The sequence below is a fragment of the Emydura macquarii genome, unplaced genomic scaffold (genome assembly GCF_026122565.2).
Source record: "Emydura macquarii macquarii isolate MOO-44397 ecotype Brisbane River unplaced genomic scaffold, CSIRO-AGI_Emac_v2 contig_561, whole genome shotgun sequence".
Lineage (NCBI taxonomy): Eukaryota > Metazoa > Chordata > Testudines > Chelidae > Emydura > Emydura macquarii.
Window position 1 is genome coordinate 299,538 of NW_027130698.1, and position 144,179 is coordinate 443,716.

At 40.5% G+C, this 144,179-nt stretch overlaps 3 protein-coding genes across 11 annotated transcripts in view; all 3 read left to right on the forward strand.

Moving 5' to 3' along the window:
• Positions 1-20,468: 20,468 nt before the first annotated feature.
• VSTM2B (V-set and transmembrane domain containing 2B) lies at positions 20,469-55,921 on the forward strand. 7 transcript variants are annotated; one of them, XM_067539987.1, is made up of 7 exons: positions 20,469-20,652; positions 21,543-21,671; positions 23,274-23,977; positions 24,762-24,949; positions 26,602-26,631; positions 28,509-28,914; positions 55,206-55,921. In XM_067539987.1, exons 3-7 carry the CDS (start codon positions 23,905-23,907, stop codon positions 55,292-55,294), a joined length of 786 nt encoding a protein of 261 aa, XP_067396088.1. In that variant the 5' UTR covers positions 20,469-20,652; positions 21,543-21,671; positions 23,274-23,904; the 3' UTR covers positions 55,295-55,921. The 7 variants fall into 7 exon arrangements, with proteins under 7 accessions (XP_067396088.1, XP_067396092.1, XP_067396093.1 ...); XM_067539991.1 differs by lacking the exons at positions 20,469-20,652; positions 55,206-55,921 and adding an exon at positions 29,975-30,069 and having other exon boundaries at positions 21,293-21,671; XM_067539992.1 differs by lacking the exons at positions 20,469-20,652; positions 55,206-55,921 and adding an exon at positions 52,759-54,667 and having other exon boundaries at positions 21,294-21,671.
• A 33,091-nt stretch (positions 55,922-89,012) lies between these two features.
• On the forward strand, positions 89,013-97,224 carry POP4 (POP4 homolog, ribonuclease P/MRP subunit). Of its 2 annotated transcripts, none has more exons than XM_067539996.1 (7): positions 89,013-89,147; positions 89,861-89,913; positions 91,224-91,447; positions 92,112-92,189; positions 92,418-92,479; positions 92,968-93,069; positions 93,516-97,224. In XM_067539996.1, the coding sequence occupies exons 3-7, from the start codon at positions 91,278-91,280 to the stop codon at positions 93,650-93,652; spliced, it is 549 nt and encodes a 182-aa protein (XP_067396097.1). In that variant the 5' UTR covers positions 89,013-89,147; positions 89,861-89,913; positions 91,224-91,277; the 3' UTR covers positions 93,653-97,224. The 2 variants fall into 2 exon arrangements, with proteins under 2 accessions (XP_067396097.1, XP_067396096.1); XM_067539995.1 differs by having other exon boundaries at positions 89,027-89,213.
• Positions 97,225-132,534: 35,310 nt separating this feature from the next.
• Positions 132,535-144,179, forward strand: part of PLEKHF1 (pleckstrin homology and FYVE domain containing 1) — a 12,912-nt gene continuing 1,267 nt past the window's right edge. The window contains exons 1-3 of one of the 2 annotated variants that reach the window (XM_067539997.1): positions 132,535-132,724; positions 138,049-138,309; positions 142,744-144,179. The exon at positions 142,744-144,179 is cut by the window's right edge and continues 1,267 nt beyond it. In XM_067539997.1, the coding sequence (XP_067396098.1) occupies positions 142,749-143,579 (831 nt within the window). In that variant the 5' untranslated portion in view covers positions 132,535-132,724; positions 138,049-138,309; positions 142,744-142,748 and the 3' untranslated portion in view covers positions 143,580-144,179. The remainder of the gene's footprint in view (positions 132,725-138,048; positions 138,310-142,743) is intronic. The other variant, XM_067539999.1, reaches the window with a different exon arrangement.

Sequence of the window (144,179 nt, forward strand, 5' to 3'; positions counted from 1 at the left end):
AACTAGGTTTGCATTTTGTCACACATAATTACATTTAGCCTTCATATATACACACACAGTATTTACTAAATATACACATAAAAATCAGTTCCTTAATGTCTGTTAATTAATGTAATGATTTCATATCTGATCTGGGGCCATGCTATGGACAAAGAACATTAGTGTTATTAAGCACAATATCTGCGGTGTGTTGACAATTACATGATCTGGATACTGCCAGACTACTGAACATGTCTAGTGTATGTTGGCAGGTATGTAATCTAATCTCCTCTTGGGGAAAGAATGTAGCTTCCAACAAAGATAAAATAGCTCTCAAATGTAAAATGTCTTTGTTTAAAGAGATGACACAACCCCTCACTGGTCTGGATTGCACCCCAGTTTGTGACAGCCTCCTTTTACCAAAAAATAAAATCTTCATCCAAAATGCCTATGAAACCAAAAGAACCCACTCCACCTTCCCTTGTAACATTGGAAACAGCTTAACCAATTTAAATAATTCTGTGTAAAATATTCCTGTCTGAGAGAGTAATTTGTATGCTGGATTTCCGTTCAATGCAATATGAAAAAGCGGAGATACCTTATCACAGCCTGAAAGCTGACATTTTAAGGAAGTACTAAAAATATTACACAGACTTTACACTGCATTCAAAAAGTACCTGGTGAGCATCATCTGTAACCATTTTTAAATGCAGACATCTCAGCTGTTTCATATTATTATTACAAAGGGGTGGGGAGGATCCAGTCTATTTGTGTGAATCATAGTTTTTTTTACGTCCAGCTCCTTTTTAAACAACTTGGGGGTAGGGGAAAAAAGTGGGGGGAGAAACTAATATTTGCATGCTTCGAAGACTGATTTCTCATTTACAGGCACTTTCACCAGGGGAACCTTTATGGTAGTCATTTTGTGGTGTGCTGGCAGTAGGCTCCTGTTGTAGGAGGCATCTGCAGGCCCACAAATCCGGTTGCAATGGGGGAACTGACATTTCAGGAGTGGATGGCTCAGCAGCAGTAAGCCCTCCAGAATATGTTCGCTGGTATTGCAGAGCAGAAGATCCTATCCTTTTCTATCTATTCTTTATTTGTATTGTGGTAACACCTAAAGACCCCAGTCAGGGTGAGGGTCTTACTGCTTTAAGGGCTAAATAATCAAATAGAAGATGGTCTCTGCCTCAAAGAGTTTACAGTTTAATTATTCCTCCACTGGCCAATGTGTGTTTCACATCTGATAACACTGATTATCACTAATGGGGACTTCAGGAATCTCGGTTTCCACAGATGACTAATTTGGCCTAGTATCTGCATCACTGCATCAAACCCACAATGCAAAAGTACCATAGAGAGTAACTTTTACCTTACAGACAGCTGCCCTGACACAAAATGCCAAGGGGGGAGGAGGAGCTTGGGAGGGGGTTGTTTATGGTTTTGTAGCTTGCATTTCTCTGCTCCAGTAAAAGTTGGGTTTGAAGGAAATCTACACTTTAAAATGTCTTTTCCAAACAAAAACTCACATTTTCCTTCTTGGCATGCTTTCCCCAAAGTCTTTTTCTGGAATTAGATGTGGATTTCATAAAGAATCAGAAATAATGTATAGGTAGACTAAAAAAAAAAGCTTTAAAAACATTCATAACTGCTAAATCCTTTGTTGACTGATAAGAGTATGTATTTTTTCCAGTGGTGGATTGTTGTTTTTTCTGGATTTGTACATCTGAACTTTTATTTTTCAACCAAATTATGTTCACAACCAGAGATTTTTAAATGGGCTATGGTCAAATTAATTGCATCAGCAGACACTGCATTATTTGTCTCCCATCACTGATGTTTGTATTGCAGCTGATGGGGGATTTCTCTAGCAGTTGTTGCAGACAAGTAGGTGGCATTCTTCACTGATAAAGAGAATTATTCCCTTAAAATAGAGTAGAAAAATATTTTGGGACTTTTGCTGTGAATAACACACCACACCACTGCACCAGTGGTAGATTCAGCAATCTGATTTGCGGTCCAATATGGGGTTAAATACAAATGCCTTGTGAACATGTTTAAATGAGTGCGAACCAAATCTAAACTGACAAAGAAAATTTGTACTCTGAAAGCTCAGACCTTTTGAGAATGTCTTATTTATTCCATGCTAATAATAGCTGCTGTAAAAATGACTCTGAAGATTAAAATAATATGAAAAAGGAGGGGGTATTTTTAGGTACAAATGCAAGAAGAAAGGAAAGTTGGAGTAGTGTTGGCCCAAGTTAACTAGGAAAATAAAATAAAGTACTGTATTACTATTCTGGCGCAAACAGAGCATTGCCTCTCATTTTTACTTGTCACCTGAACAATGAGCACACAACTAAGTAGATTGGATGAAAGTCTAAGGGTTTTAAACTCCACACTGAAGCCATGAAAGGCACAGAATAATTGTTCTAAGAGTTCCTGCATCCCAGGAGGATAACAAATGAAGAGGAATTTGGTCTGATACCTTAAACTCAGTCCTGCACTCATGGAGTTCAAGGGTAAATTGCCCACTAGTTTCTGTGGGTACAGGATCAAGCCTGCAAGGAGCTGGGACACATGCACTTCTCCTCAAAGAGTTAGGCTTTACCCCCACCTGCGTAGTTACCAACATTTCAGAATTGCTGGCAGCGGCAATTTTCAAAATAAGCAGGAGCCTGGGGACCACCAGGGCCACCCGCCATTCTGATGAATTTTAGGGGATTTGAAAATGTAAATATTTATATCTTAATTATCAGAGTTCTGAAACTAACACTCTCTCTGTTCAGGTCTGCTTTCTGACCAGGCACCAAATCCTCTATATCGTTATCCTTTGCCTCATGTATTGCCTTTATCTTTGTATCCCTACCTCACGTTTAATCACAGTGATACAACATTGTAAATATCTATAAGGACAGCAAAGCCTTCCATCAATGCAGTAAAATGACATGTAAAAACCATGGAGGAGGAAAACCCAAAAGGTATGACATCTGGATAAACATCCTAAAACGTTGATCCTGATCCAAAACTGGAGAGGCCCCAGAACTCTCCTGTATAAAACCACACTCTGACTCCTCCTGCTTAAAACTACCTCTCACTTGAGGGCCCTGACTTTCCTCCTACCTGGCACTGTCTGGGGGATAAGCCTGATGGCTTGCTACTCCATACGTTGTGGCCTGCGTGGCCTGCTCATTCCTTCATGGTGCACATGACCCTCTTCTCTACTCTAGTTCTAAGCTTCCCCCTTCTACTTTCTCCCTGTGATGTGTCTTCACCCACTTCCCTTTCTACCACTTTTGATGGGTCTTCCTTGCTCTCACCTTCATTGTAAGGTTTCCCCATCCTCTCCCCCTTCCCCTATGCCCTGCAGGGGTGTTCACATCCTCTTCCTCCTCTGTGTGGGATTCACTCTCCTTCCTCCTGAGGAGAGCTGAGTTGAAGCTACTGCTGGTGGCTACCTCCCTATGAAAAGACTAAAGCAGGGCTATTGACAAGTATGTACAAGTGTATGGAGGCAGTACACACAACCCTCAGCACTACATTTACCTTGCACAAAGAACCCAAATGCAGAGAATTATGAGATTCCTTGGTACTTCTCTACCCACTACTGTGCTCTGTGGCAGGAAATGTTTCTCTGTCCAGAATAATCTCTTCACTTTTCTCTCATAGCAGTCCTTAGGATGGAGACACCCACCTACCATTCACCTTCCCAGCCTTACTAGCATCATGAGATGTGCTGTGTCCTTCCTTCTCTCAGCCATAACTCATTTCATTTTGGTGCCGTGGAGAGCTGAGGAAGGACGGACCTCGATAGATTCTGCGTTCAGCACTTGACTATACCCAGGGCATGTCCTGCTCCAAACTACTCCCAGATATGGGTTATTTGCAGAAGGGGCTTTTCTGTTCCAATCAGCTTTGCGGTGCCAGGGAAATGACTCCTTTATCTAGTCAGATATACATAAGCAAAGGTGAGAGGTTTATACACCACACATCACCAGTGAAACCTCCTGCATGTTTTTTCTTTCATACCTTTTGAGTAGTACCGACTCCATGGTTTGTGCTCCAGCATTACTGCACACTGGCCTCACATATCCTCTTCAGTTTTGGAGAGGTCTAATAATAAGATCCTGTAAGTTTACTTGTCTCTGAAATCCAATATTTTCATCTGTCTGAGGGCTGCTTGTAGGCACCCTACAGTCAAAAAGCAGTATAAGAAACATTTTTATGGAAGAGAGAAAACATTTTACTCAGCCTGTTTATCCCTTTTTGTTTGCAAAAAAATAGTCCTCCTTTCACCTTAATAAATAGAAGAATTAATGAAAGCTGCTTTTGGGACACCCTGACTATTCCTTTTATATAACCACCAAAAGGAAATGTGAACAGGACTGACAATTTCATTTGTCTTTGTGATAGAAATGCAAAGTCACGAATTTGTAGCAAGTTATGTGCACATCATAATAAAAGGGCAGCGAGAAGCCCTTTCCAGCCAATGCAATTTATTTACCCCTTTTCAAAATCAGCTCCTTATTGTGTGCCTACAAATCTGCATGCTCTGAATATGCATTCAGAGGGAAAGAAAACAGGATAACTTTGAAAGGATATTACATGGGAAATTGAAAAAAGTACATTATAATTACTTAAGTTCTTTGAAATTAGTGTATTTTTATGCATTTCAAGCAGGAATAAAAATGCAGTCAGCTGATGGCCATAGAAAACAAAAACAAGCACATGATTATAGCACAATGAATGCATTTGTAACAATATTCCTTTAACATTCCAGTGCATTTCAGTCGTCTTCCAGCTAATTGTGGCTGCCTTTTTGATCTACAAAGGGTCAAAGAATATAGAAAACGATGATCCTGAACGTAGACTTTTTGACAGGTGAGCTACAATCAAGGGCCACATAGAGCCCTTGATCCACATATGCAATGATGGGAGTTCTTTAGGTAGAACATGCGTTGGATATGAGATGAGGGGATTGAGACAGTTGAGCTTGGGACTCTGAAGATCTGGATTCAGTTCCCTGTTCTGCCACAGACTTCCTCGAGTTAGTCTCTCAAGGCCTCGATACCCCATCCCTTTGATGGAGATAATAGTACTGTCCTACCTCACAGGGAGGCTGTGAAAAGAAATGGTCTCAGGATTCCTAAATATCACTGTGATTCAAGGCCCCCATTTGATTCCACTGAAAATCAATAACAAAATGTCTGTGGACTTCAACAAGAGCAGGCTTGGGCTCTAAAGGCCTCTTCCTACAAAGGGAATGAAGTGGGCGAACCATATGCCCTTGCAGTTTCCTTCGCAGGATTGGGGCCTTAATCATTGACCTAATCATTAAAAGTTGGTAAAAAATCAGTGTTAGCTACATAGATAAGGAGGAAATTGTCTGTGGGAAAACTTGTCTAAATTCTGGAGGGTGTTACAAAAGAGTAAAAAAGCAAGACAATTGTTTAGATGACATGCTAGCGTCCCCTAAAAATGTGCCAAAACACTCTACATAACCAACTGGTGCCTAAGGAATGAATCACAGTGATGATCAGCTGGGCAAACAGACTCGTTACTCTTCATGCTGCTCTCACAGTTAGGGTTTTCTTTCCTCTCTGTAAAGTCTGAAGTATCCAATCTGACTTGGTTTAAATTTCCAGTAATTATGTTTAATAGTTTGTGTGGTGCCATAGATCTATGTGGTACTTTACCCATGTACACTGAGACGCTGTCCCTGCTCCAAAGAAAGTACAGCCAAGGATACATAAAGATAAGAAATAAGATATGAGTTCCAAGAAAGGAACAGAGAATCATTTCATTCAGAGAAGATGGAGAGAAAGTGGGAGACTGTTTCAGCCACAGGGGATGGCATGAATAAAGGTGTGAAGCCAAGAAGGGAGGTGAAGGGAGCAGTAAGGAGAGGAAATGGGGATGGGTACAGGCCATGAGATGGAGTAGGAGAGAATGAGGTTGGGTATAGCCCTATAAGTGAGGACAAGGAGCTTGAATTTTATACAGTAGCAGAGATGTGGACAAGCAGGGCATGCAAGGAGCAATTATGTGCCTGAAAGGGTTTAGCAGTAGTGGGTTTTTTTCATATAATGGAGAAGGGAAGAAGCAAGAAGGCCATAGAGGAAAAGGTTAAAATAGTCAAAACAAGAAATGGCCACAGTATATTTTAGCTGTTTTGGCTGAACAGATGATTAGGAAGGATGGGTTTGGGGTTTAAAGAGAAAGATGCAGTCAGGTTTATTAAGAGAAGTGGAGTTATCAATGGGGCTAGAGAAAAACTAGTGGAGAGGGCTTAAGAGGAAAGACAAGGAGTCAGTTTCCGAGGTAATAAGTATGTAATGACAGTAAGACACCCAAAAGAGGCAGCTAGATCTACAAGACAGGAGGAGGAGAGAGAAATATCATCCTGTTCCTGGGAAAGAGGAAAAATTTCTATGTCTATTCATAGACCACCCAGTGGACCACATGCAACTCTGTAGGGTGCTTAGATTCTACAGTGATGAGCACAAGAGAGCTGGTGTAGGCTGATCAGTGGACAGAACTCCTGGATTTGTTTGTTCTCAGTTCTAGTGCTGCCACAAACCTGAATATTTCTGATACACCCTATTGTATTATGCTGCACACCATCTAATAGAGTATTGGCTGGGAGGCTGTTTCACATCCAGTATCAGCAAATGTCTGATAGGCTTTAGAACAAAAATCTGTCTAGAATTAATAATTTACAGAGAAACAATCAAGCAAAGATTCAGACCCCAGCAAATTTTAACAGCTCAAGTATAAAAATCCAGTAATAGGAAGAGGGTATGTATTCTGCAATAATTAACATTATTCTTTTTAAAAAGTAATTATAGACCCACATGGAGTCACCAAGGGCTGTTTGGATTATACTGTGTATAGTCTGGGATGATAAAATGTGGGTTTCAATTTATAAAAATGTTGTGCAATTCAGTTATCAGCTAGAACAGTGGTTCCCAACCTTTTTGGCTCCAGAGCCACAGATATCATTTTTACAACCCTGAAGGGTCACCAGCCTCCGCCAGCAGTCTCCCCTACCCACCATCCTGCACCCAGACAGAAGGAGTTCAGCGAGGAAGCATCCCCCCTGGCTGCAGCATGGAAACTGCACGCATCCTGTGGCCCCATGCTCTCCACCTGTCTCCTTTCTGCAGCCAGGGGGATGGGAGATCAGTGCTCCACTCCCTCTGGCTCCAGCAGGGACCCCAGTGCTTATGGACCCAGACGGAGCACTTTGCCGTGCTCCCTGCTACAGCTGGAGGGAGGGGAGCGCTGATCTCCCGTCCCCTTGGCTGCAGCAAGGAGCCTGCACCCGTCTTGTAGCCCCGCAGCAACACGCTTTGCCTGGGTCCTTAGGCAGTGGCTCCCGTCTGCCACTTTGAGACCCTGCGGGCCACAGGTTGGGAACCACTGAGCTAGAATCTGTGGTTTTGACTTAACTGAATTTATCCAAACAGCTCCATCTCTTTGTGCCAGAAGTGTTGTGTGGTGGTGCGGCTGCCCCACCCTAGCCTGGAAAGGGTTAATAAAGTCCTAGGGAGGCTGCGCTAGGAGCAGCCAGCCAGGGCCAAGGCCCTGTGTAGGCAACCAGCAGAAAGGGCAGTCATTCCCAGGAGCTTGGGGAGGGAAGGCTGGCGGCCCTGAACACTGAGGAAGGTCAGCACCTTGGACAGAGCAGTGGCTAGCTCTGGAGAAGGAGCAGCTGAGAGCTCTGAAGTAAGGGCTGGACAGTGGACTGCAGCTGTCACTGAAGGAAGTGGCTAGACTGGGACTGCGGAGTCCCCTGGAAGAGGGGAAAACACAGATTGTGGCACGGCTGGAGGGCTGTGTCATGAAGCAGACGCCATGGGCTTTGGAGAGAGTGGGTCTTAAGGCAGAGACGTAACGGCGGGTGAGAGACAACCGTGTGGGGGTGCTGGGACCTGCACAGCTAATTCCCTGGACTAACCAGTAGGAGGCGCAAAGAGCGGTGGGTGAAACCCTGTCACGCATTGTATTACTATTGTAGTAATCAACTGGTTAATATTAATGCCAATATTGTCACCTAGAAAGAGAGTTAGACAAATCACATCCTGTTGTTTTGAAAACCATTTAGCCCCTTCAAAATGGCTCTGTCATTTCAGAAAAAACCATATACACCTCCATTAAACTGTCAGGCACTGCCCATGGCGTGCATTGCAGTAACAGGGCAAATGCATTCTTTCCCTCTGTTTCTCAACACTGGCACAAGTCAGATATTGAAATGATGGTGATTCATGACTACAACCAACCCTGCTTTTGGTTTGTTGTCACTGTCTGGTATTTCGTTGAATTTACAGAAATCTGATTAATCTAACTAACCATTTACATGTGTAATAACAATAACAAAAATGCATGGCTTGAGTGAGCGCACACACAAATGCTGCTGATGAAGAAAAATAAGTTGAATTTCTAACTCTCAGTGAAGCAATTGTAAATACTCTGGTTAGACAGTTTTAGTAATTTGTCATTTATTCATTAACTTGTACTGTAACATTGTCTTTTAGCATAATGGCAAAGTACAGATGCATAGAATGCAAGCATAATGCTATCTAAAAGATAGCTTTAGGACAGATGGTATCCTAGATTTGTAAGAAGGCCTTTCTATAATTAACAGTTGGACTCATTACATCCAAAAACATTTACTCATGTAATGTGCTTTTGCATATTATCAGTAATATACTAAAACCCATCAATTACATTTCAGTGTTCATAAAAACACAGAGATCTGACATGTTTAAAGAGTAAAATACAAGTCATTAGCTGCAATTTTAATTTAACAAGTCTAATTTTATAAATGAGTGAATTTTTCCCAGGCTATCATTTCTAATTATGCATGTACATAAATTCATGTTATGAGATTGATGAAATATTAATACAAAGGCAATTTTCTGTCTGGGTGGAGCACTGAGGAAAACTTTATTCTCAGTACAATTTAATATTATATGAGATTATAATCCCAGCACTTGTTCTATGTGTTTGTAAGTGGATCAGTGTCAAAAGTGCAGCTCTTGTTTTGCCCACTGAAACCACCAGCTAAGTGCAGACAGGTAAACATTTTGGTCTCAGCTTAACTTCAGCCATGAGACAATATGGAAAATCATCAGCTGTTATATAAGTAAAGGTCAAGAATAAAGCTGCCAAAAAGCCTGAATTCCTCATTGCTAGATATGTTGGTCCAAGTACAGCCAAAAATAAAAGGAGCTTTGGGGGGAAAGGAAATAAGAAGAATGATTTTTTTAAAGTAGAGCTATTTGGGAATGTGGGGGGAATCCATCCCCTTTGTAAATACTCTGCGGGCTGAATTCTGTTCCCATTGAAACTGAAAGGTGGATCAGGCCCTCCAGAAATACTGGAGTCACTAGGTACTAGTGTCACAATGGTAGGGGCACAATTCCACAATACTCACAAGAGGAAAACTAGGCTGAAGTAAAGCACAGGCTACTACTTCGGGTCTTTTACACTGCACCATTACATGCATTGCCTCCTTTGGATTGCTGTCTTCTGATTGTGGCCCTAGCAGTGCCAGAATTTGCCCAAAAGTGAACTGCTCTTGGACTCCTGCTCAATGGAATATTGCTTTTTCTCCATAAACACCAGTGAGTCAGATAAGGCTACATTGGTTCCAGGCAGCAACTGAACCTGCTTGGTATCTAGCAACAACTACAGCTGGTTGAAATTTTTCAAGGAGAAAAATTGTCTGGGAAAATGTTTTTTCTAGAATGACAAATTTCACCTAAAACTGACTTTTTGGTCATTTTTCATTGTTTCTTGCAACAATTTTTTATCAAAATTATTCCAATTTTTTTTATTGAAAACTTTGTTGAAATGGTTACCACAAATTTTTTTTGTTTACTAAAAAGCCGAGATGGTAAACAAAATATGTCTAACTATTTCCATTTGGAAAAGAATGGTGAAATATTTACTTCCCCCACACCACATGCCAAAAAAACCCTGAATCCTGCAAAAGGAAAACAAAGTTCAGAATTGTGATTTTATTAACACACTTTACCACCATTCTCTCTTCTGGGTAGCTCTGGGTGCTTATAGCTGTGTTCCTTGCTCTGTCCTCTGCACATATGCAAAAACACAGATCACTCCAACACATCTTTTTTTCTCCCTGCTGCTGTTCTCCCTTTTTTAGACTTAAAAAACCCTGTAATCTGAGTTAGGAAGGGTTATGCATGGTGAGGCTGAAATTTCAAAGCCAACTAGTGAATTTAGGGACTCTGAAATGAATGGGAGTTGTGTGGCTAAATCCCTTAGTTGATTCAAAAGTCTATACTATAGAGTTGACATCAATAGCACAATGTGCAATTCAGCAAGAAAATTTTCTAGGGCCCTGCAACAGGATGTAGACTCAGAAGCTAACTCAACACCCTTTGTCACTCAAATCCCCACTAATTTATATCAATTGGGCACTGACTGAAAGACAAGCAGCTGGTAGGGAAGGCCAATTAACTGAGTGGAGATACAGCTGAGGGGCTAATGGGTGGAAGTATCCCCCAGCAGCTAGGGCTATATAAGCAAACAGGAAAAAAGTGCTGTGAGGAGAGTTGGGAGCCTGAAGGAAGGCAACAGTAAGTAGGATGCGCTGTGCGCATCCTTTTGTCCAAGGCCTAAAGCTCAGCTAAAAGGGGCCTTATCATTAACATGCAACACAGACAGTTAAGCAGAAATGTGCTTCATAGTCTTTCACAAATAGAAATATTCTAAGGCATGATATATTGAGCTTCCACAGAAACTGGTAGAAATTCAATGCACTGAGTACAGAACCCAAATGCATCCACAGCTGTAACAAACATATTCATTTTAGTCTGTTAGAAATCTTTGACCAATGTTCTATTTTGATCTTGTAGAGATCACTGGCTGAATAACACTGACTAGGTTAATTCTGGCTCTCACATATGTCAATCACTGCCTTCTGGTTTTCTCCTCTTCACTTGACCCCTGAAGACCAATACTCTCTAGCTGCACCACCACTGCTGAGTGCTAGTGTGATCATTTCTATGTGCAAAGTACTCTGAGAGAAAACTTATTACAGTAAACCCTACACAGGATTATGAGGCTTAATTCCTATAACAGATCAAAATAAAACTGATTCCTTTTAGAGAGTGGAAATCTGTCTCCAACTAGCAATATCAACATGTACAATTTATAAAAATATCTATATTTGCATGGTTGATTAATCTCAGTGCTGATTATTATGTAAAGGGTCTTATCTTAATATTTGTGGTGATGAAGATATTTAAATTACTACATTTTTTTTTCAGTAGGGTTGTTGCTGGTTGTTTCCTGCAAGTCACTGCTTATCCATTACAATTTATACCATCACTGATGATTTTTTTATTTCTTTCTTGTTAGTTATGATGTGTATGAACATGTGTGGTGGTCGGGATTGCTAAAGGCTGGTGGAATTTAAATACAATGCCTATTGGTACAGCTGAGTTGGATTCAAAATACCACACTACATATGAATACCTATAATCAATGGATAGCCTTTCTACCAGTTAAACCACTTGACAAATGTTGTCCCTGGGATATGACATGCAGTGACACAAATGAATTCCTAGGACCATGTGAAACTCATCAGTTTAAATTCACTTGGATCCCTGACTTTAAATTCACATGAATGAACACAATGAGCTGTTCATGAATAATCGGCAGATGAAGAATTGATCACTAAGGGTGAAATTTTCCCCCTCTGGAGAAGTTTAAATGAGACGTATGTGATGTGCTGGTTCTCTTACACAGAAGTGAATTTTATTCTCTGAATAATTATTTAACAAAAAATAAATTTTCCAAATTGATGAAAATTTGCAAACAGAAGAATATGTGTAATTTCTCTAACATGGTTTGTTATGAATTATTGCTCACCTCTAATAATTCATTGGATTCTTTCTTGGAGCATCTTTTCCAACACAACTTTGAGGGTCAACAGATAAACCTCACTAGTGCTACAAGGATGATAGGAAAACGTATCAATATTTTATATTGCATTTCTATCAAGGCCAAAAATATTGGTCAATAGCAAGTGTATCATATGGTTTTCAATTAATTCTTTTCATATATTCATGAGGTTTCCTACACTTGACTGGACTGTACAGCTTTATCTGTGATCAGTATTTTCTACCCACTATCTTTTTAATCTGAAAACTCCTGCCTGATACAGAAATATCTAGTCAATTGTTGTAGCATAAATCTCCTAATCCAAACATGTTCGGTTTAGTTGAAGTTTTGGTGATTCCAATTTTTGTTTGACAAAAGCATCCAAAAAAAAAAAAAGCCAAGCCAGAAAACATCTGTCAGAAGGTAACAAACTGAATTTTTTTTTCTTTGTCTTGTTTTCATATTAATGCTGATGGGGAAAAGCTTCCATTTCCCCAAATGGGGACATATAACTGTGACCCATCCTTCAATTACGTCTCTACCTTGGTCCTGTTAGTGTCTTGCTAGCTGGTCACCTGCCCTAGCCTGATAGCAAAACACCTCACTGGGAGAGGACATCTCTGTTTATGCCCTTGGACCAAAACTGACTGACTGATTTAAGTCCCATAAATGCTTTATCCTTCAGCATCTCTCCTTTGAGGTTGCAGAGGTTTTTGCAGAAGGAGCTACTAGAAACACCTACCCAATTGAATTCCTTTAAATGAGTTATTAAAAATATAGAAACCTGACTTAAAAGAAACAGTTTGCTCTTCATGTCTAGATTTAAGATAAGGCATTCTCAGCTTAGTTACAGAAAGGAAAAGAAAACAGTACAGATTCAAATAGCAGGTCCTGCTTTCCTCTCTTGCCAGTTCCAGTCCAGAGGTAGAGACCCCTCTTTTACTAAGAGCTCTTTTATTATGTTTAATATTGAGAATTGGTAAAGTCAGCTCCTATACAAAAAAAATTGTAATGTGAATTGGAAACTTTAAAGGAAAAAAAAAGTATTCTCAACTGTGGCCTAGCCCATCTGTTGTTTGACTAACAGTTTACTCCTAATATCATTTATGGTATACGTAAAAACTGCATAACTTTCTGGTTGTGCCTGAAACGTCTTTTTCCTCAGTCTCTCTCCTTTCCTTTCCTTTCCCCATTAACATTAATACTGAGAAGTGGGACTACTGCATGTTTTCTGCTTGCACTGCTCTCAAGAAGCCAGCTATGATTTGAGCTATATTAGTTAATCAAACTCCCTCCAGCCTGAAGAGATGCTTCTTCTCTTACTATCTCACTCAGCCCCTTGAGTTGTTACAAGAGCAACGTCTCTAATTAACACATCATGAACCAAACGCTCAGCAGTGAGATATGTTGCATAATCAAATCCCAGTGTAGCCTGCAGTTGCAATAAGCTGCGCTCATTTATATTACTAACTCCTCTGCCCCACTCCAATTGCATTTATGAAGGTTTGAACAACATACAATCTAACCAAACATTTAAAGAACAATAAACAGCAGCTAGGCCATGGCAGAGGACTACTCTGCAAAACAAAATACGTCACCTGTGGTTTGGGGAAAAAAAGGATGGACAGATCCTGGCAATGTGATCACAAGCCAGTGGTGGGGGCAGTGGTATGTACTTGGATAATCAGTTAGGCCTGGCCAGTAAACAAGAAATCCTGTTGTCACAGGACAGGACATCGTTAGCTCTTTTGTTACCACTCACTCCTTTCTGCAGGAGCAATGTTCTCACTGCCAAGGTGCTAGTTTGCATTGGCTAGATAGCAACATGGGCACTAACAGGATTTTGGGCAAACCACATCCATTTTATCCCCTCAAACAGTACCCTTTGTGGTCATTGTGAACATTACATCTGAGGAACAGATCAGTCCCTGTGCCTCGGGTCAGGATACCACAAGTATGTCTTTGCCTTTCAGATATTTGTTCTGAAGTTTGAACATGGAGACTTACCTTCCAGGTCTCCAATTTTATCATCAAGGTATTGCCATCTATTCTGGGATCCTTGTAACTCTCTGATGCTTGAGCCCTTAACATGAAGCAGAGTATATGTGGTGGGGTTTGTGGATTTACGACCATTTTCTGCTTTTTTGTGATGTATAAGGGGGAGGGGGGAAAGCGAGAGAGCATGTTTTAAAAGGGGGTTGCTTAATTTTTTTTAAACCTTAGAAATTTCAGGAATATTCATTCTGTGCTTCCTGGTTTTGCTGGAGGTGTCCTTGGAGAACTTAGAGATATAGATTGGAAGTTGCCTGCGCCTGGAATGAAGGGAGATGTTTGGTGAGTTTTTAACAGTGACATCTTTTCTTCTAATAGGTCATGGGGCATTCTGAGTTAACAAAAACAAACAATGAATTTCAAGTAATGAATAAAAATCACTTCTCTACCCCCAATTTAATCAGGTTTTATTTGTACATCTCCTTCCTGAGCTGCGGCTTAAGCCTCCTCCCTGGTGCTTGCTACTGGGAATGGCTTCTCCCCTCACATGGGTTGGGTCCTGAGTTGTTTTTTGTGATGGCGGGTGCCTTCCCCCAGTGACTCTCCTCACTGGGCCTGGCACACCAGGGGTGTGTCCCTATGGAAAATGAATAATGCTACCACTGCTGGCAAGGACTGTAAAACCAGAACACAGGAACAATGTAGTCCATTCTACACAGGGCACATGGCCATTTGTAAAGCAGCTGTACTGATTACTTGTCCTCATGGCATCTGAGTCCAGTAACAGGAACCCATTGAGTATACCCAAAACTACCACACCCAATTCCAGAAACTTCTGGGCAGGGAGTGCTAATTCTGCACCTGCCTGACAACAATGACACACACACCTCTCATTCCTACTGCCTCCCCAAAAGATCTCTTAAAGAGAGATCTCCCTGTTAGGCACATGGTTACAGTACCTCCTGAAGGCAATGCTTTCAACAGTGGCATTAAAACCTGGCTGTATCTATGCAATTAGCATATTTTTGCAAAGCATGGTGCACTATAAAAACACACTACTATTGCCTCATAAGCATATGTTGCCTCCTCTTTCACAAGCTCTTAAAGTGTACCTCTTGTCCTATAGCTTTAATCTTACATTTATTAAAGAGCAGATGAGAGAGCTGAATAAGATGGAAATGAAAGCCAATAAAAAATACATTTACTGTGTAAAACAAGTGTAGCTAACCAAACTGCAGGAAAGCTTTATCTTAATCACACTATGTTGAAAGTTAAAACAAAACCTAGCACTGAACACTTGATTTGTCTCAAGTAAGAAGATGCTTCACAAATAAATTCAGTAAGAGACGTGTGGTTTTCTCATTGTTTTAACCCCATTGTGCCAAAACAGGGTCAATCAACTGCAGCTAGGAGAATTTGTTAATTTCCACCTATTTTCTAAATCCCGGAATTGCTTCAAGACAATGCGGTACACTGCTTGCTAATGGGAAATAAGAAAGTAATCATGTATATTGAAAACAATGTGGACCCTTTGAACTTGCTGCATTCATGACCTTTTGCAAACTTCTTATGGGAATACAAATATCCTGTTACTTTGGTTTTGGCTTGATTGGAATTGAAATCCCTTTGGTAGGGAGGAGGAAGGAAAAATGCAATAAAGTCTCCTGAATTGATGTTAAGCCACTGACATTTTAAAAAGAACCAAACTGGCAGTTGCCAGTCTATTGTTATGAGCTACAGTGAAGCAGGAACTCCACAGTGAAGGTCACAGTGCTGGAAGCAAAGATGTGAACATTTTAGCATCACTTTTTCTGGTGGTGGTGTTTGTATCCAATACTTATTTTTTGCTCCTCACCTATTTTCTAAAGATAATAGTGTATCTTTTGACAAGCTTCTGCAGGCTATCCGAGTATTCATATTCCTGAAGACAAACATCAAGCACTAAAGTTTTAATCTGCGTCTAAGACCCAATGGTGCTAGACAGAGTAGTCTGCAAATGTCTTTCTCCTATCAGTGTGAGGAAGATACATGATTCACAGAGCTGCCACAACCATTATTTGGAATCGCTTGGAAAACTAACCTCTCTAGCAATAACAACATAGGTCATTGTGATTGTGGGGGGAAAACTTGAGTCTCTAATGAGAAAAAGCCTGCAATACAAATCTAAGGGAAAAGGACTCCAAGAAAGAGGATGTATTTCTGGATTTGGGGAGAGTGATAGGTGAGGACGGATTAGATTAGATGAGATACTACAGAGATGAGCAAACCCATAGACAGATTTGGAATTTCATATTAAGACAAAGTAAGTGATTTAACATATATGCTGTGAGTGTGGACAATAACTGGAAATAATTTTGCAGTTTTATCCTTTTTAAAGGGTGGCCTACAATGCTTTTATTCTTTAATGAGTTAAGCACAAACAGCAGAATGATGAGTTAAACCACAAGGCCAGCCATTTGAAAGTATTTTGAATATTCAGGTAATAGAGTTGCTGGCTATTAAATATTTGGGGAGAGGGGGAATGGACTTCAATTATTACTGTAACTTAGGGTTTTATGGGTTTCTATAAAATATGGTCCAGTAACAGCAAGAACAATTAATTCATAATAATATCTTCATCATTCTGACTGTCTTTCTAAAGGGCCAGATACACAGCTTGTTTTAATCAGCATAGCCCTATGGAAGTCAATGGAGCTATCTCACTAAAGATCAGCTGAAGATTTGGCACTTTTGTCTTACAGTGGTATCTGAGTATGAAAAATAGGGCTAGGTAGAAGAGAAAACAAAATATAAACCCTTCCTTCCAAAAGAAATTTGGCAGATTTGATGGGGATAGTCCCCTCATATTTCATTTGTCCCTGCCTAGAAAGAAGAGGTTCTAGTGCTTAGAAGTCAGAAACAGGACTAATTCCCTTATGGAAAAGTGGCAGAATAGAACTCACTAGTCCTGTGAGTTTCCCTTATGGAAAAGTCCTATAAAATAAAATGAGGATGAAAGCATTAGGGTTTGATTGAAGTGTAAAATGGTCCTATAGAAATTATTCTAAAATCAGATTTTTATACATTTTTGAACTACCTGTAGAATTCTACCACAAGGATGTAATTCTCTATTAAAATCTAACGGTTGATGCAGAAAAAAAAATCCTATTGAAATGCTATAGGACAGTTCTATAAAAGCAAGTCATTTCCATTTACCCAGAAGTAAAAGTTACATTATAGTCACCTTTATATTAATATTCACCTACTACACAAGGATGCTGTGAGCTTAACTAATAATTGCGAAGTGATTCCTTACATGGAAAGTACTATGAGATCTTGATGTAGCAAGTACATAAACATATGCTTCACTTTAAGCATGAGTGGGCTTCACTGGGATTTGCTCAAGTGAATCCCACTAACGGATCCTGTGACTACATATGCAGTATTATCTTGGCAGCTTCTTGTGATTCCAAGGAATGGCCTTCTTGACTGTCATCATGTGCATGTTGTAGACATAAGCAGGTAAGTGATGGAGTCCATGCTCTGGCAAACCTATTTAGTGGCAGGGCCAATCAATAGCTAACTCCAAAACTTGACACCATAGAAGCAGAGTGGTGTGCAATAGTATATTTGCTCCTCAGTTAAGTATATAATAGCATGGTTATTGTTTAGTATTAGATCAAAGTGTAAAAAGAGATTTATCCTCATCCTAGATTAATAATTGTGAAAAATGATACTTGTGTCCACAGGTTTCCCTATTCTAATTGTATGGAATGATAACATAACTAGAGCACACATACAAATCAGATTGGTTGGGCGGTATAAACATGGTGTCCCTGGAGAAGAACTGTTTTTAATCCAAGGGACACTACCAAGAAAAACTGTTTTTGCAAATTTTCTGTTACACTAATAACCATAGATTTACTGCAAATGAAAGATTGTTGTAAAATTTACATTGCCTTTTCACTTTTCATATTCTTATTTTTTGTCTGCCTAAGGAGTGAAACTAAATTAATATAGACTGTTTAGAGTTAATTTAATGCTGCAGCATTTGAATTGAAAATATTTCAAGCAATATTTTAAATATATATTTTAATAAAAAACTAAATTTTGGCTAAAACTATTTTATAAATGGTCGTTATAAATATTAAATGTTTGCCTTATTTGTTTTCATGAATGCACTTAGTAGTTTTATAAAATCTGAAAACATCTGGATCTGTGAGCCACTGGAGCTTCCTCAGCTAGGTCCTGGAGATAAGAAAGCAGAAGAAATTGATTCTAAAGTCAAAGTTGTCAGCTACAAAATGCTGCAGCTTTGTCAGTTCTTCAAGGAACTCAAGTAAGTAACTTCCTCCAAAGTTCTGGAAGATGTTTATTTTGAATCTGAATTATAATCTGACCTGACACTGTTACCTTGCTAGGTGTTTTCTAATCACCACATCTGTTGATAAGTGATAAAGCTAGTCATGTAGTTACACCAATCTATTCCTGCTGAGGATGTGATGCATATATTATAAAGTCCAACCTACCCCTTCCTGGGATTTGGTTTCATTAGTAACTTAAGTAACAACAACACACAAACTTGATCCTAGATTTTCCTTGCAGGATAGCTCTGACCTAAATCATGGTTGCTTTTTCCCTAAGGGAAGCAACATGGCCTAGTGGATACTGGGACTCCCAAGAGCTGTGGGTCTATTCCCAACTGTGCCACTGGATTGCTGGGTGACCTTGAAGAAGTCATTTCACTTCCCTGATCCATCTTTAAAATATAGGAAATGATGCTTACCTCCTTCACAAAGAGCTTTGAGATAGATGGAAGAAAAGTGCTGCACAAGATTATTGCATTATTCTGTTTTAGATGGGTTCTTACCATGGTTGAAGCTAGTTGACTCCACTTGCTAGTATGATTCAGCTGTCCCTGCAGGAATGGTTCAAGCAGCTGGTAAACAGGATGACTACAAAGAGGAGTCCTGTATTACTGTTATAATAATATACAGGGTCTTAGATGCAGCCCAGCTGCTACAGGTGTTTTATAAACTCTGTGAATAGCTAAGATTTATATTGATATGTGATTAATTGAGCCAGCTAAAAAATTTCCAATGAATCTAAACAGTCTGTGGGATCATGCTGAGTCCATCAAAACTTTCAACACAAATCAGACAGGCAGGCCTGATTGCCTGCCATCCTGCCCGCCAGTCAGCTGATGGGAAGGCAAACTGATGGGCTGCCCAGTTCCCAGTGCTGTCCATCCATGGGCAGGCAAGGCTACCTGCTCAGCAGCCACCCGGCCAATTTGCTGTCACCAGCCAGGAATCTGACTTGCCAGCTCAGAAATTTTCTAAAAAATCCATTTTGGTTCTTCCAAAACTTAATTTTTCAAAATTGTCCAGTCCACAGAAAAAATCGTGTATCTGACTTTTTGTTCCAGTTCAGAATGGAAAAGTCTCAGAAATATGAAGTAGCCCACAGGCCACAAATTCCAGTTCCTGCACCGCTCTAGTGATTAAATGAAGACATGGAGGGGCAGAGTGATGTCACTGAATGAAAATTCAGAACAAGATTAGATTTTAGAAGTCCTTCCTCTTATTAAAACATATCTCTCTCCACATAGCTTACACAAATAGCAAACTACCATGTGATTATAACACACAAGTTAGGCCAAATCCTGAAGCCTTTACTCATGGAAACTTTTTGTTTTCATTTAGAATTTTGCCTGAGAAAGGTACCATGGTTTTTCTCTCGGATACAAATGAACTGTATTTTAAATGAAAATGCATTGACTAAAAACAGTGTTATTAAAGAAGGAACAAATCTGTTGCATATATTGCAAAGGCTGGTGGTACCTGAGATATCAACTCTGCTCATGGAGCAGCACTCCAAGAAAATGCTTGGATGTTGAACAATGTGCTAACAGCACAAAATTAATTTATTGCTGTTCCACTGAAGTAATTTTAAAGTTACTTTTAGTCAGTGACTAAAATCTTTAAAAAGCTGTGGTCATAATATTTAAAGAGTGCCAAGGAGACTACATTGTATGAAAAATGTTAACATTACCTGTATAATCAATATTTTCCATCCAAACAAAAAACAATTCAATACATACAGTTTGCAGGGTTGTAAATGTATGAAGCTATAGAGTCAGACTTAATAAAATTTTAAAAATCTGTATCATCTGATATCAAAGGATCTGAGGATATTAACTTACAAGTATCACAACCCTTAATGCCTAATAAGCTTCTCACTATCCACTCTGAGATGACCAAAGGCTATCCAAAGGTCATTTTCCATCTCATTGAAATGCAGCAGCTGTACAGAATAGGAAGTGAAATTGAATACAATGAAGCCTCAATGAGGCCTTGTATACACAGCTTTTGTACCAACTTTCCCAAAGTTGCTTTGACTAATTCAGTGATAGTGACAATGCAGAAGCTAGTGTATACAAGGGTGTGATGGCTGCCAGTGTCAACTTCTGGATCTTCTAGATCTTCTCCTAGGCCAGTTATTTGACACTGATTGAAACCCTGCCAGCTGCTGGAGCTCTGTCTATAGCAGTACTCTCATTCATGCTACTAAGGTTGAAGATGAAGTAGCTGTTGTACCAGTGGGATTTTTTTGGGAAAAAAGGCTTTGTGTGCACGTCACCTTTTTCAGACAAACTTCTGTCTTAAGAGTCCATGTATTGACAGAATCAGTTCCACCTTTTTTAAGAGGTGACCAGTTTTTGTTGTGATCACTTCACATGGATTTTAAATGATTATTTTCAACTAGAAATGCAGGGCAAATGTGAGTACAGAGAATGCAATTACATGGGTGTTAGCATTTGAGTGGGTCCTTGCTCTTTCAAAACTGCCATGACAAATTTAATGAGTACAGGTGGCCAAGATCATTAGTTTTACCTTTCGTCTGAAAGACACCACCTTCAGCAGCACAGTGATCCACAGCACTATTGGCTAATCACTAACACAGAGGAAAGACTGCCACCTGCTGAATTCCCAATGCTGCTTTCTGCAGTACCTAGGCATACTTTGGGAGTCAACCCCCAACCCACGCTGAGGGATCAGAGAGTGAGACATACTAAACAGTATTCAAACCTCAATAGTCTCTGCCAGTGACTGATACAAAGACGGTTCACAGTTACTAACTCATAACTAACCAGTAGTTTTTTTTAGTGTATTCTCTGTATCATTCCTTGCATTGAGTGGCTGTTGTCCTCACAACTCACCATAGACACACACACACCGGCACCTCACCTCATCCAGGTAACACAGGGAAGACTTCTGGCTGATGAATATTTAATATGAAATGTCAGTATAATGTTAACATGGGCATGCTTCCATTAACTCAGTAATAACTGGTTCCTCAAGTAATTAACTCTAGGCCCAAGGTGTTCATTAGCCAAATATATGGTTATTACCAAGTTAACAGAAAGCTGGGTTGCCACATAGCCTCCACCATTTCATGGAAATGGAAGTTGGATTAGTACCAGTGCAGAAAATCTTCTGAAGCTGCAAATGTGAAAGAAAAAGATTTAGGCTAACTTTTATTAACTCACTAGCTGGATAGTCATCTTCTGCCTTAAACAATGAATGATGAAACAATTTAAGCTAAATGTCTGTAAATAAGAAATAATCTCCCAAGATCGCTTTGCCAACACCTGCTGTTTCACCTTTCAGTTTGCAGCACATTTTTAGTGCCCATTGAAGAGCTACCTGAAAGTGAGTTTTCTCCTGAAGACAGTGGGTGACTGGCCGTGTGTGGATGACCAGCGCGGTGAGTAGCAATGGCAAAGGCTGCAGACGAAGGTAAGGGATGTGTTGTGAGGTGTTTATCAGATGATTATACAACCTAGCAATACAGAGAAGAAGAGGAGCGCCAGCCAAGTAGTCGGGCCTGGGAAGAGGTAGAAGGGCGAATTCCCGGTCTTCTCCCCCAACACAGCCCCTCTCCGCCGCGGGGACTCTCCGGACCCAGCACACGACTCATGCCCAAGAGCGCTGGGGTGGGAGCAGAGACTCGGCTCCTTTGTCTCCCCCTCCGAGGCTGGTGAGGCTCTAGACACGGCCGGGCTCTCTCTCACGGGGCTGCCCGCGGCGGGGTGGGAAGAGCAGCAGCTAGGCACCGCGTCTCCACGGGAGCTGACCGGCCCACCCCGGAGTTAGTGAAAAGGCGCGGGCGGGGCTGGGGCTGGGGCTCAGCCCCTTGCACCGCCGTGGTTACTTCACTTCCCGAGGGGTCACCTCCCCCGCCCCCCGCGGCGCGTTTCTCTGCCCCTGTCCCGGGCAGCTCGCCCAGGAGGCCGGGCAGGGCTTGCGCTGCTGAGCCTGTCTCAGCTGCTGCGCGGGGCGGGGGGCGGCTCCGCGCCGCAGGGGATCCGCTGGCGCCCAGCGGCAGCTCCCCCCGCCAGCAGCCGGAAGGGGCCGGGGGCGGGCGGCTGGGGGAGGGGAGGGCTGTCACCCTTGGAGGAGGGCAGGAAACACCCCCTCCCGCCCCGGGGCCAACCGGAAATCTGCCTTGCTCCGAATCAACTAGTCTGTGGCTCCCCAGCCCCCGCCCCGCCCCGCCCCCGGGCCCGGCTCGCTCATCCAGTCGCCGGACGTGGGGCAAAGGGAAGCGCTCGGCGCGTCTCGGCTGCGGTGCGGTGCGGTGCGGAGGGATTAAATCCCCGCCTGCGGTTACGGCCGCTGGGTGCGCGGGTCCTTCTCCCCCTTCCTCGCGGGCACTGCGGGAGCGGGCTTGAACCGAGGGCAGGCTGCGAGGCGGCTGCGGACTCAGAGGCTGCCCTGCCCTGCCCTGCCCGGGGGTGCCCGGGCAGCGACCCCTTCCCCGGGCATCTCGTTCGTGAGGACAGTCGCCGTGGATGGCGGGCGGAGGGGTGTTAATCCGATTCCTGGCTGGGCCGGCCGTGTGAACGCCTGCGGGGAGCTGCACGCTTTAAGCGGAGCTGCGCTGGGGGCACTCGCTGCCGCCGGGCCGTGCCCTAGCTGCGAGCAGGCGCTAGCACCCGCGGCTTGCTCGGCGTTTGCCCCGCATGCCGAGCGGGCGGGATCCGCTCTGCGCCCAGCGGCGGGGACACGCCGAGGAGTCCTGGGGCAGCGGGCGCAGCCTCCCTCCCTCCGCTAGCTGGAGCCCGGCACCCGCGCTAGCCAGCGTGCGGCGAGACCCACGGCGAAGCGACGCGCGGGTTGGGGAGGAGGGGCCGGGGGCCGGGCAGGTTCCGGGCTTTGTCCTGCCGTGTTTGGACCCCTTGTTCGGGAAGCTGCACACCCGGGCGGTAGCTGCGCACTGAGCGCCCGATCGCAGGGCATGGGGACAGACCCGAGCGGCCCGCTTCGCCGCCTGTTTTCGGGACTGGTGTGACAAATGCATTACGCTGGGACGTCAGATGGTGCAATTTCCTCTTATAGGTTGAGCGGTGTGTTGGCTTGAGAGTTGGGGGGGGGGAAGCCCTGTGGTTTCGTTCCCGATCTGGACTGCACATCGCACAAGGAGGAAAAGGCGGATTTGGACATGCCAAAGCGCCTCCCGACTGCAGCCGTCGCCAACGCAGGGAGAGAAACCCCGGGCCACGAAGAGGAAAATATCGATTGCTCCCCAGCTTTCGAGTGAAGAGACTCATCCTCGCTGCCTCATTCGCGCTTCCTTTGCCACCCGAGCCCAGACTTGCATTGGGATGGGTCTGGGAGGGGAGCCCAGGATCGTTTCCCTGCTTCTGGACGGCACAAACTCCCATTCAACGCAAGGGAGTTGAATCCCGTTTCCTGGTGGGGGGCAATAACCGAGACCAGATTTATACCTTAATCCTCAGGAGCTAACTACACCGCCGCCCGAGAGCGAATTGGATCCGCCGGCTGTGGATTTTATACTGGCTTCCACACACTCAGTGGGAGAAAAGTTCGCTTCGTGGCCGTTTGCTTTTTTCGGAAGGAGCCCTGGCCCTGGACTAGTGGCAAAGCCCGTCTTCTCTTTGCAATGGGATTGGAGATTTCTTAGCTGAGTGGTGAACCCGCCGCGTTCCCTGAAGTCTTCATAGATGAAATGGAAAGTCGAGGGCTGTTCGGCGCCCTTTGTTACCTGGTGGTGAATGCTCCCCTGCTCTTCATAGTCAACGGTAAGTAGCACACTTTCGCTATCTTGCGATAGCAAATAGTCCGCAATATATAGTAGGGTCGAGAGGAAGCCCCTGGAGCCGCGCGGTGAGAGGCTCATGGGGGTGGGAAGGGCTGGTGGCCAGGGGACGGTATTTGTGACTCGAGCAAACGTTATTCGCCTTCAAAAGCCTGTTGCCGGCACAATCCGTGTGTCCGGGTCAGAGCCGAGCGCTCCGGTCCGTGCTCCTGGCCCAGATCTGGGCACGTAGCTGGCTTGCAGCTTGTGTAAGGACTCCACCGTGGGTCTAGCCTGGGGGAGGCTTTGTACAGCAAAGGGAAGCAAGGCTCCGCAATGGCAATTGCAGGGGGTCCCTGGGGGTTAGTTCTGGGGGTTGCGGGGTTGCAGTCTGCCTGGCTCGGCTGTACGGGAAGGACCCAGCGCTAAGGGCTGCGTGGTGACAGCGGCTGCGGGACGCACACAGCCTTTGGGACGCGCAGGTGTTGGCCGTCGGTCGGTGTGATAGATTTGTAGCCCTGGGATCTGAACATCGGTTTCCTCATCTTCGTATCGGGGCTTTTCCGCTACCTTGTCTCCTTTAGCCCGGGCGGCGGCACAGCGGCGTGTCCAGGCTGCGGTCTGCGGGAGACTCGAGTTCATCTGTGCTCACTGGCTGCACGGAGCCGGGCTGACACTCATTACCCGGCAGCGCTTAGCCCTCCAGTGAGAGCAGATCGGCTTACGGCGGACGAGACCGATCCTGTCTCCTGTTAACCCGCCCTTGTCATTCTGTCTTCTCCTCTCAGCTACCTTTACTGAAGTGCCCAGAGATGTGACTGTTAGGGAGGGAGATGATATTGAGATGCCTTGTGCTTTTCGGGCCAGCGGATCCACCTCTAACTCGTTGGAAATCCAGTGGTGGTACCTTAAAGAACCAGCAGCCAGAGAACTTGCACATGAACTAGCCATCAGTGCCCCTGGCAGCAGAAGCAAGGTAATAAAGTGCCACGGAAACATACATATTCATTCAGTGCAACATGCTCAGAAACTGATTAAAATAAAGCTAACAGACACTGCAGAGGAAAGGAGCTTCTCCTGTTACATAGGGTGGTGGTGGTAGGAATCCCAAGGTCTCTTAAACTCTCCCTTATAGAGAATTTGTGATCATTTGCCCCAGGAAATCTGACAGCAGTTGGGGATTGTAAATATAGTCTTAAGGAAGGACACTATCTCACTGCAAGCTCCATCCTTCACACGCACAGAGCAGCTTTAAACCAGTTTGTTATTGCACTACATTAAAAAGTGGGGAAATAGGAGGCCACTGCCAAACTGTGTGTGCTATTCTGAACTGAATAGTGGAAATCACTACAAACAAACGTGGGAGAGGTTGACTAGACAAGATGAGCTCCTCTATGTAGATGATTAATGAGCAGATGGTGGAGAGAGGGATCTGCTCATAGCTAGAGATTCTGCAGGACAATTCTGCAGTTGGGTGATTTATTTACACACACAAATGAAGTGATTAACATGCATTAAGGAGAGCAGGTTAAATCTTGTGTATTCTCTCAGCCCACAGAAGGCCTCTTGGCTGGAATATAGGTTCCAGTCTTAATTTCTAGACTGCATTTCCCTGACACCCCAGTTTATTCTGCAGTCTAGATCTTGGCCCAACCCCCTTTATTGGCAGCATAATGCTGTCCAGTATATAAACAAGGTTAAACAGAGGAGAAATCTTGGAACTCCTGCTCTCGACCTGTCTTTCTAAAGTATACAGCATATAACCTGTTCCTGCCACAGAGCCATTAAGCCTGATGGTACTCCCTGAGGAGCCTTTATTGCCTACACTAGCTCCCATCTATATGAGAGGCTTGTTTTCCTTCAAGGCTCAAATATAGATGCAAAGCATATAAACTCCAAACTAATGTGATGCCGTCTCGCTGGGGAAAATGTAAGTCAGTTGTCAGAGAGCAAAATAAATTGCTTGGATTTAAATGTCTTCTTTAACCTTACATAAAACTGCGAGCTGCTTTTACAATAAATGGTGGCAGGGAATGCCTGGAGAATGATGACTATCTTCTTGGGAGGCGCCACAGAGAGATCAGAGGCATCATTTTGTTTTACAGTTGTAAAGTTGAAAATAATCTGATTCAAAAACTGATGAGCTGCATCTGATATTCTGCTATTTAGGGACCTCATCCCTGCACTAAAGCAATTCAGGATTTGGCCTTCCCAAGTCATTTCCATGCTCAACTCTGCACTGCCATAGAAAATCACCACCATTGCCTACAATTGCTATTGCAAGTTTACTAGGTCTTTTTACAATTATCGTTGTTCTATTTTATACAACGTGCAAATATTCTTCTGCATACATATATCCCTTAGCAACGGCAACACTTTTACTGCAGGAATCTAAAAAGCCCAGTTAAATTTTACCAAAGCAATCCTGTTAGTTAAGTACCAATTGATTGTCTGCCTTCCCAAATCAAATCCAGACTCTCCCAATAGTCACACACAATCTGTTTGAAACAAGTTGCACTGAAGATCTGTCTGTCCTGCAATCTGGTTAGTGGGGGATGTCTGTGATTATTATAATGTTAATATGCTTTAGGAGTCTTCTCTAATATATTTCCCTCTCTGCTTTTTTAGGTAACAAATAAGGATGCAACTAAAATCAGCGTAAGTGCAGATCAAACTGCATAATGCACAATTTCTATATGTATATGTTGGTTTTGTAACACCCCTGACACGATTTCAGCCAATTTAACCCTTTAGAGCAATCAAATTTGTGGAGCACAGTGGGCAAGTGCATATTTTCCTCTCCTTGGTGTGCCCTATCTCCATCAAAATGTTATCACCTGTTGCTGTTTTAACTGTCAAATTTTATTCCTTGCAAATCCAGGGGAGGTGGGCTTTTATTCCCCCTCATTTTTTATCTCACCTGGAAGTACTGAAGGTCAGGTGGTAGTTTTGCTTTTTCATTTGGCTGCTTCCACTACTGAAAACCCAGTGTCCCCAGCTATATAAAATTTCTTTCTAGCATATTATATACCCTTTCTATTGAAGTTGGGCCTGATCCAGTCACTGATTTCAGTGGGAGGAAGAGCAGGCCCATTGATTTGTTTGGCTTTAATCCCCTCACTGTCACTTCTGTTTCCACCTGTGCTGACTGGTGGGAATAAGAAAAGGGTGCTAAGAAAGATAGGGAGAATCATGCAGTCCTTAAGCACTCTGGTTGGGAGTAAAGTAAAGACTGTAAGAGATCTTTAATTCACTCAAACTAAAAGTCTCACAGAATTTAAAGGGAATCAGCAAAGACAGCAGAATTTGATCCTTCATCATGTGTTTATAATGGAGATATCTGAGGGTACAAGGCACTGGGTAATGGCTGGTATGTCAGACTTGGCGATGCTGTGCGTAGTCTAGTGAATGCATTATATGGGTATTTTATGTTGGATTGGGAGTAGGGACAGATGCATTAGTTAAGGCATGTATTTTTTAGAAGGGAGGAGGACGGTTAGTGGGTAGGTGATTTATGTTCCACTTTGGGGTAAGAGAGAGGAAATGCATTATTTTTAGCAGGCTGGTGTCTTATGTTGAAGTTGGAAGGATTCAGTGGTTGGAGAGGCTGTGTTTCATTTTTGGGGGGTAATTACTACTTAGATTTATTTTTAAAAAGGCAGTCAAGGGCTAGTGGCTGGATGCTGGGTTTTAGATGGGAGATGCCTTTATCTTTGGAAAGAGATGATGGCAGGATTAGTGCCTTTTTTAAAATAAATTTAGAAGATGGTGTTTTAATGCATTAACTTTGGGAAGAGGGAGGGACAGGATTAGTGGCTGGTTATTTGAGTGCAGTGGAGAGGTGCCTTTAGTTTTGGAAGGGAAAAACTGGAATTGGTGGCTGTTTGTTTTTTTAATTTTGGAGGGGAGATGAATTGCTTAAAGTATTTATCTACGGAGGATAATGGGGGCAGGAGCAATGGCTGTATGGTTTGTGTTTTGATTTTGGGGAAGGAAAAAAGATGCTTCACTTTTGGAATTAGAGTGAAGGAGTGCCATGGGTGGATGCACTATTGAATGCATTTTTTGGAAGTGGTGGATTCTATAGCTTGGTGCTTGATTGGAGTATGCATCATTTAATGCATTTAATTTGGGAAGGGCTGAGGTAGGTTAAGTGACTGGGTAATGGGGGGGGGGGGGGAGGGGGGATTCATTGATTTCCAGGAGGAACTAGAAGGTTGGATTATAGTGGGGGAGAGATTTGATTTGGGAGAGGAGCTGGGGTGGTCTCAGATACTAAGTGGTTATTGAGGGGAGGATGCATTAATTTCTTAGAGATGATGAAGCAGGCTGCAGGGGGGTGCTGGGACAGACTCAGTGCCTGGGGCTGGAGAGCACGTGCATGAATTTCTGGGTGGGAGGGAGGGGCTGGAGACAGGGGAAGGTGCATTGGGGGTGGGGGCTGGTGTGGAAGGGTGGGCCGGGGCCCGGCCAGCACTGGCAGGGCTGCGGCGTGGGGCAGTCAGTGAGCGGCCCGCGGGCTGTCTCTCTTGCAGACGGTGCGAGTCCAGGGCAATGACATCTCGCACCGGCTGCGGCTGTCTGGCGTGCGACGGCAGGACGAGGGCGTGTACGAGTGTCGGGTGTCGGACTACAGCGACGACGAGACCCAGGAGCACAAGGCCCAGGCGCTGCTGCGGGTCTTGTCCCGCTTCGCCCCGCCCGACATGCAGGCAGCTGAGGCGGTCTCGCACATCCAGAGCAGCGGGCCACGCAGGTACAGCCCGGCCAGCAGGGCCACCGCCGAGCCCGGCCTGGAGAAGCGCCTGCTGCCACCCCAGGGGGCCGGGGCTGCGGCTGCTGTCGCCTCATCTGCCTCCGCCACCTCCACCACCACGGCGTCCTCCTCGGCCTCGCCCCCTCCCGGCAAGGCCACCATCCTCCGCCAGCAGCACGGATCAGGTAGGTGCGGGGGCGGGGTGGGGAGCGCAGCGACTCCCAGCGGGGCATGGCGGGAAGCGCAGAGTCGAGCGTGGGCTGAAGAGGGTCCGTGTTCTGCAGTGAGAAATAAAGGCCAGCATAGAACTGACCCTGCCAGAAAGTTAGCATAGGCTGTTAGTACTGGGAGACTCGTAGGGCTCTGCCCCACCCCTTCACACTTTCTGATAATTCTGCGAGGCACCCAGCCAAAAATCCTCCAAGCAAAAGGGATTTGGAGCTAAAAGAACAGGCTTGTAGTGGGGAGCCCTGGTTGAATGGGTGGCAAATAGGTTTGTTTGTGGGGTACATCAGTTTCCTTTCCAACTGACTGCAGCAAACTAGATCCCCTAATAAAGGGAAAAACTCTGCTACTTGCCACCGGTATTGCAGTTTCTTTTGGCCTAGTCATTGTAACTACCAGAGAGAGTTTCCTGGCCTCTGCTATGGGTGTTTGTTTTTAATTGCTCATGTAATAAGCATTTACCTTTTATTTCGGTGTATGTTCCAGTTGTTTTTAAAGGCTTACCCTGGATTTGTCTTTCCATAGATAAAAGCAGAAATAAGTTTTATTGAAAGTAATGGATTAAAATGGAGATGGCAATCGTGTCTGAGTTAAAGGGCAAACCATTTTAAATCATAATAAACCATTTACATCTGGGAGTGGTGGAATGGACCAAGTGGCAATAAAGAGCTTCAGATTTTCTGTCAGGGCAACAATATACATGGTTTAAAATTGTTGCCTGCAGTGGAAATAAATTTAACTAAGTTAGTACTATAATTAACTACTTACAGAATTGCGCCCTTAAATATGTGAGTAAATGTATTTAAGTGCTGGAAGGATCAAGTTTTAAGACTCAATCCTGCACTATTTTAAAGTCAATGAGAGGTGACTTCACTGGGAGTAGGATAGGAAGCAAAGCTTTTTATATAGGTATAAACTACACAATGTCACATTTTCAAAGCCATTTTCTACATCTGTGCTTTTTGTTTTGTTATTGAATGGTAACAACATTCATAAAGTAAAATGTTAGTTTTTCTACAGATGTCTTAAAGCCTCAATGCTACAAGCTGACCTGTGTGAGCAAGCCCTTATTCCCACATAGATCGGTGTGCAGAATTTGAACAGAAGAAAGCTAAATGTCAACTGCTGTATAATGAATTCTGCATTTTAGCTTTTAGCATTTAAAGTGGTATTAGTATTTCTTTTAATAGGTTGCAAATGCAAACACTAAGAAATAATGAGAAGCCTTTCTAAGATAAGTTAATTTCTTTCAATATAATAATTATTACTGCATATGGCCCAGTCCTGCTCCCATTGAGGTCAGTTGTGAAACTCCATTTACTGGCCCTTTTTGTTCCAAGTACTAAAATCCTGCATTGTTAAGACTGTCAAGATATTCAGCATTATTCTGGCTGGGTTTGGTTCATGTGTTTGCCACTGTCTTTCACATAATATAGAGCAAGTAATCATGCCTGTATATATGGAAGATGGTGTATACTGATGTGTTACTGACAACTGAGCATGCTCAAAAACAGAACTGAGGTCACCTCACAGGGGAGGATTCTTGAAAGGAGACTTGTCTTTAAATGGAAATATACACGTTTCTTTATGCCCATTTACACTCTTGCATCAAACATTTACAGGCTTTGGTTCAGATAATTGAAACAACCATGTCAGTTGTTATTATCCATGAACTATATGTGGCTCTGAGCTGAATTGTCTTCTGTGATTTTTACCTACATCTGTCCTTTGTACAGTCAAACATGTTTCTCATGCAGAACCATCCCATGAAAGCTGGGTTGTTTTGTACCATGTGAAAGAGTATTATATACTGTTTCGATAACTGGACATTTGGGCTAGTCAGGATGGCATGCCTTCTGCCTAATAGTGATTTGTCAAGACAAATGAAAAAGTTCTGTCTTAAACCTTACTGTGTGCACTATTGGTTCTAGACATTCCCATGGCCAACAATGACACCAAGGAATTAAACTGAACAATAGAATGCCTGTGAGCCATTCTTTTCCATTAAACATGTAGATTGTCATTTTAGCAGCCAGAATTGTCTCTGCATATTATTTTTCACATCTTCCTCTTTCCACTGTTGACCTAAGTTTAAGAGAGATGCGGAGGATTAAGAAGTCTTGTGCTGCCAGCGTTTCAGTACTGAGACACGGGTCTTGCTATATAAAAGAGATCTCATTCAGGGTACGTACTGTTATGTAACCTGCCCAGGGCAGCTAAGTCAATACTTGTGCATATGCCCTAATAAAACTGTCTGATCAAATTATAATTGGCACAGTGCCATCTTAGCAGATGGGCATGTGTGTGTGCAGCCAAGAGAGCATGTTAGCTATGTCTGTTAGGGCAAGATCTGCTGCCTACATGATCTAAATTGCTGCCTATCCTGATTTTTACATGCCTGTTGTTCGGGGATGTGTCACTGCTACATCATTTCTAGACTGGATTAATTTCCAAAAATAAAACACAACTGTTGCAGGCAGATATGGAGATACTGGGTTCATTTAAATCAAGTGAAAGATGGTGGAATGCAGAAAAGTGTCTTGTGGTCCCATCAGGGAGAGTTCCCATCTGGATGCCCTTACAAAATAGACTAAACCAAGATTTGCTGTTGTGACGTCCTCGTTGCACAAGCTAGAATCAATTAACATTGCCATGCAGGGGCATACAAGCTGGTTACCTTTCAGGGTGAAAGTTGAGGTAGTTCTGTAGATCATGGGTAGTTAGTTGTCATAGTGCTTTTTTTAATAAGGTGTGTAGGAGCCACTACTTGTGTTTACCTGCAGAGAATACATGATTTTTTTATGTTCTGTGCTGGTGTCTTGTGAAGATAATGTGAAGATAACTCTACTTGACTCGAGTCGCTAAATGAGAAAATTCTGTTTTGGTCTGTTACAGTTTCCATACAGTTTCCACGACTTGGATCAGCCTAGAATTATTCTGATAATAAAATGTCAGTATGGGAAAGAGATCCACAATAAGACTCAAGGTATTAGTAACATGAAGACTTGGACCTCCAAGTTGCTCTTTCTAATGCGTTCCAGGTTGACAGTGACTGTTATTGCCATCTGATGGTTATCTGGTGGCTAAACTGGGGATCGCTGTCCAGCTTTTAGTGAACTGGTGTCCGCATCCTAAAAACCACAGTTGCAGCTGCCGCCATCTTTGCTGTAGAGAGAGACAGATTTGAATGGAGTCAGAACTGAGGCCCAGGGGCAAGATGCTTTGGGGGAAGTTGGTGTTCCCAGTACTCACGTTGTGCCTGTTTTTGTGGAAAAATAGAAAGCTTTGCTCTCTAGGGCTTCATTGTTAGTGCTTGTGCAACATATGTCCATCTCTTAATGTGTTTAAAGAAACAGTATCAAACTGCAGGGTTTCTAATAATTAATATTTTAGTGCCTGATGTTTAGTAGATATTTTGGCTAAGGTAACTAGGTTTTTTTCATAAATAATGGCTTCTTTTTCTTTGTTGTGCTTGTAAACAAGAAGCCTTATTTTGAGTTGACCCATTCATGGCAATGTCTTGTTTAGCTCTTTAATGAATACTGCTGACAGGCCAAGTCAAACCTCTATGCTCAGAGGTGAATGATACCAAATCCAGTGCTGGCTTACAGAGGCACAGTAGGGTCAATAGCTGTGGAAATGCAGGGTTTCTGTAGCACCTGTAGGAAAAGCAGAAGACAACTCAGACTGCTGGGCTGATTCCCCATGCCCCTTGCAGATTTGTCCTACGGTATGTGGTGATTTTCCACAAGGGACACTAGAAGAGGAAAGTGAGGATGCCTCCCACAACGAAGGGCTATTCTATATACACAAACACAAATGCTCCTGGTGCCATTGGTGTAGGAGCTGAACAGCAGTAACTAGAGATCTATTTGCCTGCATTCCTGCCTGGGCTAAATTCCAAAATGTATAGCTAAAACCAAAGTTGGAGAGAAGCAATGGCACTATATAAATAATGTACGTCCAGTTATTTCAACTAATGATGTGCACATTTTTTAAGTGCAATGTTTTGAATGCCATAAGCCCAAAAACATTTTGTCGTTATTAAAGACCTAATTGTACTCCTAATATATTGCATGGGGTTTTGCCATTGAATGAAAGCAGAAGTGGTCCCAACCACTAGGATATAATTGCCATCAGTTTTTAAGAAGAGTTCCTGTTTTTTTAAATGGGCTGTTCTCTGTAAAATTTGATGACATGATATGGTATATTGGATAACTTGGGACCCCCTCCTGTTCCCATTGCAATTGGAGTCCTCCCAATAGTTTCAGTGTAGTGGTATAGGACTTCCTGTATACTATCCTCCCCCAGTTGTGACTATAGGCTCAGATGTGCTTGCAGGATTCTTGTTGACTTCGGTGGAACAAAATATGTTGTTGACTTCATGCATTCAAGGACAAAAAATTGTGGTCTCTTTCATCTTCTAATTGATTTAAAAGTGGATTAAATATGGCTGTGATAGACATTTTCTAAAGGATACATAGTTCATTTGACAGACTCAGATGTAAATGGGAAATCCATAAAATGGGGCCTAAAGTTAAAAACTGCACGTAGTGTAAACTTCTGATCAGCTTTTGTAAATATAGAAGAGAACAGATACACTGTTGTAAAACTGTTGCATAATATGTCAAATATTAGCTGGTAAAATGGAAGATTATCTGTAATATTTAAACTAATATATAAAAATCAGAGCTGTGATCTAATGAGATTGAGAGAGATTATTGCTTGTTTGCCATTAAAGTGGATTATATGAAGTATTTAAATCAATGTGGAAATTGTAAACATGTTACTTAGGCTGTAAAGCAAGGCATACTGCTAAGATTATCTTTGATAATAGTCATGTTAATACCTGGGTCTTCTGTATGGGCCTAAAATGCAAAGACGACCAACATTCAACTCAATTTAAAAAAATAAAAGTTTAATTAAAATTGTAAAACAAAATCAGGCTGAACAAGTAAAACATACAGAGCATTAATGTTTCAGAAGTGCATCCATGTTTGATATTGAACACTGTACAGAAGTAGCATGTAGTGGCCCTAAGTATATCAGGGCCCTATTATTCTAGGAAATGTATATTTGTCTGTCTATCTAAAAATGCATAGTATGAGAAAGTCCCTGCCCTAGAAGAGGGTACAGTACTAAATAGAGAAGGCAGACAAAGGGGGGGAGAAAAGATCAAGTGATTTGCCCAAGCTGTGGCATAGCTAGAAATTGAACCCAAGCCTCCTGAGTCTCAGTCCACTGCCTTAACAAGATTAACCTTACTCTCTATTAAGTGACAGGCACATATAAACTACATATTTATCTCCTGAAAGACAAGTCAGCTGCATTGTCTGCATAACATTCTAGCAAAGAATGTCCAAAAGGGGCTGTTCATAAGTTAGGTAAAGCATTAGGGGATGGGCGGGTCATTCATTTTGCATTTTTGTTTCAGTATTATAATGGGGTAATCACCAAAAAATATGTTGCATAATTTCTGGATCACCCCAAATATATGTTTATGTATTGGCTTTGGGGCAGATTTCAGGCAAACTTATGCTTTGAACGTAGATTAGAAAGAGGAACGTCAGAATTCCCCTTTATTTGCTTGATCTCTAATCACAACTTTCTGAAGCAGAAACTTTTAAATAAAATAAACAAACAAGGTAAGTGTGGAACAAGAAGTTGTTCTTCATTATGTTTGAAATGCTCTAGGAAGGACACTGCAAAACTCAAGCCTGAACATAGAGATGGATTGTTCAGAGCAAGGAAGCAAATAAGTGCCGCCTCCTCCCTCCCCCCACAAAAAAAAGTCTTGGGTGGCTGATGCTAAAGAAATCATTGTTTGTGCCTAATCTGTTGGAACATATTTTCTGAGATAATATAGTCAATGAAAGGGCCTAATTCTGCAATCTGTGCATGCAAAATTCCCAGTTCCATTTATTGGAAGTGGATATGCATAGACAGGCCTTGCCTGGGATGGGCCAAAAAGTTTGGATTGGAGAATCCACTGAGGTGAGGAGGACAACATGAGAGAATATTAGAGCCTGCTATGGGGACTGGGAAGCAGAAGGCATTTTGTCGAAGCAGGGAAGCTGGAGTGCTCTAAGAAGTTAGATTTGTTGTGGAAGGTGCCCCATGGTTTGTTGGAAGCCTTTTGTTCAGATTGGATTTGGGTTCATTTTAAGACTGGAATTAGGAACAAGGGCTACAGGTTGGCTCTTAAACTGCTGAGTTTAGTCAGACTGGTCTGATGCATGCCAGTCAAAAGAGTTTCTAGTGGAGCTAATTTACCTTTATGTATCAGTTTTTCATAAAGTAACTTGGAAAGACGAAACCTTGTAGTTTCTTATTTGACCTAGTTTCCCCACTCTCCCAGCTCTCCAATGTCAGTACTTTGTGCTTTTAGTGAGACCACATACCAAATCAAACTAGAGACTGACTATTGCCATTGCACAATGTGAAGGAAATCTGGGTCATATTACCTTGTTCATCTACATTGAGTAAAGTATCAAAATACACTGGGCATAAATGAAATCGGAATAAGCTCCTAAATGTCACTGGGTAATAAAAGTGCAAAAGGAATTTCACATTAAATACACATCACTAATGTTTTAAAAGCTAGGCATATTATCGATTCTCGGTTTCCAGTAGGGATAAGTGAGGTCAAGCACTTTTTTGTAATGTGATATTGATTAGTTCATAGACTGGACAAAAATAAGAACTCTGGTGCAATCTCTTCTGCACAAAAGAGTTAGGCCATATTCCATATTTGTGGAAAATATACTTTATTTGATTAGCTCTCACATGCAGTGCTTGTATGGAAGGTAGGCAAAAGTAGACTAACCTGTGTTCAAACTAGAAAAAAGGTATCTAGACATTATTTTTATAATATATATACATATATATATATATTAGTATGTGTAAATTGTAATAAAGTATTAGGAAAGTAATGGAAAATGGGCTCCAGTGTCTTTTAAAATGTTTGGAGAGCCTTCTCTATCGTGGACTACATTTTCAAAGAGCTTTCTAAATGGTATTTGCATCAACAATACTTGCCCATGCATTTATTTGTGAGTAAAAAATTGTCATTTCCAGGTGGAAAACTATGTGCCTAAATGTCTGTCGGCACCAAAGCATATAATTTGTTTGGGCAAATGCAGGTTTTTGTGCATGCAAACAAATACGCTTTACAAATTTTTCAGATATATTTCCAGTGGTTATTTTGCAAAATCAGACTTTAATGTGTGGTACTCGTTCACAATCAGTACTTCTTGCAAGAGAAGCTGGTAATAGGTAGACAAGGAATCCAGTATATTGATATAGATATAGAGTTAATGATGTATTAATTCTGGGGAGAATGGATTGTATATAATACTTAATATTGTATTTCCCTAATCTTTAAAGTACTACACTTAAACTACTTCATAACACCAGCATTGGGAGCCAAGAAGAATCTAATGATACTAGTTATAAAGAGGATTATTATAGAGGGGTTTGTAGTTGAAAAGCGAAAGTATGGCAACATCTGCTAGAAAATGAGTCTGATAATAGTCTTATAAAGACGGTAGTTTGTCTTTACTTACCAGAGTCTGACAGAACTATATTAGTAATAAGATGGCTTCATTATAGGTTTTAATTTAGCTCTGCTAAAGCAGTGAGTATTGTGACAAGTTCACAATTGCTATTTACTATGTGTTGTTAAAATTAGATAATGGCAAAGCAGTTCCATGTGTCAATAATTCAAGTGGATCTCTATTGGGGAAAAATGAGGTTGTCAGCAAAATAGTATTATTTGTCACAACAGCAGTTAACAACCAAGTATTTTGTATTGCTAGGCTATCATCAGTTGGGAGGCAATTGTGTTAGCAGGAAAGTAGAGCAGTTTGGCAGAACAGCAACTGTGTTCTGTGGAGAAGCTCGTGTGTTTGCAATACAGAGCTCACTGTGCCACAGTAAGAGAAAATAAATTTAGTTATCATGTCAGGTGGTTACAATAACTTGCTGAGGCCTGCTCATATATTTGCATAGATTAGTGGTATGAAGCAGAACATTCTTTTGAATATGCTAATGACTGGTGTTTAACCTCAAAATTAATCTAAACAGGATTAACAATGAATTTGCTATTTTATGTCTATCATTGTTAGTAAACTGTAAAACATACTTTAGCATAGTTTAACTAAAACACATTTTACTAGTTTTGTAGATATAAAAAGCAGTGTGCTTCTAATCTATATCCTAATGGTTTTTTCCTTTTTTCAGTTTCACATAAAAAGATTGCATTCACTGTTATCCTCTGTCCACATGTTTTCCCTAGCAAGTGCCTTGTTGGCTGTTTTCTAAAAAGATTATATTTCATAGCTCTCAGTGGAGAGTGTTGTAGCTATTTTCTTTTAAGCCAGAAGAGGATGGTGGCTGTTCTTTTTGTCAGAGTGAGTGCACTGCCACCAATTCATCAGTGGAAAGTGTGTGTGCATAAGCACATGTGCACACACAAACATTTATGTATGTATGTATAGACAGAAAGAGGGTGATCTCTTCTTCATAGAGATTGAGGTCTGCAATTCTTAAAATTTACTTTTCTCATGTAGACTGAGGCCTGAGATTTCAAGGCTGCTCCTGAACCCCAGTCTGTCTTATTCATGTAAAGTACTCCCTTAATGCTCCTAATACATGTTCTTTGATGTAAGGAAAGGAGAGAGTTATTGTCTGGAAAATCCCAAAGTAAAAGTACATTGAGATCTGCCTGACTTCAGTAATTCAGAAACATCCAGATTTAAATGCTAATTAAAACATATGGGGATTGCTTCTATGAAGTCAAAGCCACTTCACTGACAAGTGTTGGACCCATGAATGGTAAAACCTTGTTTGCTACCTAAGCCACATTTCTGTGAATATTTAATACAGAGTATAGTGTTTACTACTAGCTTGCTACAATGAAGTCAAAATGTTGCCCTCTTTTGCAGTTTTGTTCTTGGTCTTGCAATAGTTGTTGTTTCTCTTGAATCCAGCTCTTGGAGTCCTCTGAATACACGAGTATCTCATGAGCTTTCAATTAAAAAATAGTTTGTAGCTGTCATGGTTGCAGAGGAAAGCTTGAAAATGTGGTCCAAGGGCACCCTAAAAACTAGAAGGCAAGTAAAAACCCCAAATTGACTGTTTTTATAAAATCTCATTTTTAAATCAATCTCTTAATTTTGGGGTGCTGGCTCATTATTTTTGCATGCTTCAAGTTGGTGCTATAGCAATGTGTCTGCTCAAAGAAAAAGTACGGGGCCCAGTAGTAAAGCATTTGCAGGACTGGGTCCTAATTTCTTAACTACTATTAATGTGATAATTTATTCTCTTAGTCTATCTTTTAAAGCTTATTAGTTGAAGATCAATCTTTCACCAAATCTGACTAGTCTTTCCTTTTAAAAAGAATAGCCTATTTTATCCCACATTATCAAAGCTGCAGGGGGAAAAAATGACACTTCTTATTGTTATGCTAGCATCCTAGTCATACTGCTGTAGGAAATTCTATAACTGGCGCACATCCACAGCAGATATATTCTTATCTCATTTTTGGTGTCTTGGTTCCACATCATGGAGACGTGCTCCCAGACACAAGAGCAGAAATCTATTATATTAATTTACCATGAAGAAGAACTTGACTGCAGATCCCAGAAAAGGAACTATATTAGTTTATTTAAATTCAGACTGATATAATAGTATTCCAGCTGTATAAGCTATAAAGGACAAATTACCATATTTTATGTCTAAAGACATTTCTCTGCTGGGTTTCGTGAAAGCAGAGCTCACACTTGATTCATCAGTTTTCATAATCAAATGTTGGTATTTATGAGAGGCAGAATAAGACTTTCCTTAAGACTGCTCTGTGTGGCAGTTCCTAAACTAAGTGGCCCAATTGACAAGTGGGTGTTTAGGAATAAAAGCACACTGATTCCTTTAAACATGCTCTTATGATCCTCCTTGAAACTTTTCATGGAAGCTGGGCTCTCTCAAGTTTACTAACACGATTTGTATCTATCCATCCTACTATGGAAGAACAGAAATGCTGTCTTGGTTTTCTGCTATCTTCTTTATATGCATTCCAGCAAATTTACCAAACCCATTAATGTAACTTGCCTGTAGTCTTTGTTAGTGGTTACATTTAATAATCAAACAATGTGCTACATAGGAACATAGCAATTGTTCTGCTGGATTGTACTATTGACACATTTACTTCTGTAACCTCTTAAAAAGTGTCCAAAACCAGATGATCCCGAGGAAACTGTGAAAACCTCCTAAAAGGATGATTGACAGACCTCTGTACCATAATATCTTTGGAAGGGATTGCCAGTCCTAATATTTTGGGAATATTGTATTTGGCCCTAATGAATTTCAATTGTAATGAGCTCTAATGTGATCAGAGATCTACTTTTGAAAATTGTGGTGGCTTATGGAATGTGTTATACTTTAAAAACAACGAGAGTTCTGTGTCACTTTAAAGACTAACTAATTTAATTTTAGCAGGCATAAGCTTTCGTGAGGCTCAGCTCACTTCATCAGATGCAGAGATAGAAATATAGGATCATCATATACATATATGAGTGCATAGAGGACAATGGGGGAGGTGGATGAAAGCCGGGTACTTGAGGTCTGAGTCATTGAGTAGGAGGTGAAAATGCGTGAGCAAAGCAATTTACCTCTTGTAATGAGAGAGCCATTCCAAATCTCTGTTTAAACCCAGTTTGAATGTGTCAAGTTTGCAGATCATTTCTAACTCATCAGTTTCTCTTTGAAGTCTGTTTTTGGAAATTTTTGGAGAAGTACAGCAACTTTCAGGTCAGTGACAGTGTGCCCTTGGAGATTAAAGTGTTCTCCCACTGGTTTATGGATGTTGTTATTTTTTATGTCTGATTTGTGTCCATTTATCCTTTTGCATAGTGATAGTCCAGTTTGGCCAATGTACATGGCAGAGGGGCATTGCTGGCACGTGATGGAATATATAACTTTAGTGGATGTACAGGTGAATGAGCCCCTTACGGTGTGATTGATGTGGTTAGGACCAGTGATGTTGTTACTAGAGTCAATGTGTGGGCAGAGCTGACAACGGGGTTTGTTGCAGGGATAGGTTCCTGGGTTGGATTTTTTGTAGGGCGTATGGTTGCTGGTGAGTATTTGCTTCAGGTTGGGGGGCAGCCTGTAAGCCAGGATGGGTCTGTCGCCCACTGCCTGAGCGAGAGACGGATCATCTGCTAGGATAGGTTGTAGATCTTTAATGATGTGTTGGAGAGATTTTAGCTGGGGACTGTAGGCGATGACCAGTGGGGTTCTGTTGTTTTCTTTGTTGGGTCTGTCCTGTAGTAGGTATACCTGTTATACTTTATTTCTCCACCAGTTCCTCAATTTGTACTATAAACCCCACAGGCACACAAACATTCACTGCTAGCAAAACATTGTAATGCTTTAGAAAATAAACACTTAAGGAGGAGCCTAACATTGCTTCATGGCACAAGCTCACAGATTTCCCCATTGCCTTTCTCCTTCCCTCCCAGCCTAATCTGTTTATACACTTCTAAGGCATGCATAATTGTAATATTTAGTCCACAATGATGCCCCATATTTCATATAAAAGCAGAGCATTCACTGACACCAACATCTTCCACCTGCTGAAGGAGCAAATAAAATAAAAAGGCAACTGCTACAAAGTTAAAAATATATATATATATATATATATATATATATATATATATATATGATTTTTCAGCAGTGTTGAGCATATATCTTGCACAGCTCTATACACAATCTCTGCAAAACCGTCTGGATCCTCTCTAATCAACCTCGCCCCCTCCCCTCACCGTTTTTCCCCACCCCAGCATCATAATATTGTGATGGGTGAACCTCAAAATACTTTTTCAGATAAATACTGACTACTCCAGATGCAATTTCAAACCTTATCTGAATTGTCCAAATCTTTGGGTCTGCGCAATTGGGCTGGAAATATCCTAAGAAAAATTATTCCAGTGATATTTTTGCACTTCCACTATAACTAGAGGAAGTTCATGATTAATAAGTACAGTGAGGCTATGCTAAGATGCAAATAGATTTGGAATAGGTTGAGGGGTGGAATTGGGTGTGATTGAAGAGGCTTGAGATGATGGAATTCTGCAAGATCTCCTAGATCTGCTGGCAAATAAAACTAACTTCCATTTCCTTGAAGACATTGAGGAATAAGTGTGTGTGTGGCTGCGGGGTACATGGGAGATAGACTTTTTACTCTTTCAGGAACCCTCAAAAACAGGAAATAAGAATATCTTTCATCCAGACATATAAGAGGGTCTGTCAGTGACCTGTGAAACCATGGCAGTAGGCAGAAGAAGGGAGAGAGATGGACCACCATTCACATCTTCTTTCACAGCTGCATAGGAATGTAAATCCAGTCGTATGTAAAGCAGCTTTCTCAAGACACCATAGTCATGCTTACAGACAGCCCCCCAACCTGAAACAAATATTCACCAGCAACCGTACACCATACAAGAAGAACACTAACCCAGGAACATACCCCTGCAACAAACCCCGTTGCCAGCACTGCCCATACTTTGACTCTAGTGACAACATCACAGGTCCTAACCACATCAGTCACATCATAAGGAGCTCATTCACCTGCACATCTACTAATGTAATATATGCCATCATGTGCCAGCAATGCCCCTCTGCCATGTACATTGGCCAAACCGGACTGTCACTACACAAAAGAATAAATGGACGCAAATCAGAGATCAAGAATGGTAACATCCATAAACCAGTTGGAGAGCACTTCAATCTCCCAGGAGACACTGTAGCTGACTTGAAAGTCACTATACTTCTACAAAAATTTTTTTTCAAAAACAGACTTCAAAGAGAAACTGCAGACCTGGAACTCATATGCAAACTTTACACAATTAAACTGGGTCTAAATAGGGACTTGGAATGGTTATCTCATTACAAGAAGTAAATGTCACTGTTCACACCTTCTCACCTCCTACTCCTCATCAATGGTTGTGAATAGGCCTCAACTACTCTAACTGAATGGACTTTGCTTATACCTAACTTCCCCATTGTTGTTCCTTACCCTTAGGTGGGGGGGGGTGTGTGTGTGTGTGTGTGTGTGTGTGTGTGTGTGTGTGTGTGTGTACACACACCGCCAATCTGATTTCTGTTCCTTACATCTTACGAAGTAGATTGCAGCCCACGAAAGCTTATGCCTGCAGAAATTAAATTTGTTAGTCTTTAAAGTGCTACAGGACTCTCGCTTTTTTGTTTGTTTTTTTAATAGTCATGGAAGGAGATTTAGAAATTCTAAGTCATAAGTAGAAGTGTGCAGCAGGTGGAAAACTCATTATCATCACTTCTTCATGCTTCATTCCATATGGCTCAATGTGGATTCATCCCATTCAATGGCTTTTGTGCGAGGACAGCATTCTATCAGCCAGATCTAGACCCTGATTCTTCTGTCTGCCCAGTGGAGCTTATCTAGGATGTGCATGATTCAGCAGTGCAGAGCCAGTTGAAGGTCAGGATCTTAAACCAGTGGAGTGCAGGGAGTTTAGTAGCCTTGCAAAAACTTCTATAGTATCAAAGGCTGGGAATACTTTTGGAACAACGAAGTTCCTGTTTTTAACAAGTGGCATACTAGGATTTTGCTGGAAGATTGCACTGAGTTAATGAGTGGTGTGGATAAATCTCTCTGTACCATTCTGAAAATGTTGTGCTTCACAAGCAATATTAAAGCTTGGATACCAGCTGTGTGGCTTGGACTTTCAAAGAACCAGTGACAGTAATGCAGTACTGTGCTGATGTCAATGTACATATATAAAGATGGAATTGGAGTGTATTCATCTTACAAAATTACTTCTCAAACTGCAGTCATTAAAATGGAGTGTAGCCCATTACAGTGCGATGTAATAATTTAATTAAAGGGATCATGTGAAGTTAAAACTTATGGGCTTCATTTTTCTTTTCATTTACACTGGTGTGAAACTGGAGTAATTCCAGTCATTTCAGTAGAGTTACTCTAGATTTATATTTGAGTTAAGAAAATAAAATCAGATCCATTGCATTTGTTGCTAATAACACCTTACATTTTCAGTGTGGAATAATTAACTAGTTCACTTTCCCTATCGATTCTGTTCATCTAACTTTTGCATTTCACTCAGCTTGGACACTGAAACTAGACTGAACAATTTCATATTTTGGTTCTAACGCACTATGCTGTTACATCTGGGTTCCCAACACTTTAAGGGAACCCCTCATGCTAACATTTAAAAAATAATTAAAATGGATAACTTATAATTGTATCTGTATTAATTACAATAGCACCTGCATGCCCCATCTTGGTTCAAGACCTCGCTATGCTGGCAATGACAATCCTAAAATAAGATGTCCCTGCTCAAAAAAGAGGAGAGAGAGGATAACAGGAAGAATATTTGGTCCTGAATTTCTTGACCATGTTTTGTTTGTGAGTCTAGTGCTTGTGATAGTATTGGACCGACAGTCCTGAAAAATGAAGGCCTATATTTATCTACAGAATAGGTACATAAATGGCTGAGGTGCAAGCTTCCCCACTGATGTCTCAATCATTGCCTGAAGTGGCTGCTTCTGGGATGAGAGAATAATTCAGTCTCCACGGTCCATTCAGCCTCTTCAAAAGTGAGTGCTGTTTTCATGTACTGTGTGCTGAGTGATAACATGAGAAAACTCCATGCTTGTAGAATTAGAGAGAACTATTTGCAGCTAGCATTCCAAATGTGCACACAGACTAACTTCCTGGTACCTCAAGCAATCTGTGCTTCTGCCTTCAAATTCCATGCAGTTTGCATCTTTCCTTTCAGCAGTGTTTGTTGCATCTTCTGTGCAAGCATTCGCTGACTTGCTAGGACTAGAGGTTTCCAGTATATAGCCCACCCAATGGGGCATAGCCTTTATTGCCAACCCAGTGTGGCCTGTTAGGTCTCATAGTCCTTCCAGTATAATAGTCTTTGAACCAGTTGTCTTGTTTTTGTTATCGCTGTTGACAGGGACTTGTTTCTACCTGGTTGCTGCTTTCATTCTGTTGGTCCTCTATATTTCTGTCATGCCAGCTCATGGCTAAGACTTGTTATAAATCCTCCTGGTCTTGGCCCTATCTGTCTGAGTGTGCCAGCTGCCTGCGATACTCTGCAGTTGTCTTGGGTTACATCTCCACTGCTGTCCTGGGTCTATAGCTACCTCATATGAGCTGTATCCCACTGTAGCTTGGACTGGTGTCTTTTGCCATTGCCTTGTGTGGCTCTTTTATGGTTGGACCCAGCCTTGCTTATCTGTGTGTAGTGGCCTCAGGTCCTTGGCTTTTTTGTTGTAGCAGGCTGCTGCTTAGCTTAGCATTCTTAGCTAAGAATGCTTCTCCTTCCTGCTTCTCCACGTGGGCACAAATGACACTGCCAAGAATGATCTTGAGTGGATCACTGCGGACTATGTGGCTCTGGGAAAAGAGATAAAGGAGTTTGAAGCGCAAGTGGTGTTCTCATCCATCCTCCCTGTTCGGGGAAAAGGCCCAGGTAGGGACCGTCGCATTGTGGAAGTAAATGCATGGTTACGTAGGTGGTGTCGAAGAGAGGGCTTTGGATTCTTTGATCATGGAATGCTGTTCCAGGAAGAAGGATTACTAGGAAGAGACGGGATTCATCTAACGAAGACAGGGAAGAGTATCTTCGCAGACAGGCTGGCTAACCTAGTGAGGAGGGCTTTAAACTAGTTTTGACGGGGGATGGGAACCTAAGCCCAAAGGTAAGTGGGGAAAAGGGACACCACAAGGAAGCAGAAGGAGGAGGGTGCAGCAGGGGAGACCTCCCGATTCATACTGTGAAAGTAGGCCAATCGGCTACTTATCTCAAGTGCCTGTACACAAATGCAATAAGCCTGGGAAACAAGCAGGAAGAACTAGAAGTCCTGGCACAGTCAAGAAACTACGACATGATTGGAATAACTGAGACTTGGTGGAATAACTCTCACGATTGGAGCACTGTCATGGATGGGTATAAACTGTTCAGGAAGGACAGGCAGGGGCGAAGGGGGGAGGAGTTGCACTGTATGTAAGAGAGCACTATGACTGCTCTGAGCTCCAGTATGAAACTGGAGATAAGTCAGTTGAGTGTCTCTGGGTTAAGCTTAGAAGCAAGAACAATAAGAGTGATGTTGTGGTGGGTGTCTGTTACAGACCACCAGACCAGGAGGATGAGGTAGATGAGGCTTTCTTTACTCAACTAGGGAAAGTTTCCAGTTCACAGGGCCTGATTCTCATGGGAGACTTCAATCACCCTGACATCTGCTGGAAGAGCAATACAGCAGAGCACAAACAATCCAGGAAGTTTTTGGAGAGTGTCGCTGACAATTTCCTGGTGCAAGTGCTGGAGCAACCAACTAGGGGCCGTGCTTCTCTTGACCTGCTGCTCACAAACAGGGAAGATTTGGTAGGGGAAGTAGAAGTGGGTGGCAACCTAGACAGCAGTGACCATGAGATGGTCGAGTTCAGGATCCTGACGAAAGGAAGAAAGGAGAACAGCAGGACACGGACCATGGACTTCAGAAAAGCGGACTTTGACTCCCTCAGGGAACTGATGGGCAGGATTCCCTGGGAGGCTAATATGAGGGGGAAAGGAACCCAAGAGAGCTGGCTGTATTTTAAAGAGACCTTATTGAGGGCACAAGAGCAAACCATCCCGATGTGCAGAAAGAATAGCAAATATGGTAGGCGTCCAGCTTGGCTTAACAAAGATGTCCTTGGCAAACTTAAACGCAAAAAAGAAGCTTACAAGAAGTGGAAGCTTGGTCAGATGACTAGGGAGGATTATATAAACACTGCTCGAATGTGCAGGAATGAAATCAGGAAGGCCAAAGCACAATTGTAGTTGCAGCTAGCAAGGGACGTGAAGGGGAACAAGAAGGGTTTCTACAGGCATGTTGCCAACAAGAGGAAGATTCAGGAAAGTGTGGGCCTCTTAGAGAATGAGGGAGGCGACCTAGTGACAGAGGATGTGGAGAAAGCTGAGGTACTCAATGCCTTTTTTGTCTCTGTCTTCACAGACAAGATCAGCTCCCAGACTGCTGTACTGGGTGGCACAGAATGGGAAGGAGGTGAACATCCCACAGTGCTGAAGGAACGGGTTCAAGACTATTTAGAAGGATTGGACATTCACAAGTCCATGGGGCCGGATGCAATGCACCCGAGGGTGCTGAGGGAGTTGGCTGAGATGATTTCAGAGCCATTGGCTATTATCTTTGAAAGCTCGTGGGAACAGGGGGAGGTCCCTGAGGACTGGAAAAAAGCAAATATAATGCCCATCTTCAAAAAAGGGAGGAAAGAGGATCCAGGGAACTACAGACCGGTCAGCCTCACTTCAATCCCTGGAAAAATCATGGAGCAGGTCCTTAAGGAATCCATTTTAAGGCACTTGGAAGAGAGGAAGGTGATCAGAAACAGTCAACACGGATTCACCAAGGGAAAGTCATGCCTGACCAACCTGATTGCTTTCTATGATGAGGTGACTGACTCTGTGGATGTAGGGAAGGCGGTGGATGTGATATACCTTGACTTTAGCAAAGCTTTTGATACTGTCTCTCACAGTATTCTTATCAGCAAGTTAAAGAAGTATGGGTTGGATGAATGGACTATAAAATGGATAGAGAACTGGCTAGAGCATAGGGCTCAACGAGTAGTGATCAATGGCTCCATGTCTAGCTGGCAACCGGTCACAAGCGGAGTTCCCCAGGGGTCGGTCCTGTGGCCGGTTTTGTTCAACATCTTTATTAATGATCTGGAGGATGGGGTAGATTGCACCCTCAGCAAGTTTGCGGACGACACTAAGCTGGGGGGAGTGGTAGATACCCTGGAAGGTAGGGATAGGATACAGAGTGACCTAAACAAATTGGAGGATTGGGCCAAAAGAAATCTAATGAGGTTCAACAAAGAAAAGTGCAGAGTCCTCCACTTAGGAAGGAAGAATCCCATGCACAGCTATAGACTGGGGACCGACGAGCTGGGCAGCAGCTCTGCAGAAAAGGACCTGGGGGTAACAGTGGATAAAAAGCTGGATATGAGTCAGCAGTGTGCCCTGGTTGTCAAGAAGGCTAATAGCATATTGGGCTGCATTAGGTGGGGCATTGCCAGCAGGTCACGGGAAGTGATTATTCCCCTCTATTTGGCGTTGGTGAGGCCGCATTTAGAATATTGTGTCCAGTTTTGGGCCCCCCACTACAAAAAGGATGTGGACAAGTTGGAGACAGTCCAGCGGAGGGCAACAAAAATGATTAGGGGGCTGGAGCACAGGACTTATGAGGAGAGGCTGAGGGAACTGGGCTTGTTTAGTCTGCAAAAGAGAAGAGTGAGGGGGATTTGATAGCAGCCTTTAACTACCTGAAAGGGGGTTCCAGGGAGGATGGGGCTAGGCTGTTCTCGGTGGTGGCAGATGACAGAACAAGGAGCAACGGTCTCAAGTTGCAGGGCGGGAGGTCTAGGTTGGACATTAGGAAAAAGTTTTTTACTAGGAGGGTGGTGAAGCACTGGAATGGGTTACCTAGGGAGGTGGTAGAATCTCCATCCTTAGAGGTTTTTAAGCTGAGGCTTGACAAAGCCCTGGTTGGGATGATATAGTTGAGGTTAGTCCTGCTTTGAGCAGGGGGTTGGACTAGATGACCTCCTGAGGTCCCTTCCAACTCTAATATTCTATGATTCTATGATTCTCTTAACAGCGTCTTGTCCTGGCAGTCATTCCTTTGCTGTGATGCCTCTCTCAGGAAGCCCAGTCTTAGTCGTCTGATCCATCAGTCCCTGAGCTGGGCAACTATCTAGTCCTTGGGATGATGCATTGTGATGGTCCAATATTGTCCTTTCTGATCTGTTTTGCTTTTGCCAGTGGTCTCTTTGCTGCCTTTATTGCTCACTCTGCCTTCCCATTTCTTTGTGGATACGCAAGGGAAGGCATCTTGTGCTGAATCATTTGAATCCTGCTGCAGTGTACTGTGGCCCATTTGTCTGAATATAGCATGTCAAGTATGCCAGATGTTGCAAAATGCATTTTCAATTGCCTGACCACAGTTCTTGGCTAAGTGTTCTTCAGATACCACCCCAATTTCTGTGCAGTAGGCTATCTACTGTGACCTTGTAGTTCCTGTCATTAAAAGTGGACAGGTGTGTTCTGACTTTTTCCCAAGACTAGGCTGAGATTTCATGAAGCTGCAAAGTCTCCTCTAGTTGTCAATCACTATGCTTTTTGCACAACTTGCTCTGCTTCCATGTACTCTCTCAATTGGGCATTCGTGTCTGGCCAATAGAAACTCTCCTTGGCTCCTCTCAGGTATACCTCCATACCCAAGTGTGAGGTGTATCTTTGTTTCATACCATCAACTCCTAATTTTGCTGGGATTACTGCTTAGTACTGTTTGAAACTTGGTATTTCTGTTTTGTGGGAAATTTTGAAATTTGTTTTCATTCTGATTTGGAATATTTTCAAAATTTCCCACAAAACAGAAATTCTGAAGAAGAAAAAATGTTTTGAAAACTTTGTTTAGAATTTTTTAAAATTTCATTTAAAAACATTTTACTTCAAAAATTATTTTATTTATATTTTTTATTTTACATTATTTCATGACACATCAGTAGTTGTAGTACATAATATGTTTTTACGTGTACATTTGCTATATTATACTTTCTCTTTAAACCACAGGTAATTAAATAGATTTTAAAACATCAAACATTTAAATATGTAGTTGGTATGATAGTAATAACATAAAATAGCAAAAATATATCTAAAAATAAAATTAAATTGCACCTTCCAAGTGCCTGTACTACAGAAGTAACTGAATAGAGACAGATATCCCGGTTCAGGACCCACCATACAGTAATTTGCTACTCTCAAATCCGGATCCAATCCCACCATTCTTTTTCATGCTAAAATCCTGACGATACGGGTCCAGTTACTGCTCAATTATACCTGTGATTCTCAAGTAACTTGCTGAAGTAAAAGTCATCCCACTGACTTCAAGGGAGATGTTCAGACTTAGAGTGATGCAACCAAAAGGAGAATATGGCTCAATGAATTCAAGTTGTCAGTAATAATTATTAAAAGCAGTAAGGAGTGTTGCCAAGCTGAACAAGAGGTAAGCTAATGGGAGTTGTACATATGACCAAGTCTTGCTTCTTCCAAAGTTCAGGCCAAAATTGCCTCTCCACCTGATTCTCCTTTCAGAACAGTTTTACATGTAACTTCATTGACTTCAGTGGGGTTTGCTTACACTGGTATGAAAGGATAATTTGGTTTTGGGTGTTTAAATAGAGAGAGCTGCTTTCAGCAAAAACAAGCAACCAAAAAGGTTTCTTTAACTGCTAAAATTCATTATGAAATAAGCATGCTCAGATGATTTTAGGCAGGTTATGATCAGTACTCTTGCAAAACTGAGATGGGGGCTATATGTAAAAACATGGAGATTTCAAGTTCTTCACTCACACCAAAGTGCTAGATGTTGGTTTTAATTCAGAGGTTTAAATTGAGATTTAAACCAGATTAGGAATTCTTAAAATTTGCTAAGGAGGATTATATAAAGTTACAGTTGTTATTCATAGGCTACGGCTACACTGACGGCGGCAAATTTGCTGCCGTCAGATCAATTTCTCTGGATCGACTGAGCAGTCAGTGCAGACCTGCTCAGTCAATCCAGAAATCAACGTACTAAGACCAGCTACACAAGTAGTGTAGCGCTGCGTCGACGGGAACACGGTTCCTGTCGGCGCAGCGCAGTGAAGAAATAGCGCAGAAGAAAAGCTCAGCAGTCGACGGGAGTTACGCAAGTTTTTTGCGTACTTTGTGTAACTCCCGTCAACTGCCGCCGAATCTCACAGGTAAGTGTAGACAGGGCCATAGTTATAGATGATGGTGCTTGGCATAATAATAGAAATCCTAACCAGGTACTGTTGGCTGCACTACAGAATACCTGTTAAAAAAGCAAATTTATAGATGATCAATTCTTGGCTTTTGTTTCAAGGATATTCTCCCATTTATTAACATGCTCCTTTTTCTCCCCCCTCCCCACAAGTGAACTCTGTAGCAACCCTAGATATCAAAGTCCTGTTTATTTACTGAAAAGGTTTGATGCTAGCAGCAGCAGCATCACTTTACTCAAGCTCATATTTTAACAACATACTAAATATACCATGCCAAATCCTCACCTTAATACTGTGCAGGTGTGGAGCTGGCTTGACCTTCTGCGTCCTGGCAAGCTTTACATAGCCAGCAAGAGCTGCCATCTGCCTTGGAGGCAGAGTCTTAGGCTTCACTGCAAGTGGCTATATATAGTAACTGGGCCACTGTTGGGGGGGGCGATGAATCCTTCCTATATCCTAGTTTGAGGGTTGGACTCTCCAATGCCGCCAGAGTGCTCCAGAAGTGAGAGGAGCCAGCTGACCATTCAGAAATGGTGGTGTCAATTGGAACCTAGGGAGCGAAGATACCAGAGATGTAGATGCATGTAATAAAATAAAAATAAGCGGTATCTCTACATGCATCATTAAACATAAGATTTGTAGTAAGACGTGGGATATGGTCAACTTAACAGTTTCTCTGGTCAACTTAACTTTGTGTTTCATTGCATTTATGTTTTCAGACATAACTATGCATTAGCATTTACATATTTGTGCACTGACCTTTTTTTTTTTTTTTTTTAAAAAAAAAAAAAAAAAAAAAAAAGAGAATGACTACTGCTCTTCTGTATATCAGTAAACACATTATACAGGGGCTGGTCCTACCACCTATCACTGGTATTCAAAACTCCTGTTGTTATAAATGAGAGTTTAGAATGTGTGTAATAGGCAGGCTTGGGCCCTAAGAACCCAGACCTGCTAAGGGCCGAGCCCCCTCAATTCCCATTCGGATCCGTGCATTTCAAAGATGCTTGGAAGTCCATAGGAGCCCTTCAGCTCCTCACAGGAGTGGGCTCACTGTGCTGTTATTTTAATGTAAAATATGTATTAATGTTAGCAACTGCAGTATGATATTCTGCCTTTATTTGACTGAGTTTTAATTGTACTTGATCCAGCTGTTGTGACTTCAATGTTCCTGTATGTGTATGGGATCATTTATTTGTAATGCACAGAGCTCCAGACATACCAACATGAAAAGAATGCCTGGAGTGGGAGCTTCCCCTCTCCCACTGCCCTCCGTAGTTGTTTCTGAACTAGATTTCTTCCTACATGCCAAAACCCTTGTCCTAGACATGCCCCGGGCAGTGATCTTCCCTAAACAGAACATTTGTGAGTTATACAAGCACAGGCAAGAATCTGGAAAACATACTGATGTGAACACTTCCTTATGTGTGTCCCTCTTCTTGAATGACTAAAACAGGACCAACTGAATTTTCTCCTTCTTCTCCTTCTCCAACTTCTCCCCCTCCCCCAAAAATTATTTTTCTTTGGGCAAAGAGCAAGCATGAGAAATGTCATCCTAAAGGGGGGGAGGGGAGAGGAGAGGCTCTCACACCACATAACCGCAGTCCCACTTGTCAGAGCAGCCTTTTGGGTCTGTCAGAGGGCCATGTCTGGTGTCCAAAGCTATTCTTGTATGCAGGTTCCATTTGTTTCAGGCACTGTTACTGTGGCCAGCTTGTCACAAGTCTTCACTGACCAGAAACTATGGCCAGGTTTATGACTATCTGGTGGGGCTGGGGCCGGGAGAGGTGGTGATGAGGAAGCCCACTGCCTCAAGAGGAGCTCTTTGAGGCAGTGCAAAGGGTGTAAGGTTGCTGATACAAGAGTGTGAACCATGAACTCTTCCCCTGCATGCAGGTAGCTCCACAGGCTTGTGCAGTGATTTGAGGGTGGGTATCATCCCACTATCTCCCTGCTCATTTTGAAAGAATCTTAGTGTTGTCAATGCAAATCTTGCAGCATCGGTGTGCTCTCTGAGTGCAAAGACTGGGCATGTACCCAGCCCCTCCAAAGGGACAGAGAGAAACAGGCTCCTTGCACCTGACCCTTATGTAGCCCTTTGTGCTCCCACAGGACTGTCATATGCTGACTCTTGGAGAATTGAGTTACACATTTCCTATATTAGGCTGATTTGCTGCCTCGTGACGTTTAGATGCACAAAGTGTGACCCTTTCTCCTTGTGAGCTTTTTTCCCCTACTTGTACCTTCTGTTTTCCTTGCAGTAACACACAATTATAGAACAGAAGATGACCAGGAAGTATCTTTTTAGATCCTGAGTTTATACATCTATGCCATACTTGCTGTCTTCCCTCCTTCCACACACCTATCTAATACCCTTTAAAAACAATTTCTTGAACTGCTCCTTTTGCTGCCTTAGCTGATTGCATTTTTTAATGATTTTCTGTAAAAATTCCTTTTAATGCTCGGCTGTTGATGCTCCCTTATACAAATCTACATGCAAAGACTTATGCCAGTAACTGAAGGCAAACAACGTTTTTGCAAGGTCACTTCTCATAAACTCAGTGGAGTCCAGAAACTAGATGGTGTAAAAATTAATTCTTAATAACATGCTGACAAATATGTGATTGAATATTTTGATACTGAATAGTAATGTATTTTTGCTGGCGAGGCAAATGTAGGCCATGAGTTAATTTGAAGGTTGAACTCAGAGCAGTGGTACCATGTTTACAGAAGAGTGATTCCAAGTATTCCCTTTGATTGAGCCACAAAATGCACACAGAGAGAGTCACAATGCATGCAAACCTGTGTAATAAAGCCAGGCAAACATTTTCACAACAGGTTATATAAAGCTAGGCTCCTAAATTAAAAGTGGCCTGATTTTTTTCAGATACTGAGCACCTACAAATCCCACTTGAAGGCTTCCTCTTTGAAAAGTGACTGTAAATACAGCATCAGGTGGTTCCCCGTTTGTCTCTCAATGACTCCATAACTAATACGCTCAGTTTACAAGTGAAAAGCTGTTACTTCTGCCAACCCAACAAACAACCTAGCATCTGAGGGTCAAGCTGGGTTCTTTCTAGGTCTTACATTATCTTCAGTAATAAAGGTTACAGAGTAAACTTGGTCTTCAGCTACACTTCTGCAACTCCCATTGCCTTCCAATTATTTCCTCGATGACACTGGTGCAAGCCCATTTCCTTCAGTAAGCCTGCATCGGTGATTGGCAGTTAGTACAAAATCAATGATGCAGACAAATTCAGCTCACGTAGTCTCAGTTGTGTTGGCTCTGAAAAGCTGATGGGAGTGAAAAGCAGGAATAATTCACCCTGCAGATAGGATTGTGAATAAACAAAAAAAAGCAGATTTGCTGAGTAAGAAGGTGCCATTTTCTACATTCATTTTTCAGAGAAGCCCTGAGTTGTAAAGCTTGTGGAAGCAATCATGGTCTCTACACAGTTCTAGGAAGTATTGGTCCCCAGTCACAGTGCACCTAGGAACTCTTCTGGAGCAGGGCACCTCTATACCACCCTTAATAGGAGATTGGGTCTTGTGGGCACATTATAAACTTCTTTCTGTTAAATTCTGGGAGCTAATGAATAGAAAATGAACAAGAATTTTATTACATTTTTAGAAATACTCCTGTGCAAACTTTGACTGTTACGATACATGGAAAGAAGTTAGCAATGGGAAGAATCATTTTCAACCTCTCTGCATTGCTATACAGTTTAACTAGTATATTACAAACTCTATCACTTAATAACCCATCCGATCAGTTGGAGGGACAAACTTAAGAAGCAATAATGCCTAAAGAAATCTCAAGGTGATAGTGGACAGCAAACTAGATATGAATTAGGAATATGATAAAACAGCAGGGAGGATCCAGTTTTGATCTAAAACATCATAACCTGTAGCAGGACAATTCTACTCCTTGGTAATTCTGCTAACAACACTGTGAATTCAATATTCCAGAGGCTTTCCCTTTCTCAGTGACTCGGGTGAGAAAACACCTTGTGTACTATATTCCAGGGTTTTATCCTCTCTATGTGCCAGATTCTAATACCCCTAAAGTGGATAGCTCCTGGTTCAGTTTTGTTCCCATCAACAAGAACACGGGTGGAACAGTGTTAAGGGCAACTGACTCTGCTTCTGTACGGATTCTCTATAGTGCAAGAAAACCCTTATGCTATACTGCAGGAACAGCTCTCCTCCCATTCGCTATCAGAGACCACTTGCTGTCTGTATAACATCCTTGTGGCATCTAAAGCAATTGCTTACATGGAAAAGTAATATCAGAAAGTATTTAATGCATTTTTAGCTCTATCTTAATGTGACTGAGCAGATGGAAACCAGGAGGGGAGTCAGCACCATGAAACCAGCCAGCTTTCCACAGGCCATCAGCAAGTGGTCCGCGGACTCCAGTTTGAGAATCCCTGCTCTAAGCACTTTGTTACTGGAATGACTTAGATAAATTGGAGGGAATTTAGAGAACAGCAAGAAAAATGAGTCAGAGGTTAAAAACTGACTTGCAAGGAATGATTTAAAAGAATTAAATATACTTGGCTAAGGGACAATTACCTGGAACATAACTGTTTACATCCTTTGAGTACTTTTAAACATCACACAGGGAAGTAATATTTAAGGTAGCACAACATAATAGATATAAGAAATTTTATTTGTTATTTTAACTATGAGATCTACTAGACTGTGGAGAAGACTCTCAAGAATTAGGACATTTGTAGCATTTAAAACTAATCTGGATAAAGCTTTTGAGATGATACTGAATAAAACAATCTTGCCCTTCCTAGGATTTGTACTAGATGACTTTAATTGGTCTCTTCCACATCTCACTTCTCTAGATATTGCTCTTTATCTGCAGAAGGTAAAGAAAATGCTACTGTCTTGCTGTCTCAATTCCAAACAAAACTGGTACATGTCCTGTTGATCAAGGAATGTTGCAGAGTATAGCCACAGCATTTGTCATTTTCTTTTAAAGTGATGGGTGGTTGATACCAGTCATCTATCAGGAAACAGTATACCAGATTAAGGTATATTTATAGCAGTCTCCGTTGCTGCTATACCACATGCCAAGTTTAAGACATACCATTAGTAATTCATAATGAAATGATCTAAGTAAGGGTAGCTTTGGGAAGTAAAGGCGTTTGAGCTGGATAGCTCTAATATGCAATCTTACTATTAAAGTTAAGCTTCTGACCTCTGACTGAAATGATGAAAATAAATCCTCCTATATTCTTCTCTGTTAAAAAGCTATGTATGTAACATTTTTAAAGATGGAACATTAATCTCTCCCTCACCACTTGTCTTTTTCTTTTCTAGGTACAGGACCTATTTATGCTACAGACCCACTCCTATATATGTTCCTGTTAACACTGCATAAGCTTGTACACTTATTAGTAAACCACTGATGGACTATTTTATCCAATGATCCCCAGCAAAACAAAAAGGAGCCTATTTAAAAACGAAACAAACGCTTGATAAGAACTGTAATTTTAAAGATGGACAGAGAGAGACTGAAAGAAGCATGACAAATTGTACATGGGGGGGAACATATTTTTGGGGACGTTATACAAAGTAAACCACCTAAAATAATGCATCTAGTTTCGAGATTATGTCGTGTAAAGCCATGCTCTGTGCATGGCACCTGTGGGCACTTATGATTTCTCTTCTTTTAATGTAATATTTTTTCGTTTCTAAACCTTCCCTCTGACTATTCTTTTTGCACGAACTGTTGAGCAGTTATCTTTATGATAATATGTAAAAATGGTGAGTCAAAGCCCTTCTAAAGAAGGGAAATATTTTTAGTAGATTATTGTGTTTAGGTTTTTTGGATTTTCTTTTTCTGTTTTTTAATTAAAGTAAATTATTTCTTTGAGACATTTTGATTAAAAAGGCACATCTTAGCATAATTAATATTCACTGTCAATAATATTTATTTTTAAATAAAGATTGGAAGCAAGGTAAGACATTTGTTTATAAACTGTATTGTATATTGCTGAATAACAGTTGAATAAAAAGATTTTGAAATAATGTTTCTACGGCCATGTATGTATTTTAAAGCCTTTTTATATAGACAGCACTGTATTGCTAAATGTATTGTGTGTTCCTCCTTCAGTCACAATTCCTAGCTGTTTGCCTGTATTCTGAAGCACTCAAAGAGCAAGATTCTTGTAATGACTTGGAAATTTTTGATGAATATTGGCTTTTATTTTTCAAGCAGCTCTATTAATCAGAGATTGGCCTGAAACTGGGATAAATCCTGTTTTGGCAAGCCTTGCTTTACATCAGTGCAGTGCAGCTATACTGGCGGTTCCCACCAATGGAGGTAATAATATTGGGGAGCAAAAATTGCTAATACAGATAATCCCCCTAAATATGAATTGTAGGTTCTCCATTTTTAACTGTTACTGCTTAATTCTGTGGTATTTACAACTGATTCAATTTATGTTGCATCATTATACACTATTTCCATTTATATCTTTGAATTTCTGTCAGTGTAGGGAATTTATACTTAACATGCTTTCAGTTATGGAAAGTTCGGGCAAATATTTAGAAACAAATGGCAGGTTAATCTTTGTGCATCTGAACAGTATATTCATTTATCTTAAAGCCCTAGTGTGATGAATCTCTAGAGATTCAACAGGCTTCACTAATGTTCAAATTGAGTGTGACTTTTAAAAAAAAGAGGAAAATAATCATACCAATATGAAGAAATCTAACACATAACATGCAGAAGGAGTTGTCTGCTAAATGCCAGTAAATATGGCTCATATTTTGTTGATACATTAAGCTGTTTCAGGTTTAATTCATATTGATCAGTAATAAATCTAGTTGTAAATGTAATCTTGTTTTTTGGAGATAAGGTGAATCTGACCTGAAGGATATATGATTTTTTTTTAATAGTTCATTCAATACTGCACTGTGCTAGTGTCAGATTAAAGAGTTAGCTATTATTGTTTCAGAATATTATCTCAGGGAAAGCTGAGCAACTGATTGCTACGTTAGGCCCATTGAGATGGTAGAGGAAGAAACTTTAGAAAAGTGCTGGGTTGTCTAACCAGAGTTGAAACTGAAAATTCCTGTGCATAATACATTATTTGTTCAATAGTGAAGTATATTATTCATCTAAAGGTTTTATAAACACTGTATGATAGTTAAACTTGGTGTTTCATTTTCTTTTATAGTGATTAGAGGCTTGATCCTAAGTTCATTTAAGTCAACTCATTAATTTCATAAGTGCATGATTGGGTCTCCGATTTCTATTCTGGGAAATAAATTGAGAAAACAGCTCAACAATTTGTATGATAATGCTTGTTAAGAAGGAAAAACAGATTAATTATATATTTTAAAAAATAAGGTTTTTCTTCTTTAATTAAGGTGCTGAGTTATCTAGGGAACCTGGAGGGGCTGGACAGCGAAACAGCAAAATCTTTGTCTGTTTCACTTTTCTGAGAAAGGGATTTTATTGGTGTGTCCTGCACTTGCAAAAGAAGCACCCTGAGTTGATATTTCAAGAGCTACATTCCCTACAGATTCTTTTTTATTTCCAGAAAGATTTTCTTGAGGAAGCTGACGTACAATATTCACTTAAAGTACTTCATCAAGGTGCAGTTAAGGTTGCAGCTGCATAATATCTGAATATCTTTCATACAAAGAGGAGATGATTGTTGTGTCTACAAAACTGAACCCTAAAAAAGAAATAACTAGGTGGCAACTGGCAAAAATGATGTCAGGTTCAATGATTTCAGCAGGGGTTGAGGATGTTCAGTTCCTCGCAGGATTGGCTCCTTAGGTGTTTTGATTAGGAGGAAACAAATGAGGCTTTAAAATTCTTTAGCTACTATGCAGTTCTCTGCCAACCATGTACATGCAGTACTAGAGGTGGAACTCTTGACATTTGACTGAAACAATGAAGGATTCTATAGAACTCTAGCTCGGTCAGCTTTAGTGGTTTATCGTTATAGTGCAAACTGGAGTACATACTGTACCTAATTATTTAGGTACAAATCTTATCCCAGAATCACTTACTTTCGAACAATTCTGTGCTCCACTCTGCACTGGTGCACTGTGAGAACCATCCAGACCTGTGTTGTCACAACAAATGTTATTTCTGTTCACATTCTTCTAAGTCAAATCAGTTTATTTAGGATGGCCATGATACTGGATCAAATTTAAAAATGAGTCTGACTTTTTAGTTTATTATTTTGTCCAGTATTTATTTAAAATGTAGTTTTAATTTTTTAAAGTTTAAATAAATGTATTATTGTTTAATTCTTACCAAAGTGATTAATTCTCTAATGCATTAGGTAATTAAGGGTCTCTTTAATAGCAAATATACTAATTCAAAATTTGTATGCCAAGATGCAAAAAATTTAATTGACTCTTTCTAATGTGTTAAACTGGTAAATAAACACACTCTTATCTGGCAGAATCTAGCAAAATGCTTCTGAGAGTTTATGGGGACTTGTTATGGTTTTATTACTTGGTTTTGTTTATATATTTAAAAATAAATTAACTTAGTGCTCACAAAAGGTACTATATTGGCAGCTATGGAGACAGCAAGTTTCTCTGTCAATAGAACAAGTACAGCAAAGGCAATAATTGTGCAAGCTTTCTCACACTACATACCTGAATCCTTTTCTGCGGGGGGACTACCAGAGGGTGAGAGGGTTGTTCCATCTCCCTGCATATTAAGACTCTGGCTTCTCTGATGTCAAGTGCCATTCATGGTGTGATGGATTTGTGATGAAAACTTCTCAGCTATTCATTGGACTGAAACACCTGCTCATTTCATCTATGACACCATAGTGACTTTGAGTCACTAACACATTGTGCATTTAATTCATGATCTGAAAATTGTTCACAGACAGTTCTTCCATCTGAAAGCACTGTGTAGCGTTACTGTTAACAAGAGCTTTGGTAATCTACTGATTAAGCGCTGGGTCATGCAAGTGAAACCTGACTGGATTTTAACTGACTTCCTTAGATGAGCTCAACAATATGCTGCTGTTTTCCCCAAGGGCAATTATTGTTCCTGAATTACTCACTTTTCTCTGATGAGGATGGCAGAAAACTTCCCACAGAAGGAGGAAGTAGAAGGGGACAAGAAAACAATAAATAGCTGAAGTGGTGGAACGTAACTGTCCATCTTGGACTATATTATTCAGTCTTGTTCTTGGGATTTCTGGTTCTTCAACTACACTTAACAGTGTAGTATCTGATCATATAACATGATTTGCAGGAGACAGTAATGCAATACATCTCATAGCAATTGTCTTTGATTTTATATTTTGGTCACAGATTGTGTACCTGCAGAAGAATTGGACATCAGTTAAAAGGTTTGTGTGCTGGAAAAAAATGAAATTATCAAGATTTTTAATGTTTTGGATTTTAATCACATTAAAGGTGGAAAAATAAAATCTGCAATATTGAGAACTTTTTTGTCATTATTGAGATGAGCATTAAATACACTAATATAGGAAATAAGAGTTTTAGACCTCAATTTGAAAAGTGAAACAGTAATCAGAGGATTTGGTGAAAAAGTTTTATCAGAAAAGTATGAATCTTAAATACAGTTAAAATTATTGGGCCAAATTCAGGACTTGTTCAATTCTGCGAGAGATGGCTGTACTCCACCACAGCATCTTCAATGCGGACTTGTATTCTGATCTGACTCAGCTCCCATACAGAACTGTATATATACACAGAGGACACTTCCTCCCAACACTTAGGTCACAACAATGAGATTATGGCATTTGTGTCTCTGACTCCAGGACATGCTCTCTTTTTGGTTCTGTCTTGAAGAAGCTGCAGAGTGAACCTTCCTGATCTGAGTGGTCCTAGAGAAAGGTGTAGCAGTTCTATCTCACTTGGCTAACTCTTTCCTCAAATATACATACACAGAAGAAGCAGCTTGTAGTTGGCCCAATATTTTGAGAGTAGTGCAGGGAAACTAGTTGGCTGAAAAACGTGGAGGCAGCACTGCTTATAATATAGTTGTAGTCTTACAGCTAAATGGAATGATATTCAGAAGGAAAATGGCACAAACCCCTGACGAACTTAATGTTGGGAGAAGGTTTTACAGCTTTATTGCTTCTGAATGTGTTAGGGATTTTTACTAAAACATCTTTTCTTTGAGAGCGCTACTTCTCCTGATCATATTCACAAAGGGCAACATGCATCCACAGTTTCTACTTTAGTTTTAATGGTCAAAGCCTAGCAGTAAATTTTACTCTTTCATAAGATTCAGTAGTCCTGATGGTGTATGCTGTCAGTGTCCATTAGGAATTGAAAGCTGTGTAGTACACAGTAGCTGAGGGTTTTGTTTCTTCCAGTTGCCTACCATAAGAAGTCAGAAGGTCCTTCAGAACCCAAGACTAGGTTAATTGAATCTTTGACATGATGCATCAAATCAAAGTGTGTGGGGGGTTTTTTTGTACATTACTTCTAATATCATGGGACAGTACAGATAACAACTCCTTCTGGGCTGCTGCCGTGCCACTGCAAGCTAAGAGTAAGCAATGATTTTTACGTACCAAGGCTAATAACCCAGTACACAGTATCACTGAAAAATTAATGGAACTTTGCACTTTTCATCATAATGGCTCCAGGCTGCACTATCACTCAGAGTCTGATGGCAGTTACAGTAGTGTCAATCCACTAAGATAAATGGAGTTAACTCCAGATTTACAGTGTTACAGATCAAATCAGCCCTGTCTGCACCCAAAGTGCACAGAACCAAGTAGCTTTTGCAATAAATATGTGATCTTTAAAGATCAAAGAAATATAGACCACAAGCTGGTAGTACACTGTTACAGATTATCTATCTATCTGATGCACTTTTTTTTTGGTCTTCCAAGGTTACTTTAGGCAGAACTCCCAAAGAAAGCAGTGGATGAAATCCTATCTGTTGAAGTCAATGGCAAAAAACCCCATTAGAGGCAGGCTTCCACTCAACAAGGAAGGCTAGCAGGTTTAGGCCTTCAGGTGAGAATGTGAAAAGGATATTTGAGAACATCTTCATTTACAACATGAAATCAGATTGTAAGATTTATTTTAAATTAAAATTAGTAAATAAATAAACAGTGGCAAACTTGTATGTCAAAAATAGGCTGGATAACATAAGTGCTGCCGCCACAGCACCTTTACTAAACAATAAATTTCATGCTTAGCTAGAGGCTGGCTAAGTTCATTATTCATTATCCCGAATCTTCAGGCAGTTATTATTCAAACTCCCTCAGCACTTCTGTTTAATAAAAAAAGGACAGAAAATTGATGGGATCAAAAATGTTAGTCTTAATGCTTTTAGCAAAGACGGATTGGAGGGGTGCTTTTGTGAGAATATTAATTTGTAAAATATCCATTTTAAATAGAAGGTTCATCTTATCACTGCAAAGTAACACAGCTGCTCCTGCAGGGGGAGTTTTGCCTGAATGAGGACTACATAGTTTGGTCCATAATTTGGTTGATTAATTATCCCTGGAATACACCAACTGCCTCTGAGACCTGGGTTTCTGCACATCAGGATAAAAGCATTTAACAGCATTACATGATTAGCACTACAAATCCTGGGAGAGCACTGATATACCAAATGAAGGCAAATGAATTCAAATTGAGATATAGAGCATTTAGATGGGGAGATATTCAATTTTTCTCAGTGAAAGGATGGATGATTTTTTTTCCAGTAAGCTCCTAGTACTGTAAATTATTGAACTCGATTAATTCAAGAGGTTAGTCATTGATTAGGTAAGGCAACATCCTGCTTGCTTTATGCATGAGTTGTCCTGATGACATGAATGGGCTGCTACTTGACACAGAGGCCCATTGGTGCCAGCTGACAGAGGTCTCTATTCTGCCTACTTCTAAGAGGCCTGACAAAGTCACTACACACCGAGCACAATGTTTTCATAGTATTTATCCATAAAGAATACAATGTAAGGTATCTAATGTCATAATCAATGCGAGATGTATATACAGATGACATTTAAGAAGCTGTGTATAGGTGCCGAAATGTATCTATCTCCAAGGAAGAGTTGACAAATAGGTTTTGGATCATCTGTCGCAGCCTCTTTAGTTTAAGCATTGTAAGCTGACATAATGAAAGTCAAATCTTCATTTAGAATAAATAGGGGAAATGGGAAGATACCGGAGACTAAAGAATGGAGCTGTCCTGTCTCTGGGGTACAACGCCAATGAATTTTGGGAATATGACTAGAAGGCAAAAAGGACACCAATCTTTCCCTGAGGAAGCAAAAAGGCTTTTTGCATTAATGAAAACTGGATTTCAGCCATGTTGGCTGGTAGTTGCTTTAAGGGAGAAACTACTTTAGACATGGATTTTAGCCTGTTAAAGCAACTATTTCGGTTTCCATTATCCTTATTCAGCAGCTCCGAAAACTTTAAATTCCAGGATAGCTTTCACTTATAACTGTTCCTCAGTGCTGTGCTGGTCTAAAGGACCTGATCCTGAGTTGTACCACTCAAGCTGTGTGTATATTGTTCCTTTAGGAACAGCCAACCTGGTAATTTCCGTGAGGGTCCAGTGACGGGCTGGCTACTCCAGGGGATGCTTTCAGAGGCGCTCACTGTATGTGAGCTGCAAGGCAAAGTAAGGGTTGGCAGAGATGGTGTGTCATGGAGCTGACACCCAGTTAATCACAAACAAATCTCCATAAATGGAAGGGCAACAAGATGACACATTCCTGGGCAACTAAGAAAAGTAAGACAAGTCGCTTTCGCGTGCTACTGCAGTCTACAGAGATGTAGTAAGCCCAGGGTTAGTTCAGCCTGCATGACGTTGCAATGAATTCATATGCAGAAATACTGGTTGTCAGCTAAACCATAAACACATGATGTTGAGGTAGAACGCAGCCATTTGGCTCCAAAAATACAAATCTCTACTACTTGAGCTGCAGTGTCAGAGATCTCCCATACCTAGTGGTGGTAGCAAAAGTGTCTCATGCTTTTTTTTTGGGACAGTTACCAGAAGGCAGTGTCACACTCACTGACCTAGTTCATCACTGTAATTAAATAAAAACTATTGTCACCGTATCTGTTTGCATATAATACAAAAAAGCATATGCTGACATTTCTTTTATAATGAAAAATACAAGTTATGCGGTATGGTCCATGTTGCAGATTCTGTACTTGTGCCATTGTAGTGAAGGTGAATAAGCATTAAAAAAAAAATTCTACAGTTATTGACAGGACACAAAAGGAGGCTGATTTGAAAGCAAAATCCTGCTCATGTTTGACGTACTGGAAGAGATAAGCGCATCCTTTTTCAAATAGTATTCTTTTGTAGCTGAAAAAATAGACATTTTGGCCAAAAAAAAAGTGCATGTAATCATAAGAGTAAAAAGCAACAAAAGCCAATTTAATAGGAGTGAAACTAAAGGGATGTATAGAAATTACTTAAAATGTGCATAAATATATCTAGATGCATCTATAGAAGGTGTTTTTTGTTAACTGTCCTCTATAGATTTATAACGAGGCCTAAAGGAGGATGCTTTAATTCAACTTCATGTTAATGGCCTTGATGCGGCAATCACTGGTGAAATTTTACGGCCTAGATTATTCAAGAGTAAGACTAGATGACCTGCAAACATACTCCTTTTTGGCCTTAAAATCTTTGAATCTATGCCATTTCCAATGAAATTATATATGATGGTTTAAAAAAAAACTATAAAGTTTATTTCTTATTAAATTTCATAAGGGTTATAGTAGCTGACAGTGGGAGTATGGTGACTAATTTCCACTTCTGGGTTTTTAGGGGACATGTGTTTGGAGCTGACTGATGATGTTGGGTCTCAATTAAATCCACAACTGCTTTGGCAAAATCTTAGTACCATACTTCTGAGTTCCATGCATTCAATATCTTTTTGTAAATTTTGTTCTTATTCAAAGAGATTATAAGACACAGAGAATTTAGATTTACAGCTTGTATAATGTGCTGGATGTAATGTTACATTTTGAATTTCTTAATTTATGTAATGTATTTATTCACTTTTGGTTTGCACCTGATAATTTCATTTCAGTACTTCCTGGTTGTCAGAACTGCTCTGAATATTGAATATCTTCAACCGAACAGCTTTAAATGAGTCATCTGCTCGACAGCAAGGCAGTTTGCACTTCCATTTGGTTGTACTATCTGGAAAGTAATTGTTTTGTTTATCTGAAATTTACTTCCTTTGACCTCCTCCTCAGGTAACCTATGAACTAAGTATGAGTATGTTGGCTAAAGGCTGCCTATGGAGAGGCTCAACATGATGGATATTCCATGGGCTAACTTATTACTTGGAGTGTGCGCCCATACAACAAAGTAAGAGGGGGAATATGAATCCCTTTGCCCCCATTCCTCTATGTCTTTCAGCCCTGAACAGGTGTAAGCAGAGGTACGTGCATGCTTTCTCTTTCCTCCCTGGGGGGCAGCAGAGGAGAACCCACCTAACCCCTTACTCTTTTATCAGCACTGGGCTTGTTATAATTTATACCTGGTGTAGACCTACAGCAAATTTCCATTGCCATGAGCAGAGGGACTACAGTTTAGCTTTCTGACTCAGTGGTGCATCCTGAAATATGGAGACTCCTGGGCTGGCTTCTGGGGTGATGTAGCTTATGCACCACCCTTTTTTCAGAGCTGTGTTGAAAGTCCAAACCAAGCCCAAAGTGATCATTTTTGGTTCAGGGTGTAGACTAAGGAGTAAGTGGATGAAATTAAGAAAAAAAGTACATTTAAGTTACCAGGAAACAGATCTTCATGGGGATATTCTTAGAGAATGGAATAGCCTCCCAAAGCAATTGGTGTAAGCCTTATCACCCACGATATTTAAAGCTACAATAGTCTGGAAAAAGCATTAGCAAAAAGCTCTGTGAGGAGCAATCCTATTGCAGCCTCCTGGGAATGGACTAGTAGGAGTTTATTCTCCTCTGCTTTCTCTGATACCTTGGCACTAAAATTAAAGCCATATGAAGGGCCAGATAATGAACTCTTTGGTTCATGATAATGGTGATCAGTTACTCACAGGTTAGTCCTGTAAGTAACTGCTCACCACTGCAAGGGATTCACAACCTCACTCTTACAGAGCAGCCCTGTGAAAGGCGCTTAAATACACCAGAGGATATGCAGTTGCACTGATGGTAATAGGCCAAAAGGAGAAAAGTTGGAACCTTCCTTAATTATGTGTGTACAGCTGTGGTAAATTAGATCCAGTGGCAAGACTATGAAATCGCCACAAAGAGGGGTTTATGAAATTGATCAGGAAATCAGTAGTATTTTAGAGATCAATATCAGTAGTAATTCTATTTTACAGCATACCCTATAAAGATCTTGCAATCTTTACTCAGGTAAAACTGTCAATTACGTTAATAAGAGCTTTGCCTGAGCAAGACCAGCTGGACTGGGTCTATAGTAGTCAAAGAAAAGCTGCACCCTTCAGCATTTTTGAAGAGTTCTGTAAGTTGTTCACAACTTAAAATACTGCTTTCTTGGTACAGTGTAAGTAATCTTGTATCTCTGACAAGTATTAGGACTTTTTCCATAATAGATTGTAAATTGAAACATTCCAAATTGTCATTGTATTGCATATCAACGTGTATTGCTCCAAGGTTTAGAAATATAGAAATATATAGTCAGTGTGTCATGCTGTGAATGCACTAAACAGTGCGTGTGGGTGGGAGTTGTGTTCACTTGGGAATGCTGATAAATCATCAGATAAGGATTGTAACATAGTGTGCATGTCTAAATCTGAGTCAGGCAGAGAAATAACTGTACTGAGTGATGATCCAGATTGAGCTATGTCTGTCGGTGATACTGATCACACTCTTGGAACTGCAGCTCTCAAGAAAATGTGCAATGCAAGTTTAAGACAACAAAATCCAATAAGACAATGAAAATTTATAATTTGATTAAGGAAACATCAAATACTCTACAATCTTTACCAAATTTCACATGTGCAATACATTTATGCTAATTCATAGTAAAAAATAGTAAAAAATTAATAATTTGGTACTACAAATAATGCTACATCCAGTGTATTCCATTTGTATTTGTGTATCCAGTGTATTCCACTTATAGTTAACGTGGGTACAATTTAAACTTGTATAGTGTAGTGAAATGAAAGTCCTGAGTTGGTTAAATGGACTATAGGGGGCTAACTGCAATTCTGGTTATAGTGAATCTCAGTCAAGTTGCTGGTTGACCAAAAACTTCATTCTGAGCCAGATTCCAGTGCCATTGAAGTCAATGCCAAAACGCCTTAAACAGTAGAATCTCTTAAATGGTTTATAGCAATAATTAATACTACTACTTAGTTCTTCAATCCTCAGAATAATGGGTGGGGTACACAAGACAGAAAAATAAAATCTGGTACATGTTGCTGCATAAAGCATACACCAAAACTGAGTTTTTCACTTTCATTGGTTTTGCATTGTCATATTTCTCAGAAATGCGTAGACTCAGAGAATGATGAATCATTTTTTTGCTTTAGGAATTTTGGGTACTTAGCACCTGTGAAAATCAGGCCCAAGCAAACAGTAATTTAAAAATGCATGATGAGTATGTGTCAACGTCTGCATTTATTACCATATTATAATAACAAAAAAAAATGTGTCTGCATAAATGAAAAAAATTCCAAGTTGTTACAAAATACAACTAAAATTTATCAGTGATTTCATGTATGCAAGAAATTAATTATTTTATTATGAAATCTATTTTGGTAGGTCATCCTGTATTATAGCCAGACTACTCTATTTCATGAAAGCAAAGCACCTATAAAGAAAGTGTCTAGAGTTTTCCTAGTCACAGGAAATATTTGTCAACGTGGTCATAAATGTATATGGAAAAAGTCAACCAAGTTTAGGATCATTACCCAGAGGTAATTTAAATCTTGCCACTGCAATCTTTTCTAGCAGAGCAGTGCCAGAAAAAGCACTTCTCATGTTCATTGCCATGAAAACATCATGTGTTTCACACTTCATATTTCACTTGATTCAGTGTTTATCTGTTGCAGCTGGTATACAAAGGATTGAAGGAAAACAGCTTGATTTGTTGGTTATAACTGAAAGTCTAATTAAATTATGGAAAGGGGAGTATGAAAGCTTCAGGATGGTATTAACCTAGATATAGTGCAAAATTTGCTAGCTGTTGTTTTTATAAACTGGAAGAGACCAATAATATATATAATTCTGCATTTGAAATTAGTTATGTGATTAAGTTTAATCCATTTATTTTAATTTGAACAATCCATTTCCAAAGTACAGTATCTGAAAGGTCAAGGAGACATCTGAAAAATTGGGATTGAAAATTAGCAGGTTTGAGGCATGTGAACATCTCAGACTGCTCTGAAACACTCTTCAATAACAAAAACATTACAAATATTTGTATTTTCTTCATATGCACTGAACCATATATAATAATTTGGTGTTTTCCTAAATGAATCCCACTCAATCATTTTCATTATGCAGCTCGATCTAATTGGGGTGTAATGAAGTGCGTAATTCAAATGCTATGGAGCTTGAGGGCCTAAAGAGAGGTTAACCGAGATAGCAGGCAGTTGTCATACTATCAACCAACAGAATGTCAGGCTTTTAAAAGAGCACAAAGCATAGGTACAGCATTGGTGTAATTCATGATGGTTTGCTACTGCAGGCAAATTCCTGCACAGTTACACCTGTGAAACTCACAGTAATCAAATGTACAGTATTATTTTATCAGTACATTAAGTATTTAAAACATAACAGCTTAGTTCAAGGGAAAATATGTTTAATATAACACATGCAAAAGAGGCAGGTCATTGTAACAAAGCAAAATTTGGCTCAATGGTATTGAATCCATATATTCAGTGGTGCCACCTGGGTTTACACTTACATGTAAGTGAAATAGATTTTCACTCTCTCTGTTTAACTTGCACTGATTTTTTTTTCCTCATGAATTTGAAACCAGAGGGCCAGTTTTTTGAAGGGGTTCTGAACACCCTCCAAATTTGCCAGCACAAACCCCAGAATCTTCTCATGGAAATTGCTTGTGCAAAGCAGGCTTTTAGATAATGGCAACATCTGCACATACAGTTGTCACACTGGTACATTTAAATGTACAAAATTGCAGTCACAAATTAGGAGGCTGTTTTTAAAACTGTTATTCTTACTTTAATTTATCATATACAGTACTAACAAGTGTTTTCTTATTAAAATTAACATTTTTATAAGGGTAGCTCAATTCAGTTATGTCAGCTGGTTTACAGTGAGGCCCTGATGATGACCTAATCCTTTATTTAAGATGTGTTGTTGGGCTTTTTAAAATTCAATATATGGAATACTGAAAGTTTCACAAGTATCTTATCTAGTTGTTACTTTCTTTTAGGGTCAAAAACTGGCTTTATATACCAGTATCCTTTCTTTTCTAGCAACGCAAACTTTAAAATTGGAAAGATTCCATTAAATTGTTTTTTACAGTTATTAGCAGCTCCTAAATCAGTTAATATAATTTCTTTCCCATAATGAATGCACAGTATTGTTAGACTAAATGCTATAATTTCTATTGATTTATTACCTTAGTCTATTTAGTGAAATCATTAAAATGATTTATAAGGTCGGCCCAGTGTTTCAGTGGTTTAGTAAATCATGTTGCACCATGAAAGGCTCAGATATTCTTAAACTCTCACATATTGGCATGAAGAGCTAGGACTAGAGCTGTATTACCTTCTCCTGATGGATAGTTTATGGAAATCAGTGCAGCCATAGTCAAAATGCTTGTTCATGTGTAGGGTCCAAGTGAAAACATAAGGTCAGATTTCTGTGCTCAGCTACACCAGTGCCCATCTAGAGTAACTTCCGTGGCATCAATGGAATTAGCCCTGATTTGCACTGATATAACTTTGGCATCAGTGGAGTTTCTCCAGATGGGTACTGGTGTAACTGAGAGTAGAATCTGATCTGTAGTTTGTGGGAAAGGCATTTTTAATAAAAGATTGAGTATTGTTGTTTAGTACTCAACGTACTGGTGTAATAACATTGGCTAAAACCAAGAAAAGTTTTTAAGAGTTCCTAGAAAATTTCCCCATATGGCTGCATTTACACCATACTCACCCAGCTCCTGAGCAGAATGTTAGCTGGTATTAAACCATTCAGTAGCAATGAGCCTTCCATGATGGTGCTTAACAAAGGAGAATGACTCAGAAAGTAAAGAATGGTGGGGTCCAATGATCACCATCTCAGCTAAGGAACCTATTGAGTCCTCTAATAACACCTTACACACCTTTTCATGAAAGACAAAGTGTAAGCAGAAAGTATTATATTAATTTAAATTATATAAGCAAATGAAATCTATGTGTGGAATCTGGGTTCACATTCTATTTTGGGTTTTTTTCCCCAAGACAGGATAAGATTTAGGAGTTTCAAAAAGGTGATACTCTAAGGGTATGATCCAAAGCCTCTTAAAGTCACTACAAGTTTTTCCATTAACTTCAATGGGCCTTAGATCAGGTCCTAACTCTGTAGGGAGGTCATTACCATGGCAGCAGGCAAAGGACCTTCCTGACATTGGTCCACCCTCCCCTCCTATTCCCCGCCTCTCTTATCACCTCCTCACAACTATCAAACTTTTTTTTTTTCCCTTCAAATCATCTGATTTCTCTCCTCATTCTCTCTCTGTCCCTCCTACAGCCCTGACTCCGAAATCCCCAGTGACAATACGTGTACAATTTGCAAAATAATGACAAAGGGTGTTTTTTCTCATCACTCATCCAACACTCTTCATTACTATGAATATTAGTTGGGTTTGCTTCTTTGAGTAGACATGAACAATAAAAACACTGAGGTGGTGGGGAAGAGAGGGTGGGAAGAGGAGCCTCTTCAGGCAGATATGAGATAGCAAATTGTATTCTAGGTGCATTGATGAGAAACCAAAAGCAGCATTATTTGCTATCAGGGCCACATCTTATGCTAATTTACAGGTTGACAGAAAATGTGTTTAAAATAATTTCTACAAGCAATCATCCTGATCATGCAGAGTACTGCAGGGGGGCAAAGGACGCTCCATATGAGGGAGGGTCTTTTCGTCCATCAATGCAATGAGGATTCATGCTGGTAACTCCCAGAAACGCTAATGGGAATTACAAAGGTAAACCCTCCTCATATTAAAGACAGAATAGATTCCACAATAATTCTGAAAGAAGGATGGGAGCCCGTGACCTCAAACTCAGCTGGGTGAATAGAGCTAACTTCAGCAATAATTGTGAACCTAATTACATTTTAGGATATATACTGTAGTATCTTTACTTTGAATATACATGTGTTCTATGCCTAAGCAAGCTTCAAGATTAGGTTTATTACTGTAGTCTAGGCATACATTGTTTTGTCTTTATTCACTTGTGTAACACGGTGGGGAGAAATTATACTAAGAAAAGCAAAGTGCCTTTATGGAAATATTACATTTTTAAGACATTTTGTTGGATGCACTTTGAAACAGACATCATTATCTTCTTTCTTGACCTTAACCTGCCACCATTTCCATTTTGCTTCAAATGGACCCATTATTCTACAAAGTGAATTCAACTGGAACTAATTGTTTTATTAAATAAACTTTATTTTAACTGACTGCTCCAGGCACTAAGAAAAAACACTTCTTGCTATGGATGTAGCAAATCTAGGTCGGAAATTCAAAAAGAAGTATTAGCAAATGGATCTAATCAAGCTGAAGGACAAGTGACTATTCTACCTCAAAGGTGGAAAAAATAAAGACAAAAAAGCTGCTTTGTCTTCTGCTGCCTGTCCAGTGCTACTTTTACAGATCAGAGGTATTTTTTTAAAAAGAAACCTGACATACTGAAGTGTAATTGTCAGTGTTTTTATTTTAAGTACCTATAATTAGGCTTGCATATTCGTATTTAGACACCTAAATAACGGGCCTAATTTTCAAGAGAGCTAAGTAGCTGGCAGGGATCCCTTGACATCACTGGGAACTGCTTGGTTCTCTGCACAGTTGAAAATAGAACTTCCGATTTAGGTGCTTAACTATAGACTTAGTACCCCTAGCAATAGGCACCCATTTTTTTAAAAAAATCTTGGCCCTAGCCTTTCTTTGAAAATTCTCAATAACAAATTCTTTTCCAGAATGGAACACTCCCTAACCAAAAGCAGCACAGCTCAATAAAATAAATGGCAAATCGCTAAAACAGACATGATCCCAAAATATGAACATCAAGCAGTCCCCATGAGGGAATGTACAGCACATTAAATTATATTTATCTAATTATTGATTAAAAGTATCATGTTAAATACAAATAAATTCTTTGTCATAGCTCTTATGAACAGATGGTTGAGATAGAGATTGATCAGACAATAATATTAATCTTACAAAAAATACTATGTCTCAAATAACAGCTGTCTTTTTAATAATAGTGGGCCTGATTCACCAGTGTGGTGTTCCCAAATTTATGCTGATGTAACTCCTGTAAAACCCCATCAAACTGGAGTAACACAGTGGTGAATCTGACCCATAGACCTCTATGCTCACCTTCTGTGAAAGAGCAACATGGATGGTCCCTTGGCAGTTGTCTGCAAACACACTTCAACTTCAGCCACAAGTCAGTGAATGGTTAACTCTGTTTGCAGAAATGTTCAAATTGAATATTTTAAGATGTACACAATTACAGGAGTCCAAAATCTGCTACTCTTTTATTTTAATAAGTGTAAAAAACTGAAATGTCACTCTCTGCTGAAGTAATCCTTGGCAGGCTAAAAGGTTTTCTCTCCTTGTTCCATTACAAAATGTATAAATTAATCTCATGATAAAATTAACATAGTGATGAGGCAAATGAACTAGCATCTCCACATTCATCTATCAGCTTCCGGCATTTCTTGAGACTAGGGTTCATTTAATTAACAACCTGACAGGCTAGCTCACTCCAGAGCTGCAGCTCTACTTATTACTTTTCATCTCTTTAGACACATTAATCTCTTTATATGTTATCACCTTTTTGTTCAGGAGATTGAAGGAATATCTTGTAGTGAACAGGACAGAGGTTTTATTTTAATGTATTACAGTGGCATTGACCCCAAACAAATCTTTTATTTAAAATGCAATACAATAGCATTGACCCCAGCAAGAAGTCTGCAGCCCATACGAAACTATATTGTATGTAGTCTGATCAAATGCCTTTAATCAGTTACATGTCTTTACCCGAGCACCTCAGATAAAGTGATGAGCACTCTCAACTCCCATTGACTACAGTGGGATTTGAGACCCAAACTTGTTGCAAGAGTCAAGACTGTTGGATCTTCTGAGTCATTTTCCTTTTCTTCTGTATGAGAATTTCATGGGAGACTCTCGGTGCTAGAGTCCTTCAGTGCATGGAAAATTGGACTCAGTTTAATTTCTATTACTGGAATCTACCTGGACTTCTCTTGAAGTTTTATGGCGCACGTCATATGATTAAGAGTCCATTTATAATGGTTTATAAAGGGTTAATACAAGCATGTTGCAGACTTGATTATGAGTGTAACAGATAGTTATACTCATCAGTAGAAGGTGTTGAGGAGGGTTATAAGTAATCTATTGGGCTCTCTAGAGATCGATAATTAATTAAACCATCTACTAATCATGTGACAGAATGCAAGGGGTTAACAGATTATTCTGAATTCGGATCGCTCTCACACTAGTTTGTTCGCAAGAGAAGGTTGATTGGGGTAATGAGTTAATTATCTAATCAGGTGTGGGAGGAGGTGCACTGGGTGAGCTGAAAAGCCAATTAGTCCATCAGCTCCAGACTGATATGAAAGGCAAAGGAAGGATGTACAAGAGAGGAATAGGACAGGAGACCTCTTCTTCTTTTGGGCCCTAGGAAAAAGGCTGAGGATACAAGGTATGTTGTACATACTACCGTTGCACAAAACTCTAAAAGTGTGTGTGATGGAGTACACTCCTGTATTCACACCTTACACTATTGTAATAATCTTTGTACAAAATGTATCTTGTCAGGTATCATCTGAAAACTAGTAACTCAATGATGAAGTGTGTGTAGCAACATTATATGTAAAGCTATGAATTCCCTCTAAATGATGATGGTAACACACGTTCAAACCCACATATCTTAATTTGGGCAGGACTGGTCAAGCAGGTCTTAAACAAAGAAATATGTGTTTACTTCAATTTACGTATATATTGTAAACCGTATCCTCCAATAGCAAGAGGAGAAAGACAAGAGACAAAGAAAATCTGCATTTCAGCAAACAGAGGTGAGATGAAATAAAGTTCAACCTCTTTCACTACCAGACCCCATGTCTCCATCCTCACAGCTGGAAGAAACTTTATCTAGGGATAACCATCAGGAAAATGCATTTCAAAGGGAAACTGAACTATAAAAGTGATGGGCAAAAACACCATACGTGACCTCTCCCTATCCATCTCTCTCCTTTTCACATAAGACGACAAAAGAAACAGCTGTCGGACTTTGGGAGCAGGTCCTGACCTGAAACTTGGTCAGTAATGTTACTGGGAACATGTGGTAAGAATTTCACCTTGAACCAAGTCTAGTTTGTAAAGTTTAGGAAGCATTTTATCTTTATTTCTCTTGTAACCATTTCTGACTTTAGTGCCTTATACTTGGACTCACTTAAAATCTCTCTCTTTGTAGTTAAATAAACTTGTTTTATTCTTTAATTAAAACCAATCCAGTGGTGTGAATTGTTTGCTATTTTTAAATGGAGTTAAGCCAAACTATTGTATATTGATTCCCTGAGAGGGGCAACAAATCTAATATACTTGAACTTTTCAGGAGAGAGCTGGACAGGCAGGACACATGTTTTGGAAAACAATCTACTGGGAGTGTTTTGGAGTCACCCAGCAAGTAATAACCAAGACTGGTGGAAGGTAGCATGTGACTGATGTATGGCTGGCAAGCTGCAGCTATACACATTCAGGGTATTACCTGCATGCTGGAAGGCTGTTTGTGAGCAGTGCAGGTGGGAGCTACAGCAGCAAAGCATTGTAAGGCACCCGAGTTTGCAGTGCAGGGGTGACAGCCTCTCGCTGGTCTGGACTGCACTTCGGAATGTCATAGTGTTCACAGAGGAATCTGAAATAAAAAAGCATGATGTTGATATGCAACCAGTAGAGTCTGAGCTAGAGGACAGGCACAGACTGCTACCTGCTGCAGAAACCTTTATACTCTACCAATAAATGTACCCTTGAAATAAAACATGACAAAGTTCGGTTTATTTATTAACAGCAAAAGGGATTTTACAAGACTATTTACCTGGAGTCACATTGCTCTTTCACATGATCAGCTAAATTTCTTGTGGAAACCATTAGAATGGACAGGTCCATAACAGCAGTGCCATAAGGGATATAAAAGCAATAAGGACAACCTGATGTTGTATTTAAAAAGGAAAACTTTAGGCTACAAAGCTTGAGGTTTTTTAACTTATCACCATTAAAATTGTACCCTAGCACTGATCTTGTCTACTTCTTCCTCCAGAAGCAGTGGCCTGAGTCTGAGAGGCACTAAGTGTTGAAGTCAGCTGAAGATACTTAGCACCACACAGGCCTTTGCCTATTTTGGAGAGTGTCTCAGATAAATTTCTCAGACAAAAAGAGTGAGCTGACTCACAGTATTAAAAAAGAAAAGTGTTCACGCCTGACAGTCTTAATTATTTCAAAAGAAGATGATGCTAAGAGGTCTCACCAGATAATGCTGCTTTTGAGAAAGCAGCATCACTGCAGAGGAAAAATGAAGAACATGTATCTGTTGAATTAACAAATCTTCGCAAAGTGCTAAAGATCTGATCCATTAAAATAAAAATCCATTTCACAGCCATTCTGAACATTATGGATAGAGCAAATGGAGACTTTTTTTGAGGTAGGTAATGAGCATCCATGTTTAAAAAAAATAAAAAAATCCGCCATTCCTCTTCTGTATTTTGTGTCCTGCCTAGTTGCCTAGGTTGTTGTAGCAACAGAGTTAGAATATTATGGGATAGCTCAGCTAGTTCTGGCTGGTCTTAGTTGTAGTTCAATAAACCCTGTCTGTCTGTTTACATCTCTCTGTGTTCCTGTGTTGGTTTCTTTCTCAGTGCAAGTAACTTCCAAGGATCCAAACATAACATCCCTCATCTCCAAAAGCCAGACAGCTCCTCACCTTTCCCACTTCCCTTTCCAGGAGAACTGCAAGATGTGAGAATGACTAACTGACTGAGACTACCTCTCTCTAAGTACACTGCAGCTGGTCTCAAAAGGAAGGTGGGGGAGCTTGTGCTGCTTAACTCTAGGCTGAAGGTTTTTCTCATTGGATTCTGCTAACTGGAAGGCAGTTTCAGGGAAACTCAGTAGAAGGAAAATGGATCTGTACCTCTGCCCTCCTTAATCCAAGCACCAAGAGCCAAATCCTCAAAAGTATTTAGGTTCCTACCTTTCCTTGAAATCAGTGGAAGGTAGGAACCAGAACACCTTTTGAGGATCTGCGCCAAACTTCCTTGTCTTGCTGCTTTCGAAGACTGCGGGTGGCTTTATGTTTATGTTAGAAGCATAGTGCGTCCAGTGAAGGAAGGAGGAGATCATTACAAACTTCCCCTCTACCAAAGGATATGTGGGTTAGTGCTGATACAGCCTTAGAGTTGGTCAGAGTCACTGTCCTGGCTGGAGGATTGCACAAGTATTGCACAAGTGATGCCCATACCATTACTGTGCTAGGTGCCTCAGGCTATTGCTTCTATACCATAATGCTGTGGGTCTCACTACCAGAATACTTGCAGTCTTCCTGCAGCCAGGAGCATGAGTCTGTGGCCAACTACAAGGCTGCTATCAGTGCTTAGAGACTAGGGGCCAGATTTTGAAAGGTAATCTACCTGTGTAGGAATACCTCAATCTTGTAACAATGACTGTGCAGAGGGGCCTACATAGAGAATTACATGGAGAGAGACACTTTCTACACAGGGACTATCTATGCTCACCTATGCCTCAGTTCTCTAAATACGCTGACACACAATGTGACCATGTGTGCCTGGCAACTGGGAATACCTGTTTTTAGAGACTCTTCTAGTATCTATGGGTGTTATACAACTGCTGCCTAGATCCATTTTTTGTAACCTCCTGAGGAGCATGAGGCCAGCTGAGCTGGTTAAACTGCCAGCATGCTCATTGGCAGCATATGTGCTCAAGGACCAACACTACCCACCAGGCTTGTCTTTTGTTGCCACCCTGACATCCCCCACAACAGACCTCTTGGTAAGTCTTCACTTTTCAAGAGTCCTTGAGAGTCACAGACTCTTTGTGATTGGGCAGGCTTGGAAATAACAAGGCTACAGGTTGCTCAGCCATGCAACCACCAATTGCAATGGCTACTGATACCACCTGGTTGATATCTGCCCTCCTATTCACCAGCCCTGTCCTGGATTGTGGCAGGGTAGGAAGTGATAAAAGTATGTTTCTTGGGAGTGGAAGAAAAAACACAAAAGACTGACAAAATGAATTTGGTAGAGAAGGAGAGAGGGAAATAAGAGGAGTTCAGTAGAGAGATAGGGAGGAAAGAATAAAGAGTAGATTAAAAATTGGGGAGGTGGCAAGAGAGAAAAAGGAATGAGTTGGGGAGGCAGAAGGAGTGAAGAGTAAAGAGACAATAAGAGGAAGAGAAATTGGGGAAGGGAGCAGGAATGTGCCTGCAGACACAAAGCAAAAATATAGTAAAGGGGCTGGACCTCAGAAGAAAGGGAACATGTAAGTATAAATTCTGTTTTTCCCTATTCTGCCCTTTACTATGGTATGTCTAGAGTTTTATTCTGAGAAGGGAGGGCTGTTATTTTAACTGAAGAGTGGGGAAAGGGAGACGTAGACATGCTTTTTCCTTTTTCCCACAGAACCAGGATCCTGCAGTGTACACATCCCCAATACCAATCAAAACTATTCCATGAACTCCAGCCCTATCACCACCATCAACAACACATGCCCATTTCTCACTTTGGAATTACGGCCACACTAATACCATAGTACTGCTTTTAATTCTCCTGTTCTTGTCCCAACTTCTGTTATTCATGCAGACGGTACATGCTGTTAGGTTAATTATCAGCATCAAGATCTACAGGAAACTTGAAATGCTAGAACAAAAGGTGGCCAAATAACATTAACTCCTGGTTGGAAGTGGCTGTACAGAATTAGATTCTACAGAGAAACACTGATCATACATCATCTCTATATACCTGTAATACCACCAGAGAATGCCTCAAAAACAGAGATGTGACCACAACTCTGATTCTTCCGGTACCTGCAGATGACAACCATCCTAATTATTGGTTCTTAGCCTACCAGCCTATAGCAGTCACAGTATGTCTGATTATTCAGCAAGAGAAGGAACAGAAATTCAAATAGGATGGGAAATGGCCATGTACAGAACGAAACACCAATGATAGCAAAGGAGGCAAATGAGAAGTTGCCATTCAATAACAATAAACACTCAGTAAAAAAATAAACTAGTGGGGTAGTGATGATCCTCTATATAGTAAAGAGGGTCTCAAAACATCATCCATTATACAGGAATGACTGTTTAACAGCAAACAGGAATGCTACACAACAATTTGGTATGGAAAATAAAAATGACCTTTTCTGAATGAAACTGCAGGAAGCATTTAGGTTGGCAAAATCCAGTTATTCACACTGCAATTGGGCCAGGATATTGGGGTTCACAATTACATCACTTCTTTTATGAAGATCATCGGAGGACTCTTAGCTGTCAGGCTCTCCATTTCTACATTTTATCCAAAAGACAGCATTCTGAGATGCATAGTGCCCCTTAGCATCATGGTGGGCCATTAATTTAGAGAAAGAAAGGTGCCAACTTCTGAATAGCCAGTACCACTTCCTGTATCATCTAGGTATGCACTAGTAATTTGCCATCCAAGTACTCCCAGACCCTGCTTTGCTTTTGAGAGATGACAGGCTTACAGTACAAGGCACTATGGGTACTGTCCAGTAAAGTTCATGGGCCTGATTTCTGACACCCTGCCTCCTTTTAGCACATTCAAATAACCGACTGTAGTGAATTGTGGGTGCAAATGGGGGCAGGCAAACATCTAACAAATCTGTTATTTACATGTCAACATGTCATGTCTACATGCCACCGCACCTACCAAAGTGTAGCTGCAAGTATCTGTGGGAACAAAAAGGGAGTCCCGATTAATGCCCCTATATGGAGAATTTGTCAGCAATACCAACATAGTCACACAGTGAGTGCAAAGAAATCAGGAGTCCCACAGCAAAAGCTTCACAGCCATGGGTGTGAAGATAATGCCTGACAACACATTTTCAGGGCTATTTTTAAAATGGTATTGCAACTCTACATTAAAAAGTTTTGAGACAGAACTAGATGCCTTTCATCTATGGAATCCTTCATTCAAACTAGGCTATGTTTATCAGTGTAATAATATTTGATGGGCTCATCCTACTCACCACTGAATGTTTGTACACAGTAGAACACAAAACACCCATAAATATAGTAATTTGCTCAGGAGGAGTTCAGACACTGAATGACTGACTGAAGTTTTATGGTGCATTTTCAGACATGATTATGGAAGTTTGCACAGCATCTCTCTATATACCACGTCTAGTGATATCAAATCATATCAGTCTGCAACTTCCATTGTGACTAAAGTTCCCTTAGTTCATACAAATATTTTATAAAATGATGGAACAAAAAATAATCATCCTTCTCCAAGAATTAGAAAGCCTGAAGCTAAGTCTTTGCCAATATGGCTGTGTTTATAGATATCACATCATTATATGGCTATGGAAATGGTTCTTTTTTAAGGTGGCTTTTCTTATTTTCCTTCCGTGGCATCTGAGAGAGAGAGAGAGAGAGAGTGTGTGTGTGCGTGTGCAAATGGATTTCTAGTATCTTCTTTTTTTAGTAGTACACCTACGATTTGTATATTCAAATTCTTTAATGACCTGAAAATCAAAAAGGAATCCTACAAAATAAAGTGGAACATGGACAAATTGATAAGGAGGAGTACAAAAGAATAGCACAAGCATGTAGGGACAAAATCAGAAAGGCTAAGGCACAAAATGAGTTACACCGAGTAAAGGATATAAAAAGCAATCAGAAGAGGTTCTCTAAATACATTAGGAGCAAGAGAAAGATGAAAGAAAGTGTAGGTCCTCTACAGAAGGCTGATGTGTTTAATGCTTATTTTGCTTCAGTCTTCAGAAAAAAGGTAAATTGTGACCAGATACTTAATATAATTAATAATTAACAACAGGGGGGAAAGAACATGAACTAAAATAGGGAAAGATCAGGTTAAAGAATATTTAGTTATGTTAGGTGTATTCAAGTCAACAGGACCTGATGAAATTCACCCTAGAGTACATAAGGACCTAGCTGAAGCAATCTCAGAAGTGTTAGCAATTTTCAAGAGCTCATAGAGGACTGATGAGGTCCCAGAGGGCTCAAGAAGGGCAAACATAGTACCTATCTCTAAAAAGAGGAATAAAGAGAACCTGGAGAGTTATAGAACGGTCAGCCTAACTGCAATACCTGGAAAGATATTGGAACAAATTATTAAACAATCAATTTGTAAACTCCTAGAGATAATAGGGTTATAAGTAGTAGCCAACATGGATTTCTCAAGAATAAAATCATGCCAGACAAAGCTAATTTCCTTTTTTGACAGGGTTACTGGCCTCCTGGATGGGCGGGGGAAGCTGTAAACATGATATATATCTTTATTTTAATAAGGTCGCTAATATGGGCCAACATTAATAATGCTTTATAACAAAATGTCAAATTGGATCTGAATAAGACCCAGCAGATATAATAAAAATAAATAGCCATAAGATTTTTGTGGGCTGGTCATATTAATTAGTAAAGTAAATTAGTAAATTATTTGTAAATTAGTCTTTCAGAAGCAGCAGAAGTATCTAGTAGTAACTATCTCTGGCCTCAATGACTTGTACTTGTAACATAGGGGGTCTTTCTTAGAATATAAGACAAGACAATGTGATCTGCCAAATGATTGTCAACATACAGACTATGAGCTGTTGTTTCAGGGGAACACATGGATTTTTTTAAATTAGAGATTTCTAGAGTAATTATATTTCTGTGCTAATTACCTTTAAATTTTCCAGGTTCAGCATAGGTACATTTTTGTGTGTTTTAATTTTTGGAAAATTTGAGATCTTCATTTAGAAGTAAAGATAAAATTATCAGATTTTTTAAAATTGGTTTCCTTGAAAAATAGGCAAAATTTTCTCCCTCTAAAGCCCCTTATTCCCAAAGATGAATGCCCACCATGCTTCTCCACACAAACAATTTTCATCATGGTAAATATCACATTTTTTCTGTCTATATTTTATTAAAACCTACTCTGAGGTGTTTGATGGGAATTTTATTGGTTCTAACCTGTTACTAATTAAATGCTTATGGGCCCAATCCTCTTTTATACTAAGGATTCTTTATACTGCCCTGAGTGGGTTATTCATTACCGTCCCTTTACACAGCTGGAGTGGTGCAAAAGGGCCTTAGTGTAAATGAGAATCTGTCCCCTATATTTTGAGAAAAGGTGCAAATGTATAATAAGCAAAATCATTTTAGTGAGGTGCACTATATGTTTCAAAGAGCAGGCAGGTATTGCTGCCAGACTTAAACAAAGGTGCCTGCAAGACATGATAAAAGACTCTCTTTGTAGACTGATTTTTCACTTTAATTCTTATCTTAGGCTGCCATCTAGTGAAAAAGGTACTAGTTACACTGTAGAGTCATGCTGAGTTAATTTTTTAGTATTTTCTACCACAAGCTTTCAAAAATCATGAGTCAGACCCTGCAAATAATCATATTGGCTTTAAAATCTAGCAATATTTAAAAAAAAACCCACTTTGGTTTCTTATTATTTGCCTTAACTTTTTTTCCTTTAGGTTGCACATAAATCATGTGTTTAAACTTTTCTCCAAAATCATGAGGGCTAGTAACTTACTTTTTCTTTTGAAAAAAATTTATTCTGATGCATTTACATGATTCCAGGACTTGGGGTCTTAAGAACCAATCAAATTGTAATTGTCACAATAAAATCAGAAAAGATAGCAACACTGGTTTTTTTAACCACATGTATTCATGTTTAATATTCTGTGTTTTAAAGGCAAAATGAAACAATCTGAAACCAAACTGATATGAAATACTAATAGGATATTAGGGTCAAAGGCAGAGCCTGGCACACTACAGGTGAAATTAAACCAAAGGGCTGAATTCTGTGTAAAAATAATAATCAAACATAGGTGCCTGAAGTTAGACACCTTAATTCATAATACACACAGACCAAAATGCTTTGTTGTGATGCAAATAGAGTTGCCACACATTTAACATACCTGACACAAACCAAGAAAAACAAAGAAATGGAAAGTTAGGTCAATTAACAGCACATACCCTCTACTACTCCATCCACCTTCCCATTACCACACACCACTGACCGTGCAACACAACCCCAACTCTGCGTCACTGCATCCAACTGCATACACCCCTTTACCAGCTTATTTTAATCATAGGAATGTAGGAATTGCTGTATTGGATCAGATTCAAGTATTGTGTCTGTGATAGTGGCTAACACAAGATGCTTCAGAGAAGGTGTAAGAACCCCACAGTAGGCACATGTGGGTTAATCTGCCCCATACACTGGTCTCAACCTGATCTCTAATAGTTAGAGTGTGGCTTCAGTTCTAAAGCATAATAAACCTTCCAAACATTTCTATCATTAATTATGGTAACTCTGAAACTCCATAAGTGTTCAATCCCTTTTTTGAATCTTGTTAAATTCTTGGCCTCAGTTTTCCTGTGGCAACGAATTCCACTGTTTAATAACAAGTTGTGTGAAAAAATATTTCCTTTAATTAGTTTTGAATTCCTGACCTTTTAATTTAATTGCATGTCCCCTTGTTCTTGTTTTATGAGACAGGGAGAATAGTATTCATTGTGGATGTTTGGTATGGTAGTGTGCTATGTTGTGAGGGGTTAGTTTAGTAAAGGGTGACGGAAGGCTGACATCCCTTTAGGGTAGAGGACAGAGTGAAGGTGGCAGTGTGTGGACTGTGGTATGTGGTAACTTTTGTAATGGTAAAATGTGCGTCTGTGAATGGAGGAATTTTATGTGTTTGTGTTAGCTCTGTTATGTTAAATATCATCACAAACATGCTAAACCTCCACTTATAGTCTCATAAAAATGAATGAATGGCTCTAGTCTGTCCAGCCTAGCTATTACTCTTGCTTCTTGAAAGTTCTGGGCTTTCAGCTTCTGTTTCAGTTTCTCAGCAGACTAAAGTCACATGTGCAAAGAAAGACATAGGCTGAATAGGATTGTTGTTGTTCTGTGCTTATGTGGGGGTGGAGTTGGGCCAAGCAAGATAGGGAAGTTAGTTAACACACTGTCTTAAAGACAGAGAGACAAAAGACAGAGGTAAAGTAAAAAAGAAACAGTGAAGTGGACTTGAAAGAAAAAGGGAAGACATTATTCAGTACACACTCAGCTTCCTATATCCCCCCACACTTTTGCCACAGAAAAACTGTCATGTTTACTGGGTGTAAGAAAGACCCTATCTGGGAATATTTTGAAAAAATTTCTTCCCTGAGTAAAAAAGGAAAATGTGTCAAGTGCAAGTAGTGCAAGAAGGAGATGCAGGGCCTAGTTGCAAGAATGAAATATCATAATGAAAACTGCTTATTGGGAGAAAATGATGTGGATGAAGATGTGGATGTGTCTGAAGAATAATGTGGATCAAATGGTTAGTAACGTAAATAATTCACTTTGCAATGCATCAATCTTCAAGACTCTCTCTATTCCTTTTAGTATAAGTGTGATTTAACAAGTCAATTCCGAAGCTGTTTGCTATGTTGGATGTAGCTAGATGTTAGCTAGCTTAGCTAATCGTTATGGCTTGTTTAATTAGTTAACTAGGTTTAGAATCTATCACCCAAGTATACGGTACAGAAAGCTGCAGTAAGAGAAATGTAGAGTTGCCAGTTGTTACCGGGTGTCATTTTCTTATTTTATATTACATAATACATGCTCCTTATTTTGGAACTTCATGGCCACAGACCATAACGGTGACACCATAAGTCTATTCCCTATTTTACTTCAGCGTAACTCAGCTTTCCCAAGGGAACCCCATCCTATACTTGTTTTCTCAAAAAAACAAAAGTGCCAGTGAGTTCTATGGGACTTACTCCAAAATTAAGTATACTCTAAGTGCAGTCAGCCTTAACTTTTTTGGTAATTTGGAATTGGATCTGAATCCTTGCTGAAAAAAATGTAAATGATTAACTGAATAATAGAGTCAGAAGAACTGAGAAGAAAGACTATTCAAATTCATTTTTGAATTTTGTTTCAGGATCCCATTTAAGCATAAGAGACTTTGACTGTGACTGTCTATCTGCAACAACTTCAGAGTCATCTGTTGGTACTTTTAGCAACAGTGCTGCAACTAAATGTATTTCAAACAAAAAAGTATCAGTAGCAAGCAAAAGATTTCAATAATCCAGTAAAACCACCACCATGGATGAGTTTGTAGTAAGGACCAGCAAATCCCAACAAGACACCACAGATGAAAAATTGCTCGGTTCATTTATGCCACAAATTCTCCTTTTTGCATTGTTAACAATAAACACTTCATTGGCATGGCTGAGTCCTTACAACCAAACTACACTCCACCTGGTAAAGCAGACATTGGTGGAAGGTTGCTACATACAGTGTATGAGAAGGAATTTGAACAGTGTGCAAGAAATACTGAGGGAAAATTTGACAGTTAAAGCCTTGATGGGTGGAGCAATGTACACAATGATCAAGTAATATGTGCCTGTGTGACAATTGAAGATGGGGTTGCGTATCTTTCAGAAACAATAGATACATCGGGAAATACCCACACAACAGAATATTTTAAAAAGTTGCAGTGAAAGCTGTAATAAATTGTGAACAAAAATTCACAGACAATGCTGCAAACGTGGCAAAGATTAGAAGATACTTAGAAGAAGAAATGGAAGGATGCTCCTTAATAACATATGGCTGCAGTGCCCATTTAATGCATCTTTTAGCCAAAAACTTAAGATGTCTTCTCCAGGAATAAAAGAAAATGTTGTTGAAGTCGCAAAATATGTCCATAACAACCATTTTCCTTCAGCTTCACTGGAGACAGCAGGAGGATCCAAAACTAATTCTCCCTCAAGATGTTGGATAGAATTCTGTGGTTTGATTGTTCAAAACAATTTATTAAGAACTGGCCTATTCTCATAAAACTTTGTGAAGAAAAGTGTGATAAAATAGATGGAAGTATCTCATCCAAAATATCTAACATTGGATTAAAGATGAATGTAGAGGATATATGCTCAGTATACTGAAGCTTATATCCATAGCCTTAAACAAACTTCAGATAAATTGTTGATGCTGTTGAAATTTGAAAGGCACTTCAACAGACACTGAAGAAAGAAATACCTCACCAGAAAGTTAAACTGCAGGTCATAAATAAGCAAATGGATCAAGCACTAACTCCACCACATTTTCTTGTGAACATTCTTGACCCCAGATAAAAAGGTGGATGCCTAACTTCTAAAGATGATGCAGCCATGACATGGGCATCTCAAAATCACTCCTCAGTAATGCCAGTAATAAAAAATGTCAGGGCTGGTGCGGAACCATTTAAACAGTACATGTTTACTGATGATGTTTTGAACAAAGTCACTCTGCTGAATTGGTGGAAATCATTAGCCAGGCATCTTGAAACAGAGTACCTTCAGTTGCTAAGCCAACTTTTCACAGCAGTAGCTTCCTCTGCAGGCACAGAGAGAATATTTTCTTCATTTACTATTATTCACTCAAAGCTAAGAAATTGACTGCGAGTTGAAAAAGCAGGAAAACTCATATTTCTGTTTCACTCTATGAATAAAAATGATAGTTGGAGTGGGGAAGATGAAAGCTAGTTGTAGAAGTTTTAAGGACAGTGTACGTTTAGTGTTATGATAACTTGTCTGTTAGAGTTAATAAAATTTGAAAATTTAAAATAAAAAAAAAAGTTTAAGGACAGCTGTCAGCTAGCAACTCAGGAGACTGCTGAAATTGCAAATGTGAAACATTTAAGATTTAGTTTAATAAAATATAAGTGTTATTGTGTTTTTTGTGTGATTTAATTCTTATCATTCCTAATGTACTGTTGCTGCATCTGCAGCTTGACACAGGTAATGAGTATTATGTACTATTTCCTAAATTAATAAAAATCAAATTATCTAAAAATTACACAAAGTATACCCTCCTAGATGTTGTAAAATGCTGTACTGAGTTGTAAATTAATGTTTTAGTGATCAGATTTGCACCATTGTTTAAGAAATATGTGAAGAAGTATCAATGGGAAACTTGATTTAAATCAATGATTTTCTCTTAGTGATTTAAATCATGATTAAATTATTTAAATTGCCTTGATTTAAATCAATCCACGCTTTTCAAAATGAAACACTGTATATATACTGTATATTATACATAAACATATACACAACACTGTTTGATTCAAAATAAAGAATCCCATGTCTACCAAAGTACAACCAACATTGCAGGCATTGTGCCATGAAGTCTATATTCTTCCCCCAGTCTGCATGAAGAATTCCCAATGCCATCAATGTGAGTTTCTCAGGTAACTCAAGAAAAAAATCTGTATTAATGAATCCTACTTTGCACAATAATTTGTACATACTTCAAATTAATTACAAAGATACTTACAGTTGACCAGTCCTAAAATTAATGTGCCTAACGCCTTGTCTAAGAGACAAGTGAGCCAACAAAGTGTCCACCTAGGGGTTTGCAACAGTTTAATTAAACAGATTTTTTAAAATTATACCTTTAGTTAGTTAAACTGGTGCAAATTTTAATATAGACAAGGCCTATGAAGACTTGTAGTCCAAAACTTTCTCCTGATTCCCTAGTGCTTTGCACTTTGGGTAGTCATATATGCCTGTGTACAAAGCATGTAAAATGGTGTCCAGACAGAATTTCACAGTGTTGTACACCCTTAGTAGCATTTTAGACCCACTTTGCACAGGCATAAATGAGCACCCAAGTTGCAAGTTGCAATCCTTTATGAATTTTTTAAATTAGCTTTAAGTTACTCATTATTTTAGAAACCACCATTGCTATAATGTCTTTTTTTTTGTGTATTTCTAAAATTAAAAAAAAAAAAAAAAAAAAAAGACATTATAGCAATGGCGGGGAACTCCTGCACAAAACAGCTGAACATCCTCATGCTTCCCATGAATCCTTGCATGTGTTAGGGTGAGAGTGAGAGTTCATGATATCATCAGCCTAAGTGCCTCAGAAATACAAGCACAAAACCAACCTGTGCACTGAACTCAAAGATGATTTGCTATTTGCAGGAAGAGGTTCTAGGAGGAAAATACTTGAGAGAGCTGAGAAAAGAAGAAGATACGAAGAAGGGGACAGACAGCATGAGGAAACTGGGCCGTGCATCTATCCCCAAATGATTTCTTCTAGGCCATAAGGTAAGAAGGACACTGTTGACTCATCCAAGTGCTAGTGACGGTGGTGAACAAGGTTGGGTGAAGGATTTGCCAAAGGCCTGGCATTTAAATGGAGGAAATCAGATCATGAGAATTTAAGAGAAAATTGTTTTCACCAAAGCAAAGTACCCCAAAACACAACTACTAATGTAATTTGACCTAGAGGAACAGAAAGATGTCAGTCATGAGAGATTAACTAGCTGGATGAGATATGTTCCCTCTATATATTTATTTCTGGTAACATCTACTATTAGCACAAGTATAGGATAGACCGGTATAATCTAGGCTAGTTTTACACATATCAGTCAACTTCACTTGCTTCCTAGTCACCTCCAAACTCAACTGATAATTTCCCTATTTTTCAAAATTTTGTTCCCTGCTACTCCGACATCATATCTATCTATTATTCTTGTTCAATTTTCTCCTCTAATTTTAACCCCTTGAAATGCAAAAGAAAAGGGTCTACTCTCTCCCCTTTCTATGACTCTCCACAGTTAGAGCATCCTTTCATTGCTTCCATATCTATCTGCAATTTCCCCCAAAAGAGCCCCCAAAACTTGAACTACACACAGTTTTTGTACTGTTTTAAGTATATTGGTTTTTAGTAACAGATACTGTTAAAGTAATACAACCCCCTAACGTATACAGTTATACTGATATAGAGGTTCTTTTATTAGTATAGTTTACTCCCCTAAATTTAGGGAGGAATAAATACATGCATACATAAATGTAGGAATAAATTACACCAATATAAGCACCTTTATCTCAGGTAGGAGTTGTATCACCATATCTGTTTATAAACCCTTAAATTACTTTGTCCCTTCAAATGCTTTGTGAAAGCCATTTGATGTTCTGCGTATTGATGAAAATGTATTGTACTGTAATTATTATGTCCATGTTGTTTCACTTTGATTTTTTCTGTCCCCATTTCACCTATTTTTCATTTCCATAATCCCACTTGCACTTCCTTTTCTACAAAAACTTTCTTTGTATATTTTTTGTTTCTTTTCTTGTTCTTCCTCACATTTATTCAATGAAATTTTCAACTCCTACTTCTCAGAAGTTTTTTATCGGGACACGCACATTCACATATACATTTTCCTCCCTCACGCACACATTAGACCTAAAGGAAAATTGGAGGATGAAGACATGGAACTGCTGGAAGAGACTGGCTTCCCTCGGCACTAATTTAGCCTGGATCATTGGATTTACAACACCAGCATAGCCAACACTGAGTTCATGATTAATCCCTTAAGTGCTTCAGGAAATGCAGCATAAATCTAATGAAGGAGCACTCATATGGCTCTAAAGACTTATAGTGCTTATCCTGATATTCCCATTCATGAAAATGGAGCTATTCTTAATAGCAGTAATAATTCAAAGAGTTACATCGTTTTAAAAGAGAGAGCTGCTTGCTGGGGTGTTGGTGCTGAATGCTGGGAAAATATTTAAGATGATGCAGTGGATACCCACATTTAAATCCATAGAGATCTGATCACCAAGAGCCCATTTCTTGCTTCCACTCATAAACTTAACAGTTGCATTTGCTGTTATCAGGTATCTAGCCAGAGCTAGATACAGCTCCACAATAGCTCTCAACAGAGTAGTCATCTTTCTTATACACTCTCAGTCCATAACTGTCTCTCATAATTACCTGCTCCTCTACCAAACAGCAATTCGTTATACACCAACTCCATGTCGATCCCTGAGCCCTGGCTTTAACATTCGTTCTTTAGCAAATCAAAATCTCTGTAGATTTAGTATTTTAAGATGCAGGGACTATGTGAGTGAGGCGGAGTGAGGTATATGGGGAGCTGTTAAGTAGGTGGGTGATATTAGGACAGTGATGCCAGGGAAGGGTTCTGGATGGTATCAGGGAGATCTCAGGATAGGAAGAGTCTCTCGGGAGCTGTGGTATCCAGGCACAGCTGACAGTGGATTGGGAGCAGGGAAAGAAGAGTGTTGGTGACAGGCGGTGTTGGTGAGGAGCCCAGAGGATGTACCGGTGGTGAGGTGACAGTGGGGTGTTAATGATGGGGGAGGCTGAGTGACGCTGCCCGTGTTGGCGGTGCATTGGTGACACTAGGTGCGGCGAGGTAGAGGCGAGGGCTCCTGTATTTCGATTGTATTGCCACTGCCGGGCTTTGTTCTCGAAGCCCCTCCCCCTGTTGCAGGAGTCCAGCGACCTCGTGGGCTCGCGGAGGGCAAACCCCGGGTAACGGAGCTCAGGCGTTTCGGCCAGTCACCCGCAATCCCGGCTCGTGGGGCGGACACTGCAGGCAGGCTCGGGGTTGGCTGCGCGCAGAGTAATGCGAAGCAGGACCAGGCGGCGGGCCCCCACTTCAGCGCCTCCCTTACCTCCGCTCAGCCGTTCGGGGCTGCTACACATGCACCCGCCTTTGAAACCCGGTTCGGCGCAGATTATTACGCATGCGCCCTCCTTCTTGTGCGTGAGGTGAGACGTTTATTGAAAAAGCGCGCCTAGGTTCCAGCGCATGCGCTCCATTAGGGCGGAGATGGGTCGAGGCGCTACGGCGCATGCGCTTGTCTTTTATTAACAAAAGGGGCAACGCCCCTTAGACTGTTGCGGCTGCTAGCACTTTACGATAAAGCCTCACGGCTATTTGTTCGCACGCGCCCTTCGTTTAACCTCGGTTCTCGCAGCGCCCCCTCCCATCTCATGCAGCTACGCATGCGCGTTCCTTTCGGAGGCTGGCTTTGACGCGCGTCGGGCAGCCGCCGCGTAAGTCGCAGCGTTCTGACTTCATCTGTGGGAGTCGGAAGCGCTGCCTGGTTACCGAGATGGAGAGTAAGTGCTTGATGGGCTGATCCACTGAGTGGGTTCTACAGCCCCGTTCTCGCCCCCGGTAACGTGGGCCGGCTCCCCTCCCCCCCCCCTCGGCTCCCAGCTGTACCGGTCGCTCACAGCAGCTGTTGCTGTGGGCTCGGTTTCCTTGCTGGGGCGGGGTCAGTGCGTGCACTGACTTAGGGGTTAAAGTCGCCTGTCGCCCTGCGTTTGCCTGAGCCCTGCGGCCCGCGGAGGGGCGAGCGGCGTTTCTCGGTCTGCTCGCGAATGACCTGCAGCGCGTGGCTGCGGCCCGGGCCCGGCGGTGGTGCCCAGGGTGGGTGTCCCCCCAATTGCTATTTGCTGACCGACCGGGCCTGTCGTGTCGCCCTTGGCCGCCGAGCTCTGCAGGCCGCGGCTGGGAGCGGGTCGCAGTCCGGTCGGAACCCGCCGTTCAAGCCCCCTGGAGGTGCCCGGCAGGGTTCTGGCCCCTCTGCCCGCGCAGAATTGTAAGTCGGCTGTTGAGTTACAGCGTGCGGGGGGAGTGGCCTTCCTCTGCCTCAGAAGCATCAGCTTTTGGCCCCAGGCGGGGAAGTGGACTGGACCAGCTGGACCAGTGTGGGGAAGCTTACGCCCCTGATAACATGGAATTCTGTTAATGTGTGTTCCAGGTGTGATTTATAGTAAGCTACCGCCGCAAGCAGCAAAACTACTGGACCTCCAGGTATCAGCTACTTTAACTACTATTCTAGTAAAGAAAAGTGAATGAGCTGGACTAGTAACAGGGTCATATATGTATACGGTCTTCATCTCTTTTGTAGCTAGTAATGTGAATTCCCTGACAGTGCGGTCTGTTTGTGTCTTACGCAAATTGTCCATTTTATCCAAAGCCTTGGTCACAATAATTTTCATCTCATACAGAGATCTTAATCAAGATAATGTTAGAATTGAATTCTAGTCTTGGCATTTTGGCCAGAGTCATTCAGCACTAAATATTTTTCCACTTTGGCTTAGCAAAGGTCAGTTTTATCAGTTTAGAGCTGTGAGCCAATTTAAAAACACAGATTCAGAAACCTGACCGCATGTGACCAAAGGATAATTTTGCCGTGTGTGTGAATGGTTTGAATGTCAGTGTCTTGTCCCCTACCTGTTTTCAGAGAGTCAAATTTGGAGCATTTTAAACTTCATGTCTTGGTAAATATATCATGTAGAGATGTTGGCTAAACTTACTTGTCTTTTTTCATAATAATAGCTGGTGTACATTTACATGGAAACTTTCAGGCAGATGTAATTTGAAACAGCTGTGTTACATATCCCTGAAAACAATGGTTTCTATTTGCAACAGATTCTTAAAATCTGTGGATGCTTCAGGGGAGAAACTTTGACAACACACTTCCTACACAAATTGCTGTCTTATCTGTATTTTTCTTTTTACGATTATTAGGACTCTTGCATGAAAATGGGAATTTTAGCTCAAGTGAGTTTATGATACTGGATAGCTAAGAATTTTTACTGGCATATAAACTCTTTTGCCTTTAAGTCACCTGTTTAAAGTCAGTAACAAATGAAGTCAGATTTGTCTGATTACTGATAGGTGGCTTATTTGAACTGAGTCTAGCTTCACTTTTTAAAGTTGTGTGTTGTACACAAAGCCTCTCTGCAACAAGTTTCTTCTCATAGCTGTCTAATGTCTAATGAATAGAATAGAATGTCTAATAACTGTCTAATTAATAGACTTCTATGTCACACAAAACAGTCACAGTTGGCATTAATATGGCAGCCTTTCAGCCGTCTCAGATAAGAGGATGATTTAATGGTTATGGAAACTAACCTACCATCCCAACTCTAGAGTTGGTCCACCCACTTAAAAATGTTGAGGTGCTTGGGTGGTTAGTGTGGAAATGTTTCATGGAAATATGACTTCAGCATCTAGAATACTATCGATTTTTCAATGGTATGTATTTAATTACTTCAATGGTACCAACCACTGATGAGACCACTAGTCAGTGATGTTCTACAACTTTTATTTTGGAGCCTCAAGGATCGAAGGAGGCTGAAGCTTTCGTAAATGCCTTTCTGAAGCGTAGTATGCCACGACTGAAAGATGAAGCCATCCAGGATAAGTTAACCCGAAAAGCTGTAGTTCTTGAGCATCCTTCTAAAAGAAGGAAAAAGGAAAAGAGGAAGAAAACAAAAGGGTTTTCTGCCAAGCAGAGGAGAGAAATGCGGCTCTTTGAAATTAAACCAGAACAGCAAAAGTAAGAACTTAAAAAGCTTTTTTTTTGTGAGTTGTCAGTAGAAGTTGAAAGCTTATTAAAAGTAGTGTACATGCAACAGCACGTATGCTTTGGTGCTAACAATTATTAATTAATATGGTCAGTTAGGTCAGTTCTGTGCTCCTCATGTCATTTGGCCATGTGAGGACAGTTCTCCTTTATTAATATTTTACAAGTGTCTATTCTATTGTATATTTTGAAAATCACTCTGCTTGTAAACCTAAATATGGTGAGAGTATCAAATTACTACATGGCGTCACAGGTTTCTAGTTTAAAAGATTAGAGTGACAATGAGCAAACTTAGTATCTCACAGCACATTAAATGCTTTTATTAAAATGCATTCTCTTTGCAGCCATAGTTGGGAAATGAGGGAATACAAGAGTAGGAGTTTCTAAGCACATAAAATGCAACATCCTCTGTGAGGTATATTAGAAACCTCTTTTTGGGGAGTAAGTAATCTTACAGCTTGGAGTGTTGTATTGCATAGCTAATGACTTCATGGGAATAAATAATGTAGATATTCAAACAAGTTCTAACTTTGTGTGTAACTTAAATTATAGATTAATTGGTAGTCATGTTGTATCTTACAGACTTTGGAAAAGTAGTTATTATATAACCTTTCTTGTCTCTTGCTGACTGTTGTAGATATGAGTTGTTTCTACCATTACATGAACTCTGGAAACAGTACATCAGGGATCTGTGTAATGGACTCAGATCAGATGCGTAAGTTGAGTTTATTTAAAACCTTGTAGGATCTAGATTGATCTTGCAAAGACTATTCTAGTATTACCCTAAGTATAAACATTATTTCATAGAATGTTTGTAAACAAGCATGTATTTCTATATTTTTGTAAATACAAAAATGTACTGACTTTAACAGCCCCAGACTATATTTATTGTCAATAAAAAAAAAAAAAAACATAAAAAATCTATCTATATTTTTTTTTTAAGACAACCACAGATGATTCAGACCAAATTGCTAAAAGCTGATCTCCATGGAGCTATTGTTACAGGTATCACTTTTTCCTTTCCTTTCCTTTTTTTGAAGGCTTCTTCCAAAGACCTAAGGGGTGGCAGTCACCCTACACTTTGTTTCTAAACCCACATGTTCCTTTCCCTTAACTTCTGCTGCAAACACATTTAATTGCTATTCATGTAGTCTTAGTGCTTGTCTGAACTCTCCAAATGTCACCTACTTTGGGGTCAGATATTGAGACCATAGTATTATTACTATTTGACCTATTCCCCTCCCCAGACTCACCCATGGCACTTTTTTAGTACTTGTGGAAAACTTTGTTTGTTAGAATTCATTGTTAATGTGTACAGCCACAATAGCCATGTGATTGCTACTAGTATCAGTATGATTTTATACTAGAATTAGATATATTCATTCTGGGATTACAGCAAACTACCTTTTAAAATTATGAAGCTACAACATAATTAGTAATCAAATCATTTTCATTTGCAAATTCTTCCACTGATACATCTCTGTCTGTTTTAGTAACTAAATCAAAATGTCCCTCTTATGTTGGGATTACGGGAATTATTCTACAGGAAATGAAGCATATTTTCAAAATTATCACTAAAGAAGACAAATTAAAAGGTATGTAGTACCAGTTTTCTGTATCTTTCACATTTTGAGAAGTCAGAAATATTACTTATGCACATTATTCATCTGATGCTTTCTCTGTATGCCCAAGTGGCAATGTAGGCTGCATAGTACTTCTTAATCAAAATCATGCAGTGATGTTCTTGTCAAACAGAACTGTTACAAGAGCAGAACAGCCATGGACAGATTGGGGCTTCATAGAAAATAACTAAAGATATGCCAGCAGCAAATTACTCATGTTGATCTGATTGTCACTTTCAGTGCTCTTTGTGACATACTAGGTAGGATGTTTTAAAACATTAGATGCTTCTAAACGTTGGAATTATTGAAGAAGAGAGGCCTTTTAAAACGTAGTCATGCCAAAGTACCAGAACCTTGAAGGATAGATATTTACACTAGTACACTACTGATAAGGTTTTTCTCTTTAACTTCTCTTTCAGTTATTCCCAAGCTTAACAATGTATTTAGCCTGGAGGTTGATGGCTTTATTTCCCACATCTATGGTAGCAAGTTCCAGCTTAGAGCAAGTGAGCGTTCTGCAAAGAAGTTCAAAGCAAAAGGAACTATTGACCTATGATTTTAAGGAAATTCAGAAATGCTTTAAGAAGTCACTGCTGTTTTGGTTCCAAGTCATGGACAGAGATTTGGGGCTTCATATATAAGCTGAAAATCAAGTTTAAAAACAGTAACATATAGAATTCTAAATTTTCTAAAGAATTCCATTATACTGAAATATGAGTTATAAGATACATTTAAGTTCCATCTGTTTTTTGTACCAGTTCGTCTCCCAAAATACTCAGATTGCAGTAATATGTCAACGTTTCACTTCTTGAAAATATAGTGTATAACATTTTGGTCTCTTTATGTAAACTAATATTTGTGGTGATTCACATCACTTTGTTTTTAAAAATAAAATCCTTTTCCCAATTATTGCTTCACTTAATATAACTTTAGTTGTGTTGCTTTAGTGTATATAATAGATGTCTCAATTTACATCTGTTCAAGTAAGTCACTGTGAGGCATGTTACTTGAAACATGTATGAATCCCAATTCCTAATGTTAAAAGATGTCTCTTTATAACCTACTTCAAGGACAGACAGGATTATATGGAGGAATTTACCATACTGAAAATGAATTAAATCTTGTTTACAACTTGTGTTTTAAATTCTATGTTTTGGCTTCCATACATGTTATAGTGCTTGTAAGAAAACTGTGGAAAATTTAAAGCTTCTATAGTATGATCCCTATTTGGTGATGTAAACCTGGTTCACATTATATAACTTTTATGACTTAAATTTTATACACTTGCTTTGTGTAAACTATTTTCTCCTATACCAGGAGCAACTGTGTCATCTGATCAGTATTTTATTTTGACTGATCTGTGACACATACCAGTGCTTAAAAACAATAAACAGATGAGGAAAGTATAAATACATTGATCAGTGTAAAGCAGTGTTTCTAGCTGCAAAGGATGCTGCAATAGCCTGTCTCTTCTCACTGTTTTGTGACTTGCCACTTTACATTTCTCATGTCTACTCTGCCGAATCATCCATTTTGGCTGTCTTGCCTTTGGGAGGGCTAATTCTCTGTAGTCATCTCTTTAACATTGTAGATTTCTCTGTAGAATAGAAAATAGTATCTTAACAGATGAGGGGTTTGCTCAATCTTTTTTCCACCTTCCTCCAATCTTTCTGATAGTTTAAAAAAAATCTGCATATTATATGGATGTTCTTCAGTTTTGAAACTGACCATTATTAGATCAAGGCTGGCTGGGAAGGAAAAGCATTTGAATAATAATATTCCAGTACGGCAAACAAGAAGGCCTAGTCAGTGGCTGCTCCTGGCCTTTTAAGGTTGTTCAAATCCCCTAGTTTGTGAAAGGATAGTAAACAGAGGAGGGGAAATATTTTAACACTCCTAAAAGCAATGTTGATAGTAAGCTTGGTAATGCAAAGCTTCTTTACCATTGCACCTTACCCGTGTTGAGGAAATGAAGGGAATATTCTTATTCAATTATTGGGTAAAATGTTTCAAAGATTACTGTGCTGAAACAGAAAAATTTCAAATGCAGGCTTATGTTGTATTAAAAAGGAAGAAGGTATTGAATTGGTATATACAGGTAGCATGTCTGAAAACAGAATTCTCAATGCATAAGGTATCTTTTCTTTCAAACCTTAATATTTTGAAATGTATTTAGTGTATATTATAAACAGGTGCTTCCACCACTAATGTATTTTGCTGCAGGTGGTCCTCTGGATTTTAGTATTTTCGTGTGGGCTCACTGAATAGGTAAGAGAAAAAACAACTTTCCAATGACTTCAGTTTTTTGGGTCAGACTCTGGGGGGAGGGAGTCCTTCCCCCACCCAACATCCTGTTATTTCCTCTTACAAATAGCAAATCTTGTGCTAGGAAAATCAAGTAAACTCTCAGAGCTGTGGTGCTGCTACACAGCTACCTCTAGAGAATGCTGCAGTGCTGTTATCTTCTTGAAGACTGATGGAATAAACTCAGTGGGTTTCCTTATCTTTCATTGGCCTGGAGTGACTCTCCTTCCCAAGATTCCTATAGGACATAATGACTTAGCACCATCCATTCCAAGGGTCTCAATGTTAGTTGCACCCACCAGTGAGCCATTTCAAGACAATTTTATGAGGTATTAAGGTCCCAGTTCTATAGATGAGAAACCAGTTGCTAAGTGACTTGCCCATGCAGGTACTACAATCCTTTCACGCAGGGGATGTTCCTCTTCCAAACAGAGAGCTTTTTAGTTTTTGTAAGTAAGGAACATCTAACGCAAACACCACCTACCATAACTAGTTAATTTGCAGTCGTTTATCCTTACAGAGCCAGGCAGAAGCTGACAGCTGTTGTGTTGATTCAGGTTAAGCTGCAGTCAGGAGGAGAATGTGTAGCAAAGCTGATATGCTTAGTTTTAGAATGTGAGTTAGGACTGTTGGTGTATGTTAGTGATGCTTTTCAGAAAGCACTGGCAGGCCACCTCTAATGATATTCCCATCTATTGGTTGTAAACTACAAAGTAACCACTTTAAGCAGGAAAATACCCACTTTAAAAAATAGTGGTTTTAATGTCCAATCAACCACTGAATGGCAAATGAAACTGGGGAACAGAGAGAGAGGTGGAAATCAAAGCCGGTAGAAAGCAATCCTGCTATTCTTGATGTGTGCAACTCCTTTTCAGCACTGCCAGTTAAGGGGAGTTATGGTTCAGAGGTGAGCTGTATCTATCTCTCGGTGGGCACCCTTTCCAAGTGACAGGCTTAGGATTTCATTCAGAAAAGTACTCGTCTGTGCTCTACTCTTAGACTGGACTGATGAGGCTTACAACACCCCATTTATCAACTATTTCCCCAATATATCCAGCAGTGGTTGTGCCCTGCAATAGACTTACGTTTCGGAGTTTGTGACCAGTAGGCAATTGCAGTGACTCAGGAAAGCCTCTTCAGAACCAGTGTTGTTTGGCCATTGGAACCTAACGGGTTAAAACAACAAAAGCTTAAAAACACATTGGCTAAACTTAGACCTTCCTTGCCAGTTTGTCAGTCTGGAATGTAGGACAGAGCATGGGAAGGGACTTCCTGGAGCATTGAGTTCAGTCCCCTACTATTGGAGGCAACCCAGTCAGATAATCCCATTCATAAACTTTATCAAGCTCCCTTTTAAAACTAGTTAGAGGGTTTGTCCCCATTGCTTCTAATGGAAGACTATTCAGAATCTCACTTCTCTGGTTGTTAGAAGCCTAATTTCTAGCCTGAATTTATTCAGGGTCAGTTTTATATCCATTTGGTTCTTGTGCCAACATTGTCCTTCCACTTAAATAGCTCTTTTCCCTCCCTGATGTATTTATAGAGAGCAGTTATATCCACTCTCAGCCTTCCTGGCTTGTTTAGCCTAGCAAACAATTAGCTAATTAGTCTCCTCTCCTCTGATCATCCTTCCAGAGTAACCATTCTCTGAATCTGTTCCAATCTGAGATAGCTTTGGTACGTCCTCCACCACCACTGTGTCTGTGAGACGACAAGCTGCACTCTACAGCTTCTACCTCTTGGACAATCTGCCCCCTCCCACCACTGCATGTCCGTGTCTCCCTCAGGCACAGGCCTGTGGGCCTTTATGTCAACCAAATGATATTATCTTTCCCACAATTCTGTCCACATTGCTCACTTATATCAAGAGATATATATCCCATAACACTCGACAAACCAAAACATAGCTTTTGGCATTAGCAAATATAAAGTCTGTCAAAGGCAAGATACATTTGTTCTATGTCCCAAAACAGGTTCCTTCAAGGGCAACTTATTTAAAATGTAGTATCCAAAACAGATATGAAAAGGTACAGAACAAGCTAAGGAAATGGTATGTGCTTTCTAACTTGTAATCACCTGTGCTATAAAAGTAGTTTTGGGGGCACCCTGTGGGGAGTGCACCTTCTGTGTAAAGCAAACAGACATGCTGCTAGAAACAGCTTCCTGGAAAGATCTGTTACATAGTAACTTTTTCCTGTACTATATGATTATTGCCTTTTAGCAATAAACTGGCTGTTCAGTTAATTGGTGTCTTGAACATATTTCATAATAAATCATACATGAAGTCCTACAATAGATATAATTTTAGCAACAAACTCCTGAGGTTTCCAGCAGGGCTGCTGCATTGGTAAAACTGATTTATATGTTTCTCGTGATGGGGTCAACAGTTGTCTCCCACCAGTGGATATGAGTGTCAGGTAATTGATTTAGAGTAATTGCTGGGTGCCTGAAGATGTGAGGAGAGTCCAGCTAGAATTTAACTCTTAGGATTCCATAGAGTCCGCCACCCCACAATACTCAAACAAATAGATGCACAATATTAATAAAACTACTGATATCTCCCACAGTCTTCACAAGGAGCTTTTTAACGTTCACAACTAATGCATACCAGAGGCTTCTTTAAAAATGTACACAAAGTAATTGTTACTTTTCATCACTGTTGTATGCAAAAAAAATTTAAAACAAGCTGTAACCTATCAACTGTCTGTGTTCATGAAGACTACCTTGTTTATCTTGGGTTTTTACTAATAAACCATTAAGTTTAAACTGGTAATATCCTGACTTAAAAGTATCCCACAACATACATTTATTTATAAAATTAGTTAAGACTCATAGTGAAAATAATTAGTGTTAAGCTAGTTATGTTATGGAAAAGTAGACGGTTTGAAAGCTGGTCTGAAATATGCAAAGCTAAAGATACTGTGTATATAAAACTACTGCACTTTGGCTTGAGTATCAATGGCAATTTTAGGTCAGTATTTTAATGTATAGGAGTGGAACATGAATGCCTCCTAGCCCTGTAAATTCTAATAGAACTATCTTCTAGAAGTTTGGACCATAGTGCTATCTGGTACCTTTTTAATGAGCACAAAATTTACTAAGAATATTGATTTAATATATTTATTCATAGTATATATCACTGTAATAAACTGCACTTTCATGAACTTCTAGCCACCTTGCCTGTACTTTATTCCCCTTTCTCTCTTTGCCTTGGCTACAAATTGAATAGTTTCAAAGAGCTGCCACTTTAAAAAAAAAAAAAAAAAAAAAATTTCTTTATACCCCAAATGACGAATTCTTCCCCTTTTCACCCCTTGTTCCCCCCATCCCTGCCATATCCCACCCCCGCAATATGACACTCATCGTCAATCCTCAACTACTGCCAGGATCAATATAGCACCTAATGTAGATGTTTCATCGGAACGGTACAATCCCAGTTTTCCAGTGAAGAACAGCCATCAAACATTGGTGTATCCATCTAATTTCTTATCTGATGCCCCTCAGCATTGTCTCTTAGTCCTGTCTGTAAAGAACTAACATAAGATGGGGCCTAATGAGATGACTTGATTTCTATTTCATGGACCTGTGTACTTCTTTTTGGTGAGGTAGTTCAGATCCTACAACAATTAGTTGGTTTTTTTTCCCCCACTTCTGAGGCCTGCATGGTTGGTGGAGTCATGTTACTAAGGGTCTGGCTTTCCAGATGAAATGTATGACAACATTATTTGTAAACATTTCTAAAAATTTTGCTGCATAGTTTGTTGACATGCTGAAGTGGCATTGTTTAAAGCTTTACTGGTGTTCAGTTTGGGATGACCTACAAAACTTGCGTGTGGTTTTGCTATTCATCCCACGTTCATGTCAATAAAAACTTTTAGACTATATCACAGTATCATGTTTGTGTTGTCTCTCCTGTATTTATATACAATATGGCTAACAATGTATAACCCTTCTTTGCATTGTCCTGTCTTTATCTGAATATCCAGTATGTCCTAAACTAAATGAGATTTTAATTATAACTAAGACCCTCTTTCATAGTAGAATACAAAATTTTTCATCCTCTATTATTTGCAGTTAGCACTGCCTAAGTGCTGTCTTTCATAGTCCTATATTATTAAAACTTAAAAGATGTTAGGTAGCTTTCTTTTGTAAACCACCCTCAGATTACTAGCCTTTAATACCTATACGGCTTGTAAAAAGCCTTCTAGCATTTAAATCTTTTATAAATATTTGCTTTGGAGAGCAGTCCACAGCAATACTTGTAATGGCAAAGCCCAAATCTACAATAATTTTCCATTCAGTTGAATTTTCAGTGAGTTCACTCGTAATTGTCCTCAGTTTGTGGCACAACTCTGAAACTCCATTGTCATGTCTTCCTCCAGCTCCTTTCCTTCTTCCACCTGCTACTTGACCACCTGGATTCCAGTCTCTGCCCCTTCATCTCTCTTCAAAACATACTTCTGTGGTAAGTTTGACTATTTTAGAGAGAACTGGGTAATGATCCCTTTATATAGGTTGCCTAGCATTGTCCTTTATAAAAGATTCTTATGCCTCATCCCTATCCTCCCCCTTTTCTTTTAAAAAAAAAAAAAAAAAAAAAGCTTGTTGTTACCTGGCCCTTGAAATTTGTCAGGGAGAAAGTTGAAGTCCTGGCCCTAGAGATGTCTTTCACTTACAATTCCATTCACATTTAGCTGAGTTACAAACTGTTGAAAATCTTCATTTCCCTTCTTTCACTTTTATTCTTTAGGAAAATGGTGGCGACAAACCAATCTTAGCTAAACATAGATATTCTCAAGAGCCATGCCTGGGCCACTGCCACAACAGCACATGCTGTATTGGGAGCTGCTGGAGATCTGGTTGAGGTGGGAGAGAGAACCCGAGAACATAGCCCCATATGCAATCAAGCTGCTCTGAAGGCACCACAGTGGACAGAAACTACCCAAACTCCCATAGGGTGGAGGCTAGAGTTGTGCTGGGCATCACCCAGCCACCTCTCTAGACCCAGCCCATGGCCTCAGCAGCTCATGCCCCTCTCTTGTCTCACCGCATGCATGCAACATGAGCTCTTATCTCTTGAGGTGGGATTAAAGAGATTGAGCGGGCTCTCCCTGACCACACCAGCTTCAGGATCAATTATTTCTCTGACACTGCTCTGGACTCAGTTACTGACAATCACACCATCAGTGGTTCAATCATTTCTCAAGAGAATTAACTAGTTGTTCCATTTCTTTTAAGGTATAGCCGTCTGCTATTAGCTTTCATCTCAAATTAAAGCACCACAATGGAGATGTCTCACAAGGAAGGGGGGGGGGAGATTAAAAGTGTGGTTTATGGGAAGAAAGGTAGAGAAGACAACAAGAATCACTTAAAAATAATGTCACTACTGGTAAGGTAAGTAATGTATTAATGTATGTAAAGTATTAAAAACAAAATGTTTCAGAAAATAAAAGCCTGGAAGATCTTTCTACAAATTCATGTGGAGCTGGATGTGTGACTTGTTAAAAGTCAACATAATAAAAGGACAGGAAACGTCCAGTAATTCTCTTGAGGGTCTTTGGAAATGTAAATCATTTTGTGCCCTACAAGATTGTAGAAAAAAACAGTAAACAAAATTATATGAAAACATAAATCACAACACAAATGTTCAATGGCCTGATTTTAATTTAGCTCATATTCCTTGATGTAGTATTTAATTAAGACATCTGTTAAATGTCTATTATATTAATTTAATAGGGGGCTGGTAATAGAACTTTATTGGCACAGGCCAGTTCATTAACATTAAGGGTCTTTAATGGATGTCTTAAATAGACATCATTAGTGAGAATGCTGTACAAATTAGAATTAGGCCCAATCATGTTTCATTGTGCTGTGAAGGACACATAGTAAATTGTATTGTGTTCATGTGGTGTGTGCAATACAATACAGTATCTGTAGCAAAGGATCCATTATTTTAAAACTATATTTCAGCAATCAACAACAAACATCACATAGCAGGCCCCTTTCAATAAATAATAGCAAGGTGTTTCATTATTTACAATGGAGTGTGCTGAATAGATGTTCAAAGGTCTCTTCAAGGTAATTACATGCTGGTAGCACATAAAGACAGATGACAAATGAAGAATAATAAGGGATCTGAGCAGCTAAAGCACTCAAGAAGCCTTTACTGCAGTTGGTAAATCACCTGAAGAGTCCTTTTTTAATGACTCTGTGAGGCGTCCCAAACAGCTTTCATAAATCACTTAAGCAACAACAAACTACTGTACAGTACCAGCCATCATTGTCTACCAATAGGCTCCTTGAACTGAACTCCTGTCTGTGCTTGTAGAGCAAAACCACAGTAAACTTCTCCCTACCACTTGTGAAAGAGGGGAAGCTATGTAACATTGAGGAAAGACGTGATCACCCACTAATGTTTTTCTGCTGATTCATGACTACTCTCCTTCCCTCCATTAGCTGAGGTATTTAATACTATAATATAGGAGAACTAATCATAGTTAGTGCCCTAGACACACCTACCCCATCACATGTTGAGCACAACTTACATGCCGCAGGAACATATTTTCTTAAAGGGCTTATATCAAGTCTCTCTTGTTAGCATAGGATGACGCTCTCTATAAGCCAATGAACAGACTTGCTTAGCAGAAACCCATGTTTTTTTCCAGGTTGCTTATAACTTTCTACCTTCCCAGTAATAATACATTTTATATATACGTTACAATTCAAAGCAGTTTCCTAATTTTATATGCTGGAATCACTTAATGTGGCTATCGCTGAAGTAAACATGGTCACTATTGACCTGTGAACAACAGTTAAAACCAGTAGTGGAAGAAGGCCACTATCTCCATTTGAAACTCCAGGGTAATTTGAGGTAGGCAATACCCAAAATGAAACAGGTGGGACACAAGAGCCTTATTTGCTGGCACAAGATGGTTGATGCCCAAGAGTAGTTTTACATTTCTTCCAAAAAGTGACACCTGCAGCAGCACTGTGTATGCCCTACTGCACATTGGGTCAATACTGATTTGGCAGACAGACTAAACATACACTGAGTCAATGCACTTTCATCAGCAACTTTTGTAGTAAAAGACTCTCTGTGGGAGGGGTGTGTTCTGCCAGGATTTTGTTTGTTGTGTTCTTAAGACAGAAAATGATGGCAACAAGCCACCTTCATTGACACTGGTGGTCTTAAAATTGTGGGCCAATGCGCCTAACTGCTCTCTGTCTGGGGAACTCAGTCTGGTTACACACTAAGGGGTATACAATTGATTTCTTTTCTTCCATTACATTTCACCCCAGTTTCAGTCTGAGACCATTTTGGCAGAAACAGACATGCAGAGAGCTGGCTGAGTTCATACTGAAACAGTTCACATACTTTTGCATGTATTGTTGAGGAAATAACTTCAGATTTGAAATGCACTTATGTGCAAAACTAGCATCATAAGGATGAAAATGGGAAGTTTGTTAAGTGTCCACAAAACTGGCCCAGTCTTGCAAATTCAAAGTTTGAAATTTGCTGCAACTATTTTACACAAACCTGCAGGTGAATAGCAGCTAAGCTCTATGCTGGTCTCTAAAATGTGCCACATCTTGTTTTCACCTTTCTTGCCCTGAGATGTACAGCTCATATGATGCTTACCCATAAGTCTTCTGCATTGCCCATGCACTCTTTCATGTTGGTATAAAATAATGGACTACATACACAAGTCACAGAGACAAGTTATGACCCTGTGTTTATGGTTCTGTAAGTTTGTCAACCAACATCACAGAAAAGCTCAACAAAAGCATAACCCAACCCCTTCACCCACACACACATATCCCAAGACACGTAGCTAGAGTAGCGTTGTCTCTAAAAAGAAATCTGCAGCATTGGAAAAGTGCATGCCCATCATTGGAAACAATTTAGGCTCATGCGTTTCAGACCTCAGTGAATATTTGTGCCACAGCCTATACACAAGCTCTTCAATCAAACTGGATAAGAAAACATTGCACATTTTAGAACTTCCAGTTCAATAGTTAATATACAGCCTGTGTGTACGCTGTTAGTGCGCACTGAGTAGAAAGCAGGATGCCTACCACTTGCTTCTTACTGCAACAGAACAGCCTCTGTATTAAAGGAAAAAGACTGTTTTTATTAGACCACTGTTGCAGTACAAAGGCAAAGGCAATCACACATCCCAGGTTGGATTGACTTGCAGACTACTAGGCTCAACTGACTCAGCGAGTCTGAAAAAAGGAGCAATGGGGAAAGAAAAAGATGGACCAGAGTAATAAATAAATAAATAAATAAAGCATGAGGTAGTGGAGCGGCATGACTAGCACGGGTAAAGAGAAAAAAATCCACTGGACACACTGAATGGTGCGTAGAGGGCACCCACGTTTGTTAGCGTAGCTTTTGGGAGTTCTAGCTCTGAGCCACAGGCTTCAGTGTAGCTAGAACAATATTGTCAAATCGCCCTGCAACACATTGGTTTAAAGTACAAGAGAAGAGTTTTGTGATCTCAAACACGTTTTGCAAACCTGACAAAAAAAGATTCACCAGCTGTAGTATATAGAAAAAGTTAGTGGATTTCACTGCCAGCTTATCACACCAAAGGTACCGGAGAGTGCTGGAAAAGCCTCTCTGGAGTGCTAATGTGGTTTGGTAGCTGATGAAGTGGAATTGCTTAGATTTTTTTTTTGTTCCGCTAGGTCTGTCATGGGATGATACCCGCCTCCCCCGACAGACATGTCAGCCTGCTCCACAAAAGCCTTGATGGGGGTAGAGAATTGCACCACTCTTTTTTATTTGCATTTTTCTTCTCTTCTTTTGTGTATTTATAATATTGTATGACTAGCTACAAAATAATATTACTAAGCCATAGTTCTGGGGTTGTGAATAAAGTCCACAAAAATCCCTTTTTAAAATGAATGGAAAAGTTCACTTCCCACAGGAAATATGGTCTCTGAGTGCAATTGCTGACTGCTGCTGAGACTAATATATAACTCTTATAATAATCTCAGTAAAGGCAATAGGATGTATGCGTTGCCTCAAGAATGTATGTGTGTCCAGGAAATATTATGCATTAGAGGAAGCTCTTAATACATTTAGCAATCAGTAGACAGTATTTATGTTCATAACTCCTTCCTTAAATAGAATCGTTTGCAATACGTGCAGCTTCCTAATCACTCACATCTGGAGAGGATCTTTCTTCAGCAAACACTTGAAATCATAGATCCTTAATACAACCTAGCTCACTTATTTCTTCTGCCCTTTATTTTAATTTTAACCAGTAACATCGCACACGCAGCACTGAAAATGAAGGACAAATGTTTTATTAAATCAGCTGGCTCTGCAAGTTCCTGTTGTGCTACCTGCCATACAGGACCTTGGGTTTGGAAGTAAAGTTGGGAGCTACCTACTAGTTACAGACTAGGGAAAAAGGCCTTGCAGGTACATGATGGGTGAAATTCTTTGAGCTAGCAATGTTCACACAAAACTTTGCATATTTGCACAGCCACTGTCCCAGCTGGTTTACATGCATTGGTTCTATTGGTTGGTTGACGTGCTTGGGGCAAGCTTTTTAGCTCAGGTTCAGCTGAATTAGCACAACAAAGAACAATTCCACTCTACTGTAGAGATGAAGCAAAAGACTTGTAGAAGGGCTAGTAGAAGTGGTTCAGTTAGCTAGAACCCAATACCATGCTCAGAGGCCTCTACAGCTCCAGACAAGGTAGGCATCTAACTAGGGCAGCAGATTTGGCCCAATCACTCCCCCCTGTCATGACTCACCTTAGCCTCTTTTTTCTGCTGTCCACTCACAGAGGCACCAAATTACCTTTGAGAATCTGGGCCCACATTCCCTAACTCTAAACTATATGCCCTACCATAATTGCCAGGTCACTCCATTGCGCCCCCACACACACTTGTTACCTTCCAGCATCACCACTCACCTTCATCATCTGACAATTGGAGAAAAAAGGTGGGTTTTTACATTGAGACAGCTATCTCAAAGTAAAATCCTAGTGGTGACAAGGCACGGATAGTTTTTAGCCTCAATGTAGCTAGTTGCAGTAAACCCAAAGTGGGAGTTAAAGGCTTGACCGTGACTGTGACTAGCCACACTGAAGCAAAATCTGCCTGTACCTTGTCTCCATGAGGATTTTTTCACTGCATGAGAGCGATCTTGCTATAAAAAACACACCTATTTTTTTGGAATAAAGCCATAACTGATGACACCATGGTTACTCTTATCCCACCTATTTTACTAGCTTGTTACCTGCAGCAATGTGTTTAGTCGGTGGGTGAATGAAGGGCATCAAACAGAAGTTATGATGAACCACAAAGATCCAAACAAATTTGTCAGCCAAAAAAACCCTCAAAAAAACTGACAGACAAAATTTATCTGGGCTTGGAATTTCCCCCTAAAGCATTCTCCACACTCTAGTCCAACACAGTATGTTGAGAACCATGGTGCCGCGTTATATGTTAAAACTACTTTAAGGATTTAAACAGAAACCACTAGTTTTATGGAACTTTGTGGAGGTTTTAATCCTCCCCATTTCTGCTGGGTAACTACAATTCCACACCACCACACACAGACACACACACATGCTTTTAATGTCTGTCGCTTCTCCACTAATTTGTTTTGTTGAGATAAAAATCTCTCTCTGTATGCTCGTTTAATTAAATTAATTAACAGAAGTGAAAAATATAGGATCACACTGTTGCTGTGAGTAGCAGCTACATCTGACAAATACACCCTGGCTGCTGAAAAAAACTGTACCCGGGATCTATAGGTATTTCTAAAATACCTAGCTGTGAAGTGTCTGCATGCTGGGCATGGATTACAGAAAACAATGGTGAGCCAAAAGTCCCTGTATCAAAGAAAGTAAGTGCTCTCCCCTGAAAAGCCCATTCATGTACTATCATTATATTAGCATCTGGCTCTGGATCTCAATGTTATTTCACTTATGTAATGGTTGTAGGAGCAGGTCCTTGATTGACCATAGAGATGTTTTGCTTGGCCAACTTTCTAGTGTTGCCTCAGCTGCGCATCAACACAACAGTACCTAGGACGACATCATCAAAAATAGAAACCCCGTGCTACTCAGTATGTTAAAAGGATACTACTGCTTGTTTAAAGTAGATGGAGCGAGAGCACACGAGTTGCCCAAGACGTCTTTCCTGCCTATATTAACACTTCACTTTTCCCTAATATTTCTTAATTCTTTTTCTTCTAGGAACTATTTTATAGTGGAAGGATACAATGCATAACCACTGTCCCCCAAACTGGCTTTTAAGAATTTATTTTAAATTATTTAAATTACTGACCCATCCTCTAATAACTAGCTATGACAGGGTGAGCAGTAATAGGTTACTTGTACCCTTCTTGGCAGTTGAATAGCACACCTAAGACCTATAGCAATGGCCTTGTCATGGCTTAGTGATATAACACATTCAACCTTGTTTCCCTAGACTCTCAAAATGTGCTCCCAGCTTCATCTTATGCCAAATAAAGAATCATTTGAAGAAAAATCTCAGTGGCAGGAATATGATTTTATTCATGCAGTCAATCAACACAGGAATGCAAAGGAATTTCACCTCTTGCTTTGCCTCCTTGAGCGTTAGAAAGGCTGGCTGCTTTCTTCACCCTGTGATGTTCCTTCCTGGCCAAGTATTGTCTACACTCTTTAAAAAAATGCAATCCCACTGAGTATCACTCAGCGCTGCTATAATAGCAAGCGTTAGTCATAGTTACCATTAGGATTTGTTTCTTCTGTATCTATGGGGAATGGAGCTAACCTTAAGAATTAATGTCGGCTTTTAGAGTAACAGTTTTTAAAGCGCTTAATTGGCTTAGTAGCCAATGGGTAACATTTCCTAAGGTGCCTACGGCCCAGATTTTTAAACGTATTTAGGCATTGCTCTGCTCAACCTTGCAACACTTAAGATCCACATCCTCAGAAGTATTTAGGCATCTCACTTGCATTGATTTCAACAGGAGTTTCAATGTGAGCTTGGTGCCTAAATAGCTTTGAGGATCTGGGCCTAGGCTCCTAAAACACTTAAACAGTTTTCAAAATTATACTCTTAGTGCTTGTTGCCTTCCATACTTTGTCTTCATCTCCAATCTCTGACAACCCTAGCCTGAATCTTGCTGCCTGATTCCAGCCTGATAATAATCTCTGATGTCCGGTCTCTAACCCTCTTGCAGCCTGATTCTGCCTGGGAACTCTCTCTGATGTCTGGTCTCTAACCCTCTTGCCTATCGATCTCAGCTCTAGTGATTACTCTGATCCCTGCTTGCTGATTACCGCCTCATAGACATCCTTGCCTTGTGGACACCAGCCCAGCTGTGACCACTAGGCCAAACCACTTATAAACGAGTCCTTTACGTTAGGTTTACTTCTCCAAATAGTCTCTATATTACCTATGCTACATCACTTGAAATTTGGATCTTCTATGTATCTATCCTACAACCTTTACCTCCAAGGAATCCCATTTACAACAGTGCAATTAGTCAAATGACAGTATTGCCAACCCAAGCATTTAAAAAGCATGAGTCAGCCGCCTCAAAAAGATCCACATAATTGGCTTTAAAAATCGTGAGTTTTAAAAAATAATAAAATGTGTGGTCTTTTGATTTGCCTTCTGGGTGGAGTCTCTTGGGGACACTTGGGTTATGTTCTTGAGCTTTTCTCCCCAACCTTGTGGTCTAGCAATATACTTTTTAAAAAACATTAATGTTGAGATTATCACAAGATCTGTTCATTGCAGCTGCTGGAACTGTCAGCAAAACTGCAAGCATCATGAAATACTGTAGGCAACGCTGCATAAGTAAAGAATACTCATAAGATTTGTGTAGCCAGTTTAGGCACACAGGCCCCAATCCTGCAACAGGATGCATGGGGCAGACTCCTTATGTTTGGGTGGATCCAACTGCAGGATCAGAACCTTAGATTGTAAACTTCTTGGGGCAAGAACAATACTTTCATCTGAAGTGTATAAAATGCCAAGACCACTGACAGTACCCATTAAATAGCATTGTTTGTCTGAGGGGAAGGAAAACAGGATTGCACACATCTTGTGTATGTCTAAACTGCTACATAAATCTGTATAACATGTGAGTTTCTTCCAGTAAGACTGTCTGCAACACTCTCTGCTAAGTGAGTTCTGTGTCTGAAGGATTATTTCAAAATTATGGACTTGCAAATGTTCAGCTGGATAGTTCTTGGGTGGCTGAGTTGCCCATTGAAGAATTTAAATGATGTAATAGCTATTGAACGCCCCATTATATGGCTGCTTAATTAATGTAAATGATAGTTATGCCTCACTCACACAGGATTATTTTACACAGAGGAAAATCTACTCACTGCCACAGTAGCCATTTCAATAGTTTTTATAGGGACAGTTGCATTATGGCTTCATTGAGTAAAAGGTAAGTAGCCGTCCTAAATTATGAAGATGGAAGGCTTAATAGTGCCAGTAAAGAATTCTACAGTTTTTTATTTAAAAAATTAGCGTTTGATTGCAATCCTATGATAATGAGGGGGAAAAGAGGCATTGGCACACGGAATCCTTCTGCAGTCTGGGCTCCTGGGGAACTCTGGAACAGATTTTCGTTTATTCTGTGTGGAAGGGCAGAAGGAAATGAAAAATAGAAAACCAAATTAAACAGTTCTTTATGGTGCACAGTATTGGGCCCCATCCTGTATGCCTTGCTGGGGAAAATCTCCCATTGAACTGAATGAGTAATGTGTGCTGGATCTCACCCATTATATTTAGATGCATAAAATCGCTTGTTTCACAACAGGCACAAATATTTTTAGTTCATGATAAGGTTCTGGCCTAAACCCAATAAAGTGATGAAATTCAGAGTTAAACTGGCCTTGCAATCTTCAACGCATTCCATTTTGGTTTGGTTTGGTATTGCAGCTTATTACTGCAACATTTTTGCAAGGCTACAGTCAAGGGTCTTGACATGTCTGTTCTAAAACCTATTTTCAGGATTATATATCACAGTTTATAGCAGTTATAAAAACTTGGCCTGTGAGTTCTCAGCCCATGAACTAATATTCTTAAAACAAATCCTTGCTTGAAAATATAGAAGTTTACTTATTTGTAATTTTTGGTCTCTATTACTAAATAATTCTCAATCTAGCTACTATCTCATGCAGCACCCATCACTGCAGTTATCTGAGCACTTTATTTTTAATGGCAGTACTTTTAAAACAGTAGTTCTCAGGTGAGAAAATTGTTTTTTTGACACTTGCTTCTCAACACAACAAACGATCAAGGAGGATTTATTTTTAAAAGGGCTACTGCATATGAGCAGCCAATTTGGGGGCTACAAAGCGCCAGGTACACCTTTAGCAAAGAGACTCTGAGCCCACACACAGCTGCTTGGTAGTGTAGTGACGCCAGAACATGCTGGAACAGTGGTTCTGGCTCCTCTAACGTTCATCTGATATACTGTAGCATGCCCCTGAGATAATATTGTCAGTGGTTAGCAAACTAAAACCTCCTCAGTTAAAAGCTCCGGGTGATTTGTGATTTTATCAAACACACTCTAGTTCATGGGTGCAGAGTGCCCCCTTCATCCCAAATGGTTTTTGTAATGGTAGCGAAAGGTGCCAACCTACTTGAATTCTGCGGTAAGGTTGGTGGAGCCCACAGGAACAAAAGACCCCCATGAACAAGGGAAAGGCCACAGTGCCTGGCAATCAATTAATCACGTGGGACAACGAATGAAAAACTGGAGGTGGGGTTAAGGTTGGAGGTAGAAAATAAGGGAACCGGAAAGCCATTGAGAAGACAATGCTGACCACACTGCAAAGGAGTTCAGGGAGTCACTGGATACCACACAGAAGAACTTTGCCTGAATATATAAACAGATTAGAGTGTGAAAGGTGCCAGAATGAAAACCCTAGAGATGGCAATCCTCTGTTTATATCCACAGAACAATAACAGCACAGGCAAAGCAAGCTTCTGCCCCGCTAATGAGCCGCAGCCTGGCTTTAGAAGGGCCACACTAAAGGGTAAGAAGGTAATTCAGTCTCCATTCTTATTTAGTCCACGTCCACTCTGTTGAGATGGTGAACAAAGCTACAAGTTAGAGCCTGCCATGGAAGTGATTTTTTGTGATATGGACACCTGTCCCCTGGGAACTAAGCTGAAATAAATACACTCTTTTCACATAGGCGCCAAACAGCCAGACTAATGGAAAAGCTGCATTTTAATAACTCATTACTTGGTCAATAGGAGGTTTGCCCAGGTAAGAACAACAGTATTGGGGCCATAAAATTTATGTTCCTTCACCTCCATTCACATAGTTCTTTTACTTTTCTGTATATCCCATATATCCTAGCATTAATAGGTCCCATATATCCTAGAATTAATCTCCAGAGAAAACAGAGACAAGATGTCTTTAAAAAAACCTAGTAAGTAAAGCAGAAGCTCTATATTCTTCATCACATATAGCGCACTGTGACATTTCTTGTTTGTAATCACTTGCAAATAGGATTAGAACAATGTATTTTATACAATATTGTGTATAAAATATGGTTAGCTTTGTTTCCAGTTTTGTAATTGTACTAAGGACCCACTATTCAAGGTTTTAGGCTCCTATTGAAAACCTTGAGCTTTTATTAGGGAGTGATAAAAGTTATGCTCCACTCAATGAAATGAGGAGAATACTGCATCAGAGAAGATTTAAGCTCTTCATGCTTGTGTGATAGAATTTTCCTGCTCTTCATGCAAAGTAAATTGCTAAAGTGAACAACTTATCAATTGTATTGATTAATCTCTAGTACACAAGCGTATACACACTGGATTGACATTTGTTATTTGGTGAAGGGAAACAGTGATAAAATGTTTTTTAAATGAAATACCTCTGTATATTTTTTTCTTTGGATTCTAGCAGCTGCATTGCTGCCAATTTGCCTCACAGAATCATCCACGTCTTCCACCAACACACTTTCCTACTGATGTTCTTGCGATGACATATAATGAATTGTAGGCACCTAGAAAAGGACATGGGGGGGCCAGGGCTAAGGTATTTGAGCAGTCTGTGGTTACATTACAGACATAATATTAGCCTCTGAACTGGGATTAGGTTTTGCAGATAGTACTCCATGGAGGACTCCATAAAACATGATTTTGTAGAATAGTGGGATTTTTTTTTCCAGTTTTATATTAGTCTAGTGGTTTATGTTCATCTTCCCAAAGCCAGTTTTCCCTATATGCAGCAGAATGGGCTGCAGCATCAAGAAACCCAAATATCAGAATTTAGGGCTTGGTTTGGAGTAGTAGAAATCAAAGTTACTGGAGCTGTGTACTAATGATGCACATGACATCAGAATCAGATTCCTAGGCCAAAATTTTCAAATTTGGGTGACTAATGTTAGGTGCCCAACTTTAGGCACCCAAATTAGAAAATTTCAGCCCCAGACTTTTATACCAAGGTACTAGAACAGACTCGATCAGCAATAAGAACCTCATCCTGCACTGGTGCACCTTGTGTTGCCATTTGCACATGTGCAGAGAGGATGTACACCACTACCATTCTGATTTGCACTCACCTTGCAGTTGTGTAAATGATGACACAAGCTGCAAGGCAGTGGATAATCTGTGTATTATAGTCTCACAAAAAGCATTTTATAACCATAATTCTATTGTATGGGTTTCTTAGTGCAGTTCCATTTTTAACTTTTTGGTAACAGAAAAATACATTACAGCTATTTCCTTACTCAGTGCTGGTTCTGAACTAGATTTTAACAAGTATGGCACATTCTAGCATTAGTACCAGAAGATGGCGCAATATCCTCACAAAGTGATTCGCTCTAGCAGTAACTACACACAGTCTACCAACCACATGTAAAAAAGGATCTTATTAATGAGTTAGGGTAACCCATTAGGTAGAAAACATTTCATTATTATCTCATTAGGCACATATCTGGTGGTCATTCCCACAGAGGATGTAGATGCTGGAAGTGGTACAGCTTTTCTATATCACATAATATTTAAACGTTATCAGGAACCCAATCTGAAAAAAATAATTTAAAAAAAAAATCACAAAGGCCATAACTGAAAGAAACAGTCTAATTTTGACCAGAAAGCTTCTAAATACAATTGATAATGCAACTATATTCTCAAAATAGCATGTTCTGGAAAGTTTGGGAAATATTTTGCCCTATGTGATATATTTTATGCATTTTTCCAGTACTTTTTTGCCTTCGGTAAAGCAAAAGTCTGTAGTTACATGACGGTATGAGCTTGTTTGTATCATGTAATACATCAAAATATTTGTCATTATGTGTAGAATGGATTGAGTTGAGAAGTTTTTCTGGCTGCTATTTTACATTTTATGAATATTGTCTACTGTCCAGTGATTCCTGCAACAGCAACCATTGTTAATACAGCATACACCATGATGAAATTCTTCTACTCTCTGGGCCATGACTGGACCTACACCATGTATGATGAAACAATATACTGCAAAGCACAGATGATTAAATGGAAGAATCAAAATGAATGACAATGACCACCTTGAGATGTGAGATATGCATCATGAATGAATTTCCTGGGTGATATAGGCAGTGTGATGCAGGAAAGTGGATTTGAAGACATCCTTTTGGAAGCCCACATCTATAGTCTTTTGGCCATGTTCTAAGAGGGAAAGCATAGAACCATGGCTTTAGAATCCACAAAGTTATGAATGAGCCCAGGGACGTACACAGGGGGAGGTGGAAGCAAGGGCAGGGGTCCCTCCAATAATCACCAGGGGTCCCTCCAATAATCACCAGAACTCCTGCGGTCCCGAAACTGCAGCAGGGAGAACAAGCTCCTCCATCCCTGGGGCCGCAGGGGAAGCTGATAGCTCCTCTGGTCCTGGGCCACAGCAAGGGCACAGAACATGCCCCTCCAAAAACCATCACATTTTTATTCCTACACATGCCCCTGAATGAGCCAATGAATCATTTGAAATTGATGGCATTTGGCGATTCCATGAACAATGATGTTCTCCCAGAAGCTGAGGAGAGAGAAAACTTGGGGAAAGTTCAAACAGGCATTGAAGCATTTGCAGATGTGGAGAAGGCACACAGAGAAAACAGAGCAGAAGCACAGACTTCTGGTGGACTTCATGAACAGCACCCAATCACTCCTCCAGCTCATGGACACATGTTACCCAAGTTAAAAACTGTTCAGATGCATTTCTGTTCCAGGAAAACGATGTAAGGGATTTCTCCCAACTACTGATTGATTACCTAGCAGCAAAGAGAGACAATAAGTCCATGGAGCTTGAGACACATGCAGAGATGATTCCACTTGACTTCCAGTGTGGTCATGTGAATTATGCTAAATGGGGTTGCATAAATGTAGCAGAAGTCAGACTTTTGGAGTAGGAGAAGCCAGCTATATATCATGCCCTAGTTGATAATCAGGAAGCAGTATATCCAACTGCCAGACCTTTCAGTGATGCATGGCATTACATGGCCATCAAGTAATTTCTTGCCAGAACTGTGAGAAGCATCAGCCTCTTTGCACAAAAGATAAGGCTCTGACCACGTGTTACCTGACTGCCCATTTTAAGGCAGCTGTAACGGCTACGACAAAACCAATGTGTGGCATGCAGTCTTCAGCAGCAGAGCTCCACAAACAAGCTGCCACAAAATGCACAGCTGCAGATGAAATTGCTGTCCAATATATTATAAAAGTTGTGACCGAAAGAACAACAAATCTTTTAGCATTGAACCTGGGACAAGCCCAGACAATAGACAGTCACTTATGAACAACGGAACATCTACTGTGTGCCCACCTGAAATTGCAGAAAGTTTGTACATGATAAGAAAAAATGGCACACAAGAAATGAAGCAGTTTGTAGCCAGTAGGCTGCAAAGAGGTGAGGTAGACCTCTTTGATCCATAAAAAGGAATAATCTCAAATCATTTGGTAATCTGAATAAAGCAATTGAATAAAAGCAGCAGCAATAACTACTGATTGTCAGATATTCAGCAAGCTGACAGTTATTGCCCAGTCCAGAGATGCTGACAATATAAGGTTTGAAGAAATATGAGCTGGCATCTCTCCCACTTCACCTTGGATGGATCTCTGAGAAAGACCCAAAAGAGCAACGCACACTGTCTTGGCTGGAGAAAAATCTGTCAATGGTTGAGCTACCAGCATCCATGAGCCAATATTAGCTATTACTGATCTCATGATGTTTCTGCAGATGGTGTCCACAGATACTGCCAAGTGCAAAACTTTGGGGAACGGTCTGATCACCTGCTGAACATTATCCTTGGACTAAAATGTCAATACACTGCTGTTGGTGGTGACAGTTATGCAAATGAACAATCAATCAACTCTGGTGACAGCCTGCAGGGGGAATGTCCACATGCAAGAAGTTTGGAACCCCAATGTGTTAACATTACCAAAGCAACACTTGAAGGTGACATCAAATTCAAAGACTAAATCTAACATTGCAAACTTTCTCTTCAGTGACCGGCTCATGAACTATGAACAGAGATTGTCACCTGCTTGCCACCTTGCTGGTGGGCTTCATGACATCGCATGAGCAGTAAAAGTAGTGCCTGGCAACCATTTTGCAATACCAGAACTTGAGACAGAGCACGAGGTAGCAGATTCACGTATGTTCTTGCCTGCTGCTCATGAAAAGCAAATGCTCGGGGTAAACAGGGTGCTAAAATGGAGTCTGGACTCAGATGTTGCATGTATGTGCCCAAGATATTGCTGTGCTCTTGCGGTAGATGAATTCTAGTTCAAAACTGGTGTTGGCCATAAAAAGAAACTCATTCCCATGCATAGAGTGGCTATGGAGCTGGTAATTGACATGTGTTGTATGCTGCCAAAATTCATGCTGTCAGTGGATGTGACTCTACTTCAGCTTCCAGTGCATGGGAAAAAAGAGACAGCTGAAAACAGCAGCTGAGCACCCACAGAAGTGGGTGAAGGACTTGGAGTTTAGAGCTCTTCTCTGCCTGGCCCCTGAGCAACAGGAGGGTGGGGGAAGGGGAGCACCAGATGTCTCTCAAACATACCCATTTGGACACTCCAGTATCTGTGTTTATGACGTGCATTGAGTCTGCTTGTTCTCTGTTCCCCACCCTTATCTTGGGTGTGTGGCTGCTGCCCACCCTGATCTCACTGCTGGTGGCACTCACAAAGCAAGCCCATTCTCAGCTCTCTTGGTCTCAGTAATTTGTCTGTGGTATGAACCGACCATGGCCATGCTCAGCAACCCCTCTTCTCTGGTCCTCAGCGCCCTTACACTCACAATGCTCACTGGCTGTAATAGGGACCAAATATACCCAGCCTCAGCTCCCCTTTGTCTCAGCACGGTGGCCCAGATCCACACAGGGACTTAGTGCGGCGCTGCTCAGCGTTGCCATCCCTAACTTTTAGCTGCCTACCGAATCACTGCGACAACAACGAGCGCCACAAAGCACACAAGCTCCCTCTTCGGTGAATGGGCAGAGACAGACACCCCAAGAGACGGGATTCACAAAAGGCATCTTGCTAGGCAGGGAGACCCCTCAGCTAGCCAATGGGGGATGCCAACGAAAAGGGGGTGTGCTACGCCCCTTGGTGGATCTGGCTTTGTGTGCCCCTGGTGCGGGTGGACAGTGTCCATTCTTAGCTTCCCAGAATTCTGTGCTGTGCGTCTGTGGCATGGATTGAGCACTCTCATTCTCAGCTCACTCCCCAGCTCAGTCCGCATGTGCTTGCTGCATCAGCGCTGTCTGTACCTCCCCCTAAAACTCAGCTGGAGCTCCCTGGGTAGTTTGGCCCATTGTAAAAACATGTCAATGGAAAGGGGAGGCTCTATTCACCAAAGAAACCCAGCCACTATTGGGGGATCTTCATCTGATATGCCAGTTCCCAAGCCAACCTGGCTCTGCAGTTGCATTTTAGAGCATTTTAAAATTAAACACAGGTCATTTGCAGAGTGGGGGAGGGAGCTTTATCTCAAGAGCCCCTGGACCATGACCCCAAATTTGCGCCACAAATGCACCACCAAAACCTTCTACTAGCATACAAATTTCCAGCCCAGTCTGATTCTATGAACTTTAGAGTACTTTGAAAGTTCACCTTTAAACTGAAATGCTACTGCAGCTTGTGTGTCTCTCATGCCTGTTGGCATTCCATGTCCTGCTCACAGGAGCATCACTTCAGTAGAACCAAAGTGAAAGTCTAATAATGCCTGGATTATTTGGTTTTGGAGCTGTGTGTTAGAGCAAAGGAAGACTAGAGATACATCTATGTGAATACTGCTCATTTCCCCACCTCCCCCACCTTTGTGCAATAGAAACGTGATTTTTTTGCATCCCATGAACAATTGTGGAATATCAGCTCCAGTGTGTCAATAACCTAACTGCATGCTGTCATTTATTAGACCATTCCCATTACCTACAGAGTGAGCAGTTTTGAGGGCAAAGAGCAGAAACACTCAAACGTAGTCACACATCAAAGATAATCTGACAGCCTGGGAGGTAGCTCTCTCTCTCCCTGTTGATAGCTTTATAAAATAGGACTTTACTTTGAATTCATGGTATGGACAGACCTGATCTAATCAGCGAGTTAATGAAGAACCAAGCAGTAGCTTAATCAAGTAATCTCAGCTCATTATCACTAGCAAGATTTAAATTTAGGTAACTGCAGTCCAACCCAGTTGCAGCTTTTTCACAGTCAGCAGTCTGTGTCTCACGGGTATTTTTATTGAACTGTGGTACTTGTTGGAGTTTTGCTGAGACCTCTTCCACTCGGTTCCCCAAGAACTCAGTTTGATTCCAGTTTTATCACTCAGGTTTCTTCACTGGCATCCAATCAAACTACACTTGAGTTCATTAGGCTCAAGTGTAGAGGGAGTGTTACAGGAAATACCACATATCCAAAGTTACACAGCAAAGCTCTCTCTCTTTATATACATATTACATTTACTATAGATTGCCTCACATGTTTTGGGATTGGCTTGATTACTTTGTAGGAACCAATCCCCATACGGCGTACAATGGCCATGCACTATTCATGTACGACTTACTCTTGACTTCATCACTGTGTTCCCAATTTGTCTTAACCATTGTTATCTTGTCCGTTGTAAATGGTTCCCTGGATGTTCTCCCTTATGTTAGCTAATACAGGCAGTCTGTTTCCAGTCTGATGATCCATTTACTTCTCTAATCCGGTCTCCCAAGAAACGGGGCCTCATTCATGTCCAATTACTCATGTCAAGCCAGGCCTACGGTGAGAAGCAAATATCTCTGGATAATGTTGTTTGCTAAGAGCAAAACATGTGAGAAACTGCCACTGACAATGGCCTCCTTCAGGCAGCACCTGAAACATGCATATTATCAGTCATACATATGGATACAGTTCAGTATCTTCAAGTGTGCACTACCAATAATGTTTATAAATGATACGTGAAAAATGAATGAGTGATAAATGATACGGGACATCTCGTTCCTAAAATGATGTTGCTGCCACTTGCTCCAGAAGGCATTCTCACTTTGTGCTATGTAGCTGTGACAGTACCTGTGCTACAAGGAGATGCAAATACGGGCGGGAAGATTTGGTGTGCTCTGATACTTGCAATTGGGACAGTGACATGTGTAGCAACAGAGTACTGAACACAGACGCAGATGCTGGGGGGATAGAAATGTTTTGAATATCTGCAAAGTACATTGACTATTTTTCTGAGCAAATGTAGCTCAAAGGGGGGGGGGAATCACTTTCCACATCAAGATAATAATTGGATACAGACCCAAACCAAGTCAAACATTTTCATCTTTTGAAACATCACCTTTTATTTCTCCACCTATGGAGTGTATTCTCAATGGAAGTTATGCACTTTATAGACCCATTCATCACTGAGAATACAACTTCCTGTCTTGGAGGCCAAATAGATATAGATATAACATTGTGTTTGTTCTCAGTCTTCAAAATACAAACAAAACCAGAAAACCCTTATAAACCCAGGAATTTATTCTCATCAGTGCTTGGACAGGAGGGGGTGTGTGTGTTATGCTCTTAACAACTATTGGCACTAGAACAATAATTCATTCATAATGAGGTATGCTTTGGTATGACATTGATACATGAAATGGATACAAGACGTTTTAACCATCCAGGATGTGCACCAACAGTGCACTATTGCCCATCTCAGCATGGCTTGTTGTTCCCAGAGTAGGACCCCATCATTTGACTGTACTGTAGGCCAACAGACCCGCTGCTCTGTTTCAAAACCTGGTTCCAAACTGGAACCAAGAGAAAGTTTTCTACTAGGGCAGCTGCAGAGCCATCCTCCTGCTGCCTCCCCATTATGTTCCTACTTTGACTAGACAGGACTACTTCTAGGGGGGGGGAGAGAGGAATTCAGTCTCCAGGCCCATCCACTCCTTGGCCTCTCCTGAGTCTACAAACAAAGGGGCCGATTAGTATCAACTGAGATGATGGGTTTTATATTTATCTATTAGGAACAGGCCTGAGAGCCATCAAGTCATTTAACAAATGCCATCAAACAGCCATCAAATACATTTAGCTTTCAAACTACCAATAGCAGCTGGTACACAGAAAAGGTAGGCAAAGAGCAGTATCAAACTGGAGCCAAACAAAGTCTCCCTCCTGAACTCCTACACAATGACAACACTAGAACCCTAATGGTCCTGATCTAAAGCCCATTGCAGTCAACTGAAAGATTCCTATTGACTTCATTTAGCTTTGGATCTGTCTCCTAATTCACCATGCTATGGTTTTTGAAAATGAAAGCATGTTACTGTGCTGAAGCTGTCAGGTAACATTTGTGTTTAGCTGAACTGTGTGTCCTCATAAAAACTTCTCCCCAATGTGTAATAGCCCTAGAAAAATGTAGTTTTGGAAAGGGTTTGTATTTAATCCCTCTTCCCTACCTGACAGACTATTTTCTCAGCTTTCTTTATACTGCATGTGGTCATCATTGTAGTATATCAAGATAAATTAAAACAGGATCTTGTAAAATGTCATACCATGCCAGAAATATTGTGGGGGAAGGGAAAAGAGATCATTTATCTGATGTATTAAAATCTGTCTACTAAGACTATAATTTATTGGATACTCGCTCAGCTTTGGATTTTATGTGTAGCCTGTCCCAGGTTAAAGCTAGTTTAATGAGTTCCAATAAAGCTGGTATATATTTGTCAGTTAAAAATGCTTATTTGAAAAGGAACACTCTCTTATTAAAGGTCATTCTTCCATGACTATATATCTTCACCTATGTTATTAATAACACCCTCAATGATTACATTAAAAAATGTTTAAATCATTTTCAGTGACTCTTTTTGTTTACACTTCATTCAGTTTTGACAATTAAAATAGAATAGTCAGTTTCACGTTTCCTTACTACTCTCTCCTTACTCACTCTCCCTTTCTGGTTCTCATTCATTAACCCAATGATGGGACATTTTGGGTTGCAAATGCTTCATAGCAATATTTAAATCTGTCCAACATTTTAATTGTAATTAGATTTTTAAAAATTAAGTCAGGAAACATTCTATCATTACATCATCACAGCTGGTCAGAATGTTTTTGTCCAAAGGTGTTTTCATCAAAATATACAGTTTGTTCAAAGCTGAAATGTTTCATGGAGACTTACCTATTTCAGTCATGATTTTGATGGCAAGTTTTCTTAGGTACAGGGCACTCTGATCACTGGTCTGATGAGAGAGATTGAAAGAAAAACCTCACTTTTTCACCTGAAAATGGACGTTTTGACACAATTCTGTTTCATGAAAATATTTGAAATCTTTTGGCTTTATTTCAGTGAGGAATGAAAACCAATTTCAAACCTTCAGAGTTGCCATGAAACAGCCTCCAGCCTTGTCTAATGGCTTATAAAACTTTAAAAGATATTTTTGAACAAATCCAAATTTGTGATTGGAACTGCCTGACCCTTTAGATCACACATCATTAACCATTTTGACTCTCTCTTTTTCTCAGCAACAGTTGCTTACACGTCATCATATCTAACCACATCCCCCTTCCCATTGATTTCACTTTTTTGAGGAACAATCATTTAATTCATGAAAATGTAAATGTGTGTGCAACACTGCCCTGACCAGCTCACGAGTTAGTTTTTGTCATGATGTCTTTCTTTATCCAGAAATCATTGATGCCCTAGTAGTTCTAGATTTTGCTAGGTGGAAAACACAGGTTAAAAGTTGCTAATTCTGGATTCTTGTGGCAATAAATTGGTAGGGAGCAGTTAAAGAATTGTGCTTCATAATTCTCAGCAGCATCTCTACCAACTAGTTTAGGAGGAGCAGTGACTGACTAATTTTCAAGGCTGTTTCATCTTGTCCTTCTCTCCCCTTACTAGAGTGTCATTTCTAGTAGTCCAATTATAGATTTGGTAGCTGGGAATACTGGATTGTAATCCCAGCTCTCACCCAAATCACTTTTGAGGTTTAAGGGAAGTCACTTAAAATCTAACTCATTTTCTTCTTCTGTAAAATAGGGATAATAATTGCCATTCTCAGAAGGGTGTTGAGAGAGTTAGCTAATGTTTGTAAATCACTTGAGGATAGTAAAGCTCTGAATAAAAGGATGGTAGCTACAGTGGAAGGGAAGTAGATAGACTTTGTGTGTCTATAATGTCTGTAGCATAAATCCCTATGTTAGGAGACTACATATATAATAAAATAAAAACAAGGCATCCTACAATGAACCTTCACTTTCCCCTATTTATTCCTCTCTAAACACAGCAGCACACAGATTATAGGAAATGGTTTTACATTTAACTTCAACCCCAAGTGGTGAAGAAATGGATTGTTTCTCACAACATAAATTTGCATCTACCATCATTTAATGGACGTTTTATACATGCTATGTACTACTGTGTTTTTATGCAAGGCAAAAAATGAATTACTTGGGAATTTGTTTTTAATTAAGCAATAAGGCTCAATGGGGTACTGCTATCATGCAATAAAACCACTCCTGGGGTGATGTGAGGCATTTGGTCCAGATGAGTGCCTCAAATCACCCCCAGATTGTGATTAGATGATTACTCCCTGGAGTTAATATTAGATGGTTCTCTCTAGAATTGTCTTATTGCTATTATAAAAAGTCTTTGATGTGGGGAAACTAAGTAGCTATTGTGCTTGAAGAAGATGAAGTTGGCAGTTTAGACTGTTGAGCAGCATGTCTGAGTTCTATGGCTTCCATAGATCAATTCACCTATTTAATATGCTTGAAAGACAATCACAATGCATTCCCTTGATCCAAGCAGTTTTACAATTAAGTGACTTTTTTTTTCCCCAGGAGATGGAAGGATTCAAAGAGATAAATAGCTCCAAAATAAAGCAATCCCAAAACAAGGAGCTGAGATATTTGATCCAGAGATATGTATTACTGGCTTTACCCCCTTGCAGAGAATAAATGAATCCTAATCAGTAATATGCTAATTGTATTAATGAAGGATAATGCATGCAGTAGTAGCAAGAAATTCTCCCAAGCTGGGTGCATTATGAGTTATGGAGCCTAAGGCATTAGAGGAAGCACTCGTTAGAGAAATTCAAAGAGCCAAAAATGTGTAGAGACAAACTAATGGGAGTGCCCTTTACAAATATTACCACGGGGGCAGGGGGTAAGTTGAAAAGGAAACATCTTATTCTGAATAAAAAGTGATGTCTCTTGTGTACATCTCACTGCACCAGAAAGAGAAATATCTGAAAACATGAACTCACAGAGACCCCATTCCTGGGAGGGGGAGGGCAGGATACTAAGGCACGCATAAAGGGAACTGCAGCAGGTCTTTGGAACTGGAACACAGGGAATATGTTCCTAGATCACCCACCATTTCTTGGAACGTATTCACAGTCGCAGGGCAATACTCTCTGCCCCCTCTTTGGTCTCAGAAAATATCCTCTTATCCAGAGAGAGGTGCCACGCCAACTCACTGAGCTCCCTACAAAGCTTTTACACTTCCACATGCTTTTCTAGGAGAGGAGGACCATCTGGCCTTTGGTCAAAGAATACGCACTTTGCTGATAGAACAGGTCTGTCTGCCTGGATGCAGGGGATCAATGGGATAGTTCTGAGCAGGTAATTCTCAAGTATCTAATTCCAACCTTTTAAACATAATAAAAAGGCATCACTACAATGATTTGCTCTCAAGAAAGGGCCTTAGTCTCAGATACATCAAGGTCCCATGGCTGCCAGAAACTGGGACTGGACATCAGGAGATGGATCACTCAGTAAACTGCCCTGTTCTGTTCATTCCCTCTAAAGCAACTGGACCTGGCCATGGTCAGAAGCCAGGATACTGGGCTAGATAGATCATTGGTCTGAACTACTATGGCCACTCTTATGTGCATCACTCTGGCAGCTTAAAGGGATCTTAAACTGGGCATAAATGTAATTAACACTCATTTATGGCCCCCTAACATGGCCAAAGTGGTGTAAAAAGTCCTTAGTGTAGTTAAGAAGCAGGTCCTGAGGGTCTACTATCCCTGCTTACCTTACTGCATCTCCTCACCTTTCCTCAGCAGATTACAATGGGACTTGCATACAGTAACATTGGTTGTTTAAGGGAGGAGTCAGTGAACTCTTTTGGGAACATAAGGATATTTTTGCACTGAAAATTAGTTGCCGTTCTTGTAAACAGAAAAAGTCTAGAAAATTCAAGCATATCAGTTATGGCTGTACTAATACCACACCAGGCTTTTAGTTTTAGGTATCAAGGTTGGGGCTGAGCTTCTCTTGTATAGCTTGGAAGTTCAGGTCAATCCAGACACACAACCACCAGTTTTGCTTATTCAAACCTAAACCAACCTTCCGTAACTAAAGAAATCCCTCTTTCCTCTCATGCAAGCAGCCTTTTTACTCCTTCAAGCTAAGATGTGATACTCGATAGCCTTCCTCCTCACTCAGGTCAACATAACCCTTTTACAGCCTGCATAACCTAACACCCCCAGATTCCCCCATCCAGGCTTACAGAGATCCCATTTTTCCAGGAGGTCACAAAACTCCTTCCACCTTTACAAATGTATCATGGGGTGCTCCTTGACCTCAGCACTTCCACAATTAATTCTGATGCCATGCTGGTGGCAACATAACCAACTACAGCTTTGCTCTTAAGGTTGCCAGGATGTCGGCAGGGCACCTTGAACGTGTGTTGTCCTATTCATTTTTCCTGTGTTGTATTCTATGGACCTCACAGAGCTCTCTGTACATATTCTGTATGCATGAAATTCACTCAAGTGCTGTGGGCATGTGCAGTCCTCTCCTCACCTTAACACAGAAAAGTGGGTGCTGTGTCGGCCCTCTTCCTGAGGTGAATTTTACTCTCAGCATGAGAGTCTCTTGCTCTAACTCCCTCCTAACTTAGGGTATGTCTAATTACAATTAAAAATCTGTAGCTGGACCATGCCTGCTGACGGGGCTCACGGGGCTCAGGCTAAGGGGCTGTTTAATTGGGGGGATAGACGTTCAGGTTCGGGCTGCAGCCCTCTGAAGCAGGAGCACGGCACCAGCCCGAGCCTGAACATCTACCTTACAATTAAACAGCCCCTTAGCCTAAGCCCTGGGAGCCCGAGCCAGCTGGCACAGGCTAGCCTTTGGTGTCTAATTGCAGTGTGGACATAAAGTGACGCTCCAAGGCAAAGAGAGACCAGAAGTACATTCACCACGTAAGTAAAAAGCATGTCAACAGGCAGAGTGAGATTTTTGAATGAAACTTTTTATGTGGCTCTGAATAATCAACCAAAGATAGGTGAACACATTTACAATTTTTTTTAATTAACTGGCTATTAGCCCACTCTTGTACCCTGTGCTGGGTTGTTGTTTTTTTCAGTTTTAACATTTGAAACGCCTAATCCACCCAAGTTTTAATGTTTCAAATACCTAATCATTCATCATGATTTACCTTGTACAATAAAAGCACATGCTGAGACTACTATTTAAATAAAACAGCAACCGTGAAGGCAAAGAATTCAGAAGAGGAACATGCACAGAATTACACCAGCTAAGGTGGGAGACCAAAGCCAGAACATGCAATATAGTGTATAAACTGGTAAAGGGTTCGCAAATATGGATACAGTCTAAAAATCAGGAAACTGGGAGTAAACAGGGAGCCCAGGCAGAACTATCCATTGTAATTAAATACTCACTTTTGAACTGCTGGTTACTCTGCAATGGGCACCTAACCTCTTGTTTATATTGATGGTGTTTGCGCAGTGATGTCAATGTTACTAGAGCTTCAGCAATCACTCCACATTTTCTATAATGTAAATCATTGGGGAGGCTTTGGGCATACACTCATTTCCTTAGACGGTCAGTACACTAGACATCCTTAGGCTGGCTAGTTCATAAGCCAAGACCAGATCTCAGGTCACTAACAATCACTTGAACACTTTGACTTCAGGGTTTTGACAGGAAGGATAGAAAATCTAGTTCAGTATGTCAGGGAGTTTCTGCAGTAAGGAGGCATGGTGAGTCCAGAATCTTGACTGGAGCAAGTTCTGATTCACCTACTTCCCCTACTCTTCTGCATGCACTCTTGCATATTCTTCTGACACTACCCACCATTCTGCTACTGATTCTCAACTTGATCAGGCAAGTATAAGTAAGTGGATTTTATTAGTTCATGCCTTTAAATTGTAAGCTGTTTCACGTCTGTTATTTATTTGTCACTCATTCACTATCATGCAGCAGGAGGCATATTTATGGCATTACATAAAGTACAGTTCATCAAGGCGCCTATTCATCCTCAGTATTTTAGGGTCAAAAAGATAGATACACTGAAAAACTGTATCTTTGATCTGAAACCACTGATGTCAGTAGTAAGACTCTGATTTTAGTGGGCTTAGATCAGGCATTCTATAATTGCTGAGGTTAAGAGTATCATCTGCTGTGAATAGAACAAGCTGTTAAAGCTGCTATTTGCTTCCTAGGGAAACCCCTAAAATGTCTTCTCCATCGTGCTGACTCATTATTGCTATTTGTCATCCAAAACTGGCAAGGGACAAATGCAGCACACGTTTCCTAGACTTTTTCAACTACTGAACTGCACATAACTCTGCCAGTGCTAAGCACAAACGTTAGCTAAGGAAAAACACTTCTGCAGAGCCTCACAATAAAAGTGTTTTGAACTCTTGCCAAGCATGTTGCTAAATACAAATGTTTTTATGAAAGTTTAACACTTCACTTTACTATTTTTTCCTAGAATTCAATCCTTTGTAAGAACAGAATTTGTTATTTCTATATATACCATAGGAATATCCTGTGTAATTTACATATTCATTCTTTATTATTCATTACTATTTAAGTTGTAGCAACATCTAAAGACTAATGAGGTCAGTGTCTCATGGTGCCAGGCACTATACAAACATATAGCCAATGACCACTTTTAAGATACTGATTTATCCAGGTTTGGGTGGGGAGGAATCACAACAAATTGAAAGAGACTCGGATGATCCAAATGTGCAACCCTAGAAATCTGCAGATTTCTTTTTAATGACTGTATGGTGTTCCCACATATTTGATATCGCTTCCATAATTTCAACATCAAGAGCTGGAATACGGTCAAGAAATTAGGAGCATGGGACTATGAGTCACGGACTCTGATTCTATTCCTGTATCTGCCAGTGACTCGCTGAGTTTGACCCTGCTCCACACTGAAATCAATGGCAGAACTCCCATTATTCCCATTTTTAGTGGACGTGTGATCAAAAGCTCTGCATGACCTTGACTATGTCACTCTGCTTCTCTGGGGCTCGGTTTACATCTATAAAAAAGGTATAAAATATCAACCTAGTTCACAGCTTGTTACGCTTAATTACAGTTCGTAAAACACTTTTAAGATCTTCAGAATAAAGTTCAGTATGTGAGCAAAGTACAGCAGTAATGTTTTTAAGAGGAAAAGAGCGTATTGTTGATTCTGCAGCCAGACTTACTGGCACAATTGCATCAAGAAACCCTATTCAAAATGAGAGACTAACTTCAAAGTCAACCTGTGTCAAATTTACTTCCAGCAAATGGACTTGTATAGTGCTACTGGATGTGTCTGATAGAACTGCAAGACTTCTCTATTTGAATTGACAATTTAAGTCTAGAAAAGCTATTTTAGGTCATTTTGCAGATGTTCTATAATTTCTATGAACTCTGCACAACTGGACTCAAAGGCTTTTAGTAAAGGGGGTACAAAAATATTCCTATTACAAATTTTGTAAGATCTAAAATATACTGATCCAGCTCCCATCACAGGTGTCTTTCCAGGATATAGGGTGGTGTGGTATAAAGGTTTTATCATCACTCATTAGTGATATGTGCATAACTTACACATTGGCTTTGTCACTCTTAAGTAATATGATCATCCCAAACTCATGCTAATAAAACTTTTATATCACACTATACCCTCTAGTACTCCTAACTGACAGGCACATATATGGTATCATTTTTAAGCTTTTTGTCTAATGTTACGTTTCCTGAAACCGATAAAAAATAGTGTCCAATGGAGTTCTTAGGACCATGTTGGCTCTAAAGTCCCAAGTATGTTAATTGAGTCTTTCCACTGAATTGTGTTCAGAACAGTTTTATAAAATGCCTGCTGTTTTTTAAATGCTCAGTTAATTGTACATTTAGCTCAGAATTTAACATATGTTTTTGTTAACATTATAGACTAATCCTTTTCTTTCAGGCTATTGAAATAACTTTGCCACTAGAAGATAATAAACAGCCATTTTCTCCCCGGCAGAGCTTACCTTTGGCTGACTCAGCCTCAACAGCTGCAATTTCCTTCATTTGCTTTGAAATTATTGCATCTCACTTGGGCTGATGATATTTCTGCTCTTGCGAAACCAGTGTTTTGGGAGAAAAAATGCTATGGGCAGTAGATACAACTACTAACAGGTTAATGGACTTTAAAAGCTGGTATTTCAAGTTGTAGCTTTTCTGACTGGTCTTAACTTTTAGAACCTGACCAAAAGAAGTACAGCTCCACACCCTTTAACAAGTGGCCTTTAGGATTCTTTATAAAGCTGTAGGTTTGTTTTTCCACTTAAGGCACTCAGGTCAAGGTGAACTAAGAAAAGAAAGCCGATTTTTAAGTGTGACTAGCTAACAGACAAGGAATGATATGTATTTTCAGAGACCGCAGCCTCCCTAACATTGTGCAGCAGTTGGTTGAGCTGTTCCACTTTTGGCTGAGGACAGAGGAAATAAAGATAATCGTAAGTCACGGAGTGTTCAGCCCACCCAAGTGCTAGATTTGCTCAACAGTCCAGTGTTTAAGAAAATTAGCACAATAATCCCAGTTCAAAATAATCAAAAGGATTGAACATAATACAGTTAATAGGAGAAACTCCTGAGTCATTGGAATAAAGGACATGAATAGGACAAGTTAACAATGGATTCAAAGTGAGCGTAACACCTGAAAAAAGAAAGGCTTGAGCATTATAAACTATTACTGGCTAGACCTGAATTACACAGAGATCTAGGACTGCTTTTGATATATTTGTCAGAGCACCCATTTCTATCTACAGCAAACTGCATAGCTGACTGCGAGTGTTATGCAAACAATAATGAGCTAAGTATTAAATTGTAAGACATGGAGATCTTCCCAAGTCTGTGGTATCATTTTTAAGGCAGTTAAATGCTGAGAATGTTTATATTTGGGTTTAACATTAAGGAATTCTCAATAATTTACATTCATTCCCAGTAAAAAGGCTAGTAAGGGAGTTTCCTACAAACTGTGGTTTATAGAATTCCGCTTCTTCAGTGCTCCTCTTTCTCTTGTGTATTTAAACAGCACCCTTAGCATTCTTCACTAGTAGCAAAGAAAAAAACCTCAGAAAACACTAAAAGTGAAAAACTGAGCTCACCAGCACAGCCTCCTCTCTGCTGCTGTAAACAAAGCCCTCTTCCTTCTACCACTCCCAATTTTTCAAAAATATATTTGCACTTCAAAGGCCCATTCTAGCAACCCTTACTCACACAACTTCAATGGGGCTGTGTGCATGAATAAAGACGGCAGGCAAAGGGTACCATTAAAGCCACAATTAGTCAGTCCACCTACAGCAGTCAGAGGCAACTATTAAGTATGAAGAATGGTATCAAGAATTAAGGACTGTCAGACAAAAATTGACATTGTAAATTCCCATGATTACACAGATGTTTTAGCTTTAAAATATACAGCGCTACTACCATATTACTCTTAATATTCTTAATTCTTAACTAAAACATGGACAAGAAATGCTTTTAGTATCTTGAGAGATCCATCAGTTCTCATTAAAAATTTAACACGACAGCTATTATGGGAAAATGAGCAATTCTCTAAATTATAGAACAGAGCATGCTCATATAACCCCAAAAGGAGGTTCTGTAAAGTCACCACACTAAATCTAAATTTTCTAATGCTTCCACTAATTTTGGGTGCCTCCATTTTTGAGTGACCGGCTTGAGATACCTTAAAGAGGCATGATTTTCAGAGATGCTGAACATGTAGAGTTCTCATTGACTTCAACTGGAATTGTGGGTGCTCAGCATCTCTGAAAATCAGTCATTAGGTGTCCAAATAAGGCACCCAAAATGCGTGTCCTTTTTTGGTCTAATCTGAGTGGCCATCTGCAAACCCTCATCAAAGTATCATCACTAATGGCTCTGAAGGAGCCCATCTCAGCCTCTTTGGCCAGAACCGTAGTTACAAGGTGGATCCTTGTTCAAGGAGTGTAAAGTACTACATATACATGGGAATAAGTGTACATTTTCCATTGGTGTACTTGTTATGGGTTCCTGATGTCTTTTCCATCTTGAACAGACTGCTTATTGACAGCCATTGTATCTATGATGGCTAGAGCCATGTAAAGGGAGGAAAATGGCATGTGGCAGGAGAAATATGCTTAGAGCTCTAACATGGACATCCATGGGCTTACAGAACACAGAAAGAGCTACAAAATATGTTCAGGACCAAGAGGATGTGCACAATATATTGCCATCAATATATGAGCATGGACATCACAATATTTTGAGGATTGAGGTCTTAATAGTCACACTGAAGCAACTGCCCTTTCCACAACACCTAGAGGACTCACATGGGCTCAGGAAATCATGGCTATTATGTAGAGTTTAAGGTTAGAGGCCAAAGACAGGTGGGATAAGAACTCCTTCTGCTTCCCTTGGCAGGCTTTTGGAGCGGAGTCTCAGCCGTGACTTGTCAAGCACCCTCCTCTGTCCTCTCCTCGCTCCTCTTTATCAGGAATGTGAGTTACTTACCTGTCAAGATTTGAGAGTTTTAATTGGGGGAAGGAAGGAAGTATTTTGTGTGAGCATTTGTCTCCTAAAATAGAGAAGCCTGTGTTTGTTTAAGAAAAACACCACCACAAAAACCAACCACACCACTCAGAGATCAGTGACTTAGGGATGTCAGGCTATGGACAGCCTAGATTTTACTGTGGTCATTATACACCAGATAGTCATAAGGCAGCACAGTCAATACAGTTACATTTCTTTAACAAGGACACCACCAGGATAGATCAATGATCCCATTAAATGAATGGTTCTAATAACCAATATTGGGGCTTTCACAAAGTATCAGCCTCAGGAAGCATAAATGGACATAATATAAGATTATAAGGAATCATGTGGAGCAGGGGCGTCAAACTCCTTTGCTATGGCGGGCCAGATTTGAATTAAATGTACTTCAAGTGAGCCATACATACCATAAATCGAAATCCTAGGCACAACCATTTTTATGTAGTATTATGTTTTATTTGCTAGATATCAGCAATATAAAAACTGCAGTAAATTCACTTCAACAACTACTGCTACTATTTTACGATTAAAAGAATCGATCAATGATTAAGAATGATAGTACTGTGCGATGCCCCAAGACCACACTGTCCCTCTCCTGCCTTTTGGAGCGCTGTGTCTCGTGCACACAGCGCTCACGCACTGCTGCCAGACTACACAGATCTTGTGGCAGCGCGTGCTGCCGCAACATCTAGCGGCATTGTACTTTCTGGCGGCAGCACATGACGCCACCAGAGAGTACAACGCCGCCAGATGTTCCGGCAGCACGCGCTGCCACCAGGGGCTGGACCAAAAAGGTTGGTGGGCTGTATCTGGCCCATGGGCCGGATGTTTGACACCTCTGATTGTAAAAAGACAAGGTGGATGAGGCAATATCTTTTACTGGACTAACCTGTTGGCAAAAACTTCTCTCTCTCTCTCACCAACAGAAGTTGGTCCAATAAAAGATGTTACCTCACCCACCTTGTCTCTCTAACACCCTGGGACCAATAGGACTACAACAATGCTGCACACAAGAAACATGCAGTAATTTACAAATATTGTACTCCTAAGCACTTTCAGTGCATGTATGTATAAATATTAAGATCAAAGCTACATTGTACAAAACAATTCATGTGTCTCAAACTTTTAAAACAGTGTTTCCCAACCTCTCTTGTGTAAAGCATTTTAAAAACTGCACTTGCAGTTTTATCTCAGGAGCACACAATGAAGTTAAATGATCTTGCAAGAAAGATTAGAAGTGTCCCAATAAAATAGATCTTAAAGCCTGTTAACACATTTCTTGAAATCTGCTCCCAGTTATGTGTCTAAATTAAGTGGATGTCCCTATTGACCATGGACCAATGAAGTGTTGCCTAATTCAACTTCAACATGCCTTTTGTTAATCAGTATTTTATAATGAATCCATCCTGAGAGCTTATTTTTGTGCATTATAATGTGTCTTGTTTGCAGTCTGGCCTTCCCTTCAGTGAGACACACCCTATTATGCAATGAAAATTGAGAAGTGACCCCAGTGCACTGAGGCAAAAGGAGGAGCAAGTTTCTTGTTCTTAAAATTCATAAGCCTGCATGTCTCCAGCCTCACTGGTCTTATGTTTTATGATGGAATCAAATGGGACTGTCCTGCAATGAAGTTGTCACTGTGGCAGTGCTGCTCACAAGGATCCTGCCCAGGGATTCCACTTAAGTAGTGCCTGCCTCCCCCCCCCAGATGCACCTGTCTTTAAGGCTAGACCTAGGAGTTCTGTTGCCCTGGAGAAACTGGCAAGTGTTGACCACTACAACCTCGGAGTCACTCAACCCTTACCTTTTTGCTGTCTGTATGGGAGAACTGGCTGTATCCTAAAACGACAAGTTCAGTGCCTTTCAGAGGAACATTCACTGAAAACTTTCTTATGGGGAGTGGCCTTCTGAACAGCACTCAATTCCTAACCCTAGCCTTGTGCTTCAGGCGTGGAGGATGCAGGAGCCCATTCAGACACACACCCTCACAAAAACACAGATGAGGCAGTGGCGTGCAGGAGAAAAAGATCGGGTCGGACTGTGGTGAGGGGAATCACTGAAAAGAGGAGAAACAAGGCGGGTGAGATCCTTGCTCTACGGTAAAAATTCCCACCAACTATAATGGGGCCAGGATTTCATCCATGAGATTGATTGAGAGCAAAACAACAATCAAACACACCATTTTCATTGCAGCCATACACAAAACCAGCGCACAACTCCGCAACATGCACACTTTTCCAAGCCCTTGGAGTTTATAAAGTTCAAGATCTTTCACATAGTTCTCAGCCCTGGAGCTCCTGTGGGTGTCCTAACCTCAGTCCCCACTCTGAAGCTTAGCAATTCAGGCCACGATCTCCCCAGGAAGTTTTCTTTCGCACACACTCACCCCGTGGCACAGAGACAGGCTCCAGCCGCCAGGGTCTGCGCTGACCAAGGAAAACTTCCCCCAGACAAACTGCCTCGATTTCTACTTCTTCGCTCCCACGGGGCAGCTGGGTGGAGGTGCCCCAACTTCCTTCCCGTTCCTTCTCGCCCCGCACTGAGGTGAGTGAGTGCACGACTCCCACCCTCGGCTCGACTCCCGATCTTTGTTTTGTCGTTCCCCTCGCTCCATTCAGGCTCCCTCCCCCCCCACCGGGTTCCCCACTCTGGCTCCGTGATTAGTCGAGATCCCCCAGAGGGGCGTGGTCAGAGCGGAACGCTGAGTCGGAGCATTCCAGAACCGGACGGTCCGGCTCCGGCTGCCGCGAGCTGATTGGCTGAGCGCGTCGCCTCCCCCTCCTCCGAAGAAGCCCATTGGAAGAGAGGAGGCATGTGGCAGCCGGCAGGGGACCGGGGGTAGGGGTGGAATGTTGTGGTGGCGGCGGCGGCGGCGGCTGCGGCCGACTGTCTCGAGCGTTCTACTTTCACGTAATCGGGTGGTGCGGAGCGCCGGAGGGAGCCTAGCTCTGCCCGTCCCGAGAGAGGATCTGCGGAGTCTCGCGAAGCTGGTGTCGGCGGCAGCGGTCGCGAGGCAGGGGATCCGGCTGGGAAAGGCACAAGGTACAACTGCTGCTGTGGTCTCGCTCGCTGCCTCGCGGCGCTGGACCGTGTGTAGGGGGGAGACCCCAGCCCGTCTCAGCTCCCCCTGTGGCCAGGCAGGCAGGCACTATTGTCCCAGCTCCCCTCCAGCGCGTCCCGGCTGCCCCCCAGCTCGCTTTCACGTGTCCGTGTTTCCCACCTTCCGACCCTCAGGCAGCCCTGGATGGAGGCATTTCACGTGGGAGCGCCCAGCCCTCGGTTCGGAGCGCGCTGTGTCGGTAGTGACTTCGGAAACGAGGTAGCAGGTGCTAACTCCTGGAGCTGCGTTGTTGACATGGTTGTGCTGGCTCACGCTAGCAGTGGGATCGGGATATAGGTACTTCTCTAGCCCCAGTCAGTCGCCTGAGGATCTGAACGCCTCATAATCTTCGATACATTTTTTCTCACAGCAGCCTTGTGAGGTAGGTAAGTATTGTTATCCCCAGTGTTGAGCTAGGAACTGAGTGACAGAGGATGAGCCTGATCCTGCCAATGTTACTCAGACCTTGCACCACAAAACATTCAGCTGAAATCAGTGGGACTGCTTGTAGTAAGGTGCTGCTCTCTGTGAGTAAGGGTGATCGAACTTGGCCCTTAGTGACTAGCACAAGGCCATGCAGAACTCTTCCCAATCCAGTGTCATCCTTCCCCTTTGTCAGTTTACAATGCTTGGATTGAGCAACAGGTTTGGAAATCTGTGTCCTGCAATGTTTACTACTTGAACATACTACTCATAAGATTCAGTAATATGAAGCGCAGAGCTGGATTTTAAACACCATTTAGCAGAGAAAATTCATAAAAGTAAACGCTCAAGAATTCTCAGGGTATGATTTAGTCCAACATAGCTCCCCTGGGTCTTCCTTCCTTTCTTCTGACTGTCCTTTACACTGTAAAGTCTTTGTATTTGTTTCTTCTACAACACTGAGTGTGTTATTGGTGCTTTACAAATACTGAATGGTAATAACAGTAATAATAATCCTTATATAACTCCTGTTAATATGATTGCACTGCTTCTGATCTCTCTTAATGTGTATGATTAGCAGCAATGTACTCATCTGTAAAATGGTATGGTAATACTCACCTAATTAACATGTTTGTAAGGCACTTTAACATCCATAGTTAACAGGAGCTATATATATGTAAAGTATTTACTATCTTTTTTTTTTCTTTTGGAAAAATAGACTTAGATTCTCTAAAATATATGATCATGTTTCAATATGAATTGCATATTTTGAAACTTTTTGCTATCTAAGGAATAGAACCAGTGTTAATAAGTATCATGCATTTTATGTGGTATTCTGACTTGCACAGACAGTTTTTAGATGCTAGGAGAGCACAGTCTGTGTGGAACTCAGGAAATCGGTATTATTACTGAACCAGTATTGTTTGAAATGCTCTGGTGAAATCAGGAAACTGTTTAATCGCAACATCTACAGTTATATCCTGATTTAAAAAAAAAAAAAAAAACAGCTGTGTGCTTTATTTACCTGCACAGTTGCTGGGTTTATGCATGCAAACTGTATATTTGCTCATGCAAATGGACTCCAGCTCTTTATTTGTATTAATAAACAACTGACCTATCAACAATTTAACATTTATTTTTTTTACATGCAGTTATGCTCATGCATATCTCTACTCTTGCAGCGTATGCACCTCTGGCAGCTTAGGCATTTGTAATACCGTCCTGGAGCATTTGTTTAATACCAAGATGAAAGAGAAGAAGAGTGCCAACTGCTGATTACTCACATCACTTCCTTCAGCATCTTGGTGTTACATAGAGAAGACTCCCTCAAAGAACTGATTAGATTAATGGATTTTTAAGGCCAGAAGGGACTATTAGATTGTCTAGTCTGATGACAAGATCACAGGCTGAGATGGGGTGATTTTTTTTCACTAAGAGGGTGGCGAAGCACTGGAATGGGTTACCTAGGGAGGTGGTGGAATCTCCATCCTTAGAGGTCTTTAAGGCCTGGCTTGATAAAACCCTGGCTGGGATGATTTAGTTGGGGTTGGTCCTGCTTTGAGCAGGTGGTTGGCAAGATGACGTCTTGAGGTCCCTTCCAACCCTAATATTCTGTGATTCCAGCTGGTGCTCTGTTAAAGGGTACTGGAGGGAGGCATGTCCAGGCCTCTTTTATTGGAAGGATAACAACTATGACATGGAGGCTTCTGAATGAAGAGTGGACTGTGGTCATTCTCAGGGACTCCATGGGGCACTTAGAGTATCCCCTGCCTGCACTCACAGCTATTACAGCACATGGGGTGAGATGGGCTACTGCTGATGCTTTTATTTCTCCATAGGAAACCCACCAGGCCCCTGTGGTCAACACTTAAAGGTTGCATAAGTCATTTGTGTATACAGGCTTGATAAATGTACTCGGCATCTACTAACCATGGTGAAAAATCCCTGTGCTGCATTGTCCCCGAGGCAGTGCTCCTCAAAGCCATGCTATCTTGTGGTTTAAAGGATTATAACATCTGTGTGCCCTGTGTTTAATTGTCACATTGTTAACCAACTATTTAACTTGTTTATTTATAATTTACTACGATTAATCAAATAGTGGAAACATACTTCAATGAATTTCAGCAGTATTCATTAACTAATATATTAACCAGCTATAGAACAAGTTGAATACTACAGAAAATATTTGTCAAATGCCAGGGAAATTAGAATACCATGCAACCATTCCCCACTTACTACACCTCTCTTGCTTTAGCTGTGGCTCCTCTCCTCTCCTCCTATAAATCTGGGTGTATGCAGTACTTCTCTCCTGGCTTTTCCCATCAATTTCAACAGGCTGAGGTAGGCCTCCTTCTGTAAGAAGAGGAAGTTTTTACTATTTGATGGCTGTTTGAAATGAGTTGATGGGACCAGTTCCTGATGGACAGCCGACCACATTACACAAACCCACCTTTGCAATTGGCACCTATGTATATGCATGCACATACGTGCTACAGTGTATTTACCAATAAACAGTAAAAACTTAATTAGCTACGTAGCATTTACTTAATAATGACTATAATTTCTTTGAGCCATTGTAACAAACTTTGATACAAACAGAACAAAAATAACATATTTTGCCAAATTAACAGGCTGGATCAGAAATTAGATCCTGTGGTTTTTAATTTGCTTATTACCTTGTTCCTAAATTATGGTGTCTCGCTTCACTGATAGAGAAAAAAATACAATACTGCATATTCCCAGAAGTCTGCTTTATTTTACTAGTAAGAAAAGCCCTAAATTCATGTAGTGCCTTCCATTCAGACAGAAAACAAAAGACCATTTGAAGTTAATCACAATGTTATTAAAATAAAATTGGTTTTGCAGCCTGATGCATAATCCATAAACCAACTGTTGATCCATAAACCAACAGTTGATCTGAGAAGTATATGCTCACTTTAATAAACCATTTATTCCTTGGGGAATAAGGTGGAAAGTGAACTTCTTATATTATTTAACTTATTAAATTAGAGCAAACTACCATAAATGCAGAAATCCACGGGTGGGATAATGGGATACCAGAGACATGTAATAAAACTGTTTTTCCCATCTGACCCCATACTGGCAACACACTAACAAGCGGTGGCTTGGTGGATTTTTTTTTTCTTTCCTTAGGAAGTTAATGGTTCTCCTTTCAAAAAGTAACAAGTTAGGGTACTAAGGTACAAGAATGTAATCTCCACATCCCAGTATGCTACTCCACAGGTAGTTCCTTTAGCTTCTCTCTCATTTGGGCATGGAAAGGTGTTTACACACTGTTTGTCCCTTTGTTTTGGTGCAGCAAACCTTGAAAGTGTTCTGTACTGTGTAAGAACCAAAATAAGCATGATAGTTAAACTTTTCCTAGGTGATTTTGGAGCCTAAATCCCACTGATTTTCAGTGTTTTGTTTTTTTTAATGTACCCAGTGTCTTCTGATGGCATATCTTTATTCTGGGATTACTTTGTCAGTTTAGTTAGAAGTTTAGGAAATATGTGGAATTCTCCCTCTCTTTCCTCACCATCCAACGCATTCCCACTCACTTGAAAACTTTACCATGCTTATAAAACACAGACGAATAATTTACAAGCCATAGACCAATATGGAAGTTGGGGTTTCACTATCCAGGACCAATGCCTAATGAGAAGCCAACCATGCCCTCATCATCTGGAAGAGGTGGGATGGTAGGATTCTCTCCAGGGCATTGTCCTGAACCCTGCCCCACCTTTATGTTAGCTGCTGAACAGGCTACACATACTGAATCTTTCTTAAAGCACTTTGTACCATGGAAGTCTCCGAAAGCCCCTCTGCAGTATCTAAAGCTTATTTTACCCACAGTACAGATAAGTAACCATGAGAAAGAGAGGAGATCAGTAGCCAAACTGGGAATAGAAGCCAGGAGTCAAGCTCTTATACTACCATGCAGTGAGATTGTCATAAGCAGGGTCAGGAATCTGTAAAACATACAGTTTTTGGTTGATAAGGCCTGTATTTTTATATAGTATTTTCCTATACCCTGAATTCCCCCACACTAATCTGCCCTGGTTTCAATCTCTCCTTTATTACACAGCCAAAAGAGAAATAGGTATATCATTGTGTCTGTCTCTTTTGTGCCCACTCCTCTCCTGAGATTTTGTTTGTACATGTCCAAAAGTAGGCAAGTCTCCAGATCTGGAAAATCAGTGTGCAGGGCATTTATCCAAGGGCCGTGCTGTGCCTTCTGTGTGCAATCATTCTTCAGTTTAAACCTTTCATTCATTTATTCTGCAATTCTGCTCTGTATTTTATTCTGCTCTGTAGGTAGAAGGGAGAAAAATGTTTACAAGTTGTAGACTCACTGTAATGGAAAATGCAGAAGTTAAATTCTGGCGTTGCCATGCCTACAGGAAAAATGCCTCAGGCTGGAGTCTCATCTGATCTGACCAACTAAGCAGTGACACAGACTATCTCTGCTCTCCCCAACACAAAGGGAAGACAGTTATTTCCATAATGCAACATTCCAAATATTTTTATTTCAAGGGAAAAGTTTTTAGAACATTACGTCAGAAAGTGTAGATCTAGTCGCGCCTTTGGGCCTGCTGATATAAAGTGTATGTAAGTCCCATTCTGAAAATGCTTATGGGCACCACCTTGAAATAACTAGAAAAGGGTGGCTCCAGCAACAATCTTATATGGGAATAGATGCACAACAGTGTTTATGTGGGAGTGGAGGAAATTAGTATGGAGTTTCAGCTGTGTTCTTAGTGGGATGGACCTTGAGGCATTTGTATCACATTAAACATCCCTGATAATTATTGCTTTCTTTTTCCCTATGTTTGCATTTCAGAGAACAGAAGTCATGGTGTGTTAGATTTGATCTTTCAGAGAAATTTTCCGATGGCAGAGAGCTTGTCCTGTGTTACCTTTAGAGGAAAAGCAAATAAATTGTTGTTTTCCTGCTATTTTCTCACTTCTTATAAGCATATTGTAGAGGTTGCGACTGGATTTGGGCTGTACTACACATTGATGAAAAGTGTCTTAACGCAGTCTGAAACCATCAAATCTGCTCTCTCAAAGCCGTGAAGAAATACTGTACATCCTAACAGAAGTGAGTCAGAGAGTCATTAGAGCCTTCTCCTAATTCAAGGGAAATCATGGGGTTGTCCTTGTTTGGTTGCTCATAGCTTGCATTCGCCTCGTGATGCCACTGTGGGACATGATCCTCATAACACTCCACAGGCAGCTATTGTCATCCCATCGTTCTTAGGAAAAAAGATTGCTAAGGAAAAAACAGGTGCTGCAGTAAAAATGTTGGCTTCCCTTCTGAATCCATACAGAGCCAATGCCCCAATTTGGCATTTGGGGCACCTCGCTGCTGGAGGCACTGTCTTTAGCAGAGATGTAAATTTAAAGGTCCTGATCATCTGTGGTCAGTAAGGACCAGATACCGCACCCAGCAGTGCCCATTTTTCTCAACGACTGCTTGTTTGGTGCTTGGAAAACATGCCACTTCATCTAGGTACCTAAATGGGAGCTGAGCTCTTTTATAATGTTGGCCCTAAGCTTCCTGTATACCATGTGGGTATTAATAGCAGTCTCCTGGCCACATTCTAAATTGGGTAACTTAATTCATTGTGTCCAGAAATTTTAACTGGCTGCTGCTTCTTTTAGAAACATTTAGTATCATTGTATGGTGTCGAAGCTGCTACTCTGGAGGTGGTGGGTGAAAGGGTGAGTTGAGATGAAAAATGCTATATGGGTGTAAACTGTTTGTCTAGAATTTTCTCCATGTGGTTATTCATCACTGAAGCTAAGTCTTGAGCATCATGTGGCTGTTAGATCTTTTGAGACCTAAGTGTTTGAGAGAACATGTAGTTATGCATTAGTCATTGTAAGAAGCACTAACAGAAACTAGGACCTATGCACTCTGAGCTACCTTGGTCTAAAAGGAAATGACTGTTTCTCATGAAGCTTCTTGTGGATTATTATGCCTAGACACAGAGTCTTGGCTCAATATCAGTAAGCACAAACTTACTTTTTGAATGTGTAAGTGGAGGGAGACTCTAGGAGGTCATGAGCATGAAAGTGTTTAATGGGTCCCAAGTTAGGGACTTAAAGGAGTTACTTTCACGGCACTTACCATGGTACTTTTAAAATAAAGTGTTTTTTAACAGGAGAGTAGTGTTGTGGAGGTGGGAGGGAGTAATGAGTATGCTGTGATCTAGTTCCTTTAATAATATTCAGAACGTTTCCAGTTAGATGACACGTCATTTTGAAAACACACATAACAAAAGAAGCACTTGGGTATGATGAATGCAGGGGTTGGGTTGTGTAGGCTGGGTTCTTGGGTGGGTTTTTTGGTCTTGTCAGTCGTATAAGAGGAGGATCACTGGAGATAGCTCAGAGAATTGATAATAGGACATGCAGCCTTCCACTTCTGTAATTCAGTGGATTGTTTCATTTCAATGCCTAGAGACAATTGTCTGTCTATGCATCGTCTGTCTGACTATATCTTAGTTGGTAGTCTCAGCAGAGAGGCCAAGAATTGAGTGGATGTGGAGGCCATTCTGCCCTTTCACTGCTTAGATCACTGCACTAGCACAGTTTTGACCCGTTATTAGCAGGGAGTGCAATTGAACCAGTTGCTAATAACAGGTTTAAAAAAAAAAAAATTGCTAGTTTAGACACACGTGCAAAGGCAACCCCTTCTAGGGTAGGGGTGCAGTGGTGGGAGCGCTGCCGGAGCCAACCGTGCTGTATGGACAGAGCTCTAGTTTTTATGCCTGTCAATCAAGCATCTTTCATGTGTGAATTTCCCCCCCCTCCAAAAAAAAGCATTGCAAAATTTTGACTTACTAAAACTGTAGAGAGCAGGCCTTTTATCAATATAATTGTTGATTAGGAGTGTGATGATTTTTTTTTTAATTTCTTTTTCCTTCTGCTTTTAACACCAATATCATTATCCTGATACAGCCCCTACTGTGGATGCAGTTTTGCCCGTATAAAAGTGTCTTAGAGCAGTATAGCTAATTCCCCTTCTTCAGTAAATATTTGTTCTGTATTTTGGGGAAAAAGCTGGATATAGTTTCACCATATAGTAATGATAACTCTTTCCATTCCACTAGTATCTCTGGAGAATGCGAAACAGAAGCTACCAAATGGTTAGACATTTTTAAATCAGCAGGTGCAGATAACTTGCATCCAAGAGTTTTAAAAGAACTGGCTGAGGAGCTCATTGGAAGATTTATGTTGATTTTCAAGAAGATTTAGAACACTGGGGAAGTAGAAAGCTAATGTTGTGCCAATTTTTTAAAAAAGTCTGACATCGGTCCTAGGCAAGATAGTGATGAAGCTGGACATGGTACTTAATAAATAAGGAATTAAAGGACAGTAATGTAATTAATTCAAATCAATCTGGGTTTATGGAAAATAGATCTTGTCAAACTACCTTGATATCTTATTTTGATGAGATTACAAGTTTGATTGGTAAAGGAAATAATGTTGATGTAATATACTGAGAATTCTGTAAGGTGTTTGATGTGGTACCACATGACATTTTGATTAAAAAAAAATTAGAACAATATAAAACAAACATGGTGCACATTAAAGGGATTAAACCCTGGCCAATTGGTAGGTCTCAACATGTAATCTTAAAATCAATGATCTGGAAGAAAAAGGTTGAAGAGGACCAAAAATTGGGGACATGGTAACTAATGAAGAAGAAAAGTCACTAATTCAGAGTGATCTGGAACTCTTGGAAAACTAGGTGCAAGTAAACAATATGCATTTTAATAGGGTTAAATGTATACATATAGGAACAAAGAATGCAGTTCTTACTTCCAGAATGGGGAACTTTTATCCTGGGAAGCAGTGACTGTGAAAAGGATTTGGGGGTCATGGTGGATAAGAAGCGGAACATGAGCTCCCAGTGTGATGCTGTGACCAAAAGAGCTACTGTGATCCTGAGATGCATAAACTGGGGAATCTTGAAGGCGTAGAGAAGTTTTTACCTCTATATTTGGCACGGATGAAACTGCTGCTGGAATACTGTGTCCAATTTTGGTGCCCACAGTCCAAACAGGATGTTGATAAATTGTAAAGGATTCAGAGAAAAGCCAGAGCCAGATCAGGGGATTAGAAAACATGCTTTATAGTAATAGACTCAAGCAGCTCAATCTATTTATCTTAACAAAGAGAAGTTTAAGAGGTAACTTGTTTAGAGTCCATTAGCACCAATATTGGGAACAAATATTTAATAATGGGCTCTTCAGTCTAGTAGAGAAAGGTATCCTATGATTCAGGGGGAGGAAATTGAAGCTAGATACATTCAGCTTGAAAATAAGGTGTACGTTTTTAATGGTGAGAAATAAACCATAGGAATACTTTACCAAGGGTTGTGGAGCATTATCCATCACTGACGACTTTTAAATCAAGACTGGATGTTTTTCTAACAGATCTGCTCTAGGAATTTATTTTAGAGAAATTCTATGGCCTGTAAGCATTCCTCTGCAGTATTCAGCCCCTGTTACTGGAGACTAACAGAAATTACCAAGTCTGCTGTCAAGAGACAGAATACACAACATATTGACATATAGCAGCCTATTGACTCAGCTGATGCTACACACCTCACTGATGTTAATGTGACTTTTTGGTTCTCTTTCTATTCCTCCAAGTTTATTGTCTTTGTCACCAGAGTCAGGATGGCCCCTGGGAGTTTAGACTCCAGTGTCTTCCCATGGTGACTTCACATTCTCAGGTTAATTTGTTTCCCGCAATTCCCCCCCAAATGAACTGCCCCATTGTCTCAGGCATCTCCATACTCAGTTTACATTAGGGAAGGGAGATAATTATTTCCCTCTTATTTAGAAGAAAACCTATTTCTCCCTTTGTTTGGTTACAGACTTTAAACCATAAAATCAGTAAATAATCTTAACATTGTTATAGGAATTAATACATACATTGCACAATATTAATGACGTGTGTGTCACTGGCTTTCATTGGATATCTTACACAACATTCTTTATAGATAAGTATCATGAGAGCAAGGAGTTAAGTGAGGTGAGTTTGTCATGCTTGATGCAAGTTGCTGTTACATGGCAGTGAACCCTTTGCCAGTGGGCACTGAGGGGCTCTTATGGTCGCAGGTCCCTTCTGGCCTTGCAGTCTAGGGATGGGAATAAGCTACATTGGTATAAGCACTTTTTTTTATACTGGTATAACTGTGTCCACACAAGGGAGTTTTATATCTTATCCAATATGTGATATAAGAGGGTTGGGTAATTGAATTCTGCTGATTTCTGAGATGAATATCAGCCTGCTACAAAATAGATCAGATGTTTCATTGTGTTTTACTGCTTATTTCGAAGTGCTTTAATAAGTCACTGCTGGATGTTATCACTCAAACTTAAACTAAACTAATCTCTTGGCTATTTGAAAATCTACTTACTGCTCTTTAAATTTGCTGTTCTGTTTCAAAGCTAATATTGATGGAGTTGTTTGCTGAATATAGTTTTACAACTTTACTTTTTTTCTGTTGTTGTAGACTGAATGAAAGAGATGGTGGACCATTTGGCTAACACTGAAATTAATAGCCAACGCATTGCTTCTGTGGAAAACTGCTTTGGGGCATCTGGACAACCCTTAGCTGTGCCAGGAAGGGTCCTTTTGGGTGAAGGAATTTTGACCAAAGAATGCCGCAAGAAGCCCAAGCCTCGGATATTCTTCCTTTTCAATGACATCCTTGTGTACGGAAGCATAGTGATAAACAAAAGGAAGTACAACTGCCAGCACATCATACCTCTCGAAGATGTCACCTTAGAGAAACTGCCAGATACCTTACAAATGAAGAACAGATGGATGATTAAAACTTCGAAGAAGTCCTTCGTTGTTTCTGCAGCCTCCCTCACAGAAAGGAAAGAGTGGATCAATCACCTGGAGGAGTGCATTAGGCATCTGCTGACAAAGACAGGCAGGCAGCCCTCCACAGAGCATGCTGCCCCGTGGATACCTGACAAAGCCACTGATATCTGCATGCGCTGCATGCAGACCAAGTTCTCCACGCTCACTCGCAGGCATCACTGTCGGAAGTGTGGCTTCGTTGTGTGCGGGGACTGCTCCAGGCAGAGGTTTCTGATCCCACGGCTGTCCCCCAAGCCGCTAAGGGTCTGCAGCCTATGCTACAAACAGCTGATGGCAGAAAAGAAGAAGGAAGCAGAAGATGGCCAGAGGCAGCAAGAGAAGATCCACTCTGCCGGGACTGGTTATGAACCATCCAGTGGTGATGACAGTGATAAATCTGATGATGACAAAGTGGAACAGTGGCCAGCAGATGCAGAGTTTTATGCCTCAGAAGTGTCTTGGTCATCTTTCCATAGCTGACCTGCTTAAAGCTTGAGGAGCCAGATTCTGACTTCTGGTCCACACACAAACCTCTCAGTATTTTCAGTGGTGAGCATACACTGGAGGCTGGAATTCAGTCCCTTTTTGTTTGACTTAATCTGGAAAACACATGAAAGTAATCTCTAGTATTAAGAGAACTGGTATTGTCACATGACACTAGCAGGGCACGGCCTACAGGCAGTGTGGCATAGTGGACAGAGCATTGGACTGGGAACCAAGATTGTGTTTCCTGCTCTGCCACTGGCCTGCTAGGTGACCGTGGGTAAGTCACATCTTCTCTCTGTGATTCAGTTTCCTTATTTGTAAAATGGGGATAATATTACTGACCCCTTCTGTTAAGAACTTTGAGATCTACTGATCTCTATATAAGAGCTATGTATTATTGTTTCAAATCTATTACTCACCTTGGGGTGGACCCTTTTGTTGATGTAAGAGGCTCATTGATAGGGCAGCATGCACTGCTACTGCCCATGCTCTACCTTCTCTGTAGGGAATAGAGGACTTCAGTCTCCAAGGCTGGCATTTGTCGTAAGCACTAAATATCTATAAAATGATACAACTAGAAATCTGAAGTACATG

What these genes read in the sequence shown, in the direction of transcription:
- VSTM2B (XM_067539987.1), top strand. Translation starts at nt 23,905, where the DNA reads ATGGAAAGTCGAGGGCTGTTCGGCGCCCTTTGTTACCTGGTGGTGAAT. An exon ending in CCCCTGGCAGCAGAAGCAAG is followed by an intron (nt 24,950 to 26,601) that starts GTAATAAAGTGC and finishes CTGCTTTTTTAG; the next exon opens with GTAACAAATAAGGATGCAAC. An exon ending in CCGCCAGCAGCACGGATCAG is followed by an intron (nt 28,915 to 55,205) that starts GTAGGTGCGGGG and finishes TTTCTTTTCTAG; the next exon opens with GTACAGGACCTATTTATGCT.
- POP4 (XM_067539995.1), top strand. An exon ending in CCATGGAGCTATTGTTACAG is followed by an intron (nt 92,480 to 92,967) that starts GTATCACTTTTT and finishes TGTCTGTTTTAG; the next exon opens with TAACTAAATCAAAATGTCCC. An exon ending in TAAAGAAGACAAATTAAAAG is followed by an intron (nt 93,070 to 93,515) that starts GTATGTAGTACC and finishes CTTCTCTTTCAG; the next exon opens with TTATTCCCAAGCTTAACAAT.